At 36.8% G+C, this 144,179-nt stretch overlaps 5 protein-coding genes, 3 long non-coding RNA genes, 1 other non-coding gene and 1 pseudogene across 12 annotated transcripts; 5 read left to right on the top strand and 5 right to left on the bottom strand.

The window, feature by feature from the left end:
* The first annotated feature begins 34,181 nt into the window (after positions 1-34,181).
* Positions 34,182-63,777, top strand: SBE2.2 (starch branching enzyme 2.2). Its single transcript, XM_086572248.1, has 22 exons — positions 34,182-34,413; positions 35,255-35,382; positions 35,729-35,988; positions 37,751-37,849; positions 39,959-40,001; positions 41,115-41,174; positions 42,031-42,111; positions 45,042-45,158; positions 45,302-45,385; positions 46,571-46,692; positions 47,077-47,196; positions 48,930-49,059; positions 49,177-49,287; positions 56,030-56,158; positions 56,400-56,503; positions 57,807-57,951; positions 60,104-60,251; positions 60,393-60,493; positions 61,505-61,582; positions 62,489-62,644; positions 63,012-63,086; positions 63,183-63,777. The coding sequence occupies exons 1-22, from the start codon at positions 34,272-34,274 to the stop codon at positions 63,264-63,266; spliced, it is 2,517 nt and encodes an 838-aa protein (XP_086428374.1). The 5' UTR covers positions 34,182-34,271; the 3' UTR covers positions 63,267-63,777.
* Positions 52,346-52,845, bottom strand: LOC147489055 (uncharacterized). Its single transcript, XR_015201865.1, has 2 exons — positions 52,690-52,845; positions 52,346-52,608 (listed from the first exon to the last, which is right to left on the bottom strand). It is a non-coding gene; the product is annotated as an uncharacterized LOC147489055 (long non-coding RNA).
* Positions 63,778-68,609: 4,832 nt separating the features above from the next.
* On the bottom strand, positions 68,610-69,848 carry LOC147489053 (uncharacterized). 2 transcript variants are annotated; one of them, XR_015202201.1, is made up of 5 exons: positions 69,663-69,848; positions 69,405-69,513; positions 69,249-69,293; positions 68,962-68,994; positions 68,610-68,874 (listed from the first exon to the last, which is right to left on the bottom strand). It is a non-coding gene; the product is annotated as an uncharacterized LOC147489053 (long non-coding RNA). The 2 variants fall into 2 exon arrangements; XR_015202202.1 differs by having other exon boundaries at positions 69,405-69,501; positions 69,663-69,794.
* Positions 69,849-71,878: 2,030 nt separating this feature from the next.
* On the top strand, positions 71,879-73,698 carry LOC147489052 (elicitor-responsive protein 1-like). 3 transcript variants are annotated; one of them, XM_086572834.1, is made up of 5 exons: positions 71,879-72,123; positions 72,452-72,517; positions 72,781-72,922; positions 73,103-73,238; positions 73,426-73,698. In XM_086572834.1, the coding sequence occupies exons 1-5, from the start codon at positions 72,057-72,059 to the stop codon at positions 73,480-73,482; spliced, it is 468 nt and encodes a 155-aa protein (XP_086428960.1). In that variant the 5' UTR covers positions 71,879-72,056; the 3' UTR covers positions 73,483-73,698. The 3 variants fall into 3 exon arrangements, with proteins under 3 accessions (XP_086428960.1, XP_086428959.1, XP_086428961.1); XM_086572833.1 differs by having other exon boundaries at positions 72,449-72,517; XM_086572835.1 differs by lacking the exon at positions 72,452-72,517.
* Positions 73,699-74,002: 304 nt separating this feature from the next.
* TRNAK-UUU (transfer RNA lysine (anticodon UUU)) lies at positions 74,003-74,074 on the top strand. The gene has a single exon. It is a non-coding gene; the product is annotated as a tRNA-Lys (tRNA).
* A 535-nt stretch (positions 74,075-74,609) lies between these two features.
* On the top strand, positions 74,610-80,688 carry LOC147489049 (ternary complex factor MIP1 leucine-zipper protein (Protein of unknown function, DUF547)). The gene is made up of 9 exons (XM_086569920.1): positions 74,610-75,481; positions 75,600-75,716; positions 75,949-76,276; positions 76,466-76,886; positions 77,330-77,429; positions 77,518-77,577; positions 79,833-79,916; positions 80,003-80,110; positions 80,193-80,688. Exons 1-9 carry the CDS (start codon positions 75,413-75,415, stop codon positions 80,499-80,501), a joined length of 1,596 nt encoding a protein of 531 aa, XP_086426046.1. The 5' UTR covers positions 74,610-75,412; the 3' UTR covers positions 80,502-80,688.
* LOC147489050 (uncharacterized) lies at positions 75,414-76,897 on the bottom strand. The gene is made up of 2 exons (XR_015200742.1): positions 76,769-76,897; positions 75,414-75,739 (listed from the first exon to the last, which is right to left on the bottom strand). It is a non-coding gene; the product is annotated as an uncharacterized LOC147489050 (long non-coding RNA).
* A 1,151-nt stretch (positions 80,689-81,839) lies between the features above and the next one.
* On the bottom strand, positions 81,840-100,840 carry PAT2 (protein affected trafficking 2). Its single transcript, XM_086569919.1, has 11 exons — positions 100,537-100,840; positions 100,397-100,473; positions 100,073-100,322; positions 99,398-99,988; positions 98,070-98,243; positions 93,841-93,967; positions 93,595-93,704; positions 90,129-90,329; positions 86,059-87,053; positions 85,347-85,613; positions 81,840-82,311 (listed from the first exon to the last, which is right to left on the bottom strand). Exons 1-11 carry the CDS (start codon positions 100,750-100,752, stop codon positions 81,966-81,968), a joined length of 3,354 nt encoding a protein of 1,117 aa, XP_086426045.1. The 5' UTR covers positions 100,753-100,840; the 3' UTR covers positions 81,840-81,965.
* An 8,639-nt stretch (positions 100,841-109,479) lies between these two features.
* LOC147489047 (protein FAR1-RELATED SEQUENCE 5 pseudogene) lies at positions 109,480-110,378 on the bottom strand (annotated as a pseudogene).
* A 24,701-nt stretch (positions 110,379-135,079) lies between these two features.
* Positions 135,080-135,924, top strand: LOC147489046 (uncharacterized). The gene is made up of 3 exons (XM_086574554.1): positions 135,080-135,218; positions 135,468-135,779; positions 135,833-135,924. Exons 1-3 carry the CDS (start codon positions 135,080-135,082, stop codon positions 135,922-135,924), a joined length of 543 nt encoding a protein of 180 aa, XP_086430680.1.
* Positions 135,925-144,179: the final 8,255 nt, after the last annotated feature.

Raw genomic sequence — 144,179 nt, 5'->3', positions numbered from 1 at the left:
ACAGTTCGATTCTTTATTAGATAGAATGTAAGTAAAATACCCAAGAGTAACAAAGTCCTCGCCCAAGGCATCAAAGTCAGGGTTTATAAGATGGATCTGAGGCCTCAATAAATCCATCTCGAGTTCCGATCTAAATTCACCCATCATACCAAAATCAAGGCCCAAAAGAAGCAACAATTAGTTCAATAATACATACATAGATACATACATACATGCAGCTCCCATTGAACTAGAACTCTTCATACCTCTATAAGAACAAGAGAACAAAATTACAGAAGTGGTTAGTAGACATGCAAACCCTTGATCAATTTAGACTTGTCACACTTACTTCAAAGATATTGAGATCCTAGATAACAGTCTTGTTTAAGGTGTTTAATAATCTGTTTAGGTTGAATAACTTCGTTTGAACATCCTCAGAGTGACAATGGGTGGGGGTGGGGTACCTAAGAATCCATCTTATTATTAATAAGTTAGTGATTGAAGAGGAATTTTGTTCCCCGATGTCACTTCTTACAATCAAATGAAAAAAAAGAAAGAAGCTTGACTAAATTGCCTCATATCAAATACTATATTAAGTGCATGTGCTAGTTATCTAAATTAAAAATAATGAAAATAGAAACTAACTTTAGACATGCCAAAGACATGCATATCATGGACTTCTTTTATGTTTGGAAAATTAATGCCTAGTTTTTGATACATGTGCAGGTTAGTTAATATTAATTACACTGTTGAAAGAAAGCATACCCAAGTAGGCCCGACTTCCCCATCATCGTCTGCCGAAAGGTTTCGTGGTGAGGATCTGCATGGTAGAAACCATTTTCCAAAAGTTGAGTAAGTGAGCAATACACTCCAACCTGTCATTTATAAGAAAGAACAACATCGTTTAGAGGTTTTGCAAAGCATTGAAGTAAATGTGTGTTTTAATAAGATGAAGGGAATGTATTAAAGCAATGGTTTCAATTTTTTACCTCAACCAAGTAAAGATCATTCACTTCGGACAACTTCTGCCCTACAGAGAGAATGGAATAACATGAGCAAGTAATCTAAACTGTAAACTATGTGCCTCGGTAATACCATTCTATTACCCATACTGAGAAAGAGAAAGATGAGGGCTGAACGAGTACCTCCACCCACTCCATTACAAGGACTCGGACGACTACTTTGTGTCAAGTACATTTCGTACACACACACATCCCCCAGATTCCCATAGAGCTCTGTTTAATCATAAGTGCATAGTTAAGACTATCTACCAAAGATAAAACTTTAGTCTAAATGAACTTTTTGGGAAGGATCCAAATACAAAAGCTCAACATTGGTGAACTTGGTCATTCTAACATAAGAATTTTAGCTAAGGTCACAAAAACGTATACTCGTGATCCTCCCGATAACAGTTAATAGTGAAAATGAAAAGAAGAAAAATAATATACATAAAAGATGAAGGTGCTACACTTACATGGTTGGAAACCGAAAGCATTTATCCGCAAACCAAGTGAGTCGTATGGATCAGACCCTTTCTCACGATGAAATATTCACAGCCAAGTCAGCCTACAAAACCATTAAAGGTGGGAAGAGCAAGGTCATTATGGTCTATAAGCTTGTGTGGGGATCAGATGTGATTCCTAGACATTATTTTTCTTTTGGAAACTACTATCGTGTGCGGTAGCATGTCTACCCAAGATATAGGTTACTAGTTAACAAAGATATTGTTACTAACTAACAATAATTAAAATCATAACATAACTAAAATAAGTAATTACTAACTACATACAGAAGAGCAAAATCAAACCACAAAAATCGAATTTTTTAATGAATAACACAAGTAATAAAAATCGCACATTTGGTTATAACTGTAGCCAACCAACACCCAAGTTAATTTCAGTTGTGATATCACCAAGTAGTAGTGTGAAAAATTGAAAAAGAGATATGAGATGATGAAACATAGAAAATCATAGAAGAAGAAGGCGAAGGAAGTCGTTACCTAATAGCGGCAGCAATGACCCAGTCGACTCCAAAAACTTGTTGAAATGATGAACTTGAACGAGAGAGGCGATGAAAAGAGCGAAACTTGTTGAACGAGAGAGGCGATGAGCGCGATAATTTTGGTCTTCCCTCTCACCGAAAATTCTTTCCTTCTCACCGAAATTTTTTATTTAGAAATCTTAAATTCTAATTTAGTTATTATTTTAATATTATATTTAATATTCACGATTTATTTACGCTTTTTGTCCAAAAAAACGTAACAAATTAATTCTCATATTTGGCAAAATTAACGTAACACTTTATATATAATTGTAACGCTTATAAAACGTTAGAAACCTAGTTACACTTTAAAAACGTTACTAAGCAAAAAACTGGAGCGTTACTAATATCCTGTTTTGGTGTAGTGTTTGACATAAGATACTCCCAATTCGGTGGTCCGAGTCCAAAGATACGCCCTTCTAGTTCTGTGACTTGTGCTTTATTTACGCCCGTGTTGACTTTTCAGCTTTGACCGGGCTTTACAAAGGCTTTGTCTCCTTGAATCTTGGCCTTTATTCACGAACTCCTTAGCAACCGACCTTTGCTCCTTTATCTCGCTAAAGTGGCACATTTCGCACATAATGGACTTTGAAGCCCGAAATGCATAAAACACGTGTCGGTATTAACTCTTAATTATTACTCACATAATTGGTCTAAAAGTATGATGGTTAAGGGGTTAAAACTACAGTTTTGGGCTATTATCAAACCACCCCTAAATAACATTTTGCTTGTCCTAAAGCAAAGATGAGAAATTAGAATAAGTGACCAAAAATGGAGTTCTATCTACTCTCGTTTCGCTGAGTGGGATTGCATTGACCATATGCAACAAGGCCTTAAACCACTAGGAATTCCCTAGTGGACGAGTTATAGCCTCGTGAGAGTTTTCCAGTGAAGGTACTCACAAACTTCATCTATACTACAACGACTAAGAAATAAAACTATTGTTTCCTAATTTATGTCTCAATTATCTATACATCTCACTAGCAATGAATACAGAATAATCATGTCGAAACCTAAGCTAATATATGCATAATAATCAATCATCTACGAATAAACATATATACAATGCGTAATGCTATGAAATGCAGAATGTCCGTTTCAAACTTTGGAATAAATATCCTTAAGTAGGTTCTCACATAAAAGTCAAGACAAAAATCACTCGATTTTTCCCCTCAAGTTTTGCTACTCCAAAGTAATGCGGTGGGCATACTTTATCTTACAATCTCAATGACACACAAGAAAGCCGAAGTTGATCAAACACATCTCGCCACTTACTATCCCACTAACCTATTCCTAATTGAGCTAGAGGTCTTTATTAGGTGTTCGGGGATTAGGAGATGGTTTAAGAATGAAGGAAACAGATATTCAAAAAGACAAGTCCGAGATAATAGGGGTCTTCATATTACGTAACTAGAGAAAACCTTGTTCTTTTGCTTCTACACTTTGTTTCCATCCTTAGCCTTTTCTTTTGGCTTTTCGACTCCTTTTATTCTATTTTTTGGAGTTTTTATTTTATTTCTATTTTTCTTTTTCTTTTCTTTTCTTTGGATGGAAACTTCTTTTCTTTTTTCTTTTTCAAGCAACTAACTAATTTCTGTTTACGGGTTTTTTTCTCTTCTCTTTTCTCACTCATCCTATTCTCGGACTTATTCTAAAATGGGTAGGTTGATTTTTTTTTTTTATATATATATATTTTGTTTTGTTTTGTAACAGGGTAAAGGAATTGTGGTTTATGGAAGGGCTAATGAAAGGCTCGATTAGGCTTAATTAGCGGAAAATATACTTAGGTCAGAATTTCTAGCTATATCGATCCAAAAAGGGCCTAAATTCTCTCTTAGGACATGGTATAGTGGTCAAGCAAGTGGACGTGTGATTTCTCTATTCGGAATATACTTCTTCCTTGTGTCATTTCTCAAATGTTTCACTCATATAAGGCTTTAGGCTATATTCTCACAGGATTTGTAGAATAAGTACTCTAGCCTAGATTTTAGAAACTTACTGCCAAACAATCATAGATACTCATGTAATATATTTATAGATAGATGCAAAGATTATTACCTACATATTAACCTAAGTTTCTAAAAACTATTCTAATGCAAAAGCTACGTGAGACTTCTAGATTATTAAGAGCATAGAAAAAAAACAATACCAATATTCCTAAGTGTATAGCATAAATTTTTATTTTTATTTTTATTTTTATTTTTATTTTTATTTTTATTATTTTTAAGACAAATAATACGTAATATACAACCTAATATGTGCTTAACATTTACATCGTGTTTCTATACCACCCCCAAACAATTTGGGAGAAGGGGGTTCATGAAACAATTCAATAGCACAATTAAATTATGTAACTAACTAATTTTTATAATTTTTAACATTTTATAAATAAAAGTCGTAATTTACATCCTAAAAGTGTCTAATTTTGCAAATATTTCTATCCCACCCCCAAACAATCAACGCTTTGTCCTCAAAGTGTAAAGAGATAAGGAAAGAATTTACCATAGAAACGTGGCAAAAAATTGGCAAAGACTGTAATGTAAAATATTGTAAAGATGATATGATAATATGAAACACAATTAAACCGGGTATGCGTACTAACTAACACAAACTCTACCGGAGTAAACATGACAGCTTAGGGTGGCAACATGATTTGAAATGAATACCAAAATATGCCCCCCAAAACAAAATTGGAAAACTCTTTTTAAGTTTGAAAATTTTGTTTGGCCTATACCCGAAAGTTGGTATTGATACAAAAACTTGGGTCTTTTAAAGTCGATTCTCTAGACTTACTAATATATGTTTATGTTTTTATTTTATTTAGTTTTTATATGTTTGATTTTTAGAAAAACAAAACAAAATTACGATAAAGAAATAAAATGAAACTCACTCCATAGAGAAGCACTACTCAATCCACGAAAAAAGTGCAAGAGATAAATCGTGAGTCACATGAAACGTAGACTAAGAATCCGACACTTACAACCACTCACTCCAAAAAGGAGGGTCCGGTTGCCTTAATGGTGCACTCCCATAACATAAGATTGGAATGGAGTACAATCAAGAATAAAATGAGTCTTTTATAGTCGATACTCGAGACTTTATCTAATATATATGTATTAAAATGCAGTTTACCATATATCAACAATCGAAAAAGTTGTGGGTCTTTCCACAAAAATAATTAACATGGAATGCACCATCAAACGTAATTAAGCACCAAGATTTCCTATGACGTAGCTTAGTGGAATGAGAGCAAAGCCTTATAGATCTAAAACCTAATCGAAAGCATACAGTTTCTTTTTGTCCTCCTACGGGCGGGGATGCCAAGTAAAATGAACATGAGAAAATTGATGGTTGTGGAAGATAATGTAGGATGTAGATAATTTTGAGAAGGAAAAAATGGAAAAAATGAAAAAAGTGTCGGTGGCTTGTCCTTGGGTGTTACTTCTTCACCAGTTGGTTTTAGATAGTTATGAAGCATAGGAGAAACGCCAAGGTCAAGTACAAACTCAATGGTTCTTTGAAAAGGTAGAGGGCGAGGAACATTCGTGATGGAAGGTGAATGAGTGACATGAGGATGTGAGGTGGGTGAATGGTGTTCAACTAGTGTTCTTAGGTTTATATCATCGAGGGCCTTGAGATATGCAAGATATTCCTCAATAGGTGGGTAAGAAGAATCACCGGGATAGAGGGCTTAAAAATTCTTCTTCCGGCCATGGCGTCCAAGAGATGAATGGATGTCAATAGGAGAGAACTTCGCGAGGCGCAAAGAAGGGTTGCAAAAGAGTCAAAGGAAATCCTCCTTGATGTTATCTACGCCTAGGGGAGTAGAAATTGTGATCCTTGTCTTCTTCCATAAGAGGGGTATCTACTAGTGTGGGGACTAAAGTGTCACCGCGACTAATGTGAGGTACAAAACTCTCAATGGACTTCACTTCCCTTCTACAGCAAACCTAGTTGTCCCTATTTTTGTCTAAACATGTTAACTTCTACGAAAGATTTTCAAAAGAAAGAGTCATTGAGCCATCCCGACAATTGATTTGGGCATTGGCGGTTGCCAAGAAAGGACGCTCTAAGATGATGGGAATGGAATCATGAGCAACTTCGTGTCAAGAATAACAAAGTCGGCCGGATAGTAAAAATCCTGAACTTTAACGAGAATATTTTCAACTACACCCTTGGGATACTTAATAGAACGATCGGGCTAACCGCAAAGTCATTTTGGTTGGTTGAAGTTTTGTTAGACCTAGTTGTTTATATAAATAAAAGGGAGTAAGTTAACACTCGCCCCCAGGTCTAATAAAGCAGTTTATTATGAAGGTATCACCTAAGATGCATTGTACAAGAGGGCGACCGGGGTCCTTGTACTTTAACAATTCCATTATGTTCGGATAAAGAGGGATATTGTTCGGTTAAGAATGCTTCGTGGGGTATGTTGGTTTTCTCTTCTTGGTGCACAACTCTTTTTAGAAACTTAAAATGTGTCCAGTAGACTTTTATAGCTTCTAGAAAAGGTAGCTTTATAGTCAAATTTTTAAACACTTCCCTAATCTCATCAAAATTCTCGGCCCTTTTAAAACAACTAGTCTTTGGGGATATGGTGTTTTATCGCTATTTTAGCGTAAGGGATAAAAGTATTATTAGTCTTTGCTTTATCTCTAGCCGTTTTCCATCTAGGTGTCCATATTGGAACCTCTACGTGTAGGGTCTTCACTTTCTATTATTGGGTCTTGTAATATTTTCCCTTTTGGTTGTGGTTTAACCGGTACTTCTACAAATGTAGGGTCTTGAGTTTCTATTATAGTATTTGGTATGGTATCATTTTTAGTTTGCGGGTAATCTTTAGGCATAGTCACTTGGTTATCAACTACTTTCGCCATGAACGGGGGTAGTGACTGCCCAGTAGGTCCCCTTTGTTTATATTACCATTACAAGAAATACCGCTTATTTCAAAGGCGCATTTGTTGACTTAGGATTAGGCAATCGCTTGACTTGGAAACACGCCGGTTTGGTTATTATTTTGGTTAGAAGACATGTCAATAACCTTTTGGCACAAAGACGCATCATTTGCATCGCTTGTTTCATCATATTAGAGTTTTGATCATGCCGATCTTTCATCAAGTTGAGTTTTGTTGCATAATTTGATTTTGTTTCTCCAACAAGGTCACTACTACTTTGTCCGTAGATGGTTGTATTGGAATTAAAGCTTGTTGAGAGTTCATGTCTTAATGTTGATAGTTCGGGGTTATGGGTACTAAACCTCTATTCCGGGTCACCTAAGTTCCCTTTGTCCTTGATGTTGAAGTTAACCGGTTGAAGTGTGATGGTTGTAGTGGTGTTTGTGCATAGACAAGAGGACAATAGAAGTCGGAATGCTCAAGACTACAATAGACATTACAACGAGTAGAGTTAATGTTCATGACTAGAGTGGATTGTTGTTGAACAGAGATGGCATCTACCTTTTAGTGAGGGCATCGATAAGAGTTTTAAGCTTCGGGATCATATTTAACCTCAAGAGAAGAAGGAGAGGAGCCGGGAGGAATCGTTACCTCCCCCAATTGTTGTTCTTCTTAGATTGATCTTCTAAGAATTTATAAGTCTCCAAGGCTCTTTTACTAAGAAAACTACCCCACCATGATATCTAGAACCTCCTTATGATAATGTGAAAAGCCCCTTGAAGAAAGTACGAACAAGCGTGTCTTTCGCAAGATTATGATGCGGCATTCAATGAGAAGATCGCTGAAACGATTCCGTGCCTCGAAAAGGATTCATGAGGATTACGGCTGAAGAAATGAATCTTGTGAAGCATTTCATCCGCTTCTTGGTGGGTAAAACTGCTCCATGAACAATTGAACAAGTTGAGCCCATGAGTCCACAGAGTTTGGCGTTTTTGGGCGCTTAATCAAGACGCCTTTATCGGCTAAGGTGAAAGGGAATACCCTCGTTTAATTTGTTCCGCACCAACCGTGGGATGGTGGAATGTTGTTAGGACTTGTTTAATCCTACGCGATAGCCGATAAGGTTTTCATGGTCTAAACCATGAAAAACGGGTAACAAATTAAAATATTTGGGGATTCGAAATCCCCACCGGTCCGCTAGAAACGATGCAAGATTTGGGGGCTATCGCCAAGGCTTTGTAGAAGTCGAGAGATGAGTCTCTCTTTCTTCAGCCATTATATCGTGGTGTGTATGAAATTCTTAGATAGGCGTGTGGTATTTATGTCTACGAAAAACAAGCCGATTATACTAGAATTAAAACTCCTCTGACAAAAGAAACGAGGAGTGGAAGAAGAAATACCTGATTGTGTCCTTGCTTCGCTTATAAATAGCATCTTGTTCACGTGTGTTCAGTGTATATAACAAGTTAGAACACTGAAAAACTTGAAAATTGAAAATTTGAATAAAACCTGCGGAAATCCGGCAAAATCACCGGTAGCAGTGCGCTTTCACTTGCGCAGCGCTCATTGCAAATTCGAGTTCCAGTGTTTTGAGCGTGGGTCGCTCTCAGTATGGGCGCAGGTCGCGCTCAACTTACAGTGTTTTGAGCACAGGTGCGCTTGCTTAGGGCGCGGGTCGCGCTCAACTTCCAGTGTTTTGAGCGTAGGTGCGCTTGCTTAGGGCACGGGTTGCGCCTCAGGGTTTTCGAGTTTTAGGCCTTGTATCGTACTCCAAAAAATTTGAAATTTTTACAGTAATTTTCTAAGATGTCTATCAAGTAGCCTGTAAAATTTCAGATCAATCGGAGCTATGAAAGTCCCTCTACTGCCCTGCAAAATTTGCAAAACAGTTTTCGGACACAATACACACAACCGAATGGTTAACCCATCAAAACAAAGCCAAAAATTTCCAAATTTTTATTGGAGACTCCTGACAGATCCTACTTGTTCCTGTAAAAACTTTAGAGCAATTGAAGTTCTACAACCTCTCCTTAGCAGCTGGTATTCCAGATATTAAGTGTTTGCAACACTGCAGAAACACAGTGGAAACACTCTACTATTTAGGAGGTCAAAACAAATAAAAACTCATCAAATTTTTACTACAAACTCCTGACTTAGGATAGATACTCCTATAAAAATTATAGAATTTTTAGAACTCCCTAAGTAACCTTACTCGTCTGTTTTTCAAGAACATACGGTGTGAAAACTGAAATGCAGCACTGTAAAGATCGTATTATTTTCACAAGGTAAACCAACTTTGAAAAATCTGAAAATATTCCAGTAAATCAACAACACATTAAATATTATGTCTGAAAATTTTTAGAATTTTCGAAAATTTAGAAATACCTTCACCGCAGTGTTTTTCTCTGTGAATCTGCAGCCCCTATGCCTAAAACAGTGAACAGTTCCAAAAATTTAAGAAATAAGAATGAAAAATTAAAAGGGTGGGTGGGTAGAGAATGGGGGATTGCCCCTTGGATTCAAGCAATTGAATTATTGTCTTGAACGAGATTAAGATGGCAGCGGCGCCATTTTAATATTTAGGATCTTTACAATTCCTCGCAGCGGCGCCATTTGATAACCGTAAAAATAGTAGAATCCTAAATATTAATGTTAGCAACACTAATACGTAATCCTACCGTTCTTACGTTTAAATCAATTCTTCTTACTCTCAAAACATAATCATACAATATAATGAGTAAAGATTTGTTCCACTCTTAACTGTCTAGACTTAAATTGAATTCAACTAATCAAACCCAAAAGAAACAATGGTGAGAGTAATGATTTGATGTAAAATTTCTATACTACTATTCCCAACACAAGAACAATAATAAGAACATGTCATTATGGAATAAGTAATTAACTTTATAAATCTAATAGAACAATAAGAACAAGATATGATTGAATGAATAACAACTACTTATTAATCTAATGAACAATAAAAACAATGATTCAATACTCAAGAAATAAACTAATTAATTAATGTAAAACTAAATAATATAAAACTAGATCTGGATCTAAAAACTAATCTCTAATGGCTACTTTCTACCTAACCTAATTTAACTACCTAACATATATTCCTTTTACAAAGAGTCAAACTTTTGTTTTTATACTTTCAGATCCAAAAATCGTGCATGGGCTTGGAGCCATGTTTCGGGCCGGAAAATCGGGCCCAAAACCCAATTTCTTTAGTCCAAAATGGGCTCTTCAGCTGCAGTTGGCTTCGACAGATATTGTGTCCACTTTTGCTCCTCTGATTGGGTCAAGGCTTAGACCATTGGAAAGCTCTTTCCGAGCCGGTCGTTTTGACATAAGATACTCCCAATTCCGAGGTCTGAGTCCAAAGATACAACCTTCGGAAGTTCTCACGACTTGTGTAATCAAGTTTACCCCGTATTGACTTTTCAAATTTGGCCGGCTTTACAAAGGCTTTGTCTCCTTGAATCTTGGCCTTTATTCACGTAACTCCTTAGCAACCGACCTTTGCTCCTTTATCTCGCTAAAGTGGCACATTTCTGCACATAATAGACTTTGAAGCCTGAAATGCATAAAAACACGTAATCAGTATTAACTCTTAATTATTACTCACATAATTGGTCTAAAAGTATGATGGTTAAGGGGTTAAAACTACAGTTTTGGGCTCTTATCAGCCTTCTTGTGTATAACTAGCATGTGTTAATTACATTATTTGTCATCTATTTCGGCATTTATTGTCTTTATTTGCATGTTTCGTAATCTAATCACATATTTAGGCTACATATATGGTTGCGCGAATATATTACCTGTGTTTTCCCCCCTTCTCTATAATACATTAATTACGTAAACTTTAAAAAAAAAAAAAAAAAAAAAAAAAAAAATCCTAATAAAAAAGTTTCATCATAATTATATAATAATCATAATATACCATCATCAATTATCATCTTATTCCATCAGTGTCTAGCAAATGTGAAAGATTGAGGTTCTCTAATTAAGGAACGTACTAGCACGAAAAATCTCCTTCAATTCTCTCATATGACCTGGCTGCTGGAATATGAACACGTTATCCTAGCTTACCTGCTCACGTTAGCAGCTGCTCAGGAGGACATGGTTCACCTCCCTCCTTCCGTAATAACTAATCCTCATATTATAATTTGTTCCTTATAAGCTTAGAATTAAAATTTGTGTTTGCATGAGACTACGGTCTGGTACTAATAAGGAATTAGAACATACATATCGTCGTCGAAATACGATAAACAATTGCATAAGTTATCCCCTAGACATAGTTCTTCTTCCGTAAACCAACCTCGTCAAGTATCTTAGTTGCCATTACCTCCCATAGTTATGGCCCAGGAAAATCCCACAGTAGAGAAACCCCTTTCAGACTTCTATACTACCTTACAGGAAGGACATGCTTCCTACATTAAACTCGATGAGATTGCAGGTGATTTTTGCATTCCGCCAAATGTTTTCGGATTATTACCTGTTTACTATGGTCTAGACCATGAAAAACTATACAATCACTTTCGTAGGATCCAGCAAGTGGCCACCACTTTCCAACATCCGACCATTACCAATGAACAAGTCTTGCTTAGGTTGTTTCCCTTCACCTTAGCTGATAAAGCTTTAGTTTGGCTCACGGGTGAAGCGCCGCAATCCCTTAACACATGGGCCAAGCTCGTACAACCATTCATGATAAAGTTCTATACTCAGAAGGAAACTACAGAGATGCTTCAGAAGATTCAATTCTTTTGCCATCATCCCCATGAATCCTTTACGGAAGCATGGAAAAGATTTATTGATCTGCTTCTCAAATTTCCCCATCATCAACTCGACACCGCTGTCTTAGTCCGGACATTTTTTAATGGTCTCTCTGACCATCAAAAGGAAACACTAGATATCATGAACAACGGCTGTTTCATGGACAAAGGCGCTATTAAAGCATACACTTTTCTCGAGAAACAGGCTTCACGAAACACCCATTGGGGTAACACTGATTCTTCCAGATCTTCTAAAGACACTCCTACCAAAGTTACGTCAAACCCGATCTAGAATTAAAAACTCTAGTCGAGTCCCTAACCAAAAAGGGTCGATGCTCTTTCGATTCAAGTGAATGATAAAAATACTAAACAAGTCATGGCCGCCAACACTTCCCTATGTTTTCTTTGCTTAAGTCCTAAGCACTCCAATTCATATTGCCCTTTGCCATACGAGTGCCTTCCCCAACCATCTGAAGAGGCTTGTGCTTTCAACATCCCTAATACACCTTGGCGACAACATCCGAATTTTGCTTGGCGTACCCTTGCCCAACAGCCAGCTCCTCCGAGTTTTAACAACCTTCCTGTACGGCCATCCACGAACTACAATTCCTATCATCAAGGGAATCCTCAATAGTTCCCACAAGGGTTAAGTCAGTTTTCCAACACCGCCAATATAAGGTACCAAAACAACCCCAACCTTGTTCCCGCTACTCCAGGTTATGGGTACCAAAATCAACCCGTAAACAATAACCGTGAACTTGTTCCTGCTGCCTCACTGGTACAATCTACTGTCGATAAAACGGCTAAAATTTTACTGACTTACATGAATCAACAGTCTCAAATACTAGCATCTATCCAACAATCTCTTCAGCTGTTAGCACAGGATAAAGGTCAAAAGGCGTGTTTCCTGGCCAAGCAGTTCCCAACCCTAAGCCCACAAACACAGCTTTTGAACTCACCAATGCACTAGGATCTAGTAATCCCAGCCAGGGTGAGGTAAATGCCATCACCACCCTTTGTTCTGGTTGAACCGTCAACAATCACATACGTATGCCAGACATTCAACATACAAAAGTCGTGGCTGACGTCCTTCCAACTCCTACCTTGCAACCTATAGCAGACAAAGTTGTTCCTTCCAAATCGGCAACCACGTCCCTAGGGAAAGACGCCACTGATCCATATGCGCGATTCTGCCCGAAAGCTCCGTTCCCTGTCCATTTGGTAAAGAACAAACCTGACGAGCATTTCGATAAGATCCGAGAAACCTTTAAAAATTTGACCATAAACCTACCTTTTCTCGATGCACTTAAGCATTTGCCCAAGCATGCCAAATTTTTGAAGGACATGTGCACCACCAAACGACGAACGAATGTTCCTCAACAAGCGTTCCTCAGTTAGCAATTTCTCTCCATTACTGCTACCAATGGTGTGGTTAAATACAAATACCCAGGTCGACCAATTGTGCCATGCACGTTGGGTGATAAGTATACCGTTACCGCCGTTTTAGACCTAGGCGCGAGTGTTAACTTACTTCCCTACTACTTATTCAAGCAGTTAGGTTTTCATGAATTAAAACCTACTAGTATGACCCTACAACTCGTGGACCGCTTCATCAAGTACCCAAAGGGCATAGTAGAAAACGTCCTAGTCAAGGTCCAAGATTTTTACTACCCAGTTGATTTTTTCATTCTAGATACCGAAATTGCCTGTGACTCCATTCCTATAATTTTATGACGTCCATTTCTTGCAACTGCTAACGCTCTCATCAATTGTCGGGATAGTTCAATGACAATGTCTTTTGGAAACCTTTCTGTAGAAGTTAATGTATTCAACTTAATGAAACAACTTCCCGATCCTGACATTGAGGGTGAGATTAGCATGGTTGATAGTATGGCACAGGAATATTTCACAAACTCTTTTCCTGCAGACAAGGTACACCAATTTCTTTCATTTGATAATCCTGAGTTTGAAAATGACTCGTACATTAAGGATGTCCACGCATTATTAGAGTCAGTACCACTACTTGACCCTATTGCTACGTTACCAACCGATTTAGAAGAACCAAACTCACTCTTTTCCATTGAAGAGGCGGTCCCTCACAAATCCTTGATCCCCAATCCTCGAACTCCGGATTTAAAACCTCTACCCTCTGATTTGAAGTAAGTGCACCCCCTCGATCCCGATGGTAGTCACCCTACAATAATTTCTTCCCACTTGACTACCGACGAAGAAACACGTTTAATTCATGTCATTCGTGAATACCGCTCTGCTATTGGTTGGTCCTTATATGATATCAAAGGAATACACCCTAATGTATGCACACATCGCATATATCTAGATGATGGAAAAAAGATATCGCGGGAACTGCAACGTTGCCTTAACCCCACCATGAAATAGGTGGTGAGGGAGGAAGTTTTATGTTTACTTGATGTGGGTATCATATACCCTATCTCTTATAGTGTTTGGGTTAGTCATGTCCACGTTGTTTCAAAGAAGTCCGGCATTACAGTTATGCGAAATGAAAATGAGGAATGCTTCTCCATTCACATTCCAGTGAAATGGAGAATTTGCATTGACTATCACAAACTTAATGTCGTAACATGTAAAGATCACTTCTCTCTTCCATTCGTTGACCATATGCTAGAACGTTTAGTCGGTCATGCTTACTACTGTTTTCTTGACGGCTATTCTAGCTATTTCCAAATTGTCATCGATCCAGCTGATCAAGAAAAGACAACTTTCACATGTCCTTTTGGAACTTTTGCATACAAACGAGTGCATTTCGGTCATTGCAATGCCCCTAGTACTTTCCAACGCTGCATGCTTCACATTTTCAATCATATGGTGGAATGTTATATGGAAGTCTTCATGGACGACTTTTCCATTTATAGAAACTCCTTTGATGACTGCCTATCCAACATTTTTAAAGTGTTAATGCGTTGTGAAGAGAAAAATCTGGTACTTAATTGGGAGAAGTGTCATTTCATGGTTACCAAAGGAATTGTTCTAAGTCATGTTGTTTCGAAAGACGGGATAGAGGTTGATAAAGCTAAAATTGTTAAAATTTCTTCTCTACCTATCCCCAGAACAGTTCTCGATATCCGTGCCTTTTTAGGCCACGCCGGGTTTTACAGACGATTCATTCAGATTTTTCTAAAGTTGCTCGATCCTTAAATAATCTCCTGCTTAAGGATGCGGTTTTCGACTTTTAATTTCAATTGCAAACAAGTTTTTGAAACTCTAAAAATCGCCTTGACTATCGCTCCTATCATTCAACCCCTTGATTAGTCTCAACCATTCGAACTGATGTGTAACGCTAACGACTTTGTTATTGGCGTCGTACTAGGCTAACGACGTGATAACAAACCCATTGTCATTTACTACACTAGTAAAAGTCTTAATGGCGCTCAACGTAATTACACGACAACTGAGAAAGAGTTCATAGTTGTTGTCTAAGCTTTGGATAAGTTTCGCCCTTACCTTCGGATTTTTAACCATCATATATACTGACCCTGCCGCACTTTGGTAATTACTCGCAAAAAAGGATGTGAAACAGAGATTGTTCCGCTGGATCCTTCTCTTGCAAGAATTCACCCTAGAAATCAAATACAAGAAAGAAACCGAAAATGTGGTGGTTGACCATTTATCAAGGCTAGTTGGTGATATTGATAGTGATTCTGACGCCATCTGTGATTCCTTCCTAGACGAGCATTTGTACTCTATTTTCTCCTCCCCATGGTACGCGATATCGTTAACTACTTAGTTCCTTCCTCTTGGTCACGCCCTAATCGTAAAAAATTCTTATCCACTGTAAAATATTATTTCTGGGATGACCCCTACCTCTTTAACTATTATTCCGACCAACTCATTCGTCGCTGCATTCCCAACTGGGAACACACCGACGTGTTATCTTTTTGCCATGAACAATCTTGTTGTGGTCATTTCAGTGGGAAGAAAATTGCGGCCAAGGTTTTACAATATGTTTTTTACTAGCCTACCCTTTTTCAAGATGCGCACGAACATTGCAAAGCTTGCATTCATTGTCAGCACCTAGGTCGTATTACCCAACGCAATATGATGCCCCTAAATCCCATTTTAATCGTGGAAATTTTTTATGTTTGGGGCATTTATTTTATGGGACCCCTCCCTATTTCTCAAGGTTTTCTCTACATTCTAGTTGTTGTGGACTATGTGTCCAAATAGATTGAGGCACTCGCATGTCGCTCAAATGACCATAAGACTGTCGTGAAATTTGTAAAATAAAACATTTTCTCTCATTTTGGTGTCCCTAAATCTATCATCAGTGATGGGGGTACATATTTTTGTAATAAGTTTTTTGGGTTTTTAATGAAGAAATATGGAGTTACTCGCAAAGTTGCTACTCCGTATCACCCACAGGCGAGTGGCCAAGTGGAAGACTCCAACAGAGAGATAAAGTCCATTATGGAGAAAGCTGTCAATCTCTCAAGGAAAGACTGGTCTCTACACTTATCGAATACCTTGTGGGCATACCGAACGACCTTTAAAATACCTATAGGGATGTCTCCTTACCGCATCATTTTTGGAAAACATTGTCATCTGCCGGTTGAACTTGAGCATCGTACTCTATGGGCCATCAAAAGCCTCAATTATAATATCAACGCGGTAGGCAAGAAGTGAAAACTGCAATTAAATGAACTTGAAGAGATTCGGAGTGATGTTTATGATCTCTCAAAATCCTACAAAGCTAATATGAAAAGAGTGTACAACAAGCACATTTTGTGTAAAGATTTCAAAATTGGCCAAATTTTGATACTTTACAACTCCAGATTACACATTTTTCCTAGTAAATTGAAAACACGATGGTCTGGTCCTTTCATTGTGTCAGCTGTGACCCATTATGGGGCAATCTCTTTGCTTAATCCATAAGATAATAACAAATTTCAAGTAAATGGCCAACGCCTCAAACATTACCATGAGTTACGCTCTCCAACTGTTGATCAGACTCTTCTTCAAGAGCCAGTCTACATAGACTAAATGTTTAGTTGGCGTACTCAATCTTGTTTTTTTGTGGAGGTTACGTCATTTTGGTAGTCGGGCCATCTTCTATTTTATGATCTCAAAATTACTTTGAAGTGTGTGGTTGCAAGTGCCGAAGTCGTAGTCTACAAAAACTTCTATTTCGGAACTGAGTATAAATGTCTTTTGAAATGCGAGCAAACGTTCCTACTGGTAAATCGTCATTTGGACAAAGTCTCACCCCTCTCGAATTGGACAAGGTCACAGTATTTTTGCTTGTCGACGATGTGCACGCAAAATGGGGTGGTGTATGCATTGTCAAACCCCTAACTGCCCTGGTTTTCAGTCGCTTGGTGAAGGTGTTTATTATAACGTATACACTTGTTTGACACTAGCAGCTCGAGATCAACTTCGCCAGGTCGTTCCTCCCACAGGTTAGGATTCGTCTTGAGGATCTGACATTAAAAGACTCACCTTGTATATATGTATATGTCGAGGTCTTTTAAAATTCCCCTTGCATTAACGTTGTGCACAAAGAGATTCGTGTTCAACCTCGGATGTTGCCTACTTGGGACACGGGCAATGGATTCCATAGGCTAACCCCTAGATATTAGTTACTTTGAGTTCCCTTTGGGGTGGTTTGAGGCTAGCCATATGTAATAAGGATAATATTATTAGATCGTAGTGCGCACGGTCAGGGATGGTACCGTCCGGCACCTTAGACCCATAATATATAAAGGTGAAGCCACAGCCTGACTAGATTGGGTTCACTCCAGAGCCGGCATGACAGTTGCCTGAGAGTTTAGATGGAGAGTCTTCTGGCCATCTAGTGTTGTTCACATTAATCTCCCTTGTATAGAAATAAAATCATATAAATAAATAACCATTGTTTATAAATAAAACATCCCTCTTTTTTTTTTTTTCAAAAATTCCTTTGGCCTTTGAGCATGCCACATCAAATTGGATGGCATTTTTCATGCCGATCATTTCGGTAGCTCATTTATCCAATTTGGAGTCCGAACGAGTCATGTGTGTGTGTTTACATTTTTTAGGTTTGATTTGGGCTTGGAAAAAAATTGGGCCCGACCAAATCTCGTGATTCTCGACCCATTTATAACTAGAGACACCTCACCACGCGTCACCATTCCCTCATTTCTTCTCCTACAAAAATCGGATCTCGCTCCCCTCAAATCGAGTCTCGCACGAGATAGCCTGCAGTTCAAATCCAGTCTCGCACGAGACCACCACAACCTCATTTCAATTTGTGTTCCACCACCAACTTCAAATTCTTCTTCTCATCTCAAAACAATACCCGTCCTCTTCCTCAGATCCCCAGATGGCCGGAAATAGGCGAATTTCAGTAGAATGGAATTTTGGATCTCTTTGGAAATGGGATGTTTTCCCCATTTTTTGATATTGGAATTCAAATTCAAGCTCGAGGTTAGGAGTATTTGTTGTATGCCAATGGCGGTCGTTATTCAACGGATTTGGTGTTGAAGTTCTACAATAATGGCAGTTTTAATGGCGACCATTTTTGGGTCACCATCGATGGGAAATGCGATGTTCCCCTGTAGTTTTAACCCTAAGTCACACCCGCCTTTGATCTCCTGGATCATTTCGGCATACCTTTATCAACCATGTGTTGACATGTGCCACTTTAAAAGCGTGTATCCAGGAGCGGACTTATGACTTCATACTTCAACAAAGCCTTTGTAATCGAGGATGATTATAATCTTGATGGGAAATTCCTCCGCTTATTAACGCGTTCTCTTTGATCTCGATACCAATTTAAAAACCATGACTTTCAATGGGCCTTGGGTCAAAATGTCATTGGCACCTATAAGCCATTTGACATTAACAAGACATTTCTCCACCTACTCTGGATCCTCCAGGAGCAAAAGGGAAACTTCTGCATTATGACCTTTCTATTTGACATCATTACTCATGTCACACTCAGGTTAGCTCCTCTTGTCGTTCTTGTCACACAAGTTATGATAAATTTGGGTTTCCTATCTGCTACACTTTTAGTTCCTATGCTGCAATATGAGAATATGCATGTTTTCAAGAAGTGCATACAGTTCCCATGGGAACCCACAAAGTGAACGATGACAGGAACATTATTGATAAATATTGATAAAAACTCCACCTCCCCATCCCTCCACCTTTCTTTGATGAGGCTACTATGAGCCTGGATGAGTCATTGGCACCTATAAATGCCATATGCACTATGAACAAAAGGGAAACTTCTGCATTATGACCTTTCTATTTGACATCATTAGTCACATGTATACTCACCAAGTATCAATGGAACATTACATGGGCAAATTTAGGGAGGATATGAGCACTTGCCATGATTCACTGACCGACACCATGGGCGAATTTCAGCAAGAAATGATCACTTCCATGAATGCATTTCAGGATTAGCTGACTACTCGCCAGAACCAGTTCCACCGAATGCTCATGGCAAACTAGCACCAGTTTCAAGCCCAGGTGATGCATACTCTAGGCGATATCCAGGAGCAGTTAGTCTCCATGGGAGCTCGTCATGCACTCCATCGCAGGACTCTTGGTTCTTCTTCAGCAGTCCCTGAGGATTCCCAATAGACGTTTTATTTTCCTGGCCTTGTATTTTATTTATGTCGGATATTTTATTTACGTGTTTCCATTTTAATTTTCTACCTACGTATGTCTTATATTTCCTACATTTTCCACAATATTCTGCTTTTTGTCAAGTATTATATTAGATCTTATATATCTCCAATATCTATTCTAAATATATAACAGTTGACGTCACACATTACGGCAAATTTTACCGTCAACTAACGATTTATAATGGTCAGAAAATGGTCATAAAAGCGCCACCACAACGGTCATAAAACGGCTCCATTTCCTTTCTATAAATAGAAAGTTCACCACATCCTTCATTTTCACTCCTTTCATCTTATCCCCTATACACTTTTCTTTAATTCCAATTACGTTTTTTTAAGTTCTTACCAATCTTCAATTTCGTGGATGCACTAGAAAAGTTCGAGCAGCAGCAAATTGAATATGCTATTCAAGTCTTCATGCTCGTTAGTTTTATTATCGTAATGTTGTTGATGTGGCATATAGTCATATCTAATATCTAGATCTGTTTTTTTTTCGTTGTCATTATGGTGTGTTTTCACATCTCTGTACGTTGTTACAACTTAATGTAAGATACTATCTACATGTTTCATATTACTTGTTCTTCTACTTACATTACATCTAGAGATCTCGCTACCAAAAAAAAAAGGGAGAGTATAGGGTGTCGTCATCATGCTCTCTCAGAAGAAGCATGTGCATTTGCCCTTTTCATGAGTTTGACAAGTGCAAAGATGGGGCCAATGGTGGTGGCGGCTTTGTGGTTTCGTATATCGAAACTCACATTAAGAAGCAGCACTTGGGTGGTCAGGGAGATATAGATAGCATGCGGGATAAGATTAAAGAGGACATAAGTTTATATTTATCCCTTCTTAACTTTTTGAAAACGGTGAACAAATGGATATGTGGCCACTGTCTCAACATGCATGCATTAACCATACCATGTCGTCATTCAGGAGGCATCACAAAACCACCGGAAATTACTGATAATGGAGAGTTGAATGCCTTATTGTCGGTATACTAGAACCACCGTCTATCCCTATGACTATGTAATCTACATTCTCATCATAAGGAGACGCTAATGCTGTCCTGAGGCCTCTGGGTGTTGTTCTCTCTCTTGATAAGATGTTACTTGATAGGGCATTCTGTATACCCTTTCACACTGTGAAAAGTATACCACGTGCATGTCGTTTGGCCTTTTCTGGTGTATTAAAGTCTGCTCTCTGGGATATTATGGCTGATCCTAGTTCAATTTTGTCATGGGTTCATCTTCTCCTTCTCCCGTGCTGCACTCTACAGGTTTTTCAACCACAGAATCGTTAGGAACGTCGATCTGGTACTAGGAAAAACCTTTAGCAGAAATAGATTCTCCATGCTTTGACGATATGGAACGAGTCTGGTGGACTGTTTCGCCTCTTAGAGTCTGCAGTAGAGCCTCCTTCAATCTAGCCACCTCAGCGATCTGTTTCTACTCAGAATGTGCGTCGATGCTTACAGAAAGTTGATGATGGGCATTTTACGGCAGCGGTAAAAGTGTTATCATCATCAGGAGTTGCCCCTAACTCGGCGGAGACTATTCAAGCATTAGAGGAGAAACACCCAATGCGACAACCACCTGTGAGACCAATTGTTCCCTTTGCTGAGCCCCCTTTATTGGTAGAGAGAGACACCCCTTTGTCATGCATTAGGTTGTTTCCGAAAGGCACTTCTTGTGGCCGAGATGGTCTCCGAGCTCAGCACTTGTTGGATGCCATGAGTGGTGTTGTTGCAGCTATATCGTCTGATTTGCTAGATGCATTGACCCCTATGGTGAATATTTGGTTACAGGGACGATGTCCACAGCCGTTAACGGAATTCATAGCGAGTGCTTCGCTTACTCCACTTCTTAAGCCGGATAAGAGTATTCGTCCTATAGCTGTGGGCATGGTTTGGCATCGTCTGGTCTCCAAGATTGCAATGAGAGGAGTTTCTAGAGATGTGGTTGGATACTTACAAGATTTCCAATATGGGGTGGGTTTTTCTGGTGGAGCAGAGGCAATTTTGCACGTTGTCAACCGTATGATGTATGCTAACAGCGACAATAGCTCTTTTTCTATGCTGCTGGTAGATTTTCATAATGCTTTTAACATGGTTGATCGGACCATCATGTTGAAAGAGGTTCGTAGCCGATGCCCAGCTATTGCCCCTTGGGTCGAGTACTTGTATTGTCAACCTGCGAGGTTATATGTGGGGGATGGTTACATATGGTCTGCTACTGGGGTCCAACAAGGCGACCCTTAGGGTCCCTTCTATTGCACTGGTGTTACATCCTCTGTATTCTACGGATATAGTCCAGTTGTTAGTTATTGCTACAGGCGTGGTACCTAGATGATGAGACTTTGATTGGGGATACAGAACAAGTGGCAACAGTTTTGGGTATGATTCAAGAAGAAGGACCTTCTTATGGGTTGGTTCTTAATGTGGCTAAAACTGAGATATTTTGGCCATCACTGGATCCACGTCTCTCTACTCCCAGTCTCTTTCCTTCAGATTTGTCCCATCCTCAGCAGGGGGTCAGGTTGCTTGGAGGTGCAGTTAGCACTGATGCATCTTTTGTCATGGGTCTTGCGCGTAAGCGTATTGACAAGGCTATGACTCTGATAGACCGTTTAGCTGTATTAAAAGATCCACAGTGTGAGTTAGTGCTCTTACGAGCTTGTGTTGGGCTCTCTAAGTTGGTATTCGCAATTCGTACTTGTCCACCATCCTTTTTCAGAGAGGCAGCTGAGACATTTGATCGGCATCTCCGCAGTGTTCTCCAGGGTATTGTGGTTTCTGATGGTCCTGCCTTCGGTGATTTATAGTGGCATTTATCGACACTCCCATTACGTCTGGTTGGTTTAGGTATTTATTGTGCCATTGATGTCTCTACATTTGCTTTCGTGGCATCCCGTTTTCAGACTTCTGAGCTTCAGGATCACATTCTTAGGAGTTGTGGTACAGTGCCTTTGGATGAGATTCTTGATGCTGCTAGTAGTAGATTGAGTCTCCGCCTTGATTTTGACCTCAATTCTCTGGCTGCGAATGCTACCGTCCTCTCAAACCACAAAAAGTTTTGGTGGAAGCGGTCTACAATAAGATTGTTGCTGGTCTCGAGAGGGAGTTTGATTTATCTGTTCGTCAAAAGGCAGTTATGGGATGCTTGCAATCGGAACACGCAAAAGATTTTCTACTTGCTATTCTAATGGAGGGACTTGGACAGTGAATGTCGCCGATGGAGTATCGTTCTATTCTCCGATACCGTCTCATGATTCCTTTGTACTTTGATGGTGGTTTATGCCCTGTTTGCAAAAAGAGTAGATTGGATGCTTTTGGGGACCATGCAGCACACTGTCGACATTTTCCAGGTTTCAAATACCGATATGATCATGTCAGAGACATTTTATGTGATGCATTTTGGAGGGCTGGGGTACAAGTGAAGAAAGAAGCTCCTGTTAACTTTTTCACTGATTTGAATGAGGGAAGATCGACTCTTCGGCTTGCGGATGTCTTGATTTATAGTTGGTCTGAGGGGAAACATGCATGTGTTGATGTAACTAGAGTCTCTCCATTGGTAGGGTTGGGGAATGGTGACTTTGAGGTGGGAGAAGCAGCTAAGAGAGCAGCAACAGGGAAGATGGTGAAGCATGAAGAAGCTTGCAGGGCTAACCAGCATTGTTTCATTCCATTTAGTTTCGACATTTTCGATTTCTTGGAACAACAGTCTGTTGAGCTTCTCAAGAGATTTCAGAAAGTTATGAACAGTAACATTATGACAGCTGGTTCTAACGAGTTTGTTTTTAGAAGGATAGGATTTGCTATTCAAAAAGGACTTGCGACGCAGTTTGTTGCACGCTTGTCCTAATTATTTGTAAAATTCCTTATCAATATCAATAAAATTTCCACTTAAAAAAAAATAAAAAAAATGGTGCGCAACTCCTTGTAGTCGCATACCCTATTCTTTCCGCTCCATACTACATCCACTTTTGCACCTTGTTTAATTGATTTATGAATATACAAGTTGGTCAAACTAACCTATGAAACCTTCTCTCGTATATTCTATCTCTTCCCACATCTGACTCACAGTCTCAGGGATCTGCCTTTAAACCATCATTTGGGCAAGCACCTTGACAGAATTATTTTAGAAGATACACGTGGTCTAACTACCTTGTGATACCTCAATCTGTATTTTCTAAACTTTCAGATTGGTGCCTATTTATAGCTAGGCTAGACACCTCTATAATTCAGTCTTCCCTTTTTCACTAAATTATCTTCACCACTCCATTCCTTCCATCTTCAATGACTCTTACTCGAATTTTCGTGCCCGAACAAAACTTTATGGAAATTTTTCAGAGCGTTCTATTTCATCCATATTTTGACATTGAAATTTTACGTCGCGATGGTTCCCTTTATTACATCATAAGGGGCAATTTATTCCAGAGAGTTGGTTATGCATTTCTATACACACGGTTATTTCCAAAACGGACAATTCTTTGTCCGTGCAAACGGATGCTAGCACGAATTGACTCTGGAAATCATATCTGAGGTACTTCAAATTCCCATAACGAACTCTGGGGTACACCTTCAGGATTCACCATTTGACAATATAAGGCATCTAATGTTTGCAACTATCCTTTACGGCAAATACAACCGAAAAAACCGCATTGTTTATCAGTGATCCTTGCAAAATAACCAATTAGCTGTGATCCAATGGCTAGCCCATAATGTGCTCGACACATCTGATAAGAGCCCAAAACTGTAGTTTTAACCCTGTAACAGTCATACTATTAGACCAATTATGTGAGTAATAATTAAGAGTTAACACTGATTACATGTTTTTATGCATTTCAGGCTTCAAAGTCCATTATGTGCAGAAATGTGCCACTTTAGCGAGATAAAGGAGCAAAGGTCGGTTATTAAGGAGTTCCGTGATTAAAGGCCAAGATTCAAGAAGACAAAGCCTTTCTAAAGTCCGGTCAAAAGTTGAAAAGTCGACGCAGGCAGAAACAACACACAAGTTAGCAAAACTTCCAAAGGCCGTATCTTTGGACTCATACCTTGAATGGGGCCTACCTTATGTCAAAACGACCGGCTCGGAAAGAGCTTTCCAATGGTCTAAGTCTTGATCCAATCAGAGGAGCAGAAGTGGACGAAAAGTCTGTTGAGGCCAACTGCAGCTGAAGAGGCCTTTTTGGACTGAAAGAATTGGGTTTTGGGCCTGATTCTCTGACCCAAAACATGGCTCCAAGCCCATGCACGATTTTTGGATCTGAAAGTATAAAAACCAAAGCTTAACTCTTTGTTAATGGTAGCTAGTTAGACCTAAAACTATAGATAATTATAGATATAGTTTTCATGTAATAAAATTAAGTTTAGTTTAATTTCAATTATTGTTTTAGATTAAACTCTTAGAATCATTATTCTTCATTAGTTTGATAAATAAAATAGCTAGTTTGTCAATTTCGATTCTTGTCATTTACGATTGTTTAGATCTAATTTCCCTTATTACGTAGATAGCTAGACTTAGATTAGTTAGATTATTAATTTAGTATTTGAATCATTGTTTTATTATTCATTAGATTAATAAAATAGTGTTCTCCATAAGTTAGTTTCATTTCCATTAATTGTTTAGTTTCAATTAAGTAGATTCAAGTAATTGCCATTATTAATTTAATTCAATTATTGCATTAGTAGTTTTGAATTGGGTTTAAAACAAGCAAAGTTTCAATCTTTATATCATGTCTTGTTTGAATTCCATTGGGAATGATAAGCGTGATGATTCTCGGCTAAACCTCCATTGAGGGGTTGAAGCCTTGATGAAAGCTTGATTCGATTATCGTAGAGTCGCCGTAAAGTTCCTTTCCACTCTAAAAACGATTAGTTCACCATGAGAATGGGTTTAATCGTTTACATACTAGTTATGAATTGGTAGAAATGCCATGTGTAATTAGGGATTAGGAGTAACCATATTGTTACTCAAGCGGCGATTCAATTCGGATTACGACGATTAAATCGCTAGGATTAAGTCGAAGTTAAGGTGGAATCAATCCCCCTCTAACTCCTTATCATAGAATCAACGTAGCATTCCCATAGTTGTTCTAATAGTCGACTAGTTGCATATTGTGGGTAGTTGCATCGTAGTCTAGTTGCCACTTCGTAAATCTCTCATTAGACTTTAGAGTTAAAAGTACTTATACGTAGAGAACACAACATGCGGAAGGACTAGGAGTGGAACGAATCACTCTACTCCACTATATCTCATAGGATTGAGAGTAGAAATCTTTGATAAAATATAGACTCGTAAATAGTTTTAGTTTACTTACGTTTTGAGTTTCATCGTTCATTTCATAGGTAAACTATCAATTTTAACTTTTATCAACATCTAAGACTTCCGAAATAACAAAACCCCTCCATCTACTCTGGGTCCTGCAGACTAAAAGCAATGATTTTTGCATAATTCAATTTCTCTGGAACGCGATCGCACGTGCCAGAAAAAAGTCAGCTCCTTTGCCAACCATTGTGACATTTATCATGGTGCGTTGGGGTTTTCCTATTACTGTTCCTACTACCAATCTCAGAATAGCTAACATTCTCACCATTCACTCCATCTATATGAATGGTTTTTGGACTCCCGATGTTGCAAAGAACCATGCCGGTGCAGAAACCGACGAAGCTTTTTCCTCTGTTAACATCTTCGCTAACAATGGAATACACAACGTATTTAATCCTATGAAAGGCATTTGTTTAATTCACCAAGGACTAATGACATTATACACACGTCAGAACATCATCATCACTAGTCTTCTTGAATTTCACGACCTTTAGACAATGCACGACGAGGAACAAGCACAATTCTTGCACAACCACAACCAATTTTTGGCAAATCACAATCTCATAATGGATAACCAATCCGAGATTTACCAAACACAAAGCGCCCTGTTGCAATGGGCTATTACACGGATTGACTTCATCGAGAATCTTATAAATGGATTTCTCCCACCTAAGGATCCTCGCCGTTACCTGGGCCATGACACAAATTAAATTTTGCAAATTTTCGTTAGAATTTCCGTTCTTTGTTGTTTTCTGTTTTTAAGTTTTTTCTTTAGTAACCCTAATTAAGTGTAGTGCAATTTTTCTGTTGTAATCAATGTCATTTGTTTTAACTCAGTCATTTCCATCATATTCTAAAAATTGGTTTATCTTTGTCTAGAGGTGGTGTATTTCATCACACGTCTTCTGCATCTCCAATAATGGAACCTCCAAAGATCATTCCTGAACAATCCTTTCAGGCTTTGTTGGATTCTCCTTCGTATGGACTTCATTTCAAAGACCTTATCACCCAAGCCGGTTGGTCCTCCCTCATTTTGCAACTTGAGCAAACATACTCTCCACATTTAGCTACTTATTTTTATGATCATATGAAGAATACAACAACATTTAATGGTGCACATGGTTTTCTTTTTGAACGGATTCACAATCCGTATGGGTAACACCAGACATCTCTTTTACGAGCCAACAGTTGCTATGACTTTGGACCTTCCCTCTCACGAGCCTACCCCCACCATTCAATACATCATACAAAACTATTTTAATCACTACTTTTGGGAAGATTTTGCCGGCCTCTACGGCGATGGCCTCACACGTGTCGTTGAATGTAAAAAACCTAGTCGATGGCCAGACAAAACAATTCCCCTAGCAAGTATGACAATGAATGTCGGGACTGCCATGTTGTTTATCTTTCTGAACATCATGGGGGATTGACATTTTTCATCTACCACAGAATCAGCTTGCAAAACTTTTCATGCCCCCGCTTAGCAACATACCTTATTCGACATCACGAACCTCGTAATTGAGACCCTGAAAAGGGCTCGTCATTTTCGACACCATTATATCACCTTACCTGTTACCGCATGCCGGATAATGAGGGAATTCTTCCCACAATTTTCGACCACTTTTCATGACTAGGTATGAGTAGATTCTATGTCTCCGGCGAATAGGATAATTCGTTCTTTGAGATTTTGGGTCTGGCGTCAGCGCTCTTCAAGGTACTTGAAGTACGTTCGTTGCTTCCCCAAAGACAAAGACATGATAGCTCATTTGGACACTTCTAAAAAGAGAAAGTGGAGCGAAGTTTGGCAGACCATGATAAACTGGAGTGATGCCAAAGAATGGCACTTCGATAGAGATGAAGCTAGAATGGACATACCCCTAATTCTTAATTAGGGCAGTGTGAGTTGATGTACATATTTGTTTTTTAGTTTTGATGTGCCATTTCCCTTTTGTTTTTGTATAGCATATGTTGTGTTAGCATAATTTTCTGTCGAAGATATCAGCTCTATTTTTGCTTAAGCCTCTCAGGTATATTCTTTCTTCCTCTTGACACTTTGAGGATACAACATTCTACTATTTGGGGGTGGTTAGAACCTTTCGCAAAAATTAAGCAATTATAGGTTGTATATAGCTTTATACAAAGTCTCGTAACCTTTTCTGTCTAAATAAGTGTATTTAGTGACAAAGTCTCGTTCCTTTTCTGTAATGAAAAATATCTAGAAATCTTACCCTAGCATTAGAATTAGGATTTGTTCTTAGAAACTTAAGTTAATACATATGCAATAATTTTTACATCTTTTCATAAGCATTCATGCATTGACTGTCATTAAATGTACATAGCAGTAAGTTTTTGGGACCCATGGTTAGACAACATAATTTTCATATCCTGTGAGAATCTAACCAAAAAGCTTCAACATGTGTGATATATTAGTAATGACATAGAGGAGTAACTTTTCTAAATAGAGAAAATCACGCGTCTACTTACTTGATCACTACTCGAATCCTAGGCGAGAATCTAAGCCTTCTTTGGATCGATATAGCCAAAAATTCATACCTGTAAAATTTTTACCCACTGAACCTTTCATTAACCTTTTCATTTTCACCAAAAAATCCTTACCCATCTATTAACCACAAAAAATAAGCCCACCTAGATGATGAGTATGAGAAATAGGATGAAGTGTGGAAAAATGAAGATAAAAACTTGTCACAAATCAAAATCAGTTACCTGCTTCAGAAAGAAAAGAAAAAGAAAAATAAAAATATGTTTCCAAAAATCAAAGTTAGAATTTCCCCCAAAATCAAATCAAAAGGGATTACAAAAGCTTAAAAAAAACTAAGTATGGAAACTCATATTAGAAGCAAGAAAGAAAATAAAGGATTTCTCTAGTGTAAATATCTCGAAGACCTTATTCTCTCATACCTATCATTTTTGAATTTTCCATTTCATTTTCTTCTACACTACCACTTAAGCCAACTAACACCTAATAAATACCTCTAGCTCAATTGGGATGGTGTGATGATAAGTAGTAGATGTTAATTCTCGACCTCGGCTCCTCTGACTGTCATTGAGTATGTGAGGAAATGTGTGCCCACTACATACTGGAGTTAGCAAAACTTGAGTGGAAAAATATGAGAGAATTTGTGTTTCGACACATACTTGTGAGAACCTACTTAAGGACGCTATCCAAAGGATCTAGAAACAGCCCTGCTCGTACATTTCATTGTAAAGATCACTGCATGCATGTTCATATGTAGATGTTTTAATTATTGTATGTATATTAACTTGAATTTCAAAGGAATTAATCCTCGTTCCCCTGCTAGTGAGATATATAGATATCTGAGATTAATGAAGGGAACAAGCCTTTGTTACTAAGTAGTTGTAATATAGATGAAGTTTGTGAGTATCTTATCTGGAAAACTCTCACGAGGCTATAACTCGCTCACTAGGGAATTCTTAGTGGTTTAAGGCCTTGTTGCATACGGTCAATGCAACCGCACTCTGCGAAATAAGACTTAGTTAGGACAACACATTTTTGGCCACTTATCGTTTTAATGTGATAAGCACCCAAAACTGTATTACTAAATCCCATAGAAACATAGCATTTTGGTTAATTATGTATTTAATAATCATGAAATTCGTACTTTTGCAGGTTTTCGCAGTTAATGTGAATATGATGATAAAACCTGCATCAAAGTACGAGAGTACTATGCATACTTGAAGTCTTCCCACTCAGTCCAGTGAAGCCCAACAAAGCTTGACTAGAGCCGAAGATTCTAAAGGGACAAAACCAGTGCAGAATGGGACCACATGTAAAGAAGCAACAAACTTCTGAAACTCACATTTTTCAAACCTGGACTCTAATTTCGGCAAGTGAACTACCAAAACGACCAAGGCAACGAACTCTATGCAAAGACAGAAAATTATAAAAACGCTAAAATCCGAGCCACCACTAGACACAACATGTGGACACCCACTTTGTGGGCCCACAAAAAATGATGAGTCATCATGCATATACAAGTGGCAAGTGATTGACACTTTTGTGACACCTTGCAAGAAAAGAAAAAACAAAACAACAAATGTATTACTAGATTGTTGATTAGAAAAGGGTGAAAAAAAGTTTGGATGTTTTGAAAAGAAAAATACAAACTTTGTGAGAAAAAAAAGTTTAGATGTTTTGAAAAAGGAAAAGACAAACTTATAATAAATGGGGGGAAGGCTTCACGTGAGAGAGGGGGGTATATATTTTGGATGTTGGAGAAAGGAGAGGGATCTCTTCTTGCATTCCATTTTGTGTTTACATTTCATGCATAGTATTTTCCTTTCTTTGAAGTATTTGTATTAGGTTGGTACAGGAAGTCTTGAACTTCAAATAAAATCTATTTTCTTCAAGTTAAATTTCTAGTTCATCCTTTACTTCTTTTCACCATTTCATTTCATACATGCAAGACATAAAATCCATCCAAGGACCATGAGCTAAAACCTTCCCAAGGAGAGGGTTAATGATGATCATGTGAGGATCAGGCTGCATTTTAGTAGTCCAAAATCACTACTTAGGAAAATAGGTTTTGATTATACATCCGATCCCAAAATGACTAAGTCTGACCAAGTTTGGAGTGTTGATACTACAGACCAATCTCATGCAAGACCTAGTTAACACTAGGTATAGTTTCGTGCGAGACCCTATGGTAGCCGTTAGCCCTCTGGTTTTCCCAGCTGGTGTATAATTAAACCAGGAGTTGAAGTGATATTCCAGAGATGGAATGTTAATTCAACTCCTTAGGCTAATAAGATGAACTCAGAGATGAGTTGAGTTCATCTTACTAGGGATCGATACTCAACGCCGTTACGGTTTTGTATATGAACTTGAGACGGATTAGAGCTGTAGTGATAAGATACTCTAAAAATTTGTAACTAACCTTGCATTATTATGATTAACCCTTTTCCTGTATCTCTCTATCTAATTTACTAAGAAATCAATCCTTGTAATGTTACGTTAACTTGCATTCCAAGTTTTAATTGAGCAACCTAAGAAATAACCTAAAATCCTACTCACTAATTTCCTTGAAACTGTAATTCAGTTGTGAACTTTGCCTAGTCCTAAGGTTTGGACGATCCCTTACTCGATCTATGATGCCAACTCACGTGAGTAAGGTAACTTGACTAGTCAGACGTTTTATGGACTTTGGACTCGAAAGAATAAAACCTTAAAACCACTGATTATCAAATGGTGCCGCTGCCGGGGAGGGTTATCCAATGGCGTCGCTGCATGCCTAAGGACTCCGGACATTTAACATAACAACTGGAATTCTCTTGGTAAACAAATGCACCATAGATTCTCAAGACATTGCAGGGCTTGAAACGGGTTCAGAGCATGGCCTTTTAAGGGTAATGAGCTTTGTCATTTTGTATCCTCTCTCACTTCCCCTCACTTCCTTCTCAATTCTTGAATGAATAATTCAATTATTCAACACCCCCAAAAAAAAAAAAAAAAAAAAAAAAAAAAAACTATTCAAAGTGTTCCTTTATTTGTTCTTGATAAACAAATTTACTTTTAATAACTTTTGTAAGTGCTTGACCTCAGTCCTAGTAATATTTAATCGTTTTGATTTGGTTATGGTACATCCATGTGCTTTCCTATTTTTTAGTTTTATGGTCGTCTGTGCAAAAAAAAAAAAAGAATAAACTCGGTGCATCATTGAATGATAGTTTTTTCTATATTGAGGGCAAACAAGTGAGGGAGTTGGTATAATCTACCATCATAATTGTTGGTGAATAAATTCATATAAACTAATGACTGGAGTAATAGTATAATAGTAGTAATAATAATTATAATAATAGTAAATAAGAGAATAAAGTAACTTTTTGCATTACAAAAATATAGAAACCTCTTAATTGTAGGTCTGGCGGAGTTGGGCTAAGGAGAGATAACAAATTCTACTTAGCAACATGAATTGCAACTTTTCTATTTTAAACTGAGCACCACTGCAACTACGGGTGTAACTGTTGATTAAAATCTATTTGAGAATGCAAATCACTCCAAGATGTCACCCCCTAACTATTGGAAATGTTGCAAACAACGTACATGTAAATAAAAACTATGACTAGACATTCATAACTAGCTAAAGAAAATCGAATAATTAATTCCCATTAACAAAAACAAAAAAAAAAATGAAGCAACATATAAATATTATGGACTAGTTGGAGGGAATGGTTATATGAACTCCACCTTATAGTGACTCCAAAATTACTCCACTCCGAAAAGTGGATTTACAAGATGAATTGAAGGCTATTTTTTTGTGGAGTGATACATCACATGATGGAGTACACCCCTACAAAAAATCAGCTCAATCTAATATGTTTAACCTTGTCAAAAGTTGTTATGAAATTTAAAAAATCTTAACCGTTACGTTAGATAATTTCATAACATTCTAATCGATCTTTGACACAATTGTACATCTTCAAATGAACCGATTTTTTGTGAGGACGATTTCTATTGTGTAGAGAATATCTCTACCAAAAATCTGCTTCTAATTCATTGTATTTAGTGATGGAGTAACTTTGGATTGGAATCACTTTAAGTGGAGTTCATATAACCGTCCCCCTAGTTGGAGCAACAAAGAAACGTACCTTAAAATCAAAGGACAGTAGCTTCTCAATATTATGGCACTACATCATGAAGCTTAAAATGCCTAAGCAAATACATGCTGTAAAAAAATAAGCTTTATGTGCAGTTTCACATGATGTGTGTCTTTCCTGTTGACCCTAACACAACAATTAATTAAAACTACTATATTATTATATCATATAATATAAGACTTGTAAATTCTTATATGTAAGTCGGGCAATTTTGCAATATGATTGTCTTTATTACATACTAGTTAATTGGCACGTGTCTACGCCACGTGTGCGGTTAGTTGGTTTGGGTCGGGAAGCACAAAAAACCAACTTTCGGTTAATAACAATCTCGTAATGAGAGCAACGTGATAAATCAAGGGAGACGCTTATAAAATTGAGAGCAACGTGATAAATCAAGGGAGACGCTTATAAAATTGAGAGCAACGTGATAAATCAATTCTATACACGTCTGAATTTCACTATACAAATATACGGTTTTACCCCTCCCTCACATATGTTATTACATATATCAATTCTAATATGACCGTAATAATCGAAATCGGATAGATATATAATCAGAAATAGCTACTGTTCACCGAACCATTCTCTTTTAAAGTAGTTAGATATATATAAATTAATGAACTAGCTAATCTCTAGCTCCTCAGATCTAAAAGGTTCTTTCTGATTTTCTTTTTTTTATACGAATAAATGAATAATGAGAAGAGCCGCTGAAATTCTCATGCATCACCAGATCTAACTTACGGGGGATGTAATCTACTAATCTCACGCTTCGTGATTTTATCATCACAATTTTTAGAGTCTTTTGTTAAGTTTGAACTTTGAAGATAAACAAAAATGTTGTTTTCTTGTTTTGGGCATTCCTTATTTTTCTACTTTAATTTATTGTATTTTTTTTTTTGCAAATATGTAACTTTTGTCTGTCAGACTGTGACTCTGTGCCTTCACTACACGGTATTGGCGGTATTGGGTGCAGGGGTAAGAGTGGGCTTAGAACATGAGTTTTTTAAGGGTACTGACCTTTGTCACGAGTTTCACACAATTTGGGCTCCTGGCCCGTGATGGGTGAAATGGAGAAAGGAAAAGCAATCGAGAGAAATGAAGAGGCGTTCCTTCCATGTTTTGAAAGGACACAAAAATGTTCACAAGGAAATCGATCACATGGGTGTCTTTATCGAGCCTAGCATCACTATGCTTAAACCAGTACAGTTGACATTAGTTGGACATAACAATTAACAAGATTCCAAATTGTATGAGTTTAATTGCAAAATATGATCCTGAAAAAATTAAATTTGTTGACGGCGGGGTATTGAGGATCTGGTACCACTTGGTTCCTCAAGTGGATGTAGATGGGGGCGAATATGAAGAATGAAATTGAAGTCGGTGATGGGATGGCCAACCCGCCCCGTTTACAACCCGAAAAATGTCAAGCCAATCGAGTGTCTGAAAAGTATATTCGGATCCATCTAAGTGTCTAATAACAAAGGGATCCCTCTAACAAAAGGGTTCATTTCTGATTTATATGAAACTTTGTGGATCAAATTCAAAAAGAGAAACAACTTTATCTCAAACAAATCCACAAGATCTTAAAAAAACACTCGAGCAAAAAGGCCTTAGAAAAGTAGAGTATTTATCAAAAAGGACCTTTCCAAAACACAGCCACCTTTCATTTCCAGTCTCCAACAAAAAAGGCCCCACGTGATGGAACGGGTCCACAAAACTAAACTTAACTTTTACTAATCATTCAAACCAAAAAAACAACGAACGATCGAAAATCACTCCCTATTTGTAGTTGTAGGTCCCACCAACTTTCCCATGCAAATCAGTACTTCACACGTATCAGTTTCTAGCACTAACAACTTCAAGTGACACTCTTTCGCACGTTGATCGTTGAACTGATCATATTATTAGATCTGTGAATAAAAAAGTCCCTTTTATTCTTTTTCGAGTGTTCGTGTGTGTGTTAGTTAGAAAAGAAACATGGCATATAGTTTATCATCAGGTGTTCATTTACCATCGACTTTTAATCCTTGTTCATCTCGATCAAGTTTATTATTATATGGAAATAGAAAGTCTTCTAATAATCTTCCTATGCTGTTGAAGAAAAAGAACTCCTCCTCTTGTAAGCCTCTTTTGTTTTTTTTAATTAGTGACACGTGTAATATGAGTTATGCTATTTGTTTATAATAATATGATCTAGTATTATGATGTGTTTATAATGTTGAGGAGTATTATTAAGATGTGGGTTATAAGGTTATCTTGATTCATAAGGTGAACATTAATTATTTAGTCAAAAGTTCCTGATATAAAAAAAAAAAAAGTCCCGTACATTTCTCTGGGAAATTGGAACCGTCAATTGCAACATGGAAGAATACACCAACTCTGCCAGAGCTCTGGGCCTCCAAAAATTGGATCAGGGTCTTGGAAGTTGGATGAATAGTAAAAGCTAGCGGCAAGGCTTTTTAGGCTTTTTGTGTTTGTTTTGTATTTGATTAAGTTCAGTACGAAATGTATGATAAACTGACATAGCTAATTTTAATGAGGAGAGTAGGTTTTATGTTGCTTTGTTTTTATTTTTATTCGATATTTTTTTGGAACACACACACACACACACTCTCTCTCTCTCAAGAGATGTAACTTATAAGTTTTACAATAAGGATTAGCATTGGAAGGGAAACGAGTAACTGCAAAAGGTGTTGCTTAAAGGTTTGAGATGAGATGGTTTTAGCTACTTATGTTGGGCTTTGGGTACATATGTAAGTAACTAGTAACCATATTGGATGGTTGTGTTGAACTTGATGACTACATGAAGAACACATACCCGTGTCCCTAAAAGCACATTAGTTATTTCCTTTTTTAAAAAGTATCACGTATGCAGTACACAAACTTTACCGTTATTAATTTTTGGTCCTATTTTGCTATCTCATATGTATCTGTGGAACTTAGTTTATACTCTTCTGTAGGGAAGGTTTTTGCTGGAAAGTCTTCTTATGATTCGGATTCTCCGTCTACAACAGTTACAGCATCTGAAAAAGTCCTTGTTCCGGGCAGTAAGAGTGATGATCCGTCATCCTCCATAGAGGAAGCTGAGGTTTGACTTGCTGATTTAGAATCTTATTTATTCTGTTTGATAGTTTCTTTACTTCATACCTATAAATTTTGCTTACATATTATGTCTGACATCTCAAGTTAGATCCATGTAAGGTAAGAAAGTCCTCTTATGCTTTGGAATTTAACTTGTTTGAAGTGAATAAATCTTTGCGTTTTATTAAAATCTGTGATTGTTATTCTTTTTTTATGTTACATTGTTGTTAGTTTTATATGTCGTTTCTTATTTGTAACGTTTTAGGTATATAACTTCTATTAGCCGTTCATGTACACATTTTGGCTAAATTTATCATCACTATTAAAATATAACTTCTAATAGCTTGTTACAGGTACTTGAAGAAGTAGACCGTGTACCTATGGAAGATGTTATAGAGGTTGATAAGGATAAGGGTGAAGAAATGTCTGTTTCTTTACGTCTTGTCAATGATGACAGTGAGCTCGAGGGGGTAGAAGCATATGTTCCTTTACAGGAAACTGATACTGGGAAGACTTTTGAGACTAAACGATCTATTCCCCCACCTGGCACTGGGAAAAAAATATATGAAATAGATGAATATTTAGAAGCTCATAGAGCACATCTTGATTACCGGTTCGACTCTCTCTCTCTCTCTCTCTCTCTCTCTCTCTCTCTCTCTCTCTCTCTCTCTCTCTCTCTCTCTCTGTATATATATAATATATAGAGCAGGTTATGTTTACCACACTTTTTATACAATAATTTATACCATGCCCTACAACTTTACCTACAACGTGAATTATAACCTAGTTTTTTGTGGATGTGTTCAACTAACCATAAAGATCACCTTTATAAAATTTCAACTCATTTGATAATGTTTAACTATGTCAAAAGATGATTGCAAAGTTGAAAATTTTGAATTGTTAAAAAAAATTCAAAATTGACAACGATTTTTAACTTGGTTAGAGATTTTCAAATGAGATGAATTTTTGTAGAGATGTTATCTATGGTTAGTAGATCATATTCACAAATTATTAGCACTTAACTCATCTTGTAGGGGTGTGTGGTATAAACCATGGTATAAAAAGTGTGGTAAACGAAACCTGCTCGTGTGTATATATATATCAAGACTGGTGTCACTAAACATAAGGCTACGACAAAATATTTTGAAATAGTTGCAATAGTAAATTAATTAGAAATATTTGTTCTGCATTCCATCTTTTGACATTTCTAGTATAAAATGCTGCATATAATATCAACTTATTGGAAAATATTCCCCCATTTGTCAGTAATTATGATTTCAACGAGTCACTTAGATCATATGATGCAGAGTTCTGGTTTTGGGAGTCAAGTAATTAGAAAATTGGAAAACAATCTAGATTAAGAATGTGAGAGCTTAGTGGGAGAAGTTGATTTTTGGTCTAGTTGGTAGGGCATATTGAAGAAGCAACATACAAACACAATAAAGCAAGGTCAGGTAGCAAAGACTTCCTCCTGAGGCAATCTTGAGCAGTGGGGTGGCGAAGAGTTTCCTTAGGACCATTTAGCTTGAGCCGAAGCCATCACATTCTCTTGCTTAGGATCTAGCCTAAGCGTTATGAACTTTTTGAGCTGCACCTTTGGGCAATTTTTACTAAAGATCTATAATGGTACAGCTGGGAATTTTAGCAGCTGCTTTGGAGAAGCTCTTAGTTCACTTAGTACAGTTATCTTTCTAACGCATGTCTTCTGAAATTTTTTGATTGCATTTTTCATTTTGAGGACACTTGAATCCCATGTTTTCTGGTCATGTTTTATAACATGTTAGTATCAATAAAAAATATAGTTTAATTTTCATATATTAGATGGCTATGGTTCTTTTTATTTGGGTGATCACGGAACATGGACCTTCAAATTTTGATTATGTGATTCCATACAGTCTAAATAAATATGATTTATATTGTGATGCTAGTTAAATGTAGTCTATGGTTCTTTTTATTTGGGTTATCACGGAACATGGACCTTCAAATTTTGATTATGTGATTCCATACAGTCTAAATAAATATGATTTATATTGTGATGCTAGTTAAATGTAGTCTATGAGATGATAATCATATTATTGTCTCTAGGAAGATACTGTAGCAACATATGCCTTAGGTCCATACTTTTGGGCAACCTTCAAGATTTTGTCTGTGTATCCCAACATCAACCATTGGTCTCTTCGTACAGCTGGAAGTACACCAGGAGGACTTTAACCTGCCATTATTGTTGAACCTTCTGACTAGCCTGTGTCAATTTATTTGATAATAGAATTGTTACTTTCTTTCAACTCCTTTTGGCTTTGTTAAATGTTTATATTGGTAGGCTAAAGACAATTGTTTAAAGGAAGTGATTTTTTGTTTTGTTTTTTCATTTGCAGTTTTGCACGTTACAAGAAAATGCGGGAAGAGATTGATAAGTATGAAGGTGGCTTAGAAGCTTTTTCCCGTGGTTATGAAAAGCTCGGGTTTAGTCGCAGGTATACCACTCCCTCATTGTGAAGATTAACTTCAGGAGTCATCTTATTCTCGTGATTCACAAAGTTTTTTGTTAGTGGATAGTTAGTTCTTTTCGTAGAAGTATAGGATTTTATGGTTTTCTCTGGTCAGTAATTTATGCCATTTTCCTAATGTTATTAGATTCATCCAAACTTGAACTTATAAACAATCTGAAAGTGTTGTCTATTTATTTGGAGATGTTCCTTTGTTCACTGCACAAATTACTGAGTGTAAAATTATAGAATGTGATATAAAAAAATTCTTACAATTTATTCAAAAAGACAAGTCTTTCAAAACGAAAAAAACAAGGTCCACATTCTTTCTAAAGTTGGTGCTCAAAAGCTTGATGGCTTCCTCAGATTGATTGTTGGAAATAAAGTTGCATTAGTTAGAGTATCTACCCTTTGACTAGCAAGATACGAAAAGCATAGTGAAAAGATTTTCTTTTGCTGCTAAACTACCTCTTTATATTATTATTTATTAGCTATTATTAATTATTATTTGCATGTTTTGATAGTTAGAACTTTGTTAACTATCCCCTTAAATACCATTGTTCCGGTGAAGGTGGGAAACAATCCCAAGACCTTGTGCCCAACCTCCCAAGGCTTGACAAGTAGGCCTACTTTTTTATATAATATAACAATTAGGGAAGGGCTTAGAGAAAATTGAGCTAGATAAATGTGGGAAGAAAAGTGAACAAAAAGTAACATAGAAATAGACTTTAAGACGTGGTGGAGGTAGAGACTGTAAAGGAGGCTGTAGTGGTGGATGGGCTATGAAGGTGTTGGTGGCTATGAAAGGATGGTGGGAATCGTTGCAACTGTGGTGGACAAGGACACTTTGTGAGGGACTGTATTGAGCATGCTAGCGGTGGCTGAATCTGAGATGGCTCCTAAGGCAACTTGTGATTCTGGGTTATCAGGGTAGTTTGCTTTGTTGCTTGTGCTGTGGTAATAGTTGGGTGTCCTGTATATGTGTATGGGCCTTATATGACCAACCAACAACACCCCCTGGCTGATGTTCTAGGATTTGTTGTAATCTCTTTTGGTTATATTAATAGATTAATAGATGACCATTTCATGCTTTCCATATTCTTTTTAGATTAGCTAATTCAGATACTGCACTACTTATTGATTATCTCTGCATTTGTTATAGGTTTTGGCACTAGGCCAGCCTAGATAATAAAAGCTTTTAACTTCTTCTTAAAGTTAGAGTTTAAGAAGAAAAAAGATTATTAGATTTTCCTACACTAGGTAGGGTGATCGGGTTATCAGAATTTTCACAAGAACTTGCTGATTGAAAATTTTCTGGATCTTTTGTTTCGAAATGCTGAGAGAATGCATTCTTCTTCCGAATGGAATAAAGGAAATAAAATTCCGTCATAGATAACTGTCATAGTCGTTGATGATTCAAAAAATAGTAATTTAAGTACACACAATAATTGCTGCCATTGACTACATTAACCCCACCTTCGACCAGCATTGCCATACTGCAGTCTTCTATCCTCCTCCCAACCTTCTACCATATCATCCATATCATCCTCCCTACCGAACCCCTACCACCATCTCTTTCTTCGAAGTAAGGATGGCTGGGTTGTGTGTAGTTGCTGTGAATTTGGTGATAGACCAATCACTCTTTATTCTGTGAGTATTAAGATCTTTCTTTCTGGGTTTGCAGTTCTGTAGTTTATTGGTTGGAGACGGTGTCCCTCAAGGGATCCCCGTTTGAGCTAATTGAGTTTGTTTCTGAGACTTTTCTAGCTTGTATAGTGGTGCAGAGGAAACTATGGGGTCCCATGATTGTAAGTAGAGTTTGTACTAGAGCTTTTCATGGATGCCTGCGTGTACAATTGGAAGTGCTAACCAATTTTTCTGGAATAAAGTTATATTGATAAACTTGTCAAATATGCTTGATGTTACTTCTCTGAGTTTATTATTACGTTACGACTCGAGCATTAATTTTCTTTTGATACTCTATGCTATGTCTCATTGATTTTGTTTCTTTTCCCCTTTATGAGACTCACTTCCTCAAACTTTCAAGGGAAATTACTTTAATTTTGATCTTTGTCTTAATTGATTTTTTATTTTCAGTGCCACTGGTATTACTTATAAGGAGTGGGCACCTGGTGCTAAGGTTCGTGTTCTCTTTATTCTTAAAGATGCGTTCTTTAATGGTAACAAGTAATTTACTGTTGTACAATGTGCTCTTACTCTTCTGTGGACTAAGATGTGAGAACCTAGTTAGGATGCCTTGTTACCATGCAGTTTCCTATTCATCAGAAGTCCCAACTCCTGGTATAATATGCTTTCCGTTAAAATAATTTAATTTTATTGAAATATATAAAATAGTTTTCCCAAAGTTTATATGATGAAAAGTGTTTTGAGAACACTCTTACTAAAATATCAAATGCTCTTGTGTATAGTTGGATTTTCATACCTTTTCTTCCTTCTTCTTGGAGATTCTAATGATTTTTTTCACTTTATACTCAGTAATTTCAACATCGATAAAATTGTTTTGTGCTGCTATTGCTATTTGAGGTTTCTGTTTTCTGTAGGGCTGTCAATGGATCGGTTTGGGTCGGATTTTGGAAATTCCATAACTGAACCGATAAGAAATAGTGTATCCGAAACCGATTATATTATAGTGCATCTGAAATGAAACCAAACCGATAAGGTTATATTGCCAACCGAAACCGAACGGACCTGAACCGAAAACTATGAATTTAATCAAATCGCGGATTATATCAATTAATTTCAGCCACAATTTATAAAACCTATACAAATTTAATCATAAATATAACTAAAAATGTCATCCTTTTGGTTCAGGTTTATATCGGTTCGGTGGATGGCAAATCCAGTACCAAACCAATATCTAATTGGAACTTAAAATTGAACCCATTACCGAACCGAAACCGAATTACCAAATCCGAAATCGCTTTTTATCAGTTTGGTTCGGGTTATCCAAACCCATTGACATCCCTAGTCTTCTGTGGCGTTGAAAGTTTTATCATGGTAATTCAAACAGTACAATTATAGATGCTAGATACTGGTTTAAGTGATATAAATTTGTTTCCTTGACACAGTACTAGACGTCTGGCCATACATTTTATAGTTTTATTTCATCATTTAGAGCGATGGCTTTTGCTTTAAATTCTCCATGAATAGTAATGCTTGATGAACTTAAGATACTGTGATCTGTGGCTATTGCATTTCTGTTCTGAAAAGAACTTTTTTTCCTTTTTTCCAGTCAGCTTCGGTAATAGGAGATTTCAACAATTGGAATCCGAATGCAGATGTTATGACCCGGGTACGTGGTATGCAATTCGCTGTTGAATATACATTTTGAATCATAAGTGGATTGTTCATAACAGTAGAGTTTTTGTACGGTTGTTGGAATTTGTTTTCTCGCCTTTTCATTAGACTTCTTAGACGGTTACAAATCATTCTAGACCTTACATTATATTTTGTTTTGTATAAAATTTGTTAAGAGCTTGTACCGAATTGGATCTTTATCTGTTTTTACTGAATTCTTTTCATGTTTCTTCGCATTCTTTGACATTTTATTGAATTACAGTGTTGCGGAATAACGGTCATTATATAATCTGCATGGGACATCCGTATGACTAAACCATAAGAAAATAAAGGACAAAATCAGCTTCTTCTTTGTCTTCATTTTGATAAATGATGTTTTCAAAATATGAAAAGTAAGTTTCATTGGAAACAAAATAAAAAATTTATGGTAGTGAAGCACTCAAAGGACGAGGCAGAAAGCATAAGCATAAATTAGGGGATAGAAAAATCAAAAGAAATTGTAAAATGTGTCGAGCGTAAGTACCTTAAGCATAAAACATGTCTAAAACAACCAGCACAGTTTTAGATATACATAGACATGTTGAAAACATAGGCGCGACACCATACCCAACATGATAAATTTCTAGTGAATCTAGTGAATGGGACTTTCCTGGTTACATAAGAAGCAATTAAATCGTTTTAGAATCCAACCAAGTGACACTACCAATACTCCGATGACGGGAACATAAAAAGAAAAGAAGATTACATGAAATATGTTATTATCTGTGGCATATTTTGGTTTTTCTTTTGTTTAGCTGTTATTTCTTGGCTTGTTTTAATGACTTTGATTCTCCCTGATTAACTGCGTGCAGAATGAGTTTGGTGTTTGGGAGGTCTTCTTGCCAAACAACACAGATGGTTCAGCTCCAATTCCCCATGGCTCTCGAGTGAAGGTAACATATTATTGAATATGCTACAAAGTTGATTCCAATACTCACTTATCATTTCTGCATTACTGCTGTGTGCCCGAGGTGTTGCAAGCTATTGGTTAACTAGTGTTACTTATACCCTTTGAGTTTTAGTACCTTTGAGCAGAATGCATGAGTATAACCTCTCCCTCTTAGGTAGATGGATTTGGAGGTTTGGAGATGCACAAGACAAACTTTAGAGGAGCGTCATTAAGTCTAGATTTGGGTAGATCAACTCAAGTTGACATAGTGGCCCTTGTATGGGGCCCCTTGGTTGTGGGGTCTCAAAAGGTATTTGTAAGTTTCTTGAGGCTATACCGAGAGAGCCTAGTTTTAGTCCAGTGTAAGATTGATCATCACCACCAATGACAAAGCGTCATGTGGCAACAGTTACAATTGGAATTCAATACATAGTCAACATGCATGGACTCTTTAAGGACTCATCAAATTATACAATTAATTATCATCAAAGAGGAGGTTACAAAGTTATTACACTTCCACATTATTTATCTGTAACTTAGACCCCATTCCTTAACACAAAACACACAAGAAATGGTTACCAAACACCACTCCCATTCTCCATTGTAGCTTAACTAAATTCTATAATGTAACACTTACATCCATCAACAAATAAAGATCATCTCCTTTATTATAGATATAGATACTGATCATTGCCAAACCACGTAAACTACTAGTCTCAATTTCTACTTTATTTCTAGCAAATTCTACTTCATGAAATGTAAATGCTAATTTTGATAATGAAATTAACATTTCATGAAGTAAATTTTGCTTGAAATAATGAAAAAAATTGAGACTAGTATTTTATATGGTTCAGCAATAATCCATCTACAATGAAGGAGATAATCTTTATTTGTTGATAGATGTACATGTTACATTGGAGAATTGAGTTGAGCCACAATGGAAAATGGTGGTGGTGTTTGGTAGCCACTTCTCGTGTGTTTTGTGTTAAAGGATGGGGTCTAATTTATAAGTACAAAATGTGTAAGTGTAATAATTTTGTATCCTTCTCCTTGATGATAATTGATTGTAGTATTTGATGAGATTTGATAAGTCTTTATGAGGCCTATGCATGATGACTATGTATTGAATTGCAATTGTAACCGCTGCCACAGGGCACTTTGTCATTGGTGGTGATGATCGTCTACTTTACATCTAGATAGTGGAGACAGGATTACATTTTCGGAGGATAAGTGGTTGCAGGAGAGATCTTTGTTGTTAATGTTCTTGAGCCTCTATGGAGTTTATGCCATCTTTGCTTTTAAAAGTCACCCTATTTGTGATTTCATGCTGTGATTACTTGATTGGGTTTTGGGCACTTATGTTGCCATAGCTGATATGGATATTACTGGTGTTGTTGGCTTGCTACACTATTGCTAAGGTTGGAATCTGTGTGTCTTTGGACTATTGGCAAGAAAGTAAGCTTCTCTTCCAAATCTTTCTGTTTTGCCATGTGTTCACACCTTCCTTCCACCTGGCGCGCTTGTCCTTTCCTAGTTTCCTTCTAAATCTATTTGTGGAGGTCTTAAGTTCCATCCCAATTTCCCAAGTCTTATTTTTTTATGTGGTGTGCAACCTTGAAAAAATCCTATTAATAGACACTGAGAAGAAGAAAAATCATTGTCAGTTGTTTACTTCGCTAGTCTAATGGGGAGTCGATCAATCACCTTCTCATTCACTGTGATTACTGATTACTCTTGGAAGGTCTGGTGTTATTTTGTCCATCAATCAGGGGTTAATTGGGGTGCTCTCTGGTAGGTGAAAGATCTTTTAGTGTCTTAAGGTTTAAGGGTACATCTTCAATCGGGTGCAAACTATTGAACATGCTACCCTGTGCAATAATGTGTGGTCTGTGGCTGGAGAAGAATAGAAGACAATTTGAGAATAAAGCCTTAACTGTAGAGCAGACAATCATTTTTATCAAAGGTTTGGTGCCTCGCCGAGCTTTGATACTCCTGTTGGTAGTTTTGCGTTCAGATGGGACTCTCTTTGTGGCGATGCCATGTGGACACTTCTTATATTAATTGTGTTTATGTTCTTCTTTCTCTTGATGTATATAGGATGCCTCATCCTTAAACTTTTCATATTGGCAATATAGTACGTATTTTTTTTACCTTAAAAAAAAAGTGTTGCACGTTGTTGACTTTGAAAAGCCTGATATTATTCATCTAGATTGATGATTGCGGATTTTTATTGAAGCAACTCACTTAACTTTGTTTATCCTGTCATTTATTTTTAATTTTTGGAAAAGGACCAAGACTTTGTCTCCATAGTACATGCCTATTAATCAACATATACACACGCAGAGTGCCAACAGTAACAGACAGTGTTTGCAATGGAACAAAACAAGTTATGAACGAAAGTATTATACATCTCCCTCCATTGTTGTACATCTCATAACTTTTGTAGTCTATATAAAATATTGAGCTGTCTATTAGTGAGAAAAATTCAGAAATATGCTTTAGAGGCTCTGCATCTTGTCATTGGATTATTTCATGTGGTGCTTCACGCAGTCAGCTACTGGGGGCGTTGGCACAAATTAAAAATCTTGTCTATCATAGTTTAGAGTACACTCTGGTTGCAACTCAAATCAAATTCTATTTTGTTGTTTTGTATCAAATTTACCTATGATGAAAGTGATTTTTTTATGTATTAAATTTTCTAGTTTTTCCACTTTGAGCTGACAATGGTGCCTCCAGACTCCAGTGACTAAGGGAAAGAGGAAGATTTTTGTTTGCTACATTTTCAGCTTTCTCTCTCTCTCTCTCTTTTCCTATTTGCTATATTATTTTCTGGTTAATATATCTATTACTATTCATTATACTCTTATACTGATGAATGTACTTGCACTGCCCCTGGCATTGACACCGTCATTGATACTTTGTATGAAATTCTAGATTCATATGGATACCCCATCTGGCATTAAAGATTCAATTCCTGCTTGGATAAGATTTTCTGTACAAGCCCCTGGCGAAATTCCATACAATGGCATATACTATGACCCTCCAGAACAGGTATGCTTATGCAAATACCTGCCCACTGTTGGAGATTTCGTATTTCGTATATTCTTATAATATTTGTGTTCATTTAATCTTTTTCATTTATCTGTTTCACTATATTCATCTAATCGACACTATCCATTTTTCTTATATCTCAGGAAAAATATGTATTTCAGCACGCTCAGCCAAAAAGACCCGCAACTATTAGAATTTATGAGGCACATGTTGGAATGAGTAGTACGGTGTGTATTTTCCCCCTTCTCTTTCATCTTTTAAAGGAATTCTTATGTCACATTGTTTTCAGCAAGTCAATACTTGCCTTTATTGAGATAGCCAAAAGGATTGCATCAACCTTAAGACGTTAGCAACAGACTAAGGTCATCAACAGTTGTATGTTGTGATGCAAGATGACAGAGAACAGCATTCTAATAGTAGAATTGTACTCAGCTACCTGATTTTAGAATTGTATTTGAGTATTAATGGTGACTGCATTGAAAGAGTGCATGATGTGCATATTTAGCAATGTACATATCTTAGTGCCAAGGATTTTTAAAGGACTACTTAATGTGGATTAAGGGGAGTGAAGAGAACTAGTATTCTTTGACATCCCCATCTAAAGTTTGGTATAGTATATGTTTGGCCTTTCCTTTTTCCTGTCAAAAGAATGGTATGTCAAATCCCCAGATGGTTATCAAACCTCTTGGAGGCCTATGTGGTGGTTTTAGTGTCTTACATCGTACGGAATTAATTTCTAATGAGCTTGGATGGATGTTCCTTTGAATCTGTTATATTTAAGTGAGTGCGCAAGCTAGGTGCAAGCTGTAAATAGTTGGTTAATGTTTAGTTCTTTCCAAATTTAAACAATCTTTTTGGTTTTTTATATAGTTGGTCAAATTATTTGGTGGATTGGATTTCACTCGACTGCCGACGGATCTGTTAGCTCACTCGGGCAGTCGAGTTCAGTCTTTTTTTGTCGTAAATAAATGTCGAAGAAGGGTTTGATCCTCTTCATGGGGTTGACAAAGGGTAAGTGCTCAAGCCAATTAGTATAGCATACCATTAGAGCAAGCATGCTTGCCTCCGCCCACGCCTTTTATTCCAAACAGCCCAGGAATTAATATGTACGGAATAGATAGATTCCAGCCGCCCAAATAAAGGACTGATGAAGAAACTAGTAAATTTAGATGGTAAGCATTTCTTAGTTTGAGACTTTACTGTTAATTGAACTTATAAGAAGAAGGAAAAACTTGGACCATGCCCTTTCTCATTTCCCACTTTTTATCCTGCATCATATTTTGGTATGTTCTATGTGAGATATTTGGTCATATTCTCACAAGCATTAAACCCATTTTGTCTTGCATCATATTCTTCTATATGCTTTGAAATATTCTGGTCATATGCTCACAAGCATTCATTTTGGGATGCAGGAACCGAAAATTAATACATATGCCGAATTCAGAGATGATGTACTCCCTCGTATAAAAAAGCTAGGATACAATGCTGTTCAACTTATGGCAATTCAAGAGCATTCATATTATGCTAGCTTTGGGTATGCTTTCTAAGACATGGGGACCATAACTCTAGAATAAATACGCTCAAGCAGTGATTGATTAAACATCCAATGTGTAGTCTTTTTGTTCTTACTGTGTTCATTTTTTAAATTCATTCTTTATCAAGTACAGAAGTCTCATAATCATTCATCTTCAATAATTTATATATTTTTCTCCAGAAGTTTAACCAATTTAGACATCTGTTCTATTTCATAACATCTATATTTGAAAATGCAACGTTTCCATTCTGATTGTCATTTTTTAGAAGTGCTTTGACATTTATGATGTGGCATGTAATGAAAATACCCTTCACAGTTTGCAGTGTTGTTATGGTTTATTGTTGTTAAATTTACCAAAATTCCACAATTTTCTCTATTCTGCAGGTACCATGTCACCAATTTTTTTGCACCCAGCAGCCGTTGTGGTACTCCAGAAGATCTTAAGTCTTTGATAGACAAAGCTCATGAACTAGGTCTACTGGTACTTATGGACATTGTGCATAGGTGATTATGTTCTAAAATCATTTATGCTTTATAATTTTTTTTAAGACCTCCATTCCTGTTCCCCTTTTATTATGTCTGAAAAATGCCTTGACATTTGTCGAGATGTGGAATGATGTTGGTCATGTGTAAATTTAAAAACCTTATTGGATATCCTTGGTCCATCTTATTTTTTTTATATCTTTCGAGAAAAAGAGGCTCTCTTGATTGTGTAAGTGTTTATGTTGACATATATGAGTGTCCCCGAGCCTACTCTAGTAATATATTATTAGAATTGACCCTTCACATAAGTTCGAGTTTATGGAGAAATTGACAATTTAACATGGTAGTATTGGAGTCTCTGGTTTTTGAGAGGTCTCGCGTTCAACTCCTGCTAGGTGAAGATGTCCAGTCCTTCCTTTTACCTGTGTATTTCCAATTCAACTCCTACTAGGTGAAGATGTCCAGTCTTTCTACCTGTGTATTTCCAGCATGTCTTGCTGAGGGGGAGTGTTGATATATATGAGTGTCCCCGAGCTTACTATAATAATTAATAGAATTGACCCTTTACATAAGTTCGAACTTATAGAGAAATTGACAATTTAACAGTTTAACCTGTTCTCAATCTGGAAATTGCTACTGCTACTACCCAAATGGAAGATCTCCATGGCAAGGAGATCACATTCGCGAAAACTCAGCCATTAATTCCTTTGTGGTGTTTATTATTATTTACTTTTGGGTTGAGTGTCCCTTTGTGGTGTTTATTATTATTTTTTTTTTGGTAACTCAAGTTTCGGGTAGCTAGCATCCAAAAATAAACACCCCAAAGGGACTCCCTACCCAAAAGTATACTTACAAAAGGAATCATTGGAATCAATGGTTTGATTTTTCGTGAATGTGATCTCCCTGCCATTGAGATCTTCCATTTGGGTAGTAGCAGTAGCAACTTCCTAACTGAGAACATACTAAATAATGGTTAAACACTTGCATTGGAAAAAAAAAGAAAGGAGTCTAGCTATCTATCCCAAAGAAACACCCAACCCAAAAGTGTACCTACAGAAAAAAAAAATTGCAATTGATTTATTTTATAAGTACACTTTTGGATTGTGTCTCCCTTGAGGGTCTTTATTTTGGATGGCTAGCTATCCTACCCAACTTATTATGTTAATGCTATTAATATATTTGAGTCCCCTAGGATCGTATATGTTAACATATCATGATGCAAAACTTTAAATGCTTGATGTGGTACTATAATTCCCCTCACATGTGCGTACTTGAACCAAACACATGGATTAATTCTATCAGCTGAGATGAAGTAGGTGGGTCGTTGCACCAGACACTATAGCATGCTTTAATACCATCTTTAATTTAAATCATACAAGTCGAAACCAATAGGCAATGAGTGGAGCGGTCCCAGGATTTTATATGTTTGGTGGGACTATGTATCCAAGCTGAGGATGGAGCATTATTACTTTTGTTCTGAATGGGATGTAGTGTAGGAATTATCCTTTAAAATATTTAATTTTCACCGATTGAAAAGAAAAAGTGTCGGAGATATCTAGTACGCCTGCTAGTTTTTTTTTTTTTTTTGTTAATCATATCTACTATTCATATTGTTAATCATATTTATTTCAACTGTTTCGTCTCTTGAAAGAGCTTTTTGTTTCTGCGTTTCTTGGTTTACTAAATTTTCATATTCCACGATTGCTGTCACTTAGATGTTCTTAGTTTCTCACTATGTCGTTTGTCAAATTCAGCCATGCATCAAATAATGTTTTGGACGGATTGAACATGTTTGATGGTACTGATGCCCACTATTTTCATTCTGGTGCTCGGGGTTATCACTGGGTGTGGGATTCTCGTCTTTTCAACTATGGAAACTGGGAAGTATGTGGTCTTTGTGAGCTTTTTAGTCATGAAAATTTACCAATGCGGAGGTTTCCTTGTTTCATTGTCTATGGTTGTAACAGATTAGTTTTTCTTTTGACGTGTTCTTCGTTCCAGGTATTAAGATATCTTCTTTCAAATGCAAGATGGTGGCTCGACGAATACAAGTTTGATGGTTTCAGATTTGATGGCGTGACTTCAATGATGTACACTCACCATGGTCTGCAGGTAACGTGATAATTTACTCTAATTGGAGGTGTACTACTGTGACTTTTACTGTAGAGAGCAGCGCTCAATATGTTGCATCACACTAATGTATTTTCGTTATAGGCTAAAAACCTGCAAGTAGAGAAAATTGCATGTGCAGACATATAGGCTTAATCTTTTCTTAATTGCATTTAATTGTATGACTACTGGTATGTTACATTACTAGTAACGGCCCGTGTCTTCGACCCGGATACGTTTCCAAACAATTGCATAGGATTGATCTTAACTCAAATGACCTTTTTATAGTACGAATTTAGCATGATCTAGATTTTTCCTGTGACACAAACGTTTTGTGAATTTTGTTTCTCTATCATTTGCCTTGTATATAACAGTGATATGGAATTTAAACATCATAGCTTAGTAACACGACATTTTGTGTCTTGTGATGATCCCCGTGTGCATAAGGTTTCGTTTGAGCATGTTTAGTGTGCACAAATAAAAAAATGGTTCTATAACCTTTAGTGTAAGCGGTGAAATCAATCATTGCAACTGTGATCGACAGATATCCCCTCAGTGACACTTAGGTGCAAATTTACGATATATCAAGATGTTTCTTGATTTGCCAAATGTCCAAAAATAAAAAATAACACATTTCATAAATTTGATCTGTTTCATAGGTACTCAATTTCATTGACATAGTCCTAAGGTATGAAATAAAAAATAGAAAAGATTTGTAACAAATTCACATAACAAAAATTATTTTGCACATACTTAAATGGACTGAACATTAAATTTTGTGGTTCAAAAAGAAACTTAATTCATAAAAATAAAAATAAAAATCAGTGAGTAAATGCATTTTCACCCTGTTGAACATAAATAACAAATTGAAATTGATCTAGAAATGAGTTTCTAAACAACAGGGGAATATATAAAAATACATATAAAATCCAAGCTTATAACAGTTTATCATACATCTTCAAATTAGCAGACTTTATCCAAATTGAAGCTACTTCCAAATTAAAGAGCTTGCAATACCAGCCAGTAAAGATGCTAGTTTGGTAATGCTTGTAGACTTGCAGTTGCATAAGCCAATTCAACCAATGTTTGTAACTATTACATTGACCAACCAAAAGCAAGTTGTAGCACTAAAAAGGTCTGAAGCCACTTGTCTTCATAGATTATAGTACTTTCATATGTTATAGTACGTACATTCCCCATCTAGTAGCAACTACCAATAAAACGGTGAGTTATGAACTTGACATCTCTCCATTAGTTCTGTAAGCGTCAAAGCATCGTTTACCAGCCCTTTAGGCAAAACAAATAATAACATTACCTGAGATATTTTACCCAAAAAAAAATAAAAAATTAAACAATTGGAAAAAGATTGTGAAAAAATTATGTGATTTTCTATGTATTACTTCTAGAGGAGCTTAGCTTTCTCCTATACCATAGCAATAACAACATGGATAAATCAACACACGACAAAAGCATTTATGTCTTCACCTCTAAGAAGATTCAATATCTTTTCTAGCTGTTTTTCATTCCAATTCAACTATATTCAATAGGGTTTGGTAGCTATCCCAATGGAATATAACAATATTGGTGTGTAAGTGGGGTTTGTAGCCATTAGATTTGAGATCAGAGAGTGCAACTCACACATAAGAATCCTAATTCAAGGCCCTTAAAGATGATGCCGTGATGGAATACCTAGCGCACAATTTACAATCACTGTACCCACTATACTATATTCTTACACTCCTAACGTACAACAATTCCACGCGCTCTCTATGTGCAAAAAGCCATTTCAATATTGAGTTTTGGTACATTTGCAAAAAATGATAACAAAAGCATTCCAGTATTCCACAATGTCACCTGGATCGGCAAATTAGGTGAAAAACTGATATACCTGTTACAATGGTATTTTATTCAAACTCAAATATGTTAAGAAGTCAAATGTAACTCGTCCCTTGACCCGATAGACAAATTGTTTGGTAGACCAAGTGGTAACAGTACTGGAAAATGTAATAATGCATACAAAATGTGTAACGATCTGCCCCATCTTACCACGTCGATATTATCCCCAGTTAGCCACTATGGACATCCGACAGTGTGGTTTTGGACTCTGGACAGCAACTTCCCAAGAGGTCACCCATCCTTGGACTACTCCTGCTCGAGCATGATTAACTGTGGAGTCCCTACGGAATCCACAACCAAACGATCCGAAAAATGCCTCGACGTTAATATTTGGAGAATCAATTACTTATAGTCAGGATCTTTGGACAATTGTCTAAGCGAAGTGGGATCACACCATGGCGCAACTGTCACCCAACACCAGGCTAGGCACTTTTCCATCATACCCTTTCTTGGGCCACGCCTGAGCTGTCCTCGACTCTGATACAATTTGTAACGATCCGCCCTATCCTACCACGTCAATACTGTCTCCACCTAGCCACAACGGACATCCGACAGTGTGGGGTTTTTGGACTCCGGACAGCAACTTCCCTGGAGGCCACCCATTCTTGGATTACTCTTGCCCGAGCATGCTTAACTGTAGAGTTCCCATGAAATCCACAACCAAACGATCCTGAAAAGGCCTCGACGTTACGATTTGGAGAATCAATTATTCATAGCCAGGATCTTTAGACAGTTGCCTAAGCGAAATGGGATCACACCATGGCGCAACTGTCACGCAACACCGGGCTAGATGCCTTTCCATCATACTCCTCTTTGGGCCACGCACAAGGGTATCACAATGTATGATAAAATTTAAAATTAAGAAACATTACCTCCTCATAGACATTCACGAACCTATCAAAATCATACCCAAAATCCTTACTCAAAAACTTATTCCAAAGCTCACCCCTTAAATTTAATATAATGTCTCCTTAAAAAAGCAAATGAAAACACAAACATTAAATTATAATAATTGCAGCTTCAAATAACTTATATATAAATAAAAAATCATGAAATATGGTGCAATAGCTGAAAATTAAAACAATGAATATGAGAACACACCCAATAAGGAAAACCAAAAGAGAGAATGAATATGACCCTCAATTCACTCGACAACGAATATACCTAATGAATAAACAACGAAGTCACTAAATGGAGAAATATAGAGAATGAGTGACACTCAATGTTTGACAATGTATCCCAACATGTAAAATGAGTATTATTGACAATTTATACTCATTGATAGCTTAGAACACGTAAAATGAGTTTTTATGAGAGAGAGAAGAGAAAATGTATACTTTAGTTTTTAGGCATACATACATCAGGTTCAGTGACAATTTCATCTCGAACTTGTTGTCGGTTCCTTGGTTGCAGAAGTCTATCATCCACCTATAAGAAGGAAATTCTTTGCTGTGAGGGTGCATTAAGAAAATTGTATTTGATCACAAATAATACAACAGAATTGCATACCTCAGCTTCATCCACCCTTTGAGCTCGAACTTGTCCTCGCACTCTAGTGCAATGAGTTACTACATATTTTTGCTCTTCCATGATTTCTTTTAGAGCAAAACCGTGTTTGCTAAGACAAAGGCCTAGATTCTAATCAACGATAGTTAGTCACTCACTGATAAAAAAAAAAAAATAGTGTCAAAACAGTAAAAGTATATATAAAATGCAAATATGTAGATGGTGTAACAATGCAACTTCAACGGACGGATGGAAATATGTTGGGTAAAATTTTAATACTGACAACACATGAATGTCCTCAAACAATGACTCCGGACATGGCAGGTGTAACAAAGGGCGCTTGTAATACATCCCACTCACCACTCAGCCCACTACAGGACGGAATCAATCGAAGGTGTTCTTTTGAAAAACACGAAAACACATTATTTCTCGGAAAAAACAAAATTGGGTATGTACATTTTTAGAAAAAAAAATCAAAACAATGGGCACTATAGAGTTTTAAGAGCTATGTTTTTATCATATCAAACTTTCCTTCGCAAAATTTTCAACTAGAGTAAACTAATAGAATGCAATCCCTCTTCTTACATAACACAATGCACAACTCTGCGCAAAGCATCTTATAGAATATTAAAAGCTTTGTCCACTTATTAACAATTCTCAAAATCCATGTATGATTTGAACAAACAATGATTAACCCAAAACACATTGAAACAAATGCACCCCAACCATCAAAAGTGATCTGGCAAATCAATCACTACGAAAACTTGATAGGATGCTCACTGAATAAATCATTCGTATAACTAATTGAACTATTTTAGGAGCGTGGATAGCTTGCTAGAGTTCTTGGGCTCAAGAGAGAGGAAAAGGAAATATGCACTATAACGTGGACTGGTAGGGAATTGAAAAAAACACTCTTTTTACAGTTTAACATACCACAACGAAGAATATCACACCATCAATATATTCTATTAGATACTTCAGAAGACAAACACTGCTAGAAATTACACCAAATGTTCTTGTAAAATTCTATAAAGCGGAAATATTATTATGCTTAGATTAAGATTACAAAGGGACTCACTCTCCTTATATCTGATATAAGGAGAGAACACATACTCTGACTAATACCTACTCAATTTGGGACTAAACAACATATTATAACTTAGATATATCTCAACACTCCTTCTCACTTTGTATATTTTAGGTTTGCAATTGCAGTGCCAACCCTTGAGCATATACAGAGATATCACATAAAATATCCCTGCCAAATACAAAGATATAAACCTCTAATCTCCAGCCGCAAACATCATCCTCGAACAAGCACCAACACCAACATCAATAAACAAAAACAAAAGCTCCAGGCACATGCCATGGAAACTCCAATAAAAAATGCTCCTCATCTAGAGGTAGTTCAAGAATTGGGTGCAACAAACAACGGAAGAGCTTGACCAACAAAAAGAACGAAAGCTGAGTTGGATCCAAGAACCAATAATAAACACCAATCATAGCGTCAAGGGTGGTGTATCCAATCAAATCATAAACAACCAACCAAACCAACTAGAAAGAATTTCATCCAAAAGCAAATTTTTCAGCACATAACAACTATCATCCTTTAGTACTTTACACCAAAACTTCCAACATCAATTAATAGATAATGCAGAAGCAAATATTTCCAATACTCCCCTTCAAATCCAAAGACATATATCGCAAGTAACCCCCCATAAGCATCTTATCGCAACAAAAAATGACAACATAAAAAAAAACGAATTACCTCAACAAAAGGTAGTGGTCAATGAAACACCTGAGTACTCGGCACCACTGCGGCATAAAAGGGAATCAAACCCTGAAAAACTGAACCATCAAAGACAGCAGTATACGAGAAACTACTAAATAAGAGAGCGAAAAACAAAGCCGGTGAAACATCATAGAACTCCAGCACCATGACATAAAAGAGAGTCAAACCCTTGCAAGCTGAACCATAAAAAGGAGTTAAACTCTTACAAACGAAAATGCTTATTAACCAACCAATAATTATCAGGAAGTCCTACCAAATCGTACAAGTGGAGAGTAGAAGAAACTTTAACCTATATTTCTTAACCAAAAACATATCAAGTCAACCAAGAAATTTTGAGCTCACCAACAAAACCTAAAGAATAGAACAAACGATAATACCACAAGATTGCAGTGAATAGTAACTCGGTGAACAGTACTCGGAGGACACTACCATGAATAGAACTATGTGAACAGTGAATAGTATCGTGAACAGTGCTGCTGAATAACTCTAATGAACAGTATCTCAAACAGTGCTATGAACAGTACAGGTGAGCAGTAAACCCAAGAGCATAAAAAGAATATAATCAACAAGAACACCACTAAATCTGCTCGTCAAAAAAAATCGCTAACTCATATAAACAATACCACCAAAAAGAATAAAAAAAAACCTAACAAACTAACCTTAAAAAAGAGGGAATCCATCCAATAACCGGTCACCGATTGCCGAATCTAGCAACCGATGACTAGAAAACGTGAAGCTCTAGGTCTGAATCCTAAAACTGATACCATGTAAAATTCTATAAAGCGGAAATATTATTATGTTTAGATCAAGATTACAAAGGGACTCATTCTCCTTATATAATGAGAGAATACATACTCTAACTAATACCTACTCAATGTGGGACTAAACCACATGCTAGAACTTAGATATATCTCAACAGTTCCTTAATCAATGTTAAGTAATATAAAGTAGCCAACCCTGAAGTAAATAAACGACCATAGAGCTACCAATACTTGAAATTGAGCACTTAAACCATTTCCATTAATGAGGCCCTCTTTCATTTTCTCAATTTCTAAAAAGATTAACCATACTTGATAGAGCTAAGCAAATTGTGAGTATTTTCATCTAGATCGAGTTGAATCATTTGATATTGGGGAAGAAGGAAAAAAGAGTGCGTAAGGTAAAACTAAGGAGAGAGAGAGTGCCCATTGGCTTTGGATTTAGTGGAGAATACACTTTCTAGTTGAATCATGGAGACTTAGAGAATATGACGAGAACAGAATGAAGAAGGGAAGTGACCAAATAGGATGCTTTAAATTTCTAACCATCATGGGTGCTTGCCTTTCCTGGGGTTCAAATAAGCCATGCTTAAATAATATGAGTATGCCGATTTAACTTGCCATGAAGAATATGGGATGAATATCGGAAAATAAAAATAAAAATCTGGGATAACTCCTTTTATGATTTATTTTTGTTCGCCTTGTAGCATATCATGGATTGGTATCTGGTATGGTGTCTCATCCCCACAATTGGATTTTAGCATTGACCTATTTATATTCAATTAACTTGCAGATGGCATTTACTGGAAATTACAATGAGTATTTTGGGTTGGTAACAGATGTGGATGCTGTTGTTTATTTAATGCTGGTAAACGATCTCATTCATGGACTCTTCCCTGAGGCTGTTACCGTTGGTGAAGATGTAAGTAGGACTCTAAAACTGCAAGCTGCCAAATTGTAAGATCCCCACCCCCCAACCCAAAAAAAAGAGAAAAAAGAAAACTCAGTGCTGGTAAACTATATTATAGTTCTAATCAACTGTGCACTTCTAGAAGTATGCATCACATTAGAATTTTGCTAACTTAGGTTCTCTTTGTTGACCACTTTTTGTCTTTATTCACATTTTTAATCTGTGACTTTGTGCGAATATTCTATCTTCATAGGTTAGTGGAATGCCTACATTCTGTATCCCTGTTCAAGATGGTGGTGTGGGATTTGATTATCGACTACATATGGCGGTTGCTGATAAATGGATTGAGCTCCTCAAGTAAGTAGCTGCTAAAATGGATTCCTTTAGGAAATCTATTCCATTAAAGTGCCCGTGGGGAGCAAATAATATATTGGAAGTTTAAAAATTGTTAGGACCAGTCTTGTTCGTGTTGGTTGAATTCTTTGAGACGAGTGTAGACTACCACTTTCTTTAAGATCCAATTTGTTAGATAGAGGCACAACTATGTATAACAAAGGTGTCGTTGGTGCATTAAGGGCATGCCTAACAATTTTCTTGATAGGCACTCATGCGACAACACTCTACCCAATTTGTTGAGTAGAGTCAGTAAGCAATAATGTATATTGTATAAATAAATTTGCAGCCAAGAAGAGAGACACAGAAAAACACTTCAGGGTCCCACACACACCAAATGACAAGAAGAAGAAGAAGAAGAGTTTTGTTGAATGTAGATAAGAAGAATTGATAGTTATCAATGTGAAGCAGTGTTCTGAACAGCGGAAGGCGGGTGCTTGGTCTCTAACACAGACTTTCTTTCCTTGGAGTCAAAGTCATACTCGTCATCTCCCTCCTTTTTATTATACTTTGATTTGTCTGAAAAATGAAGGATTGGAGTTTCCATTTCTGGATAATTTGCTTTTTAGGCCCTTTTTGAGCTTTTTGGTTAGCCATTTGTTATCTTTGCCCACAGCCCACCTAGCACTCAGTCACCCAGCCAGTCTAGTCAGCCCAGCCACTTTCTTAAATGATTAGAGGCCTAGGCAAGTCTGGGAGTAGCGGCCTAGGCCAATTTTTAGAACTGATGTGAAGAGTATCTGTCAACAGAGTTCAGGCCTCAGGGGTATTAAATCTGAGAATTTGTGTTTGAATGACACGAATTGATCTTGAGACCTGGGATTTATAGTTAGCATTCATTAGGTCTTGCATTCAGCTATCAAAGGCTGAAGGTCATCATCTGTTAGATCTGAGGAGGTATAAAGACTCCAGTTTAAGGTTCATTTCAACTGTATTACTTATTTATTTAGCTTTCATTCTTGTCTATTTGAATCTCAATAGAACTCTCGTTTGACCAATTAAAAGGCATTGTTGAATCATAAAACTTTTGTTTTTCTGCTTTCTTAACGGAATTCATTTAAAAGTGAATGGAAATATCCCAAGATGCAGTTATATTTACGTTAGAAGTTGCACATATACTATGATTGGGATGGGATCTATATAAAAGGGTTTTTGAACATGCGATTATCCTCACATACCAGCTTGTGAGCAGCACTTTTGTAATTAAGGTGTCTTTCCTGGGGGTTATACTTGTTTCCTTATTCTTTTATTTTGCTTCTTTGGGCAGGAAGAGGGATGAGGATTGGAAAATGGGTGCTATTGTTCACACACTTACAAATAGAAGGTGGTCAGAGAAATGTGTTGTCTATGCCGAAAGTCATGACCAGGCTCTAGTTGGCGATAAAACTATTGCATTTCAGTTGATGGACAAGGTACATATGACTCATTAGCCTAAACAAACATGGACTTAATCATCTGAACAGTACATGGGTTGTTATATTATATGTTCGTATCTATCTAAAATGGACGCTTCATATTCTCCAAAAAAAAAAACTCTGTTTCCGATAAGTATCTGTGTTGGGTACTTGTGTCGAACACATGGACACATTATGCGTAAGATGTCGTATAGGGTTTATTACTTTTTTTAAAACCCAAAATGATTAAGAAAACAATTATTTTACTTGATTTTTCTAATGTAAGAATATTGTCGCAAAAGAGGTTAGATGAAGATAAGAGTCATGCAGGGAAAAGTTTGTCTTCCTAATATACCGAATGCATCCAATCCATTATAAGTCAAAACCACTCACCTTCATCAATCATCATCACTAGGATATGCTAACTGTTCCAACTTCCAACTTTATATGACTGTCCTTATCAGGAAGTGGTCTAGCTCGAATTGTTGAAGGCGAGGCGATGCAATAAATCCTCTAATCAAATGTTCCTTGAGGCAAGTCACATTTCCACCTCCAATCACCCTAGTGACAATAGGCACACAGAGGACCCCTTAATTATTTAGCATTCAGACTTTGCCTTAATATCTTGGATAGCCCTTGCATTCTTCTTCTTTGGCCAGTTTTGGCACTTTGATATACGGAAAAACCGAAAAAGAAAAGGGAAGAGTTCATTTACATCTTGTGTGTTCCTCCTCCTTTCTTCGTTGCTTGGATCCTATGTCTGCAACCCTTTTTGACCTGGAAAACAGAGTTTATATCTAGGTTGTGTTTGATTCCAAGAATCAAAGGTCTTGGAAAATCAAGAGTAGAAAATGGAAAATTCAGATCAATGAGATGGGAATGAGTCAAACCTTTCTTTTATAATTGATGTAAAGACAAAACAAAACAGTGAAATTATGGGTCGTCTACTTGTCTGTAAGCAATTCCATATGTAGATAGTAATAGAGGACGACCAAATTGATAGTTGAATTCTTTCGAGGGTATGAAACAGTGAAAGCAACAATTTAAAAATAAGGATATTCATAACAGGTGAGGTAACTTTGATGTTTACTCGAAGGCGGAAGCAATCTTCGATGATAAACACCAATGAAAGTTTATGGAAATACCCAAAAACTAGGGTTTGAATAGAAAAACGAATTCTCTTAATTCAATAATAATAATCAAGTCTGCAAATCTTAAGGTTTACATCTGCTTATAAAGAGAACTAGTTGTTAAAAAGAACAAATCCTAATCATAATAGAACCTGGGAAACAAAAATAGAAGCTAGTCTAATTCTAATTAACTAAGGATTCAAAATAGAAATAGAATAAAAGATAAACTCTAGCTGTAGCATTATGCATGTGCTGTGCACATGATAATCTATTGGCGTCCTCGCATCAAACTTTTCCCTCTTCTCTCTCCTATCCCCTCTTCTTCTCCCATTGTCTCTCTCATTTTCCAGGAATCACAGTTCATGTAAAACAAACACGGCGTTAATGATGTTATTATGTCATCATTTATAGGGGGGTACTCATGTAACTTTAACTACCTAAACTGCTTATAAATGCTAGTTTGAAAGTTCCCTTTCTACAATTTTCTCTCGAGAGACTCTGCTTCTGTTTCTTCTTCTTTTTCTAACTTGATCATGTGTTTCTGAATTTTCCCCTTCAATTTGTTTTGTGAATTTTTCCTCTTCAATTTGGTTTTGAAATTTCACAAAAGATAATTTCTTACATGACATACCTTTTCTTCTGTTCCTTGTGTCTTCCACCGACTCTTGAAGTTTAGCATTCTGAACAGTGAGATATTAGGATCAGCAAGTACTATCATATCTACCATCAAAGCATATTGTTGAGCTTGTTACAACTCTGAAGATTATGCCGAATACCATTTCCATAATAGTTTGACCCAGGATGCAGTAAACCCACAAATAATGTTAAGAGTATAAACGTGTTGTAGTCCTTGATTCAGTAAATGAATATTTGTACTCTCTAAAAATGCAAGTTTTGTCTTGGAAATTGATGGTTTCGCCATGCTTCTGTTTACAATCTGATGCTTTTTCTAGAAATTTTGCTTGAAGTTCCGTTTTTTTTTATATTGCTTTTGCCTATTGTTTTTGTGATGCAATTTTATTATCCCTCTTTATTTTCAGGATATGTACGACTTCATGGCTTTGGATAGACCGTCAACACCTTTGATAGACCGTGGAATAGCACTCCATAAAATGATCAGACTAATAACAATGGGATTAGGTGGAGAAGGGTATCTAAATTTTATGGGAAATGAATTTGGTCATCCAGGTATAAAGAATTATACTTATGTCTTATTTCTATTATCTAAAATCAACAAATTGGCTTGTAAAGTTAATTTTTTTTTATGAGACTAAATTGGTTAAATTCTCTGATACTCGTGGTGTTTTTTCTTCTTTGTTATTTTTTCAGAGTGGATAGATTTTCCCAGGGGAGATCAGCATCTCCCGGATGGGAGGCGAATCCTGGGTAATAACAACAGCTTTGATAAATGTCGGCGTAGATTCGATCTTGTAAGTTTGCCGCAATTATTATCCTTATGTAATTGTGTTGATTGTTTATTATGATTGCGAAGTAAAGGCATGCTTACTGTCATTTATGTGTCTTTGTCTAAGTTATGCAATTCAGATATGTGGATGTTTAATATTTGTTTTTTTCCTATTGTCCTACGGATAAGAAGATATACACAGAAGCAAGGTATTGAACTGAATTTCAGTAAGTAACTACTTGCAAAACTTAACAAAGACCACAAAATGGAAAATTTGCAAAGTTTGTTGAATTCTGGTTATTGACTTTCTTTTTCCTCAACTGGGATGGGAAATTTGATATATGAAGGTCTTAATATTGACAGAGTACTTTTGAGAGAGCAGTCAGTAGTGGGAGGTATTTGATAATTTCATCTCCTATTCTTAAAAGTTCATCTTTAGGAGCAAGCACTCAAATGCAGCTGCACGATTTTCCAAGTTATTTAAAATTGAAAAATCATAGTCGATTTAGGTTACATATTGCCAACAGGTTTCTTAGAATCTCCATGCTCATTTTCTTCCTCAAGTTAATTGTAGTTGAGCTAATAAGTACGCCTAATGGAGTTAAATGTAACATGTGAATGAAGACAAAATTGAGTACCTGCAGAAAGGAAAGCTAAGAAGCCCCGAAGCTTTCGGAATTATGTTTTCGTGTCTGATACTTCTTGTTGTTTTACTGGAGAGCAGAAGGTGATATAGTGCATGAATCTATATCTTTCTCTTCTCACCTGTAGAATATTTCGACTAAATCTTAGCAATAGCTGGTTGTAAACATTCAGCGAATTATCCTGCACCAATTTTTTTCAAAAGGTATATTTTGTATTGCTATTGACTCTTCTTGCAAATGAATAATATCCTTGTGTATTCTCTTAATAGTTTTGTTGTTCTTTGGGACTTTGGGCCTTGTTTTAACGAACTGAGGATTTTTTTTATAGTGGGAAGAGAGTATTCTCGCAAATTATTATTTGTTAACTAAAACTGTTGATCATCTGTGCCTAGGGGGATGCGGACTATCTGAGATATCATGGATTGCAAGAGTTTGATCAGGCCATACAGCATCTGGAGGAGAAATACGGCGTATGTGCTCCTTATATTACTTAGGCTTTGGCCTTTTTTACTGTTTCTGTTTATTTATTTATTATTGTCTTGGCTGTAATCTTCTTTCAGTTCTATTTCTTGTTTTTTTGAGGCCTTTGGTGTAGGGTACATGGGTGTACTTGGGTCTTCTTTTGAACCTTCAACAAAAGGCTGTGGTTGTTCTTGGTTTTGATATAACTGCTAAATTTATAGTAATATATTATCTACTGCAAAAAAATAATAATAATATATATCCTTTGATCAATTGGTCAAAAAGTGATACTTTGATTAGTGGAGTCTAAGTAGTTGGTGCTATCCTGGTATATCTGGGATGCGAATTAGAGAGAAAGGAATGGTTCATATTGTCATATTGTAAAGGTTTCGGCTGAAAAACGAGCAGGGAGCAATTTCTTCCCACTATTGGAACTGGTAGGTGTTACTTTTACATTGCCACACTTTAACATACAAGAAATAGTTGCCGTCTAGAAAACAACTTAGCTTGCCTGCTAACAGGGGCTCATCAGCTTAGTCCTGTCTATTATTCCTTGCCTCACTGGTAAGATAGCTCCGCTTGTTCACACAAATAAGTGGGACTCGCCGCACTCTCCACCCCTCCATTTGGAGGTAAATAATAAAGTTGAAATTGCAAGATGAAGGGATTATAATGAAGCAGCTAAGTTAGTGGAATGTCAACCGTGAGAGGTTTATTAGCCTGACTGCATATACTTAATTTTTATGTGATGAAAAAAGATAACTACAATAGCACTGCTAAACAAGGTGTGCGGAAAATTATTAAGACACGGTTCATCTCAGTTGTATTTGTCTACAGACTTCTCTTACCCTTGATTTGTTGTAAGCTATATTATATTCATATATGGGGATTCCTGTAATGATTATTTTTGGCAGTTTATGACTTCCAAGCATCAATACATCTCACGAAAAGATGAAGGAGATCGGGTTATTGTCTTTGAGCGTGGCGACTTGGTTTTTGTTTTTAATTTTCACTGGACTACTAGCTATTCAGACTATCGAGTAGGTTGCTTAAAGCCAGGAAAGTACAAGGTATGAGTGCTTCCGCAACTCTATATATTTAATTTCTGTAGTGTCATAGTTTGCTTTTACTTCTTCGTTTTTCACTTTGCTATTAAAAGTGCAGTTATTCACTTATTTGTCTTCTGTAACAATACTGGCTTAATAAAGGCATTCATCAATTGTTCCAGTTGCTTTAAATAACCTCCTTTCCATTTCATATGCTTTTTTATGAAGCGTCTTGTCCTGCACAAGTTATAATCTTGATCTTTTATAACTGGTCTTTCTCATTTTCCAATCAGTCAGTCTAAAACACTTCTTAAAGTAGAAACACATTTCGTTGACTTATTAATGAACAACAGAACAATTTCTTAGTCCTTAGATCTCCTTACACTTCCAGGTGGTTTTGGATTCCGACAACAAACTCTTTGGTGGCTTTAACAGAATTGATCCAGATGCAGATTACTTCAGCATTGTGAGAAAAATCAACTGAAACCATTCCAGCCATTTCATTTGTTTGACCTTAACTGGAAAAGTGGAACCCTAAAACTATGTTGGCACTGTTTTGCAGGAAGGGTTTTATGACAACCGACCCCATTCATTCATGTTGTACACACCATGTAGAACGGCAGTTGTCTATGCTCTAGTGGAGTGAGTTATAAAAGTTACGCTCTGGAGGCTGCTGTTAATGCCATGTATACGACGGAGAGACTGATTTTATCTGCCAACCTGTGTTTACTGCCCGAACTTGCATGCCATGGGCTTCTATGTTTTCAGCTGGTTTACCACTCCAGATATGTAAAAAGCGTGAGTAAAAGCGATTGAGGCAAGAAGCACCCTCCAACCATGCAACCGGGTTGAGCAACATCAACTTTCGTCCGGCTTTTCTTGGAGTTGGAGGTTTTTTGTCCTTTTGGCATTTTGTAGAAAGTCGAGTTCCATCAATTTACAATATGATGTGCGGCCACTCTAACGAAGATTCCCAGTTTCATTGTATAGCACAGATGGGTATACCCATCCCAGGTGGTGACTGAGATGGGTATTCGAAAAGTAGCAGTGGCTACTACTATAATAATGCTTTTCTTAAATTATTACCATCAAAAAGCATCTTCTCAGGGACAATGTCATTTCAATTTATTGGTATTAGAGCACTAATGTTAACGTAAGACCAGTATCCTGTTAAACTAGACGTGAAAAATGTGCTCAGAATATTAGATGACGCCGCGAGTTATCTTGACAATATGCGGATCGGAAGAATGAGTATTCAAATATTTATCCGTAGTCCTTTTATAAATTAGAGGCAGATTGTTCACACATGAGATTTATGGTGCTTGTTTATCCACTTATCTGGAGACGTCTCGTGGTGAACAGTGTCGTTACTTGTTTTCAATGAAAGTATTGTTCTGAACGGAGACGGATAGCAGAATGTCATAATTACTTGGGACTTACTTTGACCTACACTCGGATATTTCTGATAGGGTAATCTTAAATACACTCCATTTCTAAGAGGGCACTCTCCTATCCGGAATTTGTTATTACATTTGTATCCCAACTTAAAACTCATATTTTCTAAGAGGGCACTCTCCATAAAAAATAGTGGGATAATCTTAAATACACTCTCCATTTCTAAGAGAGCACTCTCCAACCCGGAATTTGTTATTACATTTGTGTCTCAACTTAAAACCCATGTTTTCTAAGAGGGCACTCCCCATCAAAAATAGTGGTAACCTTATATTGCTCTTAACTAACTAATTTGCACTATGCAACTCTATACACTATCAAAATATACTTTCCTTCTCCAATTATCTACATTCAATTCAATTTTTCTTGACTCAACTCAACTCAATTTTCCTCTACTTCTCAACTCTCAATACCTCTATATTTTAACTCTCAAATGGAGTATGTATCATTATCCAACTCTCAAATGAACGATTTATCGCAATACAAATACCCACATCTCAATGTCGAATAAATTGAAGATTATATGATGTTAGAAGAATTAATTGAACATGAAAAAAAATTGGAGATTAATGTAATTGAAATTACCTAATGGAATTGAAACTAAATGAATTACGATAGTTTGAATCTTAGATTTCAAAATAAATTTTGTGTAATCTTGATGTATGTGCTATTTTGATGAACGGTAACACATTGTCGTAAAATACCATAAACCACGGTAATGGGTTGCTGAAACATAAGCATAAATTACAGTGTCGGGTTACCATTTACCAAGTAAAGATACAACAAATAGACACCGAAAATTCTTAAACCATTCGGTATCTTGTTGCTGTGTTATCAAATTCCAATATTTAAATATTTCATCATCTATTTGATAATAATTTGATTAATAATTAGCATATTTTAACTTATTTGTAGTTGTTTTAGGTGATAACTTAATTCCAACAAGGAGAAAACATTTAGGTTATAATTTTTTATTTTCGAATTGGTAACAATTGTACATGTCTCTAGGGTTTGAATAAATATAATTTTAACTAGACTTTGAATCTAACATCTAAATTTTTACCAACAAATTAAAATTGAATTATAGAATATAATTTAAACCCATTCTCCAATCTATAATAAAACGTTTAGGTTATAATTTTTTATATCGGAAAGGGTTTGAATTAGTACAATTCTAACTACACTTTAAATCTAATATCTAAATTTTTACCTACATATTAAAATTGGATTAGACGATGTAATTATTTAAATTAACCCGTTATCCAATCTATAATAAAACGTTTTGGTTGTAATTTTTTATTTCAGAATTAGTAGCAATTTTATTTATGTTTAGGATTTAAGGTTTGAAACAGTACAGTTCTAACTAGGAGTGACAATGGGTCGTACGTGTTGGGTCGGGTTTGTGTTGTGTCATATCTGGGTCACGTGTTAGGAGAGCAAATCCAAATCTGACCCAATTATTAATCGTGTCGAGTTTGTCAAACACAAAGCCAATCCGCCTATATAACGGGTTACCCAACAGGTGACTTGCTAAGCCAACGGATAAATTTCAAATCAGTTTCAGATCGGATTCACAAACAACCTATATGCAAAATATTTAGTATTTCACGATTTTATTTATTAAATATATATATATATATATATATATATATTCTCAAAAACCATTCATAATTCAATTATATATCAATAAAAATTGAATAACGAAATATATATTTATCGAATGAATCAATATGACGGCTAATCCTTCTCCTTTTAGTCATTTATTTTAAGTTGTTGGGATAGTGAAATTTTAAAAAATAATTCACTTATCTTAAAACAAGTTATACATATCACGAGTTGATGACCCGACCTATTAGACCCGAGAACTAATCGGGTCTACCAACGGGTTACTCGGGTTAACATATGTGACCCTAACCCAACCCATTTATTTGATGGGTTCGGCGGGTCAACCCTTAAATGACCCAAAAGCCTTTTTTCCTAACCCAAACCTGCTAAATTCGTGTCTGGTTAGCGAGTCGTGTACAAAACTGTCACCCCTGGTTCTAACTAGACTTTATTTGAATCGATTTAACATCTAAATTTTTACCAACAAATTAAAGTTTGATTAAATGATATCATTTAAACCCATTTTTCATTCTATAATAAAACATTTTGGTTATTATTTATGATTTCATAATTGATATGTAGCAACTGTACATATGTTTATAGTTTAGCTAATACAGTTCTGACAATAATAAAACTATATTTCGAAAAAAAAAAAAAATCAATACAGTTCTAACTATATTTTGAATATAGTATCTAACATCTAGTACATTTGGAAGTTAATATTCATTATCTAATTTAACACCTATTTTATTATTATTATTTTTAATTTGTAATGGTATCAAAATTTGAGATTCCTCGATATTCCCAATTTAGAGTTCAGGGTTTAGGGTTTAGGGTTAGATATCTCGATATTTCAATATTTCAATTATTTTGATATCTCGACATCTGAAATTGAGTTTTCATTTCGACCAATTATTTCAATATTTCAAAATAATTTTGATATTTCGACCAATTATTCAATAATTCAATACTATTTTACTGTGTTTATGAAATTTTGAAATCAATTTATTTTCTTTTTAGGTTGATTTTAATTTCCCTCTCAAAATCAAACTCAAAACTCATTTTCAACTTTTTGGCTTCCCACTCAAATTCAAACCCAAATTTTAGCCATTTTTCTATTCTGTTTCTTTCCCCACCCTCAAATCTACTTCTCTTTAAACATTTCTTCTCCATTCCTAATATAGAAACTTACAAAAACTCAAAACTATAGGAGATGGTGAGCATGAAAACTCACCCAATCCACACACTTGCAAGGTAATTTGTTTGACTTATCTTCTCCACTTTAATTGTTTTCTTTAAGTTAGGTATATGTGTAACTATTTTCTTTTTGTTGAATTTAAGTCTAATTTAAGCACATTGAAAGTTTACATTGGAATCGGAAGTGGAAGTTGACAACATATGTCATGGGTTTGGGACAAAAGCTATTGTGAAAATGAAAGGGAAAAAAGAAGAATCATAAAATGTTGTAATCTTCTCAATCTTATGTTAATTTCGGTAACTGGTTACTACTTTATAAATACAATTTTCAGCAACTAAACAGCAAAAGTTTGAGCAATTTTCAACAACTAAATACCATTTATCAAATTCGTAACTGGATACTGAAATTGAGTTTTAATTTTGGTAACTGGTTATTGCTTTACAAATACAATTTTCAGCAACTGAATACCAAAATTTTGAGCCATTTTCAGCAACTAGATACCATTTATCAAATTAGGAAACGGAAATTGGGTTTTAGTAACTGGTTACCGCTTTCTAACTACAATATTCAGCAACTGAACACCAAAATTTTGAACAATTTTCAGCAACTAGATATTATTTATCAAATTAGCAACTGGATACCGAAATTGAGTTTTAATTTCGGTAACTGGTTACCGCTTTACTATTACAATTTTCAGCAATTGAACACCAAAATTTTGAGCAATTTTCTCAAATTAGGGATACCAAAATTGAGTTTTAGTAACTTGTTACCGCTTTCTAAATACAATTTTCAGCAACTGAACACCAAAATTTTGAGCAATTTTCAGCAACTAGATACTATTTATCAAATTAGCAACTAGATACCGAAATTGAATTTTAATTTCGGTAACTGGTTACCGCTTTACTATTACAATTTTCAGCAATTCAACACCAAAATTTTGAGCAATTTGCTCAAATTAGGGATACAAAAATTGAGTTTTAGTAACTGATTACCGCTTTCTAAATACAATATTCAGCAACTGAACACCAAAATTTTGAGCAATTTTCAGCAACTAGATACCATTTAACAAATTAGCAACTGGATACCGAAATTGAGTTTTAATTTCGGTAACTGGTTACCGCTTTACTATTACAATTTTCAGCAATTGAACACCAAAATTTTGAGCAATTTTCTCAAATTAGAGATACCGAAATTGAGTTTTAATTTCGGTAACTGGTTACCGCTTTACTATTACAATTTTCAGCAATTGAACACCAAAATTTTGAGTAATTTTCTCAAATTAGAGATACCGAAATTGAGTTTTAGTAACTGGTTACCGCTTTACAAATATAATTTTCAGCAACTAAACACCAAAATGTGGAGCAATTTTCAACAACTAGATACCATTTATGAAATTAGCAACTGGATACCGAAATTGAGTTTTAATTTCGGTAACTAATTACCGCTTTACTATTACAATTTTCAGCAACTAGATACCAACATTTTTCATCAACTAAACATCAATATTTTTCATTTTTCATGTCAAATTTTCTGGAAGGCTTATTGACCAATACTGAATTACTGATAGATATTGATTGGTAATTTTAGGAGCAAAGATGAGTTTTAATCAACATCAACGAACTATTTTGATTTGTGGGATCATCTAAGTTCAATGATGTTACTACTGTTCTAAGAGCACATACCACCTACGCCACTAGCTTTAGATGAAATACTCATCTCACATAGACTAAATAAAAGTCAAAAGAATGGTCTGATCATAAAACGTACTGTGTCTACACTCTACACATTAAGCAAACAAAGAGTTCATAAACAAAACAGACTTCTACAGTTCTGCCAAAGCAGATTTAAAACAAAACTAGCAACAGATGTTTTAATCGAACAACTTTTTTGGGATGTAAAATGACTTCTAGACTTCGAAAGCATACCACACTGCTTCAAAGAAAAGTCCATCTTTTTCCTTCTTCACAAGATCTGCTAACAACTTCTGAAAATCTTCTCTCTGCACACATATATTCTCATATTTGAGTTCTAACCATTAAAACTATTAAAAACATAATAGAAATGGATACAGTGGTAAAAGCTTCACCTGAGCTGCTATAAGAGATTCTCTGGTGATTACCTGGAAAAAAAACAAATATAGGTACAAGTAAGTTGCCACACAAAAAAACAGCACCGGGTAGTTTGCTGCGTCATTGTCAGTCTAAAACACAAGTGAAAATGCAAAAAGTTTCTTTGGCTAATGGAATATAGAAATGAGGCATGAATTTAAATTGACTAGAATAAACATTCTCTAATATAATATTTAAAAATAAATCATATAACTGAATCTGATCACAGATAAATGAACCAATAGTTGCAAATAGACTTGCTTACTCTTCCATTACCGATCACAAAATCCCATACCTCTTCACCCTCAATCTGTCATTTCGCACCAAACGAACTTAATATATCATATGAACTATTCTATCCAACCAAATCGAATCGAAAAGCGTAAATTGAAAAAGAGATAAAAAAAAAAACAATTGATACCTGAGCAGTAACAAGGCCATTAATATGAGCCATATCACAAAGCAAAATAGCACCACATTTATCAGCAACAGATCTAAACTTAGCATAATCCCAATGTCTAGAATAAACACTACCACCACAAATAATCTTTAGTAATTTTCCTTCCTTTAAGAACAATTGCTATTCTAGGCTTACCAGCAAAAGCAAGTAGTACTAAAACAGTAATCCAAGTTACAACAGTAGCAGGTATAGCAATAGTGTTAAATTATGATTCATTACCTCTCATTACATCACTGTTCAAATCAACTTCTACTCCTCCACCTGTCAGAAATCCTATTGCCAGAGTTCTTACTGTGTCAAATTCAAGTATTGATCCTCATGCAAGTCCAACACTTTCTCATTCAATTTCCAACTCAGTCTCTTCAAACTCACAATCCTCATCAAAACACGAAAAAACAATAAACTCTTCATTCACGATAATCATCATCGATTATGCGATTTCATCCATGAAAAAAAAATTGTACAGATTATGTCCTGTCCGAAAAAATAGCACCGAGCTACCCATCTTAAATCCAAAGACATTGTATGTCTTTTTGGAACTTAGAATATAGAGAAATATTATTTCTAGCCATAATTAAATCTAGTAATTTTAGCATTTTATTAATTAATTTGGATTTAATATAAGCCGAACGAGACTGTACAACAATACAAAATTAGGCACTGTATAATAGGCAATTATTCAGAAAATTAAAACTGATGGTTAGATACAACATACAAGTGCAACTTCATACCTGTAAATGGCTTTAAACTTCATCATTAGTAAGACCAACCACCTTCATTAATTCTCTGATTTGCTTTGGTGTAGCAGCTATAAAAAAAGATCAATGTTAATATTTTCTTAAAATAATAATAATTACACATCTATTTTTACATACCATGAGATCTACCAAGTTGTTGCAAAGCTTATAAAAATCTCCTGTGCAGTTCCGGTGACCAACACCGTCTTGTTTTTCGATTCAACTCTTCTTTATCTTCCTTTCTTATGACTATTATCCACTGTCGAACTCATCGACGCAGTCGGAATTGAATTTTGTATAGTCATTGTAAAGAAAGGAGAGGAGGCGGCGGGGGTGGCTGGGAGGAGGAGAGAAGATAAAGTCTCGAAGGTATTTTACACTGTTACTGTTAGTAACCTATGAAAATAGTACTACAAACCTGTATACAAAGTCACCCGGTTTCGGGAGCGTGCCCCTCTAATTTTTTTGTGAACTGGCTGGATTACTCTTAACTAAAACCGGTTTCCGGGTCGGAGAGTGCCCTCGTAGGAACTGGAGCGTGTATTTAACAGGACCCTTTCATATTCAATTCCTGCTGCACATGCAAATCACAAGTAAGAGCTACCTGCTCAATACCACAGAGCAGCTATGCGCCTATGCACCAACAAGGACATCTATGCAAAAAAGGAGTACGTTCCGGAAGGTGCATGTAGGCAGTCAGGCAGAAGCCATTACTCTCACTTTCATTAGCTACAAAGTGCAGACTCTATCTATTTGGATGTGTCAAATGGAGGTGCGCTGCTGATAGGTTTAAAATGGGGTGCCAACCTAGTTGGAATGAAGAACAGTCTGCTCATTATGTTACCAAGTAACCTGACCAGATCGTGCAGTTCTTGTAGACTTTTTCTTTTCTTTTGTTTACATAGTCAATAAAGCCCTTAAGAATAAAAAGAAAGTGGTGTGCATTTCTATCAAGGCATTTAGAATCTCACAACCTAATTTAATGGTGTTTACCCTCGTGTTGTTTCTTTAAAGATCCGTTTTCTAGCATTTCTCAATTTGTCAATGCTCATCAACTATGAAGCTAGTAGATCGAGTCAGTGAATGGAGTATAATTTGGTGGCTACTACCAACTTGTGCATTTTATATTAGCAGATTACAATGAAGATGGCGGGGAAGAAATGTTTACAAGATCAAACGCATTCTAATGCTTTGTATATTACGAAAACAAACCCGCAAGGCCTGGAGGCTAGATTTACTTTTTAGTTTTTAGGCAAAATCCGGGATTCATCTTCATTTGTACCTATAAAAGCCGCCACCAAGACCACTCCCAAAGAATCAGGACTTCCAATGGCAGTTTAACTTCAACTTGTGATATAAAGTGTAAAGATAAAGATGAAGTTTGGCTTATTAACACTTAAATTGGTATTTCTTTTCTTTCTTATTCTATTGAAAGATAGTCATTTTTTTTTCCAAATAGGTGTATATATGCCGCCCCAAATAAACCGTGAAAGACTGCGGTTTCCTTGCAGATACATTCCCTTTAATTAAACTTATTTTATGTAAATCTACATGTGACCAGTTCTTGTTAATTAAATAAGCAAACTGAGTATGAAGGTTGACGGTTGACCACCAATGGCCCATTCAATTTGATTAGAAACGTGTACATTTACCCGAATTTGTTTATATATATAAGACCACATAATACTAAGATTAAGTAACATAAACCTCCTTCATACACTCGAGAACATTTCAACTGCTACATTTAGTCGTGCACTCAAGATCATTTCAACAGCTACAATTTTTCTTTGCATTCATTGCATTCAAGAACATTTGAACTTTTGCATTTATTTCTTTGCATTGATCATACAACACTAACTGATTCAGAGAGAGAGAGATGCCAAGAGGAATATTGGAGGTGTTTCTAGTTGATGCAAGAGAGCTGAGGGACAGAGATATATTTGGTAATGCGTTCAGTTTTGATGTTGTGTTAGCTTTGTTTACAGGCTTTTTCTTAAAAACAGACATGTTATATAGTGTCTTGAGCAGTTTATATAGTGTATTGTACAGTTTATATAGGGTCGTCTGTTAAACAAGTTAATATGGATAAATTAAAAAGTTGTTCAAAACACTATATAAGCTGCCCACGAACATGTCCGTTTAAGAGAAAACCTGGTTTTCCTTAATTAACTTTATTGACCGAGATAAACTAGCTCGGCTTGGAGCTGTTTTTCCCTCTTTAATTTGTTTCTAGCTTCTTTGTCTAAAATGGGGCCCTTTTGATTTTAGCAGGTAAGATGGATCCATATGTCCTGATTCAATACGGTAATCAAGAGAGAAAGAGTAAGGTTGCTCGAGGTTAGTTAACTAATAGCACTGAGATGTCAACTTATGGAAGTCCTGTCTAGTTATTAGGCAGTCCTTTTAAAACGGGCATTAGCTAAATATCTGATTGCTTATATAGCTTGAAAGTTCCAAGAGATATATTGGCTTTTTGGCTAAGGCGTCGATGATTCTCTATACAAACTGACGGGTGATCAACTCATCTGTGTTCAATACCGCCACAAAAGTAGCTTTCCAAACATCATATATAAAATTAAATGGCCAAATTCATAATGCAGAACAAGGAAAGAATCCAGTTTGGAATGAGAAGCTAACGTTCAAGGTGGAGTATCCAATGGGTGCAACTGACCAACACAAGATCACCTTTAGAATCATGGACAAGGATACCTTCTCTGCCGATGACTTTGTTGGTGAATCAGAGTAAGTTAATTTTATTCACATTGCATCAAAAATTATCTTTGGTCTATTAGCGTGCGTAACCATAAATTTGTCACTGAGCGAGAAAGAATTACAAAACAATACTGGTATAACTGATGATATATAGCTTGATCGACAAGTTCTTTTACACATATTTAACATGGAACTGTATACTGCACGCAGGATCTATGCGAAGGATGTTGTATCAATAGGGATGGAGAAAGGAACATCACAATTGCCACCAAGCAAGTATAGAGTTGTCCTCGCTAACATGAAATACTATGGAGAGATCCGAGTAGGCGTCACTTTCACACGAACGGTAAAACACAGCTTAACGTATATGCCAACTGAGTCTAGATTCAAGCTGCTAATTAAACATTTATGCACATACTTGTTGGCATGGAGCCAGAGACAATTAAATACCTTGTAAACAGTATTCTTCAGTTTGATTTCAATTAACTAACCATGTCCCCCTTGGGTTTTGTTTTATGTGTTTATCGCAACAGATTGAAGATGAAAAGGCAAAAGACTTTGGAGGATGGAAACTGAGTTCCTACCCATAAGCGCACATTCTCTAAAATTCGTCCATGTTGTATCATTTGTAATTTCAGTCTTGGTAATAGCTAAGCTAGGACAGCAATTCGTTCTCTGTAGTTATTGACAAATCTTGATAATCATAAAATTCTTTTAGCTAGATGTATTCTTAACAGTCAAAAATGTATATTTCTTACAGATGATTCAACCAATCTTAATAAAAAAAGCTATAAGCCTTTTATTTTCATGTTTTCCTTGATGAATATATAGAAAGATGAAGGTACTCAATTTGGTAAGCGAAAACATTAGAAAAACAGCCAGTGTAGAAATTATATCATGATGATTGATGGTACTCCACAATGATTAAAATAGGGCAATAATCAGTTTAGACTTGACCGATTCTCCAATATGCAATCACTTATGCTCTTAGAATGCCTGGTTATCAGAAAGGAGTTGAAAGTTGACATTGAGCCCATGCTACGATACTTACTATTGAATTACGAAGTACAAATTAGTTAAATAACAAATAACTACTATACCATCGGCAATGCCTTCTTAGCTCAGTGGTAGAGCGCGTGGCTTTTAACCACGTGGTCGTGGGTTCGATCCCCACAGACGGCGGTATCTCATTATTTTTCAAAATTTCAAGTTTGCACTACAACTTCCATTGTGAGATGTGATCTGATTTTCCATAATGTCTCGATCCAAAGTATACTTCTTCTTTTTCGTTAATGATCCAAATTTTACTTTTAATGACGGCGATATGACATTGTTTTTTAAAAAACTTCAAGTATACACTACAACTTCAACTTCAACTTCTAATCACGATTGTTAAGACTGCAATGCAATGGAGATTGTTTTGCATGCTCAGTCTCTCATTTTATAGTTGCAGAACAAATGCAAACAAAGGGGGCTATTCATTGTCCTCACCGAAATAAGCGACATTGCTACAACAACAAAACCATTTCAAACGGGGTTTGCTTTAGCAATATAGTATTTGAATTCCCATTTTCATCAAGAATTTTATGATGAAAAACTTATGCGCGTTATTGAATCTGAAATATTTTGAACACCATTGAAATGAGAAACAAATGGGATTCTTGACATCAAAGTTTTGGTTTCGAAACATAAAGCGAGCTTCATTGGAGAATACCATACCAACACTGCAACACAGAATTCTGTGACGTAGCCAGAAATGCTCAGCCCGAATCATATTATCAATCAGGGAGAATGTCTACTGTCAGTGTCACCTAGACACCAATATCTGACCATTCATGTAATAAATGGCCCTGACACATGAAATTTGGATTATCACCTTACAACTTTCAACACCGATAGACACCACCTTCCATATACTATCCTGTTGAGGAAGTGGGAACCAATCCATACTTACAACCATAAATTAAACTATGCAAGAAGACCCAGCGCACGGGATTCAGGTCATCATTTCTGGCTCTCTATCCAATTGCATGACTGCTTTTTGAAATACTGTGTTGCGGCCTACCGCCTACCCACCTCCATGAGTAATTGTAGCCTCACATCCACGCGTTCATGCTGGCTACTCAACATTAAGATACGTTTGTACATGAACTTGTGTAGTTGTGTATAAGGAGATTTATAACAACCCACAAGTCGATGCTTTCTACACCTTGCAAAATCTACTTCAATATCATCGGTTGGTTGTTACCCTGTTCATTCACTTCATGTCCTCATCAATTCATAACTCATAAATATAGGTGGAGTTCATGTGATGAACCTCTCAATCTTTGGATTCTCTTAAGTTTCCCCTGCTTTCACCATTCACTCCATTTGTTCGTAAAAACTTTTAATGTCAACTTCTAAAGGTGAAGCACGTTCATTTCAAACTGTTTGCTTATTAATGAGAGCATTGTTTCATTGTGAACCAGCATTATTTCACTTGGATTCTTATATTCAAGTTAAATTTCTACTTGAAGCGGAATGAAATTCGAGGATTTCTTGATGGAGCGAAACGAGGAACAACAAAAAAGGAAAGAACTCGAGGAAGAGGTGAGTCATAAATCAACAGTAGTCAATCTGCACTGTAAAATTTCACTGCATGTAACTAAAAGCATATAAGCAAAGCTCTTGCTAAAGTGGGAGATCCAAGACCTTTCTTGATCCGCAGGTGGTTAAGCTACAAGTAGATTTAAAAAAGGAGCATAGACTCCACAGAGTTCTTCAATGCGCACTGAAGGAACCCATCATCTCTCGCCCACGTCTATCCTCATGGCTTCCGCTTCAGGTAATGGCATAACACACTCAAATCTATGGCAAGAAATGATAAATAAGACAAGTAGCTTGCAAGAAATTCTGTTTAAAAACCTGACAGAAAAAAATAGTAATTGACATACTGGATAAAATAAATTATGGCTTAGACCACAGAAAGTCTGAAACTCTCTTTTCCTGATTTCTTCACCTGACTTATCAGTATGGACTGATTCCATAAAGAAACATACACGGAATTGTTTGTTTAGGTACAGATGCTTATAGCAGAAGTTACTATAGTAGAGCAAGAGATAATATCTCTAGAAAGAAAAGTTGGAGAGCTGAAAATGTGTCTGCATCAAGAGAAAAAACAACGCAAAGAGTGGCAATTGTTTCAAGACCAGCATGAGCGGCTGCAGAAGCAAAACCACCATATTTGCAAATCAGGAAACCGAAGAAAGCATAGAAGCCTTGTAATTCCTTCAGGGCTATCATGCAATAGTGAAGATTTCAGAAGTCAAAGACGGTCAAGAGAAAGAAAAGCTTCAATGCAATTTGCTTCAGAGATTGCAACCATCTCTTTGACACAGTCGAGTGGTAATTTCTACTGATTTCTGAATTGAGTAATTCTTACAGGGTACAAGACAGGGTGGAAATGAAAAATACACACACACACACTCAAGCACGCCACATGTTGCGGCCCTGCAAGTATAAATTTTATAAAGTAAGATAATGGACTAAGTACTTGACACACTAATCCTTTTTCTGACTGGCATGTGGAAACAGGTAAACATGTTGAAAGAACTAGCGAAAACCACAGCGAAGAACAGAGCCTTATAAATCGCGAAACCTGCAATGAATATTCCAATAGACTCTCAGAAGATCTGATCAACTGTTTGATACAGATCTTTCTAAAACTCAACCGATCATTGGCCCATTTTGACTATGAAGAGTCTGCCACTGTTCCTAAGCTAGGACTATCCTGTATTAACTCAAGAGGCCTAGTGGCCAAGAACTTACTCAACTGTAAGCCGTCAATGATTTTATCAGATAATGACAGAACATTTCTTGACCCTTACGCCATATTACCTGATGTCGACATCACAATCGGAGACATGGGCCCATACAAGAACTTCATCCAACTCACAAGAAGCACACTTGACATGAGTCAACTCCCGGAATGTTACGCAGAAATTGGAAAATTGAGGTAGCTCCCATGTTTACATGATCTGCCCAACACTATTTGGAAAAATATCATGAACCACATAGAGACTGTTTTATACTTAAATTTATACAGGATCTAGTAAGGAGCCTACTATGCATAGTTCCTTTCTAACCTAGCATAGGCAGTTCGTATATCAAAGCTTTAAATGGCATTGGAGGAATATGTCTTGAAGCTCAACCCATAGAGACGCTCAAAACCAGGACAGCAGGATTTGAGGAAAGGCTAGCACCTTGGAAAAGCGCACTCCTTTTGAAGTGCCGTAAGCCAAGGCTTGCCTTTTGTGGATGGCATAAACTGATACTTAAACTATCCTTCAATCCTCAACCACTGCACTCTTGTTATTTTCAGTTCAGATTATCGCAATGTCAGAACATTCAAATATATTTTCACCAAATTTGGGTACTAAAAGTTTCCCTCTTCGGTAGGGTTCTGAGGCATAACCTATCTACAGTGGATTTAAGCGTTTTGACATACAAGCAAAAGTTAGCATTCTGGATCAATATCTACAATGCCTGTATAATGCATGTACGTAAGACAGTCTTTTCCAATATCAATCAAAGGAATAATTATTATAAAGCAAGCTAACATAACTGGTTTTTTATCTGACTTTCAGGCATATCTGCAACATGGATTGCCTTCCACGGTGGATAAACAGCTTGCACTGATGAACCAGGTATGTTCGATGAACCCACATGAGGTGGAGCATTAGAAACAAGGGTTAACGAGTATTACCCCCACCCCCACTAGATGAGCCAATTAAGGTCTCCCGACTCTCCCCACCAAATACACACAAAAAAAACACGGTCAACCCAAGTTGACTTTTTTTGTGTGTGTACTTAGGGGAGACCCTAATTTCCCCATCTAGTGGGGGGAAATCCTAATTGGCTCATCTAGCGGGAAAGGGGGGGTAATACTAGTTAACCCTAGAAACAAATGTAGTTGTAATGGTCACGTATAACCACGATATCACTTTGAAACCAAATTCCAAAGCCTGTGTCGATTTTAAGGCTTGACAACCTTGTTCTTCGCGAAGAACACGAATTCTCACACAAGAATTCAACTGAGAAAACCTTTCTCAACCACTCAAACTTTATTATTCATCAACACTAAGTATGGCTAGGGGTGTCTCTTTTTGCCGAATTTCCGATTTTTCCGAAATCCGACCCGAAATTGGTCTAGCTCTGGGTGTAGTTTTCATGGCCGATTTTCCGATTTTCGAAAATTCCGAAAAAAAATTGGATCGGATTCGGATATAACTCTAAAAACCGATCCGAAAGTTCCGATATATAGCCATTCTGAAATTTCCGATATTATTTCCAATTTATTCCGAAAATATGTACTTCTCTCACTATCCATTTGATTAGATCTCAACCAGATCTCGACCGTTCATTCATTTTCTAGTTTTTTACTTCCAAAAACAAAACAAAAACATAACCTAGCCGCTACTTCCCCACTTGAATTGGACCACTCCGTTGTCATTACACCGTTCATATCATTGTCTGCCATAACAACAATGATATGAAAAAAAATGTCATTGAGTCATACAATGACTTCCAGACCAATCCAAAAGCCAAATTCCAATAGATAGAATGTTATGTAAAACTACTTAGAGTCCAAGACCAGAATCCATTATTCATGCAGATACTTCACGCTTCAATTTTCACACACGAAAAAAAATTGAAACATTACAAATACCCAGACCTCAACAGAATGTAATGCTTGCTATTAGTGGCTGCAGGTTCTTTTTCTCATTTTTTTCTTGGATCACTTGTTTGAATGAAAATAGGTTTTCTCAGTAAACAAGTGCGTATTGTTGTTAGTACATTGGTGTTGTGGACATGGTTTTCTCTCCCTACAATGAACATTGGCGTATGATATTCCAAAAATAATTGAAAATAATGAGATCTTTGAAAATTTACTAAGTATTCTGAAATTTCCGAGTTATTCCGAAAGTTCCGAAATTGGAAATATATTTTGAATCCGAAAAAAAATTGGATCGAATTTGGCTAGCATATTAGGTTCCGAAAAAAAATCGGAAAAATTCCGAAGGAGGTTAATCCGATCCGATCCGAAGTCACCCCTAAGTATGGCCAATGGCCTACAACACAATATACAGCTAAAGAAACTATGAACTTGGAAGCTAGCCTTCTCATTCAAATTTAGAAACTAATAAACCTAATTTTTGGAATTAAATATAACCCCAAAAATAGCCTAAGCTAAAACATCAAAATAGCACCTAAACATAATTAGAAATATCCCTAATAACATATGAACCAATATGGAACTAAAACCAGGGTTTGGAACTCTTGGGTGCATCAAGGTGAATAGGTGATCATGCAAGGTCATCAATGTAAAAGTTGATGAAATCTTAATGTGGAAGCAAAAACAAAGGAAGAACCAAAGAACACAATCAATTTTAATGAAACAAGCGCAAGGGCTTTAACAAAACCCTAAAAAATAATCACTTTTCTCTTCCTAATCAAGCAACCTTATTCGAATAGGTAAAAAGTTCTAAAGGCTTCGCCAAGGGAAGTGGAAAGGTTCCATGACTACTTTCTTACCCATGATAATAAGTGTTTCAATGAAACAACTTCAATAGTTTCTCTCCAAAAGCACAATTTGATAGGGAAAAAAACGAGAACTGTATGGGCGAGGAACAATATCGGATGAATGGTAACACGATCTAGTTGGGCTTGACCATGGTTAGACGTTGGCACATAGGCATGCACATATAATATAAACACAGATCAGAAAAAAGGATAACTTATACTTGAGGTTCCTAAATCAAAGGATTAGATGAATATTTAGACAAAAAAAAGTAGCAAGCAAGGATACATGTAAATGCTTGACTGATCTCACTGAAAACTCAAGATCCTACAGATTACTCTCACTGGCCTACTGAAATAGATTTTTCTAATCCTGATTCAGGCTGCGCTAAATGTGGGTGGAATAGTACTAAATGCTCTGGCTATAGAGCATTTCATTCTGAGGCCTCCTTCCGACTCCAAAACTGTAAGTAGACGAGTATGTAGATGTTACTGGACCAACAGTGCATATGAAAGACAATGAATTCTAACTTTTCTCCACATTCCGATAAGGATGCAATGGATGAAAAAGAATGGCTAATGCGGCACGCATATGGTCTCGGGTATCCTGAACCTAATGTCACATTTGCTCTTTGCCGAGGGAGTTGGTCTTCACCAGCAGTAAGTCAGCACTCCCCTTGTAATGGTCTCTTGGTATATGCATTGAAAACAACATAAAGAAGAATGTGGATAACTTTTGCAGCTAAGGATTTATACCGCAGAGGGTGTAGTGAATGAACTTGGTAAAGCAAAAGCAGAGTATTTAGAAGCTTCTGTTGGAGTTACAAGCAAGAAGAAGATATTGGTACCAAAGCTTCTTCACTGGCATATGCGAGATTTTGCAGACAACATCGAGTCTTTGCTAGAGTGGATCTATAGCCAACTGCCACGGTCGAAATCAGTGAACCGAATGATAATGGAGTGCCTCAATAGGGAGACCCGAACTCCAATAGCGAAAATGGTTGAAATTCAGTCTTACGAATCTGAATTCCGATACCTATTGCCACAGTGAGCTAAGATACCCCAGAAGTTTAGAATTGCGGAATAGAATGGTGATATATGAATGCAATATATCCTTATTTCGTTATTTGCATTTCTTGAATAAAGAGTGTGGAGATGGGTATGAGCTCATCCTTCTGGTCAACAACATTGACTTAAATTTTAGTAATAATTTTCTAGACTGCTGCACTAATAAACCGTAAGGTTTTGAAGATCATGTCCTAAATCTAAAAGCTCCTAGAATCTTAAAATAAAGGACACCGTTCTTACTTGTACTTTTGTTTTCTAAACGTATACTCATCCTAGATAACAAATATAAGAGCTTTGGTTCAACAACCTCAACAAGCTAGATATAAATTGTCTAAAATATTATTTCACAAATAATAAAAACATGACAATAAATGTACAGTGAAAATGTCCTTACAAGTGATTACACCAATATACCTGCATACGCAGAGACAAGAATTGAATACTGCATGTCCAATTTAAGTGAACCCCTAAGCGACAGTACAAAATTTTAAAGCTGAGAACTTCAAATTGATTAGACAGAGATAGAGATTAATAAGCAGAGACGTGTTTTTTTTTTGTTCAAACCAAATGACATATTAACATGTAATATTGAAGAACCTTGACATGACACACATGAAGTGATTTGTTAGGACAATTATATATATAAAATGTACCCAATGATGTAAAGAATGAGTACTGCTTACCAAGGAAGCCTCACCTGATTACCTTAGAGCAATAACAGATCCAACATCTCATCTGAATGCATCCGTAAGAAACCCTCCGGTAGACAATCCAAATGACAATCAAACAGTTTTGCAGACACATAAATAGTGTGCAAACAAGTTGAAGAAACTTCTTTAGTCGAGAATGAATATCCACTCCGATGTCTTCTTCATAAACTTAGATTGATTTACTAAGAGTGATCAATGTTTCATGAACAGCATCAATACATACTGATAGTACATACTGGCGGCATGCAACAAATAATCATGAGAAGCTGCCAAATTAGTTTTGGTCAGTTTCAGATGAAAACCCTTGCTTGACCTGGCACAAAAAGTTTTCCTGGAATAGGGCCTCTCAATAGGCGGTCTTGGACCTAGCATTTTCTAAATTTTCAAATGCAAAATTTCTTAAGCGATGGCTGCATCACCAGCCCTACCCTTGACCATTTAACCCAGAATATATCCTGATCACTGAAAGTGGTATTAGTGTATTACCTATATAACCCGTAAAAACCCAAAAAGTTGCACAATAACATGGACACATGGTGTAATTTCAGAAACACGTTTTAAAACTCATAACATGAAAAAGAAACATAAACAAAAATTGCATCACGTAAACATACAGTGAATCATGTTCTTCTATTTCATATCACTTTTCGTCACAAATATTTGTAAAAACAAATAATTTAGAACATGAACCATATCCAAACTCACTATCTACAACAAATTCGAGTACGGTAAGAAAATCAACTTAGAATTACTGCTACCCTGTTTAACAGATTCAACCCGAATATTGTTTCTTCACAGTTCACTTTTGTGGAAACATTCAATGGCGCAGAGCATTTACCTTCAACAGTGACAGTTATTAGGCAGGGAATTAAGTTGCTCAATATCTCACCACTGAATCTAAAGCACAACCCAGATGCATCATCAAAGTTGGCAGTAACTGGCATGTCCACAGATACGAGAAAAAGGTTTGCATTGCTGAGCATCTTTGATGCCAGGCTCCGGCAGACTATAAGAAGATTGTCTCTCATTGAAGTGTTACCCTCCTCGTTGTTTATATCCATGACATGATCTGTGAAAGAGAAGCTGTACCAAAAGTAAAATGAAAATTCAGATGTTTGTAAATACTTTGACACAGACAGAATAAGCATCAAGAGAATTGTACAAACACAGATGTTTCTCTCATAGTTTTGCACAAAGTCATTATGATATGGTGGATGAATTAAGCATGGACAACCATTTATTTACTTTTGGTAATTTACTTTATTTTTTTTTCTAATAGGTTTAAGAGTCCTTACTCAATTGTTTTAAAAGTTTATTTAAATAGAAAGTCTTAGTGTATAAAGTTAGAATTCCTTGGCTAGCAACAAAATCCCCTTTATTTAGAGGCATTGAAGCCTTCTTTAGCAGTGGTGATTTTGAGAAGAATTCAAGTTTCAGTTTGTGTTTAAGGGTTTTTCTTTCAAATCCCTAGTTGTTCTTTAATTTTTGTGGTTGTTCCTCAATGAGTTTACGAGTGTTATCTAATCTATCACTTCCAATATTTCAGATTCACATCACATGATGAAATATGAATTGAGTCTTAGTGGGAACGGTCGTTCTATCCCAATTCATAATCGATAACTGCAGAATCATAGGATCGGGAACTATATATTGTTTTTTTTTTCTTTTCCATGTAAACAAGAACGACAATGACAACGGCAGTGGCAGCGGCACCACCACCACCACCACCACCACCACCAGTAGACCTCGCTAAGCATTGCCTAACAATTCCCATCTAAACACAATGTCTCCGAAAGCCATTCCTCCCATATCTTTGATTAAGGGAGATGAGACCTTTTATCAATAATAATCACCTCCTCCACTGAAAGTGACGTATCCTCGAAATGCCTTCTGGAGCAATATATTGTTGGGTCTTGGTCTTTCATTTAAGTGCTCTCATGGACTCTTCTTTCACATCTGGGTGTTTCTCTTGGATCGTGTTCCATGTGACAAACAGGTAACGTAGGATGTCGTAATCTCAAAATTTATAAAACTAGTAAGGCACTGACCAATGGACTGACGCAATACTTCAAGTTCTAAACCACTTTGCTTTATTCCTCAGACATTGGAAAAGGAATACATTTTACGAAAATTATGTTCACGGTAACGGGATCATCCTGCTCAAAATTAGCCCATTTAGAAAACAGTAGTATGGGGCAGATTACTCATGTACAAATACAAATCTAAGTTTCACACCTACAGATTCTGGTGTACATATCTTTAAGGGCGTAAACTTTGCAGATTTTATGTGCATCTGGGATGGAGCTTGGGAGATGACTAGAAGAGTGAAGTCTTGTTATTTGGGGATTATGGGTGAGGTCGAGTAGCTCCTTGCTACATTGACCCTAGAACATCATAATCTATGTACTCATTGTTATATTACTGACACAGTGAATTTTACCAATCAAAAGAACAAAAAAAGCAATTCAGATGTGGATATTATAAATAAAAGAAAATAACAAGATTCAATGCTCTGGAATTGGTATGTTCTTCATTGTGTGAGGTCCCAGAATTATAGTCTAATACATGTATGTATGTCCAGAGGACATATTTATTACAAATAGTAACAACATTAGCCTATACCATAGAAGTAGACTTTAGTTCTCAATAACGTTACAAGTTGTGAAATTGTGTGGCGAAAATTCACACATCATTTATAACAGTGGATATATTTCTAAAGTATTTAAGGCCTCAAGCACTCAATAGTTTCTCTTGTTCCTTTAGAGTTACTTTTACGTTATTCAAGTTTTATTATCTGCAGCTCAACAGTCACTCGCAAGAAAAAACTTGTAGCCTCAACAAATTTTATTGTTTTATGCTTGTTTAACTGTTTATGTAATTTTTTTCATATGAGATGTTTCTTAACTTCTTGATATATATGTTCTTTTTAAGAAAATTTTCAAACAAATTTTTGAAAAAAATTAATAAAAAATGAATACTACACCTCTAAGGCTCGCCACGAGGCTCAAGGAGGTGGCTTCAGGCCTAAAGGCATTTTTTCAAACATTGCCCCTAATAAGTATTACCACCTTAGGAAAGTTGGAGAGCATACACAAGGTTCTCACATGGTGTAAACAATACATTTTTTCTTGCTATTGGTACAATTTTTTTTTTTTTTTAGCTCGGTAAAAGTTAAATTGTATTAATCAAAGAAAACGTAGGTCGAGATAACCAACCATTACAACGGAAATATAAAAACAACCCAAAAATAAACCAACCACCCTACTCAAGACTCTATATATAATATCTTCCCATCTAGCTACAAAATGTTCAAAATGAATGTTTCTTAGGTCCACAAAATTTATACTCCAATAACAAATGAGCCTTTTGATATCTAGTACGACTTTCTGAATCACCATAGCTTTGCCCTAAAAAATACCTCTATTCAGTTCCAACCAAATACCCCACATAATTGCAAAAGGTAGCATGTTCCATATTCTCTGCCCTCTAGATGAAAAGGGTCCTGTGTACCACTGAGTAAGGAGATCCACCACTCAACTAGGACTGACCCAAACCATACCAGACTCCCAATGAAAGCAAGACCAAATTGTACAGGAAAAAGGACAATGCAAAAGCACATGATTAACCGATTCCTCAACCATCGAGCATAAGGGACAAAAATCTAGAGTTTGACCCCTAAAATTTTTATTCCTGATATTGTCAACAGTAAGAATACGCTCTAAAGCTGCAGACCTAAATGTTATGGCCAAGGAAGCATAACATGGTGGTGAGCCATATGGCCACATAAACTTGATAAAGACCAGATGTTATTTTCTAGCACAGGTCCGCTCATCCAATTAATTATTAGGAATTTAGGATCCACAAATGTACACAGAGTACATAGGCTGATACTAGTGACCTCCCAACAGTTCAATGCAAATCAATCAGTCAAGATATATAGCAACATCACATCTTGGACAACTACATTCAGAAACATGAATTACACTGTTTGAAATTTGGAAACGAAAATGGTGTAAATTTAAAAGCACTGAGGCAGTGTTGTATTTTGGAGTTGATGGACTCCAGCTTCTAAGCTTTTAAGTAATTTTCATAGAGAAATAGAAGACCAAATGCCTTACCTCCTACTGTATTCGAACATCCCTGGGAGCCGAGATTCCTTAGTTTTAAAAGTCTCAACGTCCATTGGAAGTGGCTTCACAAAGTAACCAATATCAGGACGCAACTTAACAGGCAGCTTTTTCCCATCACAGCATACAGCCAGCTTGAGAGGCAGTAGATGGTGGTGAAAATGTACTTCCATTGTTCTTTTTGTTGTCTGACCAGGTCCTAAACCTGTAACCTCTTCCATAGGGACTACTGTCGGCACAATATAGGAGGTTGAAGAGCTGCAATATATAAACAATACTTAAACAAACAGAAGCAGTGGGGAAGTTGGAGTGAGCAGCAGAGAGAGAGAGAGAGATGGAGGCGGCGGTGGCGGTGGCGGTGGGCAGCAACAAAGAATAAATACCATACATATGAACTACTCAACTAGGAAAAAACAAAAAAGTATTTTTCCTGTGCAAGAATTCTTAAATTATAGCTGTCCAAGTTTTAGTTCTAGGCTTTTAAGTTTTATCTCATACACTATAATTTCCTAGTCATCACGTGGTTCTGGCAATTATTAAACAAGTATGTATCCATCCAATAGATGCTCTAGATGGCCTGCAAGAAACTGCAAACTTCCATGCAGCCAACACCATAATGAGATCATCTACTTCAAAAATATGAAACCTGAGTTTACAACTAGCAGAGAAACAAGAATAGCAATAATAAATGAAAGTACAGCACCTTTCACATGTGTTAGAAGCATCATTTGTAGATTCTGAAGTTTGGTGAGACTCTTCATCAATTAAAGTTATTGTTGCCAATGATTCTGTAGAGCAATTTTCAAAGGAAAGCTCCACACATATAAGTGACTGCGATATGCTTGAAATCTCAGAAGAAAATGAATAATCCACCTTCAGGCCATTTCCATGTGTAGGATCCAATAGTGTGTAAGTTTTACGATGTATTCTGGCACCAATATCCTTTAAAGTTATTCTTGCTAGACGCGGTAGGGTAGGAGTTTCCTTAGATGAGCTTACTTCTGATGCACCAGGCTTCCCGTCTAACCATGATTCCAGTGCTCTCTTGGACATAAACCCTTCGAAATCATCAGATAGCATACTATTATTTTCGACAGTGCTTCCATTCGGCTTACTACAAGCAATCCCAATATCAGCAAGCTGAATCAGTGGATCAGTTTCTTCATCAGTGTCACTGTTACCTAAAGTAGTCATAGATTCTCGAGAACTATAACTAGAACCTGTTTCCTCGTCTAATGATCCAGATAAGGTGTCCTCACTAGTTTTAGAGGAGTCGCTGTTAGTAGCTTTCACCCAACAAGTTTTTATCCCCCTAACATTGTCCATCCTTTCAACAAGGTCATCTTGCAGTAGACTCCCAGGTCTGGGGAGAGGTCCATAACCAGGAGCTGCATGAAGAACTATCTGTGAAAGAGAACCAGGAAGATAAAACTGAAAGTTATTTGGCCTAGACACTGCTATTTCTGTTTTACCAGCAAAGATATTCTCTGCAAGCATATCCTGTAATTCCAAATATTTTGGGAGACACTGTGCTCCATCCTCCACTCCACGAATAGTGATATGCGAAGATAAAAGTGTCTCAATGAGACGGGCTCGATCACGAACGTCATAATTTAAGTCACATCTGGAAAGTTGTACAATGTAGCTTAGTACTGTTCTAAATGTTGAGGAATCTTCCTTTGGTGCAAATAACACAACCTGGAGAAATAAAAAAATAATATATAATCATAAATGGTCTTACTAATGGCTTAGTCTAGAATCTCGTTTCAAGATCAATAAGAACAACCCAAAAGCTTTAATCTTGAGTAATTTGGAATAGAAAAGAGTATAATGAACAGGGCACTACAGTAGTACATTTAAGTCTTCACTTTAATGAATGGTATATTCTATTTTAAGGGGTAAACCAATTTGTATCCTATAAACCAATAGAACAGATAGGTGTACGACGAGATATCACACATTACAAAGGGAATATAATAGAATAACAGAAAAACAGCACATGTAGGTAGTACAAAATTTGTGAATAACGTAACTGCCACCAAAGATTTTCATCTAAACACAAAGTTCGCAGATGCCTTGTCCCTGCACTCCTCCCTTGATTATGACCAACAGAAAGTAAGTCTTTTAACTGAAATTATTGTCTTTTAACTGCCCCCCCCCAAGGAGTGTGTACTTTCAAGAACCAAAACTGCTAAAAAAACATCCTTCACCAAACCAACTGCCACAGAAACCACTAGACAGATGAACAAAGGATCACCAAACTGAGGGATGACTAACAAGACTATGGTTGACTGTATCCCCACCTGATATCAACGGATAACAGAATTTTGTCATAAACTCCCTCTTCCTGGTTGGGTTTTATCTTATAGGAAACTTGAAAAGGTCAAATGGAGTCCCAGATAAAGTCGTTATGGGAGCATAGTAGAAAGACCGCCATGAAAACTCTTATTTATTTAATGATCCAAATAACTATCCCGATTACTCTCAGAGGAATAGCATCCAGTCTTCCAGCAAAGGAACCAAAGCTTGCATCCGTATCTGACAATGCATATTAAAGCGCAAATCCGAATCAAAATTACCATTTTTATCATCTTGAGATCGCAAACTAAAGACAGAGATAGCAAGGGTCTCTCATCCAGCCACTTTGCCTTCCCGAAACTTAATACTCTCCCAAGTCCTCAAAATGTATTGGATCACCATCTAAAAAGCCTCAAATCACTTCTAGGTGGATCCACATACTCCAAAACTTAAGGCATAGCAGATATATCGTTGGCCCACCCCTGATTAGACACCCCAAATCTAGACTAAACAACCTTTTTAAAGTCGATTATTTTCCTCATCAAACCACTAATACCACCTGTCAAGCAGAACGAGTTCACTGCATCCTCCAAAGTACAATACCCTCATCTTTCTTCTACAAACAAACCTAAAATCAGTCAAATTAACTGGTAATCTATGATGCACGTATACGGGTACCGATACGGTGACACGGATATGCGTTACGATACGGCTTCTAGAAATCTTAGGACACGGATATGGTATACAGGTATGGATGATAAAAATATTTTTAATATATGTATTCTGAAAATTTTCTTTGTATTTCATTAAGTTAAGTAAGTCAGGAGCGTGAGAAAAACTCTTTTAACATAGGTCAAAGTCAATCCAGCTGGAAGCCTCAAGAAACTGCTTTCATTTTAATGGATCAGGACTATCTGATCAGATCTACTTTGTAAATTACAGCTGGAATCCATTTAGAGAAGTTCGATCTCTTTAGAGAAAGGGGACTAGGGGAGAGATTTGGATATCTTGGCCATTCGAGAGAAAGAAATCTCCTTTGCCAGCTCTCTCTCGTCTTCTCTGATCTCTCCTTTCTCTATCTCTCAAGATATTTTCACGGTTCTTTTTTTTGTGAGGGACATGTATTATGGCTGTATCCTAGCAATACCCGCGTCGGTATCGTACCCGACCGACATGGGTGCAATGGCAATTTCGCCCTATCCGTGCATCAGCTGGTAACTAAAATTCTCCTCAGTGCCACCCCCCACAAAAATATTCTAATATAATTTCGCTCTTGTCACGATAACAAGTACTTCTTTATGTAATTAACCACATCTCTCCAATGTGTTTCTAAATTTCTTGACTACTGGATCCAAATACCTATAGGCTCATACTCTGCACTCAAAGGGAAACGAGCATAAGAAGGAACAGCAATACATCCAAAGAACCTGCTAACATATTCAGATCATGTATTCATATATAGACCAGCAATAGTCGACATGTACGATCGTTGATCGCGTTTTACAAAATAAATTTAGATATACTTATAGCTTATCTACTACAAAATGTATTAAAAATAAAACAATTTATCTAAAAGAATAAAGATAAAAGATAAATAGATAATTTATATAGCACACCTAGGAAGCACGGATACGGACACGCGACACGGATACGACACGACACGGATACGCGGACACGGCATTTTTCAAAAATATAGGACACGGATACGTCATGGACATGTTTGAATAATATATATATAAATATTATATGATTGAGCATTTTTCACCAAATTCAAATTAAAATGGAAATTCTACTTCATAAAATTACCAATTCAAACACATTAAGCAGCAACTTACATGTATAAGTGTATAACACTGCAAGCAACTTACATGTATAAGGTTTTAAAAGGAAGTTCCCTTTTTTTGCAGATTAAAATTAGTTAGTCAGGTACACTTCATCTTTCTTCTCTCTTCTTATTTTGGATTTTATTTCACTTGTTTTTTTTTGTTGAAGTTCCAAAATTTTTTTGTGAGATTACTATTCTGGCGTGTCCCCCGCGTGTCAGAAATTAAAAAAACTAATTATAAAATCAGATACTCCAAATTGCGTATCCGACACGTATCGGACGCGTATCAGGGCGTATCGGTGTCGGACACGTATCGGACACCGATACTTCACCCTTACAGACGTATCGGTGCTTCATAGTAGCACACGAGTTGCATGTAGACTCCAAAACTTTAATCAATATTACTAAGACCAATCTTTACACTTATTTCAATAAATCATGGCAATAACCTCTTAATCAACTTTTCCAACTTCCGAAAGTCATGAGAAGATTAACTGCACCTAGTAAAATGAAACAATAAACTCAAACAATGATAAAAGAGTAAAAATAACACAGAAGTGTATAGGCGGCTTGCTGACCAGCCCAGGAAGAAGAGGGTATTTGAAAGTAAGAAACATTACTGTACACATTCATCAGAAAACGAAATGTACCTTCACAGTAGTGCTAAGAATCTGATGCTTTGTCTCCAATGCTTCTGATGTAAAGCACCCTGCTAAGTACTTAAGTACAGTAGCTAACATCCTAGGAATAATCTGACCAACGGAATTATACTCTCCAACCATCCAAACAATCATGGCGCGAGCAGCAGGGACTTTGATCGTATCCAAACTTCGTATTAACTGAATAATGACCTTTTTCAAATATAAACAAGAGAAGATAAGCCAAACGCCATTTAAGTAATCATTAAAAAGCAAAAGATTCATTTCCAGATACAACAGAAAGATAGATATGGAGCCAGTCAAATTACAACCGGTATGTCAGCAACGCATATTTACGACATCACGTGTGATGTAATATACCAACACAGAATTCCCTTCTAGAGACAAGTACTTGAACTAATGCAAAAAAGAAAGGTTACAATTTTTAAGGCGTATCTCACTTGTGGATGTTTTCATGTTTTAGGACTTAAGCACACTAAATAGAATACTAAGACACTTCACTGTTTTTTTTTTCGACCGGTAAATTTATAGATATGAAACCAATCAAAAGAAGGTAGTATCCAAACATTAAATGGCTGAAAGGCGTACCCCTCATCTCGTCACGCACTTTGGACCAAAGGAATAAAAGGCCTTTGAGTGACCTCCTCCATAGTCTTCACCTTTCTTTCGAAATGCCTGCAATTCCTTTCCAACCAAATCCCGCATAAAATTGCAAAAGGAATCAAGCTCCAAATACGACTTCCCTTTCCTGTGTGAGCTCTCAAATCCCATGAGGCAAGTAGCACTTTCACTGCAAATAAATGTACTCCATATGCCCCAAGAGAAAGGACACCATATAAGGATATGATTCACACCCTCATTCAAACAAAGGGGACAAAAATCAATAAGAATTTCCCCAACACATCTCTTCCTAAGGTTATCTAAGGCAAGAATACGGTTTAAAGATGTACACCATAAAAAAAAATCCAACTTTGGAAGGTACATTTGAGCCCCAGATGATAGTGCTAGGGAAATTAGGAATAGGTCCCGGTCTAGATCTAGGAGGGGGATTACAGAGCGAAGCCAAAAGTAAAAATACTTAGTAGAAAACCTCCCCTTCTCGTCACAACAAGACCAAAGCCATCTATCTTTGTCCGATCCCACAAGAAGAATCACATCACCGTGAGGGCGGCCACACTCACTATGTCCCTGTCCAAGAGAGCAACCTGAATTCCCAAGTCACAAGCACAGTTTTCATTCTCCTCCCGCATGAACAAGTTAACTGGGTAGTTCTTTAGACCCAATAAGGCATATAATCAAGGGAAACACGACATAGAGGTCTCTCACCCAACCACACATCTTCACTGAGGCGAATCCTCTCACCATTGCCCAAAATGAATTCAATGTTCTATTAGAAAAGCTCCATAATATTGCATATGCCTTTCCAAACCCACAACCATAAGGAACGGACAGCGCACCACTAATCCACCCATTTGATTCTCAACAAACCTAGAGGTAATAACCATTTACCTAACAAAGCAAGATCGAACTCATGTCAACTCCTGACACCCGAACAACCTGCCTGCTTCAACAAACAAAGCCTATTCCATCTCACCAGATGGAACCTATGTCTTTCCTCGGTGTCATCCCCAAAAAAGTTCCTAATATTTGCTTCCAACCTACGTGCTACACTCAACGACATGTGAAAAAGAGACAGTGAATAGGCGTGCTAGAGAGAGTTCTCTTAACTAAAATAAATCGGTCGCTTTTGGAGAGAAAGCGTCCTTTCCCATCAGCAATTTCTTGCTAAAACTCTCCACCACCGGGTGTCAAATAGCTTTAGACCTATAATCCGCGGCCAAAGGAAGACCTAACTCCTAAGTATTTAGAAAGAAGAATCCTGGCTGCACAATCTATGGCAGATGCCATACTATCAATCTCCGACCCCTCACCCACTCCAAAAATAGCAAACCAAACACTGCCTCGAAGAACCACAAGATACCCCTAAGGGTTCTAAGTTGTTCTTTATCACTCCCCGAAAACACAACCGTATCATCCACAAAAGCTTCAATAACTCCTAAGCGGTTGGCTCTATCAATCATTTTATCGAAAACCTCGACAACCAAAAGGAAGAAAAGTGGAGACTACAGATCTCCTTGCCTAAGACCCTAGAAATCCATAAAAAACCCATCAGTGAATCATTGACAAAAATAGAAAAAGAAGCCAGCGAAACAAATCCTCCTAACCCATCCCCTCCATCTAACCCCAAAACCCGTGTGCATCATGATGTAATCCAAGAAGTCCTAATTCACATGGTCATAAGCTTTTGTTAAGTCTATTTTGCACAAGATCTCCGATTCTCCTCTCTTTCTTCTATCATCAATTGTCTCATTGGCAGTCAAAAGCCCATCTAAAATCTGACGACCAACGACAGCCCCTTGCTCCTAAACTATCACTTTAAAGAGCACCCTCTTCAAATGCATAGAGAGGATCTTAGAGATAATCTTGTAAGCACTCCTAATGAGGCTAATAGGACGCAAATCACTTATGTCCTCACACCATGTCTATTAGGGATGAGTTTGATAAAGGTACTATTTAAATTGTGAGCCAAAAAAACTCGTATCATGAAAGTCTTCAACCATTACCATAAAATCCAATCTCACCACGTCCCAAGCTTTTCTAAAGAACTTTGGGGAAACCATCAGGTCCTGGCGACCTCTCGGTTTTCAAAACAGAAATAGCCTACCACACCTCCTCCTCCGAAATGCAATCCAGATCAAGATTATTAACTTTGGGTCTCACAAAATTAGTCTTTGTTTACAATTTAGAGCAATACCCCACCATCTTCTCCCTAAAATTCTCCTCACCACAAAACTCATCACCATCAATTTGTAATTTATACATAAAATTCTCTCTGTCTAGCCTACTGTTTTTATTAAGCTAATCTCACAAGCAAAACAGTTACAAGTGGTACCATCCAAAAGAATTTTTGTGAGGCCCCCTTCTATGTTCCCCTAACACCTTTAATCATCAATTTTCCTGATATGCTAATATTGAAATTAGTCAAGTACTACACAGATAAAAAGGGATAACTGAAAGTGGCAAACTGCATAAGAAACAGCTCATCTAATAAAAAGGAGCACCTATTCTGGCATTCCAGAACTGGAGAAGGATTCTCCCAACCAATTTACTTCATCTGATTCTGGTAATCAGTACCCTTCCTAACTCAGATCATGGCATTTATATTCTTCTAAGGGAGGTCAAGTACTTGTGTAGTCAACAAGCCTAAACCTCAGAACTTGCTATTGAAGCTATAGGGTTAGGTCTATATCCTAGAGTATCGCATTTTAACATGTCTAAAATCAACCACCCCTAAAGACTGATTAGTAAAAATTAATCTCCAAATTCTTACACCAGAAAAACAGAATGTAGTAAGAGGTTACACAAGAAAAGCAGATATCACAATGAAAATGATTACCTGTTCATGAGTAGATGGATCTTGTTTTACAATTGCTTTGATGGACATGATTGCTTGAGCCAATACACCTTCTTCCCCATCAAGCAAGAACAAATCACAAGTCATGTATTCTGCAGTCACGCATATCTCAGTGAGAAATAGAAGAAAGCCAAAAAAAAAAAAAAAAAAAAAAAAAAAAAAACAACAAATAAACAACTATACATAAGCATAAGTTTTTGTTATGTCTATCGAAAAAGAATTGCCGACCTTGTCTAGTCACAGCTAGAAGCCCTTCCAAACATGTTTTTGACACTGTTGGAAGTCTTTGAGCACATAACCCAATTGCAGCTAATGTATCGGCAACGAATCTCCTATCCGGATCTTTGATGTAATCCTAGCAACCCACTAAAAGATAAGTATCAGTTCCTCAAAAATTCCACTATGAAAACTGAAGCTTATAAAAACAATAGCCTTAGATTGGCAAAGTTGAAATATGTGTTTCCCTTGCTAGACAACCAACATATTAATGGCTTGCTCTCGAGCTATCTCCACTAACAATAAATACTTTTAGTTGCTTAAGCTAAAACCACGATAAAATGTGCAGGTAAAAAAATCAATTACTAACACGCGCAGTCGACAAACATAAGCACACTCACTAGTAAGGATACATCAGCACAAAAACATGAGTAACACTGAACCACTGGCTTTATGGAGTGGGTGGTGACACCTCCAACATCCTTGAGATTGCTAATTATTTGGATGGTGGTGTGGAAACTTCCCTTACTACCTATAAGGGACTTCGTTAGACACCTCCAACATCCTTGAGATTGCCAATTAGGCAGTGGTGTGGAAACTTCCCTTACTATCTATAAGGGAGTACTTTTGGGTGCCAAAAGCAAGTCAAAGCCAATTTGGATTGGCCCAAGATGAGAGGCTTACCTTGGTGAAATCCATTCTAAAAATTGAGAACCCTTCTCTTTTCCCTAAACCAAAAGGGGTCGCCAAGCAAATTGAGGATACTGTGAGAAGAATCTTATGGATGGCACATGGTAGCTCCAAAATATAATGGGTGAAATGAGACAGATTATGCCTCCTAATTAGAATGGTGGTTTTGGCCGTAGATACTCAACCTCTACTAATGACACCCTCCTTGGCCCATTGGAATGGTGGTTTTGGCCGTAGATACTCAACCTCTGGTAATGAAGCTCTCCTTGCCCTGGCCAAGTGGTTGTAAACGTATGGTGGAGGAGATCATCTTTGCAGAGAGTCTAGCATTTGTGAGAGTATCAAGATTTGCATTACTCAGGAGTTTAGGAAGGTACAGCAGATGTGCCACGGTATTTCTATAATACTGCACCTTTCTTTCTTTTTTGAACAGTACAAGAGATTTATTAATAATTGATCTACAGCGACAGAGAAAATCACTCTATAGTACCCCCAATAACAAGAAGCATATTACAACAGTTATTTTGCAATGAAATTCCAGCCAACCATAAACTGATCAAATTTGATTCCCCTCGCAATTGGATGTACAAAAATCCAATTCTAAACCATATTCTTCACGCTATTATGTATTAACAACAGCATCAGATGCAGATGCTTTGTCTTCAAAAATTCTTGCATTTCTCTCTCGCCAGAGCCCCCAACACACATGGAGCAAGATCTTCCACATCAATTTACCAATTGAAGATAAATTCTAGCACCCCCACTCCCTCGACATATCAACAATACTTGAAGAAAAGTCAAATTTGTACTCCAAAAGGACCTAACAACATCGGCCATATCATCCTAGGAAATCGACGTGCTAAAACAGTGTTCATTATTTTCCTCTGGCTGAGCACACAGAGCACACCTTTTAATTTTGCCTCTCTTCCTAAGATTATCAGTTGTCAGCGTCCTACTTCAAATCGTAGACCAAACAAAAAAATACACTTTTAAAGGTACCTCTGAACTCCACACCTTTTTATAGGGAAAATCATGACACCCAATATTCAGCCTTTTAATTCTCTCTTTTTCCAATTCTTCACAAAAAAAATTAGTCAAGAAACTATCCACCTTACCAAGCCACATTCTTTCGTCATCATCTTCATTCACCCTGTATCTGATAACAAAGTCAAGCAATGAAACCATTTCCTGCATCTCTCTCTCTGAAAAAACCCTCTCCTAAAGCTTAAGTTCCAAGCTTGATTACTACCCTCCCTAGTAACATGTTGATGAAAAGTTCCTCCATTATTTGAGATTAAGAAAAGCTTATTAAGAACCACCCTTAGAGATTCGTTAGTGCACCATTTATCTTCCCAGAACCTTATTCCTGTTGTCATCTCCAAGTTCAAAACTCAACCTTTTCATGGCATTCTCTTTACTTTGCACAATTGCTTTCCACGAAGAACGTCCATAAGTAAGAATAGTTTTGTTGGTGTACCATTCAATATAATCCAAACCCAAGAAAGCCCAGGCATGTCATCTCCAAGTCTCCATATCCATTTTCCCAAGATAGCTTCATTCACTTCTTTCAATCTCCTCAATCCAAGGCCACCAATCTCCCACAATATCAAACGATACCTATGACAATCTCCCATGATTCTCCACAGAAAATCTCTCGTATTTCTTTCTATGGTTTTACACTTTTACTGAAACTATTTGGAATCACCATTACCAACATATAATGAAGGGGAAGACTAGATAGAGTAGATTTGATAAGAATGATTCTCCCAGTTTTAGAAAGGAATATTCTCTTCCAGACCACAAGTCTCCTTGAGAAACTATCAATTACCGGCAACCACACTGTTCTAGCCTTATAACGAGCTGCCAACAGTAAACTCAGATACTGCACAGGTAAAGTACCAACCTTACATCCAACCATTTCTGCAACCCAAGAAAGATTAGGCGCATCATTCACTGCATAAACTACACTTTTTCTAAAGTTTACATGTACTCCCAAAACTGCCTCAAACGAAATGATCACAATCGTGTCATCTGCATAAAGCAATACCGGAATTGGAACACTAACAACAGCTTTAAAAACAGTAATTAACCCAATTTATTGCGCCTTTATCGAGTCAATGCCTCCGCAACTATAATGAACAAAGGCGGAGACAATGGCTCTCCTTGTCGGAGACCCTAAGAGATTTAAAGTGTCCCTTTGGCGATCCATTAATTAGAACTGTTAAAAAAACTGTAGAAATGCAGGCATGAATCCATCTTCTCCACCTATGAGTGGCTATGACCAAAACCAAACATTTCAAATGTGTAACCAAGGAATTTCCAGCTTACACAATTAAACGTATTTGCAAACTCAAGCTCCCAACCCAACCCCGAAGTGCCCTTCCTTCTTCTTGAGTCAAAAAAGTATAATATTGTAGCTTTCGTTAGTGCGTTTATGTCTAATTTAGAGGTTACTGGGTATACAATTTTACAGGGACGCAAATGTGGTCGCTGATGTTCTAGCAAAATTAGATAGTTTGAATCAAAGGTCTGGTTATTTTAAAGTATTTAGTGAGATGCCTAGAAACATAAGATTATTGTTATTTTTCATAATTGTGGATTAGGAAGCCTATGCATCTCTAGCATTTTCAAAGTATATTTAACACTATGTTATATGGACACGCCATATTCTAAAAATTGTCCGTGTCGGATTCGTATCCACGTGCCTGTGTCGGACACGACACGAACACATATTGTATGTGATATACCTCAACTTTTTATATTTTGCCGTGTCAGATACGGACACACATATCCATAACTTAGATTTAACATGACTATCTGATGTGTCACGCACTCTTTTAGTATTTTCATTATTTTTATGTTTCAAGCCATGTTGGCCCAAGTCCAGTAGTCCAGGTCCAGCCCATTCGGCATTCGGCCTAGGTTAGGGTTGAGGAGATTAGGGTTAGTATAAATAGGATAGGTGTCTCCATTAGTTCTTTGGTTTTTTGTTTTGAAGTTATTTGGTTTATGAAAGATTGATTTTCATGAGTGATTTTTAATGAAATTATAATATTGAGTGAATTGTTCATTGATTGAAGCTTCCGCCAATCATAGTTCACATCACTATCCCTTTCTCATTAACAATTAACATATAATGCATTAAGCACATGACATGAGTCATGCTTCCCATCCAGTACAACCAAGTCAAGGCTCTGAAAGGGAACATACCAGCATACAGCTGGTAGGCAGGCCGCAGGTCATCACCCCATGCAGACATTTTTTCGCATATATCGACCACTAAATACAGACTAAAGACCAGGAACTAACATGGTAGAATTGATACACCAGAGCTACCCAGATTTAAGAGATAACAAATGATGTTCCTGCACTAAAGCTACTGAAAATGCAATGACTAAAGTTTCATTTCCTTTCTATTTCTTTGTTTCTTAAAACAGACAATGTCAATATCTAAAAAGAAAACATGTACCTGTATGATTCCTTTTCAGAACTATGTTGCTAAACCCAATATCTTACCAATGAAAATAGTAACCACAGAATGAAACAAATACCTGGAACTCATGGAATAAAAATGGGATGGAAGAATCTGTAGAAATTGTGGAGAGAATGTCAAGCTTTAGAGCTTTTATCTGATATGGATCTGAAGAGCATATGAAAAAATCCTCAAAGTGAGGCGCAAAGAGAGAAGGCATCGTCTTGGAAAATACTTGAATGTTGCAAAGTACCTGCACAAGCATGGAGATCAGTCAACCCCCTTCTTTCTTTCTTTTGGAAGAGGGGGGGGGGTGGGGCGATAAGAGAAAAGTATGTTCAGAATTAACTTCTTGTCATCACATGCCCAAGTGACACAATTAGATGAACTGAAAAATACCAAACAGCTAGAAAGAGAAACAATATTTCTCTTACTATTGCTGAAACTAGTAATTTCCTGCCTAGAACCTTCCCAAACCAACACATGCAAAATTGCAAACTTTGTTACACAAAACACAACTCTGACACACCCATTCCTCTAATAACTATGCCAATGTGGCCCCTACATATATTGCTGCACATGGAACTTATGGCTTCAGTAAACATGTTCTTCAACATATGAACCTTTTGTTTTATACTGCAGACAAACATTTGAAAGTCCTTTCCAAACATGCCAACCTTACCAGACTCAAAATCAACTTGTAGATAAAATATGAAGATTCAAACGCACACATAATAATTGTCGTCTAAATAAATAGATAAACTCTCTCTACAACACACTTTGCACAGCCTTTGTCTACCACAAGTGCATGTTACATGCTTTCTATTTTCCAATCATGCAGATTAAGACGCAGGCTCTGGAAAGTCGCTGGGGGTGAGCCCTGGGGCCAGATGAAAGCCTATGCACCACAAAGTGCTACTAGGCTCCCATTACTCGAGGCAGAAGGGATGAGCTTAGAGGCTAGGAGATTTAAAATCTGAAAACAAACTTCTCAAATGGTTAATTGACTGAAAAACAAACTTCTGAAACTGATGCCCAGATCGGCTGTGACCTGAAAAATAACTCTCTCTCTCTCTCTCTCTCTCTCTCTCTCTCTCTCTCTCTCTCTCTCATCAAAACTTTGTTTTGGGAAAGTTTATCAAACAAAAATTTCTCTGGGAAACCTTTTTAAATTTGTCCGAGTTTGCATTGCAAAAAAGCAGAGCCCACGAACAACAAAAATTAGCAATTCTACACGGAACAACGCCCCAACGCAGTTTGCAGCCTATTTAATAACTTTCAAACTTAAAAACAAGAGACCAAAGTCACCTCCTTCAACAAGGTGCTAGGGAAGGGAGAAACAGAGCATTAATACTTTCCAAAGGGGCTATAAATCAAACAACTAACTTTGAAAATAAAAAATCTTACCACATACTCCGAAGCACGAAATGATCTCAAAAGAAACAAAAGTGGCTTGACAATTCTCTTGATATCTTCCCTCGGTGCCATGATCCAATGTACTCCAGCAGCTGCTAGTACAACGGAACTATTCTGACTCCACAGCAAGGGTGATGTGCACCGCAGTAAGAGCCTCACATTATCGTTAGTTTTGCTGGACGTAAAACTCACACTATCCAATCCCAAGGCATCTGTTGATCTTGACAAACATTCATCAGGTCCTTCTATGTAAAATGCGGACAAGCAAGTAGAGAGATTCGACTCCTTTCCACTGTCAATGTTAGATTCAATATGATCATCTTCACCATCCATTTCAGACTCAGAACGCTGAGAAGAAAACATAATGGATTCTCTCACAAGCCCATGCACTGCAACTACATATCGTAGTAGAATCCCAATCAAAACAATCTGACCCCACTCCTCCACATCAGGTAAAGTTTCACATAGCCTTTGAAAATTTCTTCCTATCAGTAACAGATTATTAGGACAAACAATATTAAACGCAGCAGCTGCAGCTCCCACTACTCCAGGCGAATTATCGCTTAACAATACCCCAACTATCTGTATAACAACAACAACACAAACTTGTCCATAACTAGGAACAATATTTCCATAAAAACAATAACAAAAAAAAGAAAAATGTACCTCTTCAAGAGCGGAAACATTTTCCTCCTGGTGCAAATCATACAACTTAGGAAGAGCATTCGCCGCACATTTTCTAACGTATACAGATGGGTCTCTAGCACACTTACTAACAGCTACTAAAACCAGAGGTGATATAACATGTAAACGTATTCCAGCCATGGCACGTAATGCCCAAGCACGGACCAGTGGATTCGAATCTGAGATGTCCTTTTGGAAATAATTTATCGATAACAAAGCTTCATTGGGGCGCCTAAATGAGAATAAATAAAAACATTATAAATAAACAATAAAAAAAAAATATAAGCCTCAAATGTTAACACTTACTTCTGTGCGTAGTGAAGTAAATATAAGTAGACCAGCTTCTTAACTTCCAATGACTGGGTTGCCACGTTCTTCACAACCTATACAATTTAATTTAGAAAGTAATATTGTTTATTTATTTAATAATAATAATATAATAATACCTGGGGGAAGAAATTGGAGACATCGAAGCCCTGAGCAATGAGAGCGAGTAAACGTTTTAATGCTTCGCATTTCTCGGAATCGTAACGGCTGTCTAAAAGAGGAGCGATGTTGACGTCTTCAGGATCGTCATAGAGATGCGCATCAGTCCCGATCCGGAACATTGCGGATGAGGCTTTGGTTAGGGAATCTGCTGTGGCTCCAAATTGTGGAAACATTTTTCTGAGATAATTTTTTTTTTTTTTTTTTGGTTTTACAGGTTTATTAGTATGCGAGACGCGTGTTTTTTTGTTTTCTCCAGCAAATCAGAGACGGACAAAATCATATTATACATATTCAATTTCTGGATATGTATCGTGGATATATCCCACATTCTTTCACATGCAAATATCCTATATCGTAGATATATTCAAAATATCAACAAATATTGTAGATATTTCTTGATATATCATGATATATTATTTATATTTATTTAAAATATAATGGTAAATATTAAATAAATTTGTTATATACACAAAATATCGTCAAATATCTCCAAATATCACAAATATCATCGAAATATCACAAATATTTGCAATCGTATATATCTCTGAACATATCATGATATTTATATATCTTTCTCTGAAATCTAGATAGATATCCCCAAATATCACGATCTAGCGAGATATTTTGTACTAAGCGCACTCGTGCTCATATTTTTTACATTCTAGTTATTTTACGGTACACAACCCAAAGTGTGAAAGCATTTTGGAAAATTTAGATAAATAATTAGGGGCCGTTTGAAACCATTATGATAATTCATTTTATTTTATGACATATAATAAATTATGAGTCCCATAATCGATTTTGTATATTAAAAAAAATTGTTTGGTAAAATTTTTAAAAAAGCCATTATCTCATTTAAAACATAAACAAAAAAAAAATAGCTTAAAGAAAGAATGAGAAACAAAAATTATGGAAGTTTCCTCTTGTAATGACTTACCATATTTTAATTCTTTTGGTTTTTGGTAATTCTTTTTTCCATTTTTGGCTTGAGTAAATCCAAAATTGATTTGTATTTAGATGTTTGGTATTATTTATACCATAAGGGTTTTTCTCAAAACTATTTAGGCTGTGTTTGTTTAGTGGCAAATTTTATTTTCCCAAGTGTTTGGGTGTATTTAAGGACACTGGCAAACACTATTCGTTATTTGCCTGCAAACAAAATTTTCCCACTAGAAATGGGAAAATAGAATCCAGCTCCCCCCCTAAACTCTTTTGCCACTCTGTATTTTCCCACTAGGGCAACAATAATTTGCTGCTGTCCTCTCTCACTTCTCTCGGTCGTTCTCTATCTCTTCTTCATAGTTTTTCTTTCTTTATTTTCAATTTACATAAAGATTTTGGAGGATTATTTGCTGGAAATCAACACTTGAGGTACACATTTTTTAGTATAAATGGTGGGTTGGTTGTGTTTGGATCTTTTTAGGTTTCTTTGAAATAGTGGGTTCGTATTTCTATGTTTAGATTATGTATTTGATATCTTATATTGTTATGATGATTTTAGAATTGCTTAAATTGTTTGATGTTTCATTTCGGAGGGTTGTGTGACAGCATAAATGGGTATAAATTTATCTAGTTTTTGAACAATGCAGTTTTTTAAAGCAATGATTGGTTTTAATTCTTGGGATTTATATATGATTTCAATATTATCATAAAATGAATCTTTTTTCCATTTCATTTTCACATCTACATAAATTGTTTTCTGTGTGTAGTTAGGAATAATAAGTTGTTGTATTAAATTTTTTAGTAGTTTAAGATTGGGTTTAGTTATGAACATGGTTTGAGATTAGAAATGTAAAGGGTTTTAGGAAACTGACCTTGTCTCGTTCATACAAGTGTGGCAAAATAGTTTGGATGGTCAACAGAGGGCTGGGCATTGTTTTGGGCGTTTTATGTCAGGCGGAACGTAAAATCAGAAGAAAGAGGGAATTATAAAGCAGCGATGGCGAGTACGTCGAACAAGAATGAGGAAGAAATGTCGTTGTCAGGTTCTATGCTTGACCGTTCTTCACGTAGAACATGACAATGACATTTCTTCCTCATTCTTGTTCGACGTATTCCTTTTTGTTTTTGTGTTTGTTTTGCATTTCACTGTGTATATTTGTCTTTGAATTTCTTGTTTGCCATGGAATAACATTTAACATTATTTTTTTATTATTGGCATGAGTAGAGCATTCTCATAATATTTATTATGGTTTAACTACTTATAATATTTTATTGTCTCGGCCTTTTTCTATAGTTTTGTACTTTTATTGATATGTAATATTGTTTATTGTTTATGTTTGTTTGCTGTTTGATATGTTCATCATTGGTTCATTGCTTCAAACTAGGTATGGTAGGTGGTGTGAGTACTCCTTTGAATGGTGTTGACAATAGAAAACAGAAGAGATCATCCCAAATTAGATGGTTTCCTAACATGGAAACCATTTTGGTAAAGGTATTGTTAGAGAAGTTAGCTAATGGGGGCAGGAGGGTTGATAATGGGTGGAGGAAAGAAAGTTTGAAGCGTACTGCTGATGAAATCAATTCACGACTTGGCATGAATCCTGTATCTGACAATGTAAAATCAAGGTTGAAAACAATGAAGGTTGCTTGGTTAGTTGCCAAACATGTAGTCGATACTAGTGGGTTTGGTTTAGCTTTCAACAAAGAGACCAAGAGAATTGATGCGGATGATAATGCATGGGAGAGTTACATAAAGGTAATAAAATATTCTATATATATTTTCTTTGTAAATTTTTGGGGTGTCATATTGATTGATATATTGTGGGATATAGGCTCATCCTGGGGCAAGTAGTCTTAAGCAGAAGATGTTTCCCTTCTATGATGAATGTTGTATTCTTTTTTGGAATGGCCATGCAACTGGAGAAGGGGGCAATACTGGGTTCAATGATATGGAAACAGATTCAAGAGGTTAGTTGATTTTGAAGTAAATAGAGTTGATTTTTGTGCATCTAACTTGATATGAAATTAACTTTTTGTTTCTATAACTTGTTTAGATAATGTTGAAGAAACCCAAGGAGGTGGGGGTGATGCACCTGAAGTTGCTGAGAGCGAAGTTGGTGGTGCTGCTACTTCTCAAACTGAGAGTGTTCAGAATACCACTACACCTACTGCCAAGAAATCTAGGAAGTCTCGGTTCTTTGAGGATATACCCGAACCTCCTTCATTTAAGGTATTCACTGATGCGGTAGTTGAATTAGCCAAGGCCTTGAAACCACCAGAACTTATACTAGTAGTAGTTGCCCCAAAGCCAATAGAATTGTTGAAGGATGCTTTGCATTCTCTTTCGGATATGAATCCGGAACTTTACCTAAGGTCACTTGACTTGCTAGCAGTCGATGATAAGCTAATGGAGGTCTTCTTGGGCCTTGAAGAGGATATCAAGGCTGCTTGGTTGTTTAGGAAGCTACACCAAGCAGGTCTTTGAGGCAACCTTGTTAAAAAGGTTTTAAGTTGGCAAGTTACAACTATATTTTGGCTATTACTTTGTTTTTTTTGGATTTATGTTAAGTGGATTTGTTGTTAAATATATTTTGCAACTATATTTTAAGTGGACTTGTTGTTAACTATATAGGTCTTTTGCAACTATATTTTGGGTATAACTATTACTATGATATATTATTGTTAAGTATGTGTGTGGTGGTGTGAAGTGTGGAGGAGTGGTGAAGTAAGTGTGTGTGTGTGTGTGTGTGTGTGTGTGTGTGTGTGTGTGTGTGTGTGTGGTGGAGTGGTGAAGTGTGTGTGTGTGTGTGTGTGTAGTGTGTGGTGTAGTGTAGTGTGGTGGTGGTGAGTGCTGAGTGGTGAGTTTTGTAGTGTGTGTGTGTGTGTTGTTGCTGCTGAGTGGTGAAGTGTGTGTGTGTGTGTGTGTAGTGTAGTGTGGTGGTGGTGAGTGGTGAGTGGTGTAGTGTGTGGTAAGTGTTGAAGTGTGTATGTGTGCGTTGCTGCTGCTAAGTGGTGAAGTGTGTGTGTGTGTGTGTGTGTGTGTGGTGTGGTGTAATGTAGTGTGGTGGTGGTGAGTGCTGAGTGTTGAGTGGTGTAGTGTGTGGTGGTGGTGGCTGTTATTCCTGCTGTTGCTGATGGTGTGTGGTGGTGTGAAGTGTGTAATGTAGTGGTGTGTGGTGTGCTACTGCTGGTGGTGGTGTGTGGTGTAGTTTAGTAGTTGTCAATTGTTGTTGGTGCTGGCGGTGGTGGCTGCTGCTGGAACATGCCACCCACAAATTTTGTCGAAGTTTGTCAATGAGTTTGTCAGAGTTGTAGATCAGTAACAATAGATTTTATGGTAGTTTTGAGTTTGTCAGAGTTGGAATGATTGTTTATGTTTGGTTTGTTGAGTGTTGTTATTTATATCATTGGTGATTACTTGTTTATTTGTACTTGCATGTATTAGATAGTTTTGAGTTGGTTTATGTTTTTCGCGAGGAGGGGTGGTTTTGGACAGTTCTGTCATAGTTTGAAATAATGCATTTGTTATGTTATGTTGGCGGTGGGTAGAATATGAGAGAATGAGGTACATGCCAAAAGTAGGTGTTTGGTGAAAGTCACTATTTTAAGATTTGGAGACTAGGTGATCGAGCTTCTACTGAACTTGTGTTTCTACTCAATGCACTTTAAAATTTTCAAATCTTATAGGATTCAACTAAAGAAATGGGATAAAGTGTTTGTTTGGGTTCCAACCATAGGTTAAGATGTTAAATATGACAACATTTTTGTGGCCATTTTGTATGTTGTAAAATTAATTGTATGTTCTCTGGCCATTTTCTAATTTGTATGCTTATTAATTAGATATGACAATGCGATGGACAACTAAGATGGACAATGTTCCTATCGATACATTTCATAACAGGTACTTCTAGGTCATAAGAATGAGAATGAATTTCTTCTAATATCAAAATAGCGTGCAAGATAAACACTCCAAAACACATTTGCATTTGGTATCGACTTGACTATTAGTCATGTAACTCAGCGAGTGAAGACCTTACGATGGATAGCAAGTGATATTGCTAGTGTAACTATGCAACAGGGGTTTGAATGGAGTTATGAAGAACAAAAGATCATAGCTAGCAACGAGGTTTGGGATCAAGCCATAACACGTGATCCGAGTATGGGAAAGTATAGAAATAAAATTTATCCAAGGCACAATGACATTTTATATGTGTTTGGATAACAATGGTTGTTAAGGTCTACTGCACTTTGACTTTATTTTATGGTTGTTTCAAAAGACACTATTACTATTAATGATGAGTTGTATTGTCTTTAATTATCTTTATTTTGTATTTTATTTTTAGTTTTTTTAGACTCTATTGAGTTTGAAAACAAAAAAATATATATTTCCAAAAAGTTGAAAAATTATTTGCCATGGGAAAAAAACCATGTAAACAAACACTAGCAAAACTAGCAAATCTCATATTTTCCCACTAGAAATTTTTGCAAACAAACACTGGCAAACTGAAAATTTCGCACTACAAATTAGCCTAGCAAAACTCGAGTGGGAAAATGCTGGCAAATATAATATTTTCCCACTAGAGGTTTGCCACTAAACACACACAACCTTATGTTAGAGTCCGGATTCAGAAAGGTTAACGCACAAGGTAACTTGTGTGGGTACACACTATCACGTTAGATCTTCTTTAGGATTGAGATTAGATAACAACTCATTAACACTGTTTTCTTCCTTGTCACCGAAAATATAGCAATCAAAATCCTTTGTTTTTGAAATTAAACCAAGCAAATCGGCAAGAGAAAGAATGTGTTATTTCTTCCAAATCCTTTCCTAAACAAATTCTTTTCCTAACCGAAAAATAAAAGACTATCTTCTTCCCACCCAAACATACACTTCGGATTTGAAAGTGATGCATCACTCTATTAATTTGTCATCACAAGGGCTATGAACGTGTTGTCAACCATTGTCTCCTAATTATGTTGACAAGTTTGGCCGTCGTTGCAATTAATGTGTTTTACTACTAGGAATGAAACTCAGATGACTTGAGATTAATACAATTTCAATCTATTGTTTTATTATATCCTATATAGAATGCTCATTTTAAATTGGATCAACACTCGGAGGTTGTGATAGAGAATTATAAATTCAATATAGAAGAAATTACAAAAAATGACAAGGACCTCATTAAAATCTAGTATAAGCTTAAGCACGCACAATTACATCAATAAATCAATATGACATCCGAATAATTATCACATTCTAAATAATCATCAATAGGTCCAAGTGAATCATGCACTAAATAATTGAACTGTTGCGTTGAAACAATTTAGGAAAATCTAATACGACACTAAAACATTTATCTAAGAGTGTTGGATGACTTCTTCAGATTCTGATAACCAATTCATTGTTCATAATGATTGTTCCTACATGAAATTAAGAATTGGTGTTAACATATTTAAGTTTGTAAAGAGGAGCATCACGTAAAACATGATACATAGATTGCAAAATAAGGCACTTAACGATTTGGGTCATTCAGATCTAGAAAAAAAATTCCATGACCTTGATGCGAACTTTCGTTACGCTTAAAAATTGTTCCATGTGAAATACAAGCAGTCTATGGTAACCATTTCACCAAAAGTAGTTTATAAAATTAAAGGTTCAAAGCATACAAGTCGATAATGGGGGTTTTGAGAAAAAATAGTAGTTCTTTTATGATACGCATTACTATTCGCAACATAATACTGGTTATCAACAAACCTTCCAAGTTGTCCAAGCAGTCCATGGTAACCATTTCACCAAAAGTAGTTTATAGAATTAAAAGTTAAGAGCATACTAGTCCATAATGGGGGTTTTGAGAAAGAATAGTAGTTCTTTGGGGATACACATTACTATTCGCAACGTAATACTGGTTATCAATAAACCTTCCAAGTTGTCCAAGCATTAGAGACCGCTATTCATTCGAGCATTACTAATTTTATTTTGTGAAAACATATTGCAAATATTTGAATTGATAATGAAAAAAAAAACGGATTGAATTGGTGGAGTTGATTGCTAGGTGCAACAACTGAGAATGGGCATTGCAAATCATTGTCACCCAAAGTTGTAAAACTATGTCCATCCATAGTTGAATATGTTTGCTTGTCTCTCAGGTGGGAACTCTGAGAAGTTCATCAAAGTAGCAAAGTTAAACACATCATATCACAACTATTGTTAACATCATATAATGTCAGACTAATATTACCTCACTCAAAGAACTAAACTCAAAATTTGTTAAGTTGGATGGACGATATTGATGGCTGCCACAACAAACAAATAATATTGGTTAGAAAGAAATAATAGTGTAACCAATTAAAGATATGATAGATCAATACCTCCTCCCTAGTTCTTCAAGTTTCTAACATTTAATTGAATTGGTTGTTCCAAAGTCTCTAATTGATCATCAATTCTTATAGGAGAGTCTTGCAGACCTTATCCTACACAAACTATACACCCAAAAATTTCATAATATGTATTATCTTACAGTACAGCAGGAACCAAGTAATAAGACTGCGAGTATTTATATATGCAGTAAAAAATATAGTTACTTACCACCAATCTCTTGCTTTATTGGTCCATCATAAGATAGAGTCCTTGTACTGCTACTTGTTGCAACCAAAGTTTTTGATATATATTAGTCAGTATAAAAAATTTAATGGTTCCATCAACGTGAAAAAAAAATAGTGACTAGTAAATACCTGGAAAACACCTTAGATCTTTTTGATATCTTCAAGTTAGGACTTGACTTTTTTTATGTCTACGAGTTAGGACTTCTCTTCTTCTTGGGAGGCTTGTCCATACATGACGTGATTCATTTTTTTCTATCTTTATGCTTAGCAACAAGTAGATCGAGTAAATGCTTTTGCTCTTGTGTGAACAAATCTATGTATATTCTTGGATTTTAGTAGTTTTTACTTCTTCAACGAAATCCTTATTTGATCGAACTGACATTTGTTTATATGCAACTTCAACTTCTTTTCTTGCATTCTGCAAAATCTGAATTGCTACCAAATACATTTCTTTTGACGTTGAATCTTTTGCTGCAATATTAATTGCCTCTTGACAAAGTTTGCTATACCGAACAGTGACGGTTTCATGACAATCAGCTTGCATCTTTTCACCATGAGCATCAATTACAAACCCCAACTTAGCGTCTCTTGTCCACCTTTAATAATGTAATGTGTTGGAAGCTTACGAACATCTTCAACTAAGAAAATATTCAACACGTGCCTACACAAATATCCTGCAAACTCAAATAACTGACAGCTACACTTTGCAATTATGTTAGAAGAATCAAATGTGAGTGTACGAACTAACTGTTCACAGTCTTCTCTCCATACATTGTAAACAACCATTGCGCCATTCTCTTCAAATTTTTTTGTGACGGTAGGAAATACTTTGAACAAACTAATCTTGAAACATTTTAAAAACTGATGACCTTGTATAAAACTCAGCTGCATCCTTTTCAATACCAACTGAAAACTTTAAAACTGGTTTCATATAGTTTGTTGTGGGGCATCATTTTCTTTCTCCCTTCTGTCTACTACAGCTTGTTTATACTGTTTCACAAACTTGTATAAAGACATTGTTTCTTCAACATAGTCTTTGAAATATGCATTTATGCTTTCATTTCTCTATGTTGTGTACATAGATCCACAAAAAATATCACGTGCATAAGCTGATGTCCACTTTTCTTGTTTTCTATACAAATTATCTACCCATTTGTTCTCCCTCAATTCATAACTCTCAAGCAGTAACTTCCAGTTAGATTCAAACTCTTCCAAAGTCTCATTTCCATACAAAAAATTATTAAAATTGCAAGTAAAAGCAGTATTTCCCATAACCGAATGAGGCAAATGCTTAGGAGCATTTTGTGTTATGTGCCACAAGCAATACCTATGGCGAGTACCCGACAGAACATATTCTATAGCTCCTCCGATCCAATAACTAACTCTTGATCCTTGAGAATTACGTTCGGTTGCTTACCACCCATTGCCCTCATCCATGTTTTCATTACCCAAATAAAAGACTCTTTTGTTTCTGAATAAAGAAGTGCGCCACCAAATAATACAGTCTGAAAATGATGATTGATACCGACAATATATGGGGACAAATGGCATACTGTATTTATTTGTCCCATATGTATGATCAAAGCAAACCACGTCACCAAAATGGTGGTAGTCAATTCTAGATCTAGCATCAGCCCAGAAAAAAGTTAGTCATGCAACTCTCTGAATCAGCCTGCATTATATAGAAAAAGGAGGGATTCTCTGATTGTTGACGCTCAAAGTAGTCAAGTAGAGCAGCGACATCTCCATTTTCAAGTTCTTTTTGACATTTTAAGCTTAAACAATTCAACGCATCTCTTCAATTGAAACCGACATTATGACTCCCACCAGCTTCCTGAGACATGAACTTCATAAGGAGTTTTACTTTGACACCAGCGACACTCATATTCTGAACTACTTGCTGCTGCCCACCAGTCATTTTCTTATGAGATCAAAGATTGTGTCTTTTGCTTGGAGTCACTAGATTATGATTGTGCTCCTGAACTACTTGTTTGACAACCCATTTCTTATTTCTTTTCCTTATTGACATCATCGCTTTGCATCCTATTCTTGTATCTGTGCGAACCTTCGTTCTTTCTCCTAAATCTCCTTGAGCATTCTGTAATCCTTCAAGAGAGCAACAAAACATCTGACCAATTAACTCATTCAAATGAGACCTAGATTTACATGTTGATGATCTCCGGATACTAAATCCCTCATGTTTTGCATATTGATTGTAAAAATCATATGCTTCTTCTTTGGACTGGAACTCCATAGTAACATAAAAACGATACTCATTTGCTATCTCGTCGTCTTCGGTATAGTAACTCGTGATGTCTACTACATCTGCATCTTCTTCTTACATTCCTCCTTGATTTTCCATCTCATCAATCTCTACATAATTCTCATTTTTTTCTTCATTAAAAAAACAATCAACAAATTCTTCGCTTCGGATTTCTTCGTCCATTTTTTAACTAAGTTCCGACGACTCTACATTGCAAAAATTTGTATTAGTGCATACTGATAAACGCTATTTTATGCGAACGTTTATTTGGTTTTCAGTTACTTATTTTCTTAAGTCCGAGGTCCATACCCACGTCCCAAAGTCCGAAGTCCAAAGACCCAAGTCCAAGTCCAAATTCCAACGTCCGTATAGTCGTACATTTTAGTCAAGTTACCTTACTCACGTGGGATTGGTAGGATAGGTCGAGTAAGGGATCGTCCAAACCTTAGGGCTCAGATAGGTTCACAACTGGAATTACAACTTTTAGTGAGTAGGATTTTTAGGTTTCTTTTTAGTTGGTTTTAATTAAATTAACGGTAATGTAAATTACTACGGCGATTAAATGTAGGTAAACAAAATTAGAGAAACAGGGAGAGAGTTAATCATGCTCATGCAAGAATCATTTTTCAACAGTTTTTATTACCAAATCACTACATCTCTAGTTCGTCTCGTTTCGGAGACGACGTCGAGTATTGATCCCTAGTGCATGCCCACATCTCTAGGTCGCATTTCACTAGCATAAGGAGTTTCAATAATACCTCATCTCTGGTATATTATTTCAGGTCCTGACTCGATTTCACATCATCTAGACGAATTGGGAGAGTCAGTGTCGACACGGATAGTCGCGCGACATTTTAGATCGCTAGCGAGATCATATCTGGAGCATCAGCACTCCAACTTTGTACAGTCTCAGTCATTTTGGGACCGGATGTTAATTCTATGCCTAATTCCTAAGTAGTGATTCTAGAATATTAACGAGTCAATCCGGATTTTCACACGAGCAGCATAACCCTCCCCGAGGGGATTAGCTCATCATCATAGAAGGAATAATAAAACTTGTTGTATACATTAAGTAAATAAATGCGGGACATAAATTAAACTAGAAAAGAAATGATCAAGTATTAAGGGTAAAATAACTTATAGTATTTAAAAATTTCTTTGAAATGGAAATGGCGGAATGTAAGTACTGAAGAAAAAAAACTAAGCGTAGCTAAAGCATTAATATGCTGAAGGGGTAATAATGAAGGCGACCCCCTCATATATATAGGCTGGAGACTGAAGACCCATTTAATTTGATGTTGTTTGTTTGCTAATTGAGTCGTTCAAAACTTTGAGAATCAAAGTTTTGTTTTTTATTTTTTTTTTTCTTTTTTTTGATTAAATGTTTTGTTTGTTAGCTCATTTCAATTCAAACCACCTGGTTTGAATTGGTACGTGTCTTCTTTCTTGCCAGGTGGTATCAAATTGAAACCATCCTTTGCCACCTGCCTATGCTGACTCATCATGCCTTACGGGCCCAGAGTGTGTCGATGGCGGTCTTGCGATTTTGGCGTTTTACGACTTTTGTCCTTTGCGAGAGTTAAATTCAGCCTCGCTATATATGGCGCTTCACTAGCCAACGTCGGCATCTAGATTTATCCGATTTGAGCTTCGGAAGTTTCACCTTCTTTATATGTGGGCCCGCTACGCATTGGTTTTGTTCTTTTGGAAACTTCGGTTTTAGTCAGGCTTTGTTGGGCTTCACGGGAGTCGAGTGGGAATTCCAAATATTCCCAGATTCTGTACTTTGGCGGCTTCACTAGCCAACGTCGGCATCTAGATTTGTCCGATTTGAGCTTCGAAGTTTGTCTTTGCTTCTTTATATGTGGACCCGCTACGCCTTTGGTTTTGTTCTTTTGGAAACTTCGGCTTTAGTCGGGCTTTGTTGGGCTTCCGCGGGGGTCGAAATTGGAAACTTCAATTATTCCCCAGTATTCCCGTGCTTTGATGCATGTTTTATCACTATATTTATTTTAATTGCGGAATCCCCGCAAAAGTACAAAAATATAATTATTACATGATTATTAAACACATAATCGACCAAAATGCTATGTCTCTCCGGGGTTTAATATTACGGTTTTGGGTGCTTATCACACTACCCCCAAAACAAGACACTTTGCTTGTCCTCAAGCAAAGAAGAGACATTAAAACGATAAGTGGTCAAAAATGTGTTGTCCTAAGCTAAATCCCATTTCGCAGAGTGCGGTTGCATTGACCGTATGCAACAAGGCCTTGAACCATTAGGAATTCCCTAGTGGACGAGTTATAGCCTCGTGAGAGTTTTCCAGAGAAGATACTCACAAACTTCATTTATATTACCACGACTCAGTAACTAAGGCTTGTTTCCTTAATTAATCTCAGGTATCTAGACATCTCACTAGCAGGGGAAACAAGGATTTTATCCTTTCGAAATTCAAGTTAATATACATACAATAATCGAAATATCTACATATGAGCATGCATGCAGTGATCTAATAATGAAATGTACTGAAAGCGGGGCGTTTAAGGATCCTTTGGATAAGCGTCCTTAAGTAGGTTCTCACAGGTATGTGTCGAAACACAATTTCTCTCTTATTTTTCCACTCAAGCTTTGCTATCTCCAGTGTGCAGTGGGCACACGTTTCCTCACATACTCAATGACAGTTAGAGGAGCCGAGGTCGAGAAGTCACAACTACTACTTATTATCACACTATCCCATTCCTAATTGAGCTAGAGGTCTTTATTAGGTGTTATGGGGATTAGGTGGTAGTGTAGAAGAAAATGGAATAGAAAATTAAAAAATGATAAGTATGAGAGAATAAAGTCTTCGAGATATTTATACTAGAGATTCTTATTTTCTTTCCTGCTTCTAACATGGGTTTCCATACTTGGATTTTTCAAGCTTTTGTATTCCCTTTTGATTTGATTTTTTGGGGGGGAATTCTAACCTTGACATTTCTTTTGATTTTTGGAAACATATTTCTATTTCTTTTGATTCTGAAACAGGTAACTGATTTTGATTTGAGACAAGTTTTTTTTTTTTTTTTTTCCTATTTCTCATACTCATCATCTAGGTAGGCTTATTTATTTGTGGTTACTAGATGGTAATGATTTTTTTTTTTTTTTTTTTTTTTTTGGTGAAGTAGAAAGGATTAATGAAAGGTTAGATTAGATATATATATATATATATATATATATATATATATATATATATATATATATATATATATATATTTTTTTTTTTTTTACAGTCGCGAATTTTTGGCTATATCGATCCAAAGAAGGCCTAAATTCTCTATGATTTGGGTAGTGATCAAGTAAGTAGGCGTGTGAACTTCTATTCGGAAGAACTACTCCTCCGTGTCATTACTCATATATCACACATTTTGGCTTTTTGGTTAGATTCTTACGGGATATGGAAACTAAGTTATCTAACCGTGGGTCCGAAACTTCTTCACAAGCTGTACATTTAATGATAGTCGGTGCATGAATGCTCATGAAAAGATGTAAAACTATTGCATAATTATTAAATTAAGTTTCTAAGAACAAGTCATAATTCGATGCTAGGGTGAGATTTCTAAATATTTTTCATCATAGAAAGAGAAACGAGAATTTGTCACTAAATACGTTTATTTAGACATTAAGTAAACTATATACAACTATGCATGCCTAATTTTTGCAAAAGGTTCTCACCACCCCCAAACAAATCGGACATCGTGTCCTCAAAGTGTTAAGAGGAAGAAAGAGTATACACGGAGAGGCTTTGAGCAAAAATAAAGTGACATCTTCCACGAAATTTATTGTAACACACTATATATTATACATCATAAAAGTAGAAGCATCGTTAGAGTAGCACACCGTTAGGTTATTTATTTATTTCACATCAAAGCGTAAAACAAATATGTACATGCATTAACTCACATTGCCCCATCCTTGAACCGGGGGATAGTCCCTCCTTGCCTCGTCCCCTAGAAATGTCATTCCTTCGCATCCCGCCAATCTATCATAGCTTTCCGGACTTCACTCCACTTCCTCTTCTTTGCATTGTCTAGATGAGCTATCATTTTATCATCATCGGGAAAAGAACGAACTTTCTTAAGATACCTTGTAGGCGTGTCCATGTCCAAATCACAAAGAACGAATTATCTTGTTTGTTGGACACATAGAGTCGACCTTTACCCAAATCTGAAGGTGGCTGCAAACTTCGAGGAAATGCGTCCTCACTATCCCCGCAGTCAATGGCGGCGGGGGTGATATAGTGTTGCCGAAAAGACCGAAGCCTTCTTAAGATTCTCAATTACTAGTTACAATGTCGAAGGTGGTATGTTCTTTGGGCCAATGCATGGAATGTCTTACATCGACTTTGATGTAGTGGAAAAATGCCAATCCCCATGATGTTCGGAAGAAATAACATGGCGGTTCCAACATTCATGGTCATCTTGCGGCTAGTGGAATAGTGAATTTCGCCATCGGCCCGCCCGGCCGCGTTCTTTGGCGTAAGCAAGGCCATCGCCATACGGGCAGACAAAATCTTCCCTAGAATAGTCATTAAGGTCATTCTCTATCATGTATTGAATGGGGAGATCCGGTGAAGAGGAGGGAAGGTCTAGAGCCATAGCCACCGTTGGCTCATAAAAAGCGTGTCGGGTGTTACCAATACGTAGTGTAAACCCATTCAAAGGGAAACCCCGGACACCGGTAGATCTTCCATGTTATCATAAAAATAAAACCGCCAAACACGGGGAGTATGTCTACTCCGGTGTAGAATGAGAGTTCCAACCAACTTGAGTGATGTAGTCTCTCGAAAAAGATGTCCATATGCTTGGGAGAATTCAAAGAATGAATGGAAAGATTGTTCGGAATCATCTTTGGAGCTTCCATTGTGTGAAAAAATGTGACATGTTTAGACAAGGATAAACAAATATTAGAGTATGATGAGAATAATTAAGTAAAACAAATTACCATCACGAAAATTAAAAAAAAAAAGAAAATGATAAATAATATAAAATTGCAAAATTTAAATGGTTTCATTGGCCCAAGTAACGGCGAGGATCCTTTTGTGGGAGGGATCCGTTTATAAGATTTTCTATGCCGTCAATCCGTGCAACAGCCTGTTGCAACATTTTGCTTTCTGTCTGGTAAATCTCGGCGTGGTTCTCCATTATGAGAGTGTGATTTGCCAAGAATTGGTTATGGCTGTGCAAGAATTGTGCTTGTTCCTCTTCGTTTATTGTCCGCAGGTCCTGAAATTCAAGATGGTTGGTGATAATAATGTTCTGACGTTTGAATAATGTCATCAGTCCTTGTTGAATTAAGCGAAGCCCTTCCATGGGATTAAATACGTTGCATAATGCATTTTCAGTAAAGATGTTGTCGGTGGAACAATCTTCGTTTGGTCCTGTACCGACATGGTTCTTTGCGACGTCGGGGTTCCAGAATCCGTTCCTACATCTTGAGTGAATGGTAAGAATGTTGGTACATTCAAGAGGTGTATGAGGAGAAGTGCTAGAAAAACCCCAATGTATCATGATAAGTGTCACAATGGTTGGTAAAGGAGCTGCCTTTTTCCCGCACGCGTCGCGATCGCATTCCAGAGAAATTTAATAATGCAAAAATCATTGCAGTTACTCTGCAAGACCCAGAGTAAATGGAGGAGGGGTTTGGTTATTTAGAAAGTCTTAGAGGTGCCAATGACATTCAGTCCCAGCCATTGAGTTACTGCTAGCTGGTTCCGTCGCACCGAGCGCTGATACGCGCATTTCCCGTCGATGTTGTACTTTCCCTCGATTAGCGTGTCGATCATTAGGTCGTAAGTCCGTGGGTACACGGATTGCTGCTGAGTCAGTACGTGGTCGACCAGTGGAATGCCTGTGATCCCGGAGAGCAACACCGGTGTGACTTCATGGCGCACACCCTCAATGGTGACCCAAAAATGGTTGCCATTAAAGCTTCCATTGTCGTAGAATTTCATCACCAAATCCTTGGAATAAAGCCCTCCATTGGCATATAACAAACTCTCCCATCCTCTAGAGTGAATTTCGTGATCAAAGAATGGAGCAAACATCCCATTTTCAAACAAATTCCCAAAAAAAATTTCAACACAAATCCGCCTGTTTCCGGCCATTCTGGTCGGGTCGTAGAGAGGATGGCTATTGATTACTGATGAGAGGGAGAATTGGGATGATCTGATGGAAGGAAATCTTGATCGGAGCTGTGAGGGTCTCGCGCGAGACCTGGTTTTAGTGTGGGCCTGTCTCGTGCAAGACTAATTCGAGAGGGGGCAAGATCCGGTTTTTTAGGAAGACGAATCGTGTATTTGTGACGCGTGTTATCGGGTTTTTTGGGTTTAAATGGACCGAGAAAGCGATATTTTGGTTGGGCCAAAAATTTTCTCGAAGCCCAAATCAAGCCTAAAGCCTGATTTAAACCTAAAAATCTAAATGCGTACCCATGACTCGTTTGGACTCTGAATTGGACGAATGAGATGTCGAAATGATCGGCACGAAAAATTCTATCCAATTGTATGAGTCATTCTTGAAAGTCACATTTTTTTTTTAAAGAAAAGGAGAGTGTAAGGGTTTTATTTACATACAAGGGAGATATACGTGAAAAACACTGGATGTCCAGGGGAGTCACCATCTTAAATCATAGACAACTGTCATGTAAACTCCAGGCTTAACCCAATCCAGCCAGACTGTGGCTTCACCTCTATGTATTATGGGGTTAGGGGCAGGACGGTACCATCCTGGATCGTGCGCGCTACGGTCTAATAAAATTGCCCTTATTACATACGGCTATCCTCAAACCGCCCCAAGGGACTCAAAGTAACCAATTCTAGGGTTGGTCTGATGGAATCCATTGCCCGTTTGTGTTCCAAGTATGCAACATCTGAGGTTTGACACGAATCCCATGTGCAAAACTTAATGCAAAGGGAAAAGGCAACAATATAAACATATTTACAAGGTGAGTCTTTTAATGTCAGATCCTCAAGACGAATCGAGTCTTTTAACGTCAGATTCTTAAGACGAATCGAGTCTTTTAACGTCAGATTCTCAAAACGAATCCCAACCTGTGGGAGAAACGGCGGCGGCGAAGATTATCCTCTGCGCGGTGGTGTTAGACAAAAGTATACCTTAAACCGGGCTAGTATCGGATAGGAAGTCCGGGCTGGAGGCGCGAAGGGTGTTTGGCAATGCATACACCAGCCCATCCTTCCTTTCAACGTCGTTTTTGAGCAAAAAGAACTACGACCATTTCCTATTAAGTGATGAGTGAGACTTACACCAAATGATTAGTTGAAGTTCGCGAGGTAGAGAGTAGAAAAGGGAAGAGAAGGAAGGAGGTGAAGTTTTAGGTACCCATCGTTTACCGAAAAGCACGTTTGCTCGTGTTGCAGAAGACATTTATACTCAGTTCTGTAAAAGAGTTTTTGTGGACTAAGGTTCCGGCGCTTGCAACCACACACTTCAAAGAACTTTGGAGATCATAAGATAGAAGATGGCCCAGCTACCAAAATGGCATACTCTCTATAGAAACAAGATTGAAAGCATGCCAAAACGAAAACATCTAGTCTATGTATCTTTGGATTCTCAAGAAGAGTCCGCTCAACATCCGGTGGCGTAATTAAGTGGTAATATTTTAGGCGTTGTCCATTGACTTGAAATTATTTGTTCTCTTTTGGATTAAGCAAAGAGATTGCCCCATAATGTTTCATAGGCGACCTGATGAAAGGACCGGACCATCGTGTTTTCAATTTACCGGGGAAAGATGTGTAATCACGGAGTTGTGCAAGAAAACTTTTTGGCCAATTTTGAAATCCTTACGCCAAAATGTGCTTGTCGTGCACTCTTTTCATATTAGCTTTGTAGGATTTGGAGAGATCATAAGCATCACTTTGAATCTCCTCCACTCATTTAATTGCGGTTTTAACTTCTCTTTGCCTCGATGATATTGTAATTGAGGCTTTTGATGGCCCAAAAGGCACGATGCTCAAGTTCAACCGGGCGGATGCAAAGGTTTTCCAAAAACAATGCGGTAAGGAGACATCCCTATAGGTGTCTTAAATGCTGTTCGGTATGCCCACAAGGCATCCGATAAGCGGAGAGACCAGTCCTTCCTTGAGGGGTTGACAGTTTTCTCCATAATAGACTTTATCTCTCTGTTGGAGACTTCCACTTGGCCACTTGTTTGTGGGTGGTATGGAGTAGCAATCTTGTGAGTAACTCCATATTTCTTCATTAAAAACCCAAAATTTTTGTTACAAAAATGTGTACCCCCATCACTGATGATAGCTTTGGGGACACCAAAACGAGAGAAAATGTTTTCTTTTACAAATCTCACGACAGTCTTATGGTCATTTGAGCGACATGCGAGTGCCTCAATCCATTTGGACACATAGTCTACAACGACTAAAATGTATAGAAAACCTTGAGAAATAGGGAAGGGTCCCATAAAATCAATGGCCCAAACATAAAAAATTTCCACAATTAAGATAGGATTTAGGGGCATCATATTTCGTTTTGGTAATTCGACCTAGGTGTTGACAACGAATGCAAGCTACGCTAATATTAAATTGTGCATCGCGAAAAAGGGTAGGCTAGTAAAACCACATTGTAACACCTTGGCCGCAGTTTTCTTTTTACTGAAATGACCTCCTTGTTCATGGCAAAAGGATAATACGTCGGTGTGTTCCCAGTCGGGAATGCAACGACGAATGAGTTGGTCGGAACAATACTTAAAGAGGTAGGGTTCATCCCAGAAATAATATTTTACAATGGATAAGACTTTTTATGATCAGGACGTGACCAAAAGGAGGGGACTTCCTCAGTAACTAGGTAGTTAACGATATCCGCGTACCATGGAGATGAGAAAATAGAGTACAAGTATTCGTCTGGGAAGGAATCACTGATAGCTTCAGAATCACTATCGATGTCACCAACCAACCTTGATAAATGGTCGGCTACGACATTTTCGGTTCCTTTCTTGTCTTTGATTTCCAGGGTGAATTCTTGTAAGAGAAGGATCCAGCGGAACAATCGTTGTTTTGCGTCCTTTTTCGCGAGTAAGTACCGAATTGCGGCATGGTCAGTATATACGATGGTCGATGTTCCAACTAGGTAGGAGCGAAACTTATCCAAAGCATAGACAACAGGTAGGAACTCTTTCTCAGTTGTGGTATAATTACGTTGAGCGTCGTTAAAAGTTTTATTAGCGTAGTAAATGACAACGGGTTTGTCGTCACGTCGTTGGCCTAGCACGACACCAATAGCAAAGTCGCTAGCGTCACATATTAGTTCGAATGGTTGAGACCAATCGGGGTTGAATGATAGGAGCGGTAGTCGAGGCGGTTTTAGAGTATCAAAAGCTTGTTTGCAATTGAAATTGAAGTCGAATCGCATCCTTAAGCGGGGAGATTGGTTAAGGGGTAAAGCAACTTTAGAAAAATCTGAATGAATCTCCTAAAACCAGTATGGCCTAAAAGGCACGGATATCATGAACTGTACGTGGGAAAGGTAGCGAAGAAATTTTAACAATTTTAGCTTTATCGACCTCTATCCCGTCTTTTGAAACAATATGACCTAGAACAAGTCCTTTGGTAACCATGAAATGACACTTCTCCCAATTGAGTACCAGATTTTTCTCTTCGCAACGCGTTAATACTTTAGAAAGGTTGGATAAACAGTCGTTAAAGGAATTTCCGTAAATGAAAAAGTCGTCCATGAAGACTTCCATATAACGTTCCACCATATCACTAAAAATGTGAAGCATGCGGCGTTGGAAAGTGCACGGGCATTACAAAGACCAAAAGGCATTCGTCTGTATGCAAAGGTTCCAAAGGGACATGTGAAAGTTGTCTTTTCTTGATCGGCGGGATCGATGACAATTTGGAAGTATCCGGAATAGCCATCAAGAAAATAGTAGTAAGCATGACCGGCTAAACGTTCAAGCATCTGGTCAATAAATGGGAGAGGGAAGTGATCTTTACGGGTTCTGGCATTAAGTTTGCGATAGTCAATGCAAATTCTCCATTTCAAAGGAATGCGAGTGGAGATGCACTCACCATTTTCATTTTGTACAACTTGAATGCTGGACTTTTTGGGAACAACATGGACAAGACTAACCCAGTCACTATCTGAGATAGGGTATATGATACCCGCATCAAGTAAACGTAAAACTTCCTCTCTCACTACTTCCTTCATGGCGGGGTTAAGGCGGCGTTGTGGTTCTCGCGATGTCTTTGTGCCGTCATCAAGATGTATACGATGTGTGCATATGCTAGGGTCTATCCCCTTGATATCATCTAAGGACCATCCGATAGCGGAGCGGTGTTCACGAATGACATGAATCAAACGTGTCTCTTCGTCTATAGTCAAGTGAGCAGAAATTATTATAGGGTGACTACCATCGGGATCGAGATGCACGTACTTCAAATCAGGGGGTAGAGGTTTTAAATCCGGAGTTGGGGGATTGGGGATCAAGGATTTGTGAGGGATCATCTCTTCAATGGAAAAGAGCGAATCCGATTTTTCTGAATTAGTTTGCACCGAAGCATTAGGGTCAAATAGTGGTACTGACTCTAATAATGCATGGACATCCCTTATGTACGAGTCATCGTCAAACTCCGGATTATCAAAAGAAAGAAATTGGTGTATCTCGACTGGGGGAAAAGAGTTTGTAAAATAATCATGTTCCAGACTATCAACCAAGCTAATCTCGCCCTCCATTATAGGATCGGGAAACTGTTTCATTAATTTGAACACGTTGAGTTCGACAGAAAGGTTCCCGAAAGACAATGTCATTGAACCGTCCCGACAATTTATGAGAGCGTTGGCAGTTGCAAGGAAAGGACATCCCAAGATGATAGGGATGGAGTCACAGGCTACTTCAAGATTCTAGAGAATGACAAAGTCAACTGGGTAGTAAAAATCTTGGACCTTTACTATAACGTTCTCTACTATGCCTTTTCGGTACTTGATGGATTGATCCGCGAGTTGCAGAGTCATATTAGTAGGTTTCAATTCATGAAGACCTAACTGCTTAAATAAGTAGTAGGGAAGTAGGTTAACACTAGCACCTAGGTCTAAAAGTCGCGATGGCGGTATACTTGTGTCGCCAAACGTGCATGGTACAGTTAATTCGACACGGGTCCTTGTACTTTACCACACCATTGGTAGTGGTAATCGAGGGAAACCGCTTTCGATGAGGAACGCTTGTTGAGGTACATTAAATGCGTCGTTTGGTGGTGCACATGTCCTTCAAAAACTTGGCATGCTTGGGCAAATGCTTTAGCGCATCTAGGAAAGATAAGTTTATGGTCAAATTTTTGAAGGTTTCACGGATCTCATCAAAATGTTCGTCATGTTTGTTCTTTACCAAACGAGCAGGGAATGGAGCTTTTGGATGAAATCGCGTATAAGGATCAGTGGTATCTTTTCCTAGGGACGTAGGTGTAGATTTTGAAGGTACAACTTCGTTCGTTATAGGTTGCGAGGTAGGCGTTGGAAGGACGTCAGTCGTGACTTCCGTCGATTCCTCGTCTGGCATACGTATATTATTATCGATGGTTCGGCCAGAACGAAGAGTGGTGATGGCATTTACCTCACCCTGGCTTGGATTACTAGGTCCTGGTGTATTGTTAAGTTCAAAGGCAATGTTTGTAGGCTTAGGGTTTGGAACTGCTTGGCCAGGGAACACGCCCTTTTGACTTTTATCCCGAAGCTAACAAACCAAGAGATCATTGGATAGAAGCTAGGATTTGATTCTATTGATTCATGTATGTCGAGAAAGTTTCACCCATTTTATCGGTACGTGGATTGTACCAAAGGAGCAGCAGGAACTAGTTCACGGTTATTATTCACGGGTTGATTTTGGTAGCTATATCCTTGGTTAGCGGGAACAAGGTTGCGGTTGTTTTGGTACCCCATATTTGCGTTGTTGGAAAAATTACTTTGCCCTTGCTGAAATTGTGGAGGATTTCCTTGACGATAGGAATTGTAGTTAGCGGGTGGTCGTACAGGAACGTTGTTGCCACCTGAAGGAGCTTGTTGTTAGACAGGGGGTGCCCAAACTAAATTCGGATGTTGTCGCCAAGGTGCATTAGGGATGTTGAAAGCACAAGCCTCTTCAGAAGGTTGGGGAGGACACTCGTACACCAAAGGACAATAAGAATCGGCGTGCTCAGGACTTAAGCAAAGAGGGCATGGGGAAGCGTTGGCAGCCATGACCTGTTTTGGGTTTTTGTTCATTTACTTGTATCGAAAGAGCATCGACCTTTTTGTTTAGGGACTCGATTAGAGTTTTAATTCGGATCGGGTTTGACCTCGAACATAGACGTAACTTTGGTAGGAGTGTCTTTAGAAGATCTAGAAGAATCGTGTTTCCCCAATGGGTGCTTCGTGAGGCCTGTTTCTCAAGAAAAGTGTATGCTTCAAGAAGCGCCCTTGTCCATGAAAACAACCGCCGCTCATGATATCTAATGTTTCCTTTTGATGGTCGAGAGACCATTAAAGAATGAACGGACTAATACAAATGTGTTGAGTTGATGATGGGGACATTCGAAGTAGATCGATAAATCTGCTCCCACGCTTCCGAAAAGGATTCACAGGGGTCTTTGGGCGAAAAGAATTGAATCTTTTGAAGCATTTCGTAGTTTTCTTCTGAGTATAGAACTTTATCATGAATGCTTGAACAAGTTTGGCCCATGTGTCAATGGATTGGGGCGCTTGTCCGCGAGCCCAAACCGAAGCTTTATCGGCTAAGGTGAAGGGAAACAACCTAAGCAAGACTTGTTCGTTAGTAACGGTCGGATGGCGGAAAGTGGTGACTACTTGTTGCATCCGGACGAAGATGATTGTACGGTTTTCATGGTCTAAACCATGGTAAACAGGTAACAAACCGAAAATGTTTGGCGGAATCTGAAAAATCACCTACAATCGCGATCGAGTTTAATGCGAGAAGCGGTCCCTTCCCCGTAAGGCAAGATAGAAATCGAAGGGGTTTCTCGACTGTGAGATTTTCTCCAGCCATAATTAAAGGAGATAATGGAAACGGAGATGTTTGACGAGGTTGATTTACGAAAGATGAACTATGCCTAGGAGATAACATAAACAGTTGTTTCTTATATTTTTGACGATGATATGTAAGTTCTAATTCCTTATGTTTGCCAGACCCTAGTCTTATACAAATATAAAATTTAATTTAGTGCTCATAAGGAACGAATAATGACTGGAGGTTTTAGAAGTTAAGAAGGAGGGAGTTGAAGCACGTCTTCCTGAGTTGTTGCTAACTCGAGCAGGGAAGCTAGGATAACGTGTGAATATTCTAGCAGCCAGGTCACCTGAGAGAATTGAGGGAGGTTGTTCGTGCTAGCATGTTCCTTAATTAGGCAACCTTAATTTTTTTTTTTCCAAGTTTCCTAGGCACTGATGGAATAGGATGATGATTTATGATGGTGTATTATGCGGGGTGTTATTAAGATGATTTAGATGAAATTTTTAATTACTATGATTTTTTATTTTTTATTTTTTTATTTTTTTGGTTTTTTTATTTTTTTTTAATTTACGTAATTAGTGTATTATGGAGCCGTGATTACGAAATATGCAATTAAAAACGATAGATGCCAAAATAGAAACTAACTAACATATACTAGTTTACGAGAAAAGTCTACCCATGCAAATCTATATTACTTATAACGTGCAACTATTTGTTTGTAAGTTATATGTGAGCTAGGGGATGTCGAGAACGAACTCATGCAATTGAATACCGTTAATGCGTGAATTGATGTAACATACACATACAAAAATATTCTAAGCAGGTGGTTTTGACGCTCTGCGATATATCAAAATATATTGAATCATATTAATTGTGTTACGTGAATATGTGATGACGAACCACCTTTACATGCACGCGAGTTCTCATGCCAACATACAAATATACGAGGTAAAACAGGTTATAGCAAATAATATCATCGACAAAGTTTGAGGAGTTTAAGAGTTTGAAACCTGGCGTCCCGCGATTCATCGTATAGCGATCGACTACTCCCGAGCTTATGCTTACTAGTAAAACAGGACCAAAGAGCCCAAAAGAGTACTGAAAAGGAAAGTGGCCTGTACCTGAAAACCGGAGTGTTGATACTCCAGGTTAGTCTCGCGTGCTACTAATTCAGTCTCGTCCGACTCTTTTTTTGTCTGTTCAAGATTTCTTCAAATTCTACGAGTACTTAGATCGCTAATGAAAATAAACAAACTTGGTTCACAGATATTTGTTAGTAGAAAAAGTTGAGGTAAACTATTCCGTAACTCGTTAATATTGTAACAGAAATGAAAATTAAAAAGATGAGGAGGTAAGGGAGGGGGTTTTTATGGATGTATTCCAGTTATTACGTTAAGTCCAGAGTCCTTCGGCGTGCAGTGGCACCATTTGATAAACGCTATTTTATGCGAACGTTTATTTGGTTTTCAGTTACTTATTTTCTTAAGTCCGAGGTCCACAGTCCAAAGTCCAAAGTCCGAAGTCCAAAGACCCAAGTCCAAGTCCAAATTCCAACGTCCGTATAGTCGTACGTTTTAGTCAAGTTACCTTACTCACGTGGGATTGGTAGGATAGGTCGAGTAAGGGATCGTCCAAACCTTAGGGCTCGGATAGGTTCACAACTGGAATTACAACTTTTAGTGAGTAGGATTTTTAGGTTTTTTTTAGTTGGTTTTAATTAAATTAACGGTAATGTAAATTACTACGGCGATTAAATGTAGGTAAACAAAATTAGAGAAACAGGGAGAGAGTTAATCATGCTCATGCAAGAATCATTTTTCAACAGTTTTTATTACCAAATCACTACATCTCTAGTTCGCTCCCGCTTTGAGACGGCGTCGAGTATTGATCCCTAGTGCATGCCCACATCTCTAGGTCGCATTTCACTAGCATAAGGAGTTTCAATAATACCTCATCTACGGTATATTATTTCAGCTCCTAGCTCGATTTCACATCACCGGACGAATTGGAGAGTCATCGACACCAGAGAGTCTTGAGACATTTTGGAGCTACGATCTGTCCCGGAGCATCGCTGATCCAACTTTGTACAGCCTCGATCATTTTGGGACCGGATGTTAATTCTATGCCTAATTCCTAAGTAGTGATTCTAGAATATTAACAAGTCAATCCGGATTTTCACACGAGCAACATAACCCTCCCCCTTGGGGGGGGGGGATTAGCTCATCATCATAGAAGGAATAATAAAACTTGTTGTATACATTAAGTAAATAAATGCAGGACAGAAATTAAACTAGAAAAGAAATGAATGTTATTAAGGGTAAAATAACTTACAGTATTTAAGCTGCTGAAATGGAAATGGCGGAATGTAAGTACTGAAGAAAAAAAACTAAGCGTAGCTAAAGCATTAATATGCTGAAGGGGTAATAATGAAGGTGACCCCCTCATATATATAGGCTGGAGACTGAAGACCCATTTAATTTGATGTTGTTTGTTTGCTAATTGAGTCGTTCAAAACTTTGAAAATCAAAGTTTTGTTTTTTACCTATTTTGTTTTGTCTTTTTGCTGATTAAATGTTTTGTTTGTTAGCTCATTTCAATTCAAACCACCTGGTTTGAATTGGTACGTGTCTTCTTTCTTGCCAGGTGGTATCAAATTGAAACCATCATTTGCCACATGTCTATGTTGACTCATCATGCCTTCTGGGCCCGCAGAGTGTGTCCAGTGGCGGTGCCGATTTTGGCGTTTTTACGACTTTTTGTCCTTGCGCAGAGTTCGTCGCCCGGGTCGCTATGGCAGCTTCACTAGCCAACGTCGGCATCTAGATTTATCCGATTTGAGCTTCGGAAGTTTCCTGCTTCTTTATATGTGGGCCCGTTCTGCACTGGTTTTGTTCTTTTGGAAACTTCGGCTTTAGTCAGGCTTTGTTGGGCTTCACGGGAGTCGAGTGGGAATTCCAAATATTCCCGTATTCCTGTACTTGGCAGCTTCACTAGCCAACGTCGGCATCTAGATTTGTCCGATTTGAGCTTCGGAAGTTTGTTGCTTCTTTATATGTGGACCCGTTCTGCACTGGTTTTGTTCTTTTGGAAACTTCGGCTTTAGTCAGGCTTTGTTGGGCTTCACGGGGGTCGAGTGGGAAACTTCAATTATTCCCGTATTCCCGTACTTTGATGCATGTTTTATCACTATATTTATTTTAATTGCGGAATCCTGCAAAAGTACGAAAATATAATTATTACATGATTATTAAACACATAATCGACCAAAATGCTATATCTCTCGGGGTTTAATATTACAGTTTTGGGTGCTTATCACATACTCACATGAATAGACACTCAATTCTACTAAACTGTTGAGCTCATGAAAGAGCTTCAACAAGTATACTAAAAAAAAGTGTGACATATTTTGAGTACGCTATACTTTTATAACTATCAAAATCATACATAATATGTTGAGATTTGTGGGCTTGATATAATAATACACACTAGCAGCAAGTTCTTACTAACAACTAATTTAATTTTTTTTCTTTTCCTCTATTATTATTACTATAACAATTAACACACCTAAAATTGTATTCGTGCACCTTCAAAACCTAGGTATTTGTTTTTTGGAAATAGCAGTGTAGCCAAGCAGTTTGGTGGGAAGAAGATGGAGAAAAAGACGAATTTGGTAAAGAAAGGAAGATGAATTTTTGCGGCTTAATGATCACATTATCTCGATCTCTCTTTTGGAATTGTTTCCATTTGTTAGATTCAGTTATCAAAATAAAGGATTTGTTACAGATTTGCTTGGTTTAGTTTCCAAAATAAAATATTTTGATTGCTATATTTTCGGTGACAAGGAAGAAAATAGTGTTATATGAGCCAATATCTAAGATCAATCCCAAAGAAGATCTAACGTAGAGTGTACCCACACAAGTTTCCTTGTGCAGTTAGCCTCTCTGAATCCAGACTCTTTATGTTATTAAAGTTGATTTTAAAAACATAATTATTATAATTATAAATGATTATGAAAATATAAGTAAACCATTTTCTTTCTTTTATTATCCTTATGGAAGAATATGAAATTATCGTAAGGTTATTGATCAACTCCCAAATGTGCGTTTTATTACCTTTACATTACTGTATTACAACCCTTCTTACGTATAATAAACAGACAACTCATAGTTTTTACTGTCTTTTGTAGGTTACATGCCATTTCATGCAACTTATCATAAAAGATGCATTTTAGCGTTAAAAGGAGCTTTATTAATGCTTCTTAAGAAGATTCAAGCTGCTATGAAAAAGTGCTGAAAAAGTCAAAGTCAAAGTCAAAGGTCAAGGACTCAAACCCCGATGACTTAAATTTATGTCCTTAACTCAGGAGACTGGAGATGGATGGCCTTGTCACAAAAGAAGCCTTGCTCAAACTCTATATTTTGTTCAAGAAGAAAGAGAAAAAGCAAAAGCATAAAGGAAAAAACAAAAGTAAAAAACAAAAGAGTGAGGTGTCTTAATTGTAAAGGGAGAGGGCAAATTAATTATTGTAAAAAATATGAGTATAAAAGCAAAAAATAGAGAGAGAAAGCATTATTATCCAATTTTTGGTTTGACAACCCAAAAATTGAGATAAATTTCATCATGCTTTCTTAGATAGATTTACATTATTGTATTTTATTTTCTTGTATTGTTATTTCTTTATTTCAATTTATCTTGTTTTCTTGTTTTATGTTCTTGTGTTCATTTCATTTCATTACATTCAATCTTGTTTTCAATACTTATTGTTTCCATTCTTTTCATTCCAAGCACTTGTCTCTACATTTTTGTCATTTAATATCAAGAACACAAGTTACACTCATTGATGTCATCAATGAGTGTAACTTGGTGATAAAGTCATCACATTTCCTTCTCATTCTTTCATGTTTCAATCCTACAACTTCATGTTTTCAATACTTTTAATCTTTCAATTAAAAATAGAAGAAAAAGATGAATAGGAAGAATTAAAAAGTTGTTGTTTTCACTCATCAATCATTCCTCCCATCTTAAGATTTAGGATAGAACTTCAAAATCATTCATCAACACTCACTCACCACTATAAAAACTATACTTTAATTATACATATTATAAAATAAAAATATATCACTTGGAATACATGTACAATTACTTCAATTTTAATAAACGAAATTAGTAATCCTGTTTTTTTTTTATTGATCAATTATCATGCTTTTACTAAAACATTTTGCATATCTTTTTTCTTTTTCTTTATTTTGTTTTTATTAAATGGATATTTGCTTGTTCATTATTTAAGCCATGAGAAAATAAACGCTCTTTTAAAGTGAAACTCTACATCACACAAGCATGATGCATGTGCGTATGCACATGTTTTTTTTTACTAACTCGTAAATAAACAAAAAGTATAGAGACAATTATACTTAGCTAAAAAGGTAAAAAAAATTTAATTGTTAAAAATACACATGGCCACACGCTGGGGCCCAAGTGTTTTAGGAAAAATTATGTTGAATCTAAATGACATAATTGTCCTAATTATTAATTAAATGGTGAACTAGTATTACCCCCCCACTAGATGAGCCAATTAGGATCCCACTAGATGGGAAATTAGGGTCTCCCCCCTAAATACACACAAAAAAATTTCGGTCAACCCACTTTGACTTTTTTGTGTATTTGTGTATCATCTAGTGGGGAACCTAATTTGGCTCATCTAGTTAACCCTTAATTAAATTTAGTTGAACATTTTTATTAGGGTTTTTGAAATTTAATCGATTGAGTAAAGGCAATTTCGTCCAAAAACAATGGTTTAATTTTACTATTGCGGGACTGTAGATAGAGATATTCGAAGTCCATGAAACCCCTTTCGGCATTTTCACTCACTTGTAGCTTCTAGCCAAATAGCTAGGGGGCTTCTAATTCCACAAGTCTCTAACGTAAGTCTTTGCGTGCTCTTAACATGACAACTTTTGAGTGGAGACATCACATTTTCAAAATTTATCAACAAATTGAAAAAAAAGTAGACATCACATTATGAGCTTCTCTTTTAATTACTGTTTGACATTGTTGTATGCATGCACTGACATATTGTTCCTCTACTACCATATTCCATGCTATGTCCAAGATATATGATAAGAATGACAACTTCTTATCCTCCCAACCCCATTGCGAAAAGATGTATTTTGTATTTTTTTTGGCAAGTACTTGAACCATACACAAATTAAGAAAACAAAACTCGTGGAAAATCTCATGGCTGTTCCATTTGAGAGGATATTATATGAGTAATGCAAGTTTGGTGAACAATCGGATTCTCCATTAATCGTCAACACATTGAATGTGTCATAAAAATATGTTTTGGAAAGCTAATTAATAGACAGGATAATACAAAAATATAAGTCCTCAAAGCAAACAACAAACCCAAATTTTCAAAAACTTCAATAAAAAATAGTACAAAGAGAATGGGTGGGAAAGAAAAGAAATTGAGGGGGGGAGAAGATGGGGGATTTCTCCTCTTGGTTTGAACTTCCAATTTGATTTAAAAAGTAGCGGAGCCATTTGATTCCCCCGGCAGTGGCGCCATTTGATTCATTGATTTTATGAGAGTTGGGTGTCTTTTCTTTTGAACAAGTTGGAAAATTGAAACTTTAAGAAGGAAAGAGATGTGAAAGGTTCAACTTCACCATTAAAGTTGAATCCTCTATTTAAAAAGATGTAACTTTTGATCCCTATAAGAGACTTTCTATCTCTATATTAGACTCAACTAATATGAAGGAAAAAAGAGAGATCTTTATCTCTAAATGATCATCTTAATCCTTAGTTTCTTTTCCATATTAGCTATTTTAGAGCTTAACATGGAGAAGAGATTTGTGAAAACCTTACACAAGAGCTACTTCCATTAAAATGGAGTTTTCTCCTCTAATTGACTTCATTAAACCCTCCCCAAGAGAAGAAGTTAGCCAATTCTCATTGGAACTACTCTTACACTAAGAATTAAAGACATGAAAACTAGATAAGATAAAATCTTTTATTAATGGTGACTAGCCATGATGGCTAGCCCCAAATTCTAACCCTAGATCTAAAATATAAGGATGGAATGTGAGTGCAGAATCTCCACATATCTTTTATATGTATGATGTTTATCAAAATACCCCTAACTACTTTACTTAATCATTAAGAAACCACTTGTAGCGCGTATTGTTATTGTAACACATATTGTAGCACTGTAATAATTAATTATGGTACTATTATTGTAACGCGTACTGTAGCATTAGTAATCATTATTGATGGTACTATTACTGTAGCGTGTACTGTAGCGTTAGTAATCATTACTGATAGTACTATTACTGTAGCGCATACTGTATCACTGTAATAGTTAAGGATGCATACTGTAGCTTTTCTAACCCTTGATGGCAGTTCTATAAATATTAAAGTTGCTGATATACATGCTATATAATGGTCTGTAACACTTTTTATGGTTTTTTGTACATTTAAAATATACTATATTGATTAATTACCAATGCCATGGTGTGTTATGTTGCATTCTCTAGCCAAGTTGACTTCTTTTATTAATAATGTAATATCATTGTTAGTTAAAGGTGTGGGTCTTTTATGTAATATTTTTTGAGGAATGATTATGTAACTAAGGTTGACGTTATATTTACGATTGCATTGATATGAAATAGTATGACAATGTCTTTGGATAAATTTGAGACATGTTTGAACATGGATTATTAGTTGAACTTTACGTAAACAAGTTAAAATGACACTTAGAAATTTTATGACGCAAAATCATAGCCCCTAGCTACCACAACTCTTGTGATAAATATGAAAGTTGTCTTTTAAAGATAACATGAATTTAAGGGAACTTGGAGCCCTTGTAGCCAAATGATGGCTTTGATTATCTCATCACCAATTCAGAACGAGACGCGCGATATGTTATGCATAGTAAAGGCTTACTCACATAATTTTGGTGTCTGTGTGGGGGTTACCTAGTATGCGACATCTCGTTTAGGGTAATTACGCATGTGAGTGGTTCCATTATGCGAGAGAGGCATGTGGATGTGCATGTTCGGCACAATTGAAGGGAGCGATTGTGGTAGATAGGACTAGGTATGACTTAGAAATGACGCGCTGCTAGGGACACTTGTTAATTAAACATTCTCGAAATGATCTTTTCCTCTTGCATAGTTATTAATCTAAGACTTACAAGTTACGTTTCATTTTATGATATTACAACTAAACGTTGTTTTGCATGAGAGTGGGTTAAACTAATTATTTTTGCAGAGATAACCCACTCTGTGATAGAGCATGTATAGAGATAAGTGTAGCATAAATTTTATTTATTATTAGCTAGAAGCTAAGGTGCCTTTATGAAGGAACTAACTACCTTAAGCTAATTAAGGCGCCTTGGTGGAGGAACTAACTGCCTTATTAATGTATGCATATTAAGTTGTTTTATTATTTTGGCTACTCATACCAGCATTGTTTATAATGCTGACCTTATTTGCATGTTTGCTAATCGGATGTGTTCTTATATGAACTTAGTCGATCAGCTTGGACATGGTTAGTTAACGTTGGAGAATGTGGCTTGTTGTTCGTGAGTTATGTTAGCATCTTCAATAAAATGTCATTCATTTTCCTTTGAGATGTAGTGGAATTCGTTGGAGACAGATGTTTTTGTTTATTTCAGAATTGTTAAGTGAGGAAGTTTGTAACTTAACTTTGATTGTGAATTTTCAAAATGATGAGATATTTGTTTTGAGTATTAATTAACTATTATTATATTCTTTGGTGTTATGATACATTAGGGAGTATACGCTAGTTTGAGTTTTGAGTTAGTTGTCACACCTCGGATATCGAGGAGTCAGATATTAATTATGTTATTTGATTTATCAAAATTTGGGGTGTGACAGTTTGGTATTAGAATGCTTGGTTAGCTTAGACTCGGGCGAGTCTAAGTGATCTTCGGATTTGTGGTTATGGATAAGTTGGAGTGATTTCGAGATCTTTTGACGTTTATAATGTTGTGTCAATCTCGTTTGAAGGTTATGGCTGGAGGAAACAATACCCGCCAAGGCAATGCCAATGGGAATGAGAATGTTGTTCAGGTAGATATGGCTGCAAGCTGTTCGGAATAATCAAGGGAACCAGAATGATCCATTTGCTAAACGTAATAAGGACTTTGCTAACTTGGGTGGTAAGAGGTTCACTGGAAACAATGGCCCTGTTGTAGTAGAGGCTTGGCTTCAGGCTTGCGAGATGATTTTCAAATGCATGGATCTGACGGAGGTTCAGGAGCAAAAATTGGCTACCCATCAGCTGGATGACACAGCATAGTTTTGGTGGTTGTCTATTCTTCCACATGTTACTGCTGATACAATGACTTGGACAGAGTTCAAGGAGAAGTTTGAGGCCCAGTTTGTTCCCCAGGCTTTGAAAGAACAGAAGGCAGAGGTGTTTCAAAGGCTGAGACAGACAAGTTCGATGACTATTGAACAGTATGTTACCCAGTTTGACGAGTTATCATGATCTGTTCCATACTTGGTAGACACCCCTGAGAAGAAGAATAAGAAATTCATCAAGGGACTAAACCATTACCTGTCGAGGTCATTATTTCCTTTCTACAAATACACATTTGACTGAGTGTTAGATCTTGCTTTGATGTACAAAGAGCATAACAAGATATTTCATGAAATTGGAGACAATGGTAGGGGAAAAGCTAGTGATTCTAGGCATTCTGGACCACATCATGGTCATGGTGGGGACAGGTTCAGGCACATGTCGTATGATCAGGGAAACAGGGGACCCCAGCAGATCCAACCAAGACCCCAGTAGGGCAATGGTTTCCAGAGACAGGGAAATCAGTATCATAACCGCCAGGGCGGGAATCAGTATCATAACAGGCATGGGAATGGTAACCAGAGGCAGGGCTACCAAGGTCAGTAACAGCATAACGAATAGTTTAGGCCTCAGATGGCACCTCTTCCAGCTCAGAGGATTATTGCCCCAATTTTTGGCAATTGTTTTACTTGTGGGCAACCAGAACATGGGGTTAGTGCATGCCCTAATGGATTCAGGACCAAGCAGGGGCGACAGGGATAAGCAACTCCAGCTCGTGCTTCGCAGCCCTTCTAGGATAAGAAAATGTGGCAGGTACTTTTGCTACACCTAATAATAGTCTTAGAGTTTTATTTGATACTGGTGCATCACATTCTTTCATTTCCCGTCAGCTTGTGGAAAGAGAAAAGATTAAAACTACCCCATTCCCTAAACCCTTACGTATTGAAACATAATTAGGAGGTTCAGTGACTCTGTATGATTACTGTAAGGACTTTGATATCTCTTTTATGGGTCATGAGTTTGTAGTAGACCATGTAGTTTTGGGTTTTGAAGGATTCCATTTCATTTTAGGAATGGATTAGTTAAGAACTATGCTACATTAGATTGTGATGCGAGGTCTGTTTCTTTTAGTAGTCCTGGGTTACCTCGTGCCACTTATGATTGTGGTACTCATGGAGATTATGTGATGTCTAGTTTCTTGTATTCGGTGGAAATACCGGAAAAGGACATTAGTACGGTAGAAGTGGTACAAGATTATGCAAACGTTTTTCAAGAGATCCCTAGACTGCTGCCTAAGCGAGAGGTAGAGTTCCGAATAGACTTGTTACCAGGGATAGCTCCCATTTCTAAGTTAGCGTACAGATTGGCGCCCAAGCAACTTGATAAAATGAAAGTTCAATTTGAGGAGTTGTTGCAGAAGGGGTGAGCCTTTGTTGTTTATGTTTGATTTTCTTTTTGTGTGTTATGTGCTTATTATTTGTTATTATGTTAGTTTATAAGTATAAACCTTTTAAGGTGCGTATGAACTAGGTTTATATGTCCGAGTAATTCACTATGGGTTGCACTCGCTATCTTCATGTCAAAGAAGGATGGTACTTTGAGGATGTGCATTGACTATAGGGAGCTGAACAAGGCAACTATCAAGAACAAGTACCCCTTGCCCAGGATAGATGACCTCCTAGATCAGTTGAAAGGGGCGGTGATATTCTCGCAGTTTGACTTGAGAATGGGGTATTATCAAATTGGTGTTGAAGAGCAGAGTATTGCTCTCACAGCTTTTCGTACTCGCTATGGGTTGTACGAGCTTCTTGTTATGCCATTTGGATTGACTAATGCACCTGCATTCTTTATGGACTTGATGAACCATGTATTTCGTATGTATCTGACATTCTCGTGTACTCCAAGAGTGTTGAGGAGCACAAGGAGTATCTACGGATAGTGTTACAGATTTTTAGAGAGCAGAAGTTATATGCAAAGTTCAGCAAGTTCCATTTTTGGGAGACAAAAGTTAGATTTCTTGGGCACGTGATATCGAGTAAGGGGATAGCAGTGGATCCTGAGAAGGTTGGAGTAGTTAGAGAGTGGAAGCAACCTACTAATGCCACTAAAGTGAATAGTTTCTTTGGATTGGCGAGATATTACAGGAGGTTCATAGAGAAGTTTTCTCTTACTGCTGCACCGTTGACACAGTTGACTCGAAAGAATATTAAGTTTTTGTGGAATGATGATTGTGAATGAGCATTCCGAGAACTGAAAGAGAGATTGATTGACTACATCGCCGATCTTAGTTATTCCCACTAGAGGCGGGAAGTAGGTGGTTTTTACTAATGTTAGCGGTACTATTTTGGGATGTGTTTTGATGCAAGACCAGAAGAAGGTGGTTTCTTCCGCATCTATTCAGTTGAAGCCTCATGAGAGGCGATATCCTACACATGATTTGGAGTTGGAGGCAATGGTATTTGCTTTGAAGTATGGCGACACTACCTATATGGGGAGAGGTTTGAGTTGTACACGGATCACAAGAGCTTGAAGTATTTGTACTCATAGAAAAAGTTGAACATGAGATAACAGAGGTGGATGGAGTATATTAGCAGTTATGACTTTGAGATTCTTTCTCATTCGGGTAAAGGGAATGTGGTAGCTGATGTTTTAAGTAAGCAACATAGTGTGATGGCTTCACTTATGGTGCAGGAGTGGAAGTCACTTGAGATTTTGGCTTCAGCAAATTTACATATATTTTGAGACAGGGACAATTAGAGCTTTTGTTGGTAGTTTGACAATCCAACTTTCTTTGATGAGCAAGGTTTTGAACCTACAACTTAGTGATCATTCTTTAGTACAACGCTTGGGTGACTTAGTGCTTGATCTTCTTGATGATTGCCCTACTACTTGGTTCGTGGATTCTGATGGTGCTTTGAGGTTCCGGGATAGACTATGTGTTCCAGATAATGTTAAATTGAAGAGAAAGATATTGGACGAGGGTCATATGTCTCGGTTCACTATTCATCCTGGGGGTACGAAGATGTATCATGACTTGAAGAGGACTTTCTGGTGGGAAGGTATGAAGAAGGATGTTGGAGAGTATGTGTCTCATTGTTTCACTTGTCAACAGGTGAAGGCAGAGCATCAAAGGCCTTGAGGTTTGTTACAGCCTTTGGAGATTCCCACATGGAAATGGGAACAAATCTCGATGGATTTCATTAATGGACTACCTAAGTCCCAACGGGGAAACGAGTCTATTTGGGTTATTGTAGATTGATTAACAAATTCTGCTCACTTTATTCTGATTGGAGTACATTAGAACACTGATAGCTTGGCAGAGAAGTACATTTGGGAGGTGGTGAGACTTCATGGATGGCGTACCAGTTTCCATTGCGTCTGGTAGAGATCCACTTTTTGAATCAGAGTTTTGGGATAGCTTCCAGCGTGCTATGGGCATGAAGCTAAACTTGAGTACGACATATCTCCCTCAGACGGACAGACAAACAGAGCGGGTGAATCAGATATTTGAGGGCATGTTGCAGGCATGTGTCCTTGATTTTGGAGGTAGTTGGGAGGAACACATTCCCTTGGTTGATTTTGCGTATAATAATAGTTTTCACTCTAGTATTGGCATGGCACCATTCGAGGCCCTTTACAGGAGGCCATGTAGATCACCAGCATGTTGGGCCAAGGTGGGTGATGATGTCTTACTTGGTCCGGACATTGTTAAGGAGACTGAAGAGAATGTTAGTGTGATACAAGAACGGATTAAGACTTCTCAGAGTCAACAGAAAAGCTACGCTAATCGGAAAGGGAAAGAAGTTGCATTTGAAGTTGGGGACTATGCATTTTTGAAGGTGTCCCCTATGCGTGGTGTGATGAGGTTTGGGAAAAAGGGCAAGCTGAGCCCTAGATTTATTGGACCGTTTAAGATTGTTGCTCACGTTGGTATTGTGGCATATCAGCTTGCTCTGCCATCTAATCTATCTTCTATATATGATGTTTTCCATATTTCCATGCTTCGAAAGTGTGTGAAATACCCGACACAGATTATTGAGCCTGGCGAGATCGAGATTAACGACGATTTGACACACCCGGTGAAGCCTATCACCATCATGGACCATGACGTGAAACAACTTCGACAGAGGCAAGTGAACCTAGTGAAGGTGCAATGGAGTGAAGTTGAGAACGACGTTACTTGGGAGTTAGAGGACAAGATTAGAGTCATGCATCCGGAATTATTCGCATAGTGTACTTTATCGCTGAATCTCGGGACGAGATTCCTTTAAGGTGTGTAAGACCCCTATTATTTTTACATTATTATGTAACAATATTTGGTATTTTTGGATTAGATGTTTATTTCATGGTCAAGGTGCTAGTAAATTGGGTTTGACTTTTATTATAGAAAGAGAAAGGAGGGAAAACAAAATAATTTTTTTTTGAAATTGTATTAAAGGAATTTAGTGTTTTGAATTTTAAATTTTTGTGTAGAGATTTTTAATATTTGGAAAGTTTTCAAATAAAGATGAAACAAGATATTAATATACGGTATATAATAAAATGGAGTACTTTTAATAGAGAATAATATTCTATAGTTATGAATAAAGATATTTGGTAAAATAGAAAATTTCTTAAAGTAAAATATGGCAGAGAATTCTTTGGAATGGAATGACTTATCATAAATTTAGGGTTTTAAGAAAATAAGGTTTTTGCTTAGAACAAACAAGTTAACTAAAAGAAAGAAGAAGGAGAAAAGGCGAATTTGTGCATCTCTTAGCTAACTTTGGATCGGATTTTTAGCGTTGTGTAACGTGATTTCTATTATATAAATTATTTTCGCTAATATAAGAGGTGAGTAACCATTATTTTTTGTGTGGTAACATATATTAACTTGATATTATAAAAGAAATGTTTTGTTTGTTGTTGTGCATGAATAAGAACATGACTATATGATTGATTTTTCTTATTTCACGCATGCTACTATATTTGGGTAACCTTTTAAATTAATATATGTTATTTTCGTATGTGAAACCTTTTGATTTTTGTTGGCTTAATTAATTAGGTATTGTTTATATAGTTTGAACTTTAAATGATAGGGAGAGATTTTCATTAATGGTTAAGAAATCGATTTGATTTATCTTGGTGCAACATGGTGCATGTTAGATGCAATCTAACGATGTTCACTTTTAAATTAATCATGTTTTTTTTTTGAAATACTATATATGAATTTGTACTGTAGTTATTTCCGACTTTTCTATGAATATGTATTGTAGCGCGTATTGTAGTAATGTAATAATTAATTATGGTACTGTTACTATAGCGCATACTGTAGCACTGTAATAATTAATTATGGTACTATTACTGTAATGCTTACTGTAACGTCAGTAATCATTACTGATGGTACTATTACTGTAGCGCGTATTGTAGCATTAGTAATCATCATTGATAGTACTGTTACTGTAACACGTACTGATAAGTAAGTTTTAATATGTAAAAGCAGTAGTTTCTACAATGCTAAATCATGCATATCAATAATAATTATACTCTCTAAACATGTGTTGAAGAGGAGAGTAATCGTGTTCGAACCACTCTTACTTGCACGTACTTGATACGAATTTAGACTAACTAACTATTAACTAATAAGAGAGCAATTTATAATATGAAAACAGTAAATATAAAATTGAAAAACAGTAGATTTAAAGGTGAGAAAGATAATTAGAGAAGACTTAATCCACCATACAATTTGATTGACTATTAGTTAGTTATCAAATTGCCTTTCTTGATCCCTAGCAAACACTCTACATCTCTATAGCCATTGCTTAACTAGCAAGAGAGATTAGCACCCCCACAAATCTCTTTAATGGGGTTTCTAACCTCTATCCCCTTGTTATGAGTTATATCTCTAGAAACTCACAACAAAAGACTTGAAATTCTAATGCGAAAACAATAACAACTAATAACTAATCATTCTCATGTGGCTTCATAAACCCTCTCTAATGGAGGTTTTAGCATTGTTTTATTGGAATCATACTAACTATATAATAAACTAAAAAAATAGTATAAAAAACAAGAATTTAATTGATACTAAAGCTTTTATTGATTTGGAATTAATGGAAGCTACAAACTAAAACTAATTCTAACCCTAAACTAAACTATACTAAAGAAAGGGGGAGAGAGAGAGACCTAATTACAATTAAACTAAAGAGGGAGTAGTCAAGTTTTATTTAGTCTTAACCATCTTTATATAGGAGAGGGTTAGGGTTAGACTTTAGCCCTCTAAAGTGAGCCTAAAGTCTATTAGGTTAAGTCTATAGAGGCCATAACTGTTGGAAATTACTTTAGTACCATTTTGTCTACTTTTATAGCTCTTATTGGGGCAAGGCCGGGTCCATTAGAAAGCTTATTCCGAGCCGGTCGTTTTGACATAAAGTAGGCTCAATTGCAAGGCCTGAGTTCAAAGATATGCCCATTTGAAGTTTTGTTGACTTTTCTATTCTTTTTCTACCTGAATTGACTTTGACTTCCCAGCTTTGTCTGGGCTTGAAAAAGTTTTTTCTTCTTGATTCTTGGGCTTTAAACATATAAGTCTTCTAGCAATCATCTTGACTCACTTTTCATGCAAAATGACATCTTTAAGCACATAAACAGCTTCAAGACCTGAAATACACAAAAACACGTAAATAGTATTAACTCTTATTTATTATAAACATAATTGGCCTGAACGTAATACTATTAAGGGGTTTAAACTACACTTTTGGGTGCTTATCACACCACCCCCAAATAGCATTTTGTTTGTCCTTAAGCAAAGATGAGAAATAAAAACAGATAAGTGGCAAAAAATGTGGTCCTAACTAATCTTGTTTCGTAGAGTGTGATTGGATTGACCATATGCAATAAGGCCTTAAACCATTAGGAATTTCCTAGTGGACGAGTTATATCCTCGTGAAAGTTTTCCAGAGAAGACACTCACAAACTTCATTTATACTACAACGACTAAATAATAAAAGTAATTGTCCCCTAATTTTATTTCAGAATCTATACATCTCACTAGCATTTAAACAAGGATCATCAATCTAACTCCCAAATTAATACATGCATAATAATGAAATCATCTTAAGAGAAGCAACTATACAATGAACTATGCTATGAAATGCAATGGCAGGTCCGTTTTTGAAACTTTTGGGTAGCGTGCCTAAGTAAGTTCTCACAAGGAATATGTCAAGACACATAACACTTTGATTTTTCTACTCAAGTTTGCTAACTCCAGTGTGTAGTGGGCACACATTTTCTCACAATCTCAATGACAATCCAAGGAAGCCGAAGTCGATCAAACATATCTACCATTACTATCATACCAACCTATTCCTAATTGAGCTAGATGTCTTTATTAGGTGATAAGGGGCGTAAGTGTTGGTTAAAAAAAGGAAGGAAATGGATATTCAAAAAGACAAGTCTAAGATAATAGGGTCTTCAAAATATATAACTAGAGAAAACATTGTTCTTATTTTGCTTCAACACTTTGTTTCCATCCTTAGCCTTTTTGTTTTAGCTTTTGACTCATTTGATTATGTTTTTGGAGTTCTAACTTTTTTATTTTATTTTTATTTTTCTTTTCTTTGGATGGAAACTTTCTTTTCTTTTCTTTTTCTATTTCTTTTTCTTTTGAAACAACTAACTAATTTTTGTTTACACATGTTTTTCTCTTCTCTTTTCTTCACTCATCCTATTTCTCAGACTTATCCAGATAGGTAGGCTGATTTTATTTTTTATTTTGTTTTATTGGGTAAAAGATTTATGGTTTGTGAAAAGGCTCAGTGGGGCGACTAGAGGATAATTACTTATAGGTATGAATTTTTAGCTATATCGATTCAAAGAGGGCCTAAATTCTCGCTTAGGATATGTAATGGTGATCAAGTAAGTGGATGTGTGATTTCTCTTCTTGAAATTTACTTCTCCCTTGTGTCATCACTCAGATATTTCACTCTTATGAGGCTTTTAGGCTAGATGCTCACATAGATATGTATTAAGTACTCTAACCTAGGTCTCAAAAAAATACTGCTAAGTACAATCAAAGATGCTTATGCAAGATGTTCATGAAAAGATGTAATGACTATTACCTACATATTAATCTAAGTTTCAAAAATGAAATCCTAATTTAAGAACTACGTGAGATTTCTAGACTAATATCATCATGGAGAAAGGAACAATACCATTATCACTAAGTGCATAGTATAAACTTTATTTATGATTGTTAACATTTTTATAAAGAAAAGTACATAATATACAACCTAATATGTGCTTAAACATATACAACGTGTTTCTATACCACCCCCAAACAGAATCATGTTTTGTCCTCAAAGTATGGAATGAAAATAAAAGATATAGAGTACCATAAAAACATACTTGTAAATAGGAGCACCTGAAAAAGAAGGTTAATCTATACTAATATAAAGAAATAAAAACATACGCAACTTCAATATGAGTTCCTCTCGTTATGGGGATAACAAATAGCGCTTGAGACATAAGCGGACTCTAACATAAATGAAATAATACCATAAGTTCACAAATTAAGCATGCACATATCATGGCTCCTATATGATTAGCTTATGAAATTTCACGAAATAGTGACATTTCACGAAATTAAGGTACCTAATTACATTATGCATCCCAATTAGATCAACTTTCAATATTTGTACATACAATTTTAATACCTAAACGTATAATGTGCTAAAATTAAATACATTTAAATTACGTAACTAACTAACCTAGAATTCAATAGCATAATTTAATAGACTCGACTGGAGTAAACATGAAAGGCAAAGGGTGGCAAAAAGTTTTGAAATGAAATACCAAAATACGCCACCCCCAAACAAAATTTGAAAACTTTTTTTAAGTTTGAAAATTTTTGTGGCCTATACTCCATTAAGGTGGTATTGTACAAAAACTTGGGTCTTTTAAAGTCAGATTCTCGAGACTTTATCCAAAACAGGTATTAACATGCAGTTTATCATATATCAACAATCTAAAAAGTTTTGGGTCTTTCCATAAATAATTAACATAGAAAGCACCGTCAAACAAAATTAAGCACCAAAATTTTCTGCGACGCAACTTAGTAAAATAAGAGTGAAGTCTGATGGATCTAGAACCTAATCGAGCATGCAATTTCTTCTTTTTCCTCCAACGAAAGGGTCTCCAAGTAAATGGTCGTGAGAAAAGGAATGGTTATAGAAAATACGTGGAATCTAGATAAGTGTTAGAAGGAAGGGATGGAAAAATTGAGAAAGTGTCAGGTGGCTTGTCCTTGGGTATTACTTCTTCACCAGATGGGTTTAGAAAGTCATGAAGCACAAGAGAAACAAGAAGGTTTAGTGCAAACTTAAGGTGTATTTGAAAAGGTGGAGGTAGGAGAATATTGGTGGTGGTAAATGATTGGTATTATGAAGGATTAGCTCAGGTGGATGATGGTTAGGTGGTGCTCTAGGTAGTTCTAGAGAGGGTAGATCATCACAGGCTCTTAGAAACTTGCTGAATTTCTCATCTAGGTTGTTCGCATCCACATAATTATGGTATTCATCTACATCTTTGAGTAATTCATCTATCTCTTTCATTGTGAGATTGACTCTATCTCCCATAAGGTCGGAAGGCAGGATGGAAAATTCTTCCTCTATTTTAGTTATGTTCAGGGAGTAGAAATTGTGATCTTTGCCTTCTTCCATAAAAGGGGTATCTACTAGTGTGGGGACTAAGGCGTCGGCTACACTAATGTGATATACAAGACTTTCAATAGATTTCACTTCTCCTTCTACAGACAAATCTAATTGTCCATGCTTGAGTCTAAACATGTTAACCTCCATAGAAAGATTCCAAAGGAAATAGTCATGGATCCATCCCGACAATTAATTTGGGCATTGACAGTTGCCAAGAAAGGACGCCCTAAGATTATGGGAATAGAATCATGAGCAACTGCTGTGTCAAGAATAACGAAATCAACCGGGTAGTAAAAATCCTGAACTTTAACTAGAATGTTTTCAACTATGCCTTTGAGATACTTAATATAACGATCAGCTAACTGCAAAGTCATTTTAGTCGGTTAAAGTTCATGGAGACCTAATTGTTTATATAAATAAAAAAGGAGTATGTTAACACTTGTCCTTAGGTCTAATAGTGCAGTTGTTATGAAATTATCTCCCAAGGTGCATTGTATAGTAGGACGACCAGGGTCCTTGTACTTAACAATTACGTTATGTTCAGATAAAGAGGGATATTGTTCAGTTAAAAAGGTTTCTTGGGGTATGTTGGTTTTCCTCTTTGTGGTGCACAACTCTTTTAGAAACTTAGTGTGTCCAGATAGACTTTTTATAGCATCTAGAAAAGGTAGGCTTATAGTCAGATTTTTAAACACTTCTCTAATCTCATCAAAATTCTTGTCCTTTTTAGACATAACTAGTCTCTGGGGAAACGGTGGTTTTTCTCTATACTTAGCATAAGAGTCAATAATATTATTAACCTTGTCTTTATCTTTTGTTGTTTTCCAACTAGGTTTCCATATTGGAACCTCTACAGGTGTAAGATCATCAATTTCTATTATTGGGTCTTGTAAGATTTTACATTTTGGTTATGGTTGGACTGGAACTTCTATAGTTGTATGGTCTTTAGTTTTTACGGCAATATTAGGTATGGTTTCATTTTTAGCTTCTGTTTGTGGGCAATCTTCAAGCATAGTCACTTGGTTATTAACTACTTTACCCGAATGAAGGGTACACTACACCATAACTGCTATTTTGTAATAGAGCAAATTTTTAGTAAGTAACGGAAATAACTGTTACGCATTAAGTAACGGATGTATTCGTTACCTATGACCACAAACGTTACTTAAAGTCCAGAATTAATATTTATTAATAATTTCACGATTATGTTAGGATATGCTAACACTTAAATCTGTGAGCAAATGGGAAAATTGATCCAAACGAAATTAAATAAATTTAAAAAGAAAAAGAAAATCAGAAGCGGGCAGTATTTGGGTCACGTGCCTGTTTCCCCCTTCCTATTTTTCAGCTAACACTTCTAATTTCCGTTTCACCTCTTTTTTCGTTATTAAGGAAACATAAAACTCTCTATGTATAACCCTATTTTCTGAAGCATCTTCTTCTCTATCTCTGTAAAACCCTAGCTACGTTAGTGATGCAAGCCTTTACCGACGAACCAGGTAAGGTTTCAATCTTTTTTCTTCAATTTTTGTTTCATCTCTCACTTTAGATTCTCGATAAAAAAAAAGTTACTTTTTTTCCATTGAAAGATCACTTCTCTCTCTCTCAATTCACGTGGTTGTTTGGAAACATGTTTCTTAGTTGGAACAACTTCAATTAGGTAAGCTCCTCGGTCGGTTCTCCCTCTCACTGTTAATGGGGATTTTAATTTATTTTTCTAATTGGGGTTAACAATTTGAATTTAAAGTGAACAGAGCTAGTTTGAATCAA

This window comes from Coptis chinensis, chromosome 7 (assembly GCF_015680905.1).
Source record: "Coptis chinensis isolate HL-2020 chromosome 7, ASM1568090v1, whole genome shotgun sequence".
Classification (NCBI taxonomy): Eukaryota; Viridiplantae; Streptophyta; class Magnoliopsida; order Ranunculales; family Ranunculaceae; genus Coptis; species Coptis chinensis.
This window is presented reverse-complemented; position numbering and strand designations above follow the sequence as displayed.

Coding starts and splice junctions, on each gene's coding strand:
- SBE2.2 (XM_086572248.1), top strand. CDS start 34,272: ATGGCATATAGTTTATCATCAGGTGTTCATTTACCATCGACTTTTAAT. Junction 35,989..37,750: donor AGAGCACATCTTGATTACCG/GTTCGACTCTCT, acceptor TTTCATTTGCAG/TTTTGCACGTTACAAGAAAA. Junction 46,693..47,076: donor TCATATTATGCTAGCTTTGG/GTATGCTTTCTA, acceptor TCTATTCTGCAG/GTACCATGTCACCAATTTTT.
- PAT2 (XM_086569919.1), bottom strand. CDS start 100,752: ATGTTTCCACAATTTGGAGCCACAGCAGATTCCCTAACCAAAGCCTCA. Junction 100,474..100,536: donor TCTCCAATTTCTTCCCCCAG/GTATTATTATAT, acceptor TAAATTGTATAG/GTTGTGAAGAACGTGGCAAC. Junction 87,054..90,128: donor TTCTTAGCACTACTGTGAAG/GTACATTTCGTT, acceptor TTATTTCTCCAG/GTTGTGTTATTTGCACCAAA.
- LOC147489046 (XM_086574554.1), top strand. CDS start 135,080: ATGCAAGACCAGAAGAAGGTGGTTTCTTCCGCATCTATTCAGTTGAAG. Junction 135,219..135,467: donor CACTACCTATATGGGGAGAG/GTTTGAGTTGTA, acceptor ATTTTGAGACAG/GGACAATTAGAGCTTTTGTT. Junction 135,780..135,832: donor GAGGACTTTCTGGTGGGAAG/GTATGAAGAAGG, acceptor ACTTGTCAACAG/GTGAAGGCAGAGCATCAAAG.
- LOC147489052 (XM_086572833.1), top strand. CDS start 72,057: ATGCCAAGAGGAATATTGGAGGTGTTTCTAGTTGATGCAAGAGAGCTG. Junction 72,518..72,780: donor AAAGAGTAAGGTTGCTCGAG/GTTAGTTAACTA, acceptor TTCATAATGCAG/AACAAGGAAAGAATCCAGTT. Junction 73,239..73,425: donor GCGTCACTTTCACACGAACG/GTAAAACACAGC, acceptor TTATCGCAACAG/ATTGAAGATGAAAAGGCAAA.
- LOC147489049 (XM_086569920.1), top strand. CDS start 75,413: ATGAAATTCGAGGATTTCTTGATGGAGCGAAACGAGGAACAACAAAAA. Junction 77,578..79,832: donor AGCTTGCACTGATGAACCAG/GTATGTTCGATG, acceptor ATCCTGATTCAG/GCTGCGCTAAATGTGGGTGG. Junction 80,111..80,192: donor GGAGTTGGTCTTCACCAGCA/GTAAGTCAGCAC, acceptor TAACTTTTGCAG/CTAAGGATTTATACCGCAGA.